Here is a 127,241-nt window from a genome sequence, read left to right as displayed (position 1 = left end):
GATACATACACTTTGTAGGTAAGATGGGGAACATTTCAGAAAATCTGATCTCCTCCTTCAGCATCATATGTAAAATCTTAATTGTGCATATATGATACACCCTGATCCATTCTGTTTCTTGTTAGCCTTATGGCACTATGATCATGTACAACCATAGAAAGTTTTTCATATTAGAACTTGATTCTTCCTTCTGTGAAACTTTTTCTGGGGAAAACAAAACAAAACAAAACAAAACAAAACAAAACAAAAAACAAACAAACACAAAACCTCCCAAAAAACCAAACAAAAACCCCACAACAAAATTCCAAAGCTTAAAAAAAAGAATGAGAAACTACAAAAGGTGAACAGATGAAAGAAGTGAACATTTTGGAGGATAGCTGTATTTCTAATCTCAGTACACCAGTGGGCTGGTATGATGCAGAGTACATAAAAGCGTCATGTTCTCTCTGTTAGTAGTCAGCCAGACAGTGAGCTGAAGCAGTTGATGCCCAGTCCCTGCTTCCATCTCTTGCCAAGGTCAGTATTTCTTCTGAGAAAGTCTTTTGCCAAAGCATATGAGCCAACTCCTCTGGTCTTATGAGACCATTTTTCCATTGTTGTGATCAACAGCCCTCCTCTGTGCCTGTGAACTTAATCCTTCTTAAACTTTTTTGACTTAATTCTTCTTGACACTACTGTGCCCAGTATCCCAAGCAATGTCTTCATAAATAACACTAGATATCTCTGTTCCTATTGCTCAGAAATACTTTGCATGTCATTACATGCTTGTATTATATTTTGCTTTTTCTTGCTCATTCACTCCTGGCTCTTAGACCTATGACCAACTGCTACATTTTGGAATAGATCAAAAAAACGTCTGTTATCTCTAAGCAATCTCTAACCTTGTTTTTCTATTTAGTGCCTCACATCATCAAGTTCTTTATGTACAATATATCATTTCTGTGCTGATCAATCTTCCTGTCTTAGGTAATTTCTGGTTTTGTTATGTAAAATCAGTATTGGAATTATGTACCTCAGTAGTACCAAAGAGAGAAAAAAGATGGCAGAAACTGTATGTACAAACAACTTTGAGCTTTGTCTTGTCACTACTATATATATATAGTGTTTTACTTCCATCATAAAAGGAGGGATGATGTGGAATCAATCATGTGCAATCAATTATTCATTCAACATTTTTTGTGGAGAAAACCAGATCTAAGTCTAGAGGAAGTGTTTTCATTACAGACACTTTTTTCAATGGAGGCATTGATCTCTAAACAGAACATTTAACCCTGCTGACAGTAGACTTGATTTCCTTAACTAACTCTCATGGACAATTAGGAATAATTTTGGATTCTCCGGGGTTCACTGACTGTACATCGAAAATCACTGCTCTTGCAAATGCCTTCAAAAAGCACGATCAGCCAAACTTTCTGTGGAAAGGACCAAAGCAGAAGAATAAAAAAGTGCAGAACAAGTAAACAGTAAAAAGCAAAATAAACAGGACATAGACAATCGAAAAGCTTTAATCCTAAATCAATTTTAGATGTATCCTGCTTTTGTAATCTGAAAATAAGAAATTCTTAACACTGAAAATTCAAACTGCTTCACTGAAAAAAAGCCGATATGCTGTCGCCTACTGCACACCAAATGTTAGGGCTGCACACACTGGCATTGAGCACGTGTCTGAGTAGCAATCAGCTGTGCTGTTTGACTTCCTATTTGACACTTAAAGAGTGAGTATCCCCCTGAAGAACAGAACCTTGGGCCAGGTTATCTTCTTTGTTAGATCTTGTAGCCTCACATGAAGATGTCCCTTGCTTCTGGCTCCTCTGCTGATGCTCGTCCTGCTTGTCCACCAGTAGCTCTGAGGCTGCAGGCACTGAGTGGGCCCAGGGGCAGCGATACCTGCAGGAGCTTTGGGAAGACCAGCAGCTGCAGCAGACACATCACTGGGGTGACAGCAGCACTATCTGCTTCAAATTACGTTTTAGAGAACACTTTTAGTTTAAGTCCTTTTTGTGGTAATTTGTCATGAAAATGAGTCATGAATCTATATGCAGCATATATTTACAATGGGAACAATACAAGTAGCTGCATGTTTTTTTCATTTTTGTGGTGATCATGAGCTGACTGTGGTTATTTTTATATGGATTTGTTACTTCAATTAATATAAGTAAATGTGTGAAATTCAATAGTATCTGAGCAGTGTGCTGCTAGGAAATAATACCATTTCTAAAGAATGAGCTATTCAGTGACCCTCCTAACATATGGAATTGCTTTTTTTCCATTCTTCACTGACCATGGCTTTTATAATGAGAGAACGGAAGTGTGCACGTCATTACTGGATTTACACATTGAGGAGATGTTAACAAAATGAAAACAGATTTTCACACATTGAAATCTTTTTCTGTATGGACCACATTGTCCTTGCCTGAGACGTCGTTCATAAAGAGATTTATTCTCTACATGCATGAAACTGAAGATTTTTTTTTTCTTGTAACATTAACACAAAAGACGTGTGTATATGTGCATATAGTCTTAAATTGTGAAATGTGTTGCTTCTCAAAATCCACAGTCATGACTCAGAGCCCTCAGACTCTGCCCAGATGGATGCCCAAGATGTGTAGGCCGCTTTTATATTTAATCATATCAATGTTAACACCTCCACCAACATGTTTAGACCAACATGATAGGAGTCAAGTCTTTACTCCAATGTGAGTAATATCAAACCTTTATTGCTAAAATAGATATTTCAGGTCTTCTAACTACATGACATATTTACCTCTCATGTCTATGTTACCCAGACACATTTTTAGAGTTAGTCTCTGATTAAAAATGCTGATACCCCTAAACTTTATATTTCCTAAGAAAAGTTGGACACCTTTCGATGGTGTGCCTCTTAGACCAAGAAAGAACTTTATTTATTAGCTCACATTTCACTAACAGTTTCAGTAAACTGCAAAAAGAAAATCTAGTTTTGCTGCTCCACTGAGGAAAATGGCATGGCAGCAGAATCAGCAGCAAATTTAACCAATTCAAGCCTATTCAGGAGAAACTTATTTCTGTCAGGTGCTAATTTCTCTTATTCTCACCTGTTTAATTACATACTCCTTTCTCAAAAAACAAAACAAAACAAAAAAAGCCCCACCAAAAAACGTTAAGCTTCTGAAATTCCCTTCCACTTATTGCACTCTTTCTCATTTGCACCATCTACGTTTACCAGAATAAATTTGAGGACAATTTCTGAAGATTATTTAAGCTGAATTTCCATCTCGGGAGGTGGGTCTGGATGGAATACACTGTCTGGAAGAATAATTTATTCCAGGAAAGAGAAGGGAGTGATCTAGAAACAGATACTGCATTATCAGCTAACTGCTAAGTTTTTGTAGTCATAACTTACATGACTATAATTTTAAGCCATTTTAAACTAACTGGCATAAAAAGAGAATCTTTCATGGTAGGTGGGTAAATAAGCAAGAAGCGATAGCAATATTCATGGCAAAGGTTGCATCTCTCATTGGACTTGCTGATTCAGGTGAGGCTCCTAGCATTGCATGGCAGGTGATCTCATCTGTAGATAGGGATCATGAAAACCATCCCATGGTGCATCTTGTCCGCACATGATCAGCAGCTGTCTGAACAGGGGTGCTCAACACCTTGGAAAATAATTGCTCTTATATGCTTTACTTTGAAAATCCTGGATGAACCTTGATTTTTCAAATTCCAATTTGAATTCACCCACTGTTTCCTAAGGAATCTGATATACAGTTAAATGCTGATTACAAACAAATCCATAGATAAAAGGTAAAATAAAAATGATAAATTTAGATAAAACATAGATAAAAATAAAATAAAAACTGTAAAATAAGAAGGTAATATATATATATAATATATATGCTACCTATAACACTGTAATATTCATCTATTAAATGATCTGTTCTAAATGTTCCAAGTGCACTCCCTTCAAATCTCACTGCAGTCAAGAGAAACTATGACTTTAACAAGCATGACTGCAAAATGTGACTGTGGCAAGGTTCTAAGCTGGCTTGGAAGCAGATTTGCCTAGATGTTCCCCTCTCAAAGAAGCCCAAAAATATTTTAAATACAGAAAAATGTTTTGAACAAAAGTAGGAGCTTTATTTTTTAAGCAGAGTTCAAGAGCTCACAGCAGAGCTCTAGGCTCAGAACAGCTAGAAGAGAAAGGATTGTACAGGTGTTCTCATGTGTACCTTGTAAGCATGTCCTTATTTCCAAGCAACTTTCTTAGTCGCTGATTTAGCCCTTGCTTAGCCCTTGCTTAGCCCTTGCTTACTTGGTCCTAGGAGGTTCCTTGAACCCTCTCTGAGAAGTAACTCCAGCTCTCTGCTCTGAGCCTCTTAACCACTGCAGGCCCCAGTGCTCACACAAAGGAGTAACCCTTCTGCTTCTGTGCCACAAATTTCTAACAGTCAATTAAAATAAACAGCGTGACTCAAAAATAGAAATGGAATTCGGAGTCACTCAAGCACCTTCTAATGTTCTGAGTTTTTTAATCTAAGACCTAAAAACTTTGTGCCTTGGTGAGAAAGGGCAGAAAAGCATTAAGAAGGGTGAAAAAGAAGGTTTAAAATGGAGAATTAATGACTGTGTCCTTTTACTTCTGGTGTCTCTGAAAAAGTTACAAACTAAAACACAAGAAGGATGTTCTTCATGTTGATGTTACAAATGATACTGAGGTTTTGTGGGTTTTTTAAATTTTAAGGGCTAGTATTTTGTACTAAAATGCCAGTCACCTGCCAGCTTCCTAATAGAAACTTGTCTGTTCTTGTCTGTTTCTCCATAAAATGAGACATCTTAATTTCACTAGATTTTTCAAATATTTGCTTTTTCAACAAAACAAAAAATTAATTAAAAAAAAAATCTTTCTCTTTTACCCTCATTAGTCCCTGAGAGGTTTTTTTTAGATGTTGCTGTTCTGTTAGAAAAATGAGACAGTGAGAAGAACAGAATGAGAACTGACAGTGAAAGAAAAACAAAACCAGAAAAATCAGCAGGAAAAAATATAAAATTTGCTAATCTTCTAAAATTCTTCCACCTAATTAAGTTTCAAATTATGATAAGTATAAATAATAGAGCCTTAATTCATGTAACCCAGCCATATTTTAAAGATATCATCACTTTCAGTCAGACCTGGATGGGAATAAATTATGCTTTCTCCAGGCTATGGAAAAAGAAAGAAAGGAGACCAAACCAGCCAAATGTCCATTTTGTGGATGAGCATAGGACTGAGGAGTGGAGGGCAGTGGAGCATGTACGCAAGGATCATTGAGAATATAATTACTGTCTATGAAACTGAAGAGAATTGTACATTACATTGATCTGCATGCAAAAGGTACTTATATCGCTACAGGTTTTAGTATTGGGTTTTTTTCTCCATTTGTTTCTTAGAGCAGGCTCTGTTTTGTTTACTCTTATCTAAGCCTCGCATCTGGAATGGATGTCTTGCGCTCTGACAAGTCATTCTAAAATTCAAGAACCAACAGGAAAAGAACACAGACTGCAAACATGAAATTTTGGTCATTATACAGTAACCTGAGTTACAAATCAAGACCACTAATTTCACTGTTATTGTAAGTCAGAGCTGGCCCCCTGGAGCAAAGAACACATTTTTGTTTTGTTCTCTTTTTAGTACTTATTTGTCTGTATTCCCCTTTACAGTGATGTCTTACTGTCTAAAATGACTTAATTCTAACCAGAGACTCTGTAACAAACAACAGAACATCAAAGGTGACTAAAGCAGGAAGATCAAACAGAAATTAGTAGAGCCAGGGAGCAACTAGAGGACATCAAAAGTGCCCTGAGGGAGAGAACAGGACTGAGCTGGCCCACCCTTGTTGAACAGTCCTATAAACTTTGATCAGCCTGGAAAACATGGATGAATTCAGGGAGGTCTGCTGATAGCCTCAATCTCAGACAACCTAGCTGAACACACCCTCTTGCTTCAAACTTTGGTATTTGACCTGAAAGTTTAAGGAACTGGTTTATCTTTCTGGTTTATTGTTTTTAAACACATGCATCTATACAGAAAAAAAATATTCTTCTGAATGTTCTGTTAAAGTATCACATTACTTCTGGTTTTTCAAAGACCTTTATTAAGACCTTTTCAAAGACCTTTGTCTTCCACTCCAATCAAGCTATGGTAAGTTGATTTTGCTCTAGAAAACTGTTACATTTCACTGAAAGCTAAGGCCATGGCAGCTAGAGCAGACCATTCCTGTCTCAGATTGTGTCATACTGGCAAAGTTGCTGATGACTCACCCTTTAGGCTTGTGAGACATCTTGCCTAAGCTGGTCACCTAGGCTGGCTGCTGTTGTTAATGGGTGAGGTGTCATTGCCAAAGGGCATGTCAGACTATGACAAAACCACTGAGATGTTGGCCTGAGGGGATGTCTGAAGGCCTTTTGGCCAGCCTTCTGCTCAGACAAGGACTGTTGCCAGCATTATCTCACAGCAGTCATGGCTTCCTCTAATCAAATCCTGAGAATCACTCAGAAAGACAATTCCCAGCATTTCGGTGTAACCTATGGCAGTGCCATGCAGCCATCCTGGTAAAAAATATCCACGATATCCAACCTAAATTTCTCAAACCACAGTTTACAACCACTGCACCTGTATCATGGCTATTATATCATCGCCACTCCAAAGAATTGCCTCGCTTTATCAGTTTTTGTAGTTTCTCCTCAAAACATCACAGGTTACTGTTGGATCACAACCTTAACCCAAGCTCACCAGATGTAACAAGCCCAGATCCCTCAGTCTGTGCTCACAAGTCATGTACTCAAGGCCCTTGGGCATCTTGGTGCTCCTCCTTCTAGCCTTTTTTCATCCCCTTTGATCTGGTGAGACCAGAACAAGCTGTGTCCTTCCAGGCAGGACCTTCCAGCCAGGACCTCATGTGCCCCAGCTGTGGAGGAAAGCAGCTCCCCTTGATCTGCTGGCTATATTTCTCCCAGTGATGTTCATTCTTTTAAAATTAAGAACAGAAAACATCTACACTGTCCTGGAGAGTTCAATGGCATTTGTTCAACAGCGCCTCTATGATCCTTCCTAGGATTCGGTATGCCCATGGCTAGGGCAGCAGGGCAACGCCAGGCAGCCAGGGCCTGTCCCACCTCCCAACCAGGAGCAGGGCAGCCTGGGGGCACCACAGCCACCTTAGCCCTGGGCATCAGGCACCTCCCTGAGGATGGCATGAGACAAGGCTGGGTCAGGATTTTGACCTGCAGACTGGGCTTGGGATCAGGCCCATGGGGGAAGCCAGTGTCCAACGCAGCCCTGGGATGACTAGGCAGGACTGCAGGGATGCAGATGAGCTGAGGCTAGGCTGGAAATGGCAGTGTGCTTAACAGTAGGTCTGCTTGCCCTCACAGGGGCCCTGGCCTTCCCTACAGCAGCTCCTTCTCCTCACGGGCCAGCTTTGCTCTTCCCAGACTGGCTCGGCACCCCAACAGCCAGGGCTCCGGGCTCAAGGTGCCCAGGATCCCGACAGTACCCAGCTGGGAAGTGGGCACAGTCCCACTTCATTCACCTGTCTTCAGAGAGGGCATTGTTTTTTATTTATGTCTGTAAAACATGTGGCTGGTGGCTCTGATCCTGTCTGAGGCCTCTAGGCACAGCTGTAGTACAAATCACAGCCTGGAATCTCTTCTGGGTGAGGTATTTCCTCAGTGTAGTCAAGGGATTAAACTAAAAACACCCAATTTCCCGTTATGCTGATATTAAAGAAAATTACTCTGTGGGAAACCAGGAGTTCGTTGGTTCTTTGACTTGGTTCTTGAGACTTTTCCTCTGGGAAAGTCTCTTCAGAGGAGTTTTCTTATATTCCTTTATCATTACAGGCAAACTCTTCTATTCTACGTTAGCTGCCTATGCTTTCCTACATTTTAAGAGGCTTTCCAAAGCAGGGCTTAATCTTATTTTTTAATTTTATTTAGTATTTTTCTTATAGTATAATTTAAAAAGCCAAAATGATAAAAACAAGTTACCCTCTTGTGCTATCGACTTTTCAAACCTAACTTCAGTAGCCAGTGCAGCTTGATAAGTGTTTTACCCCCACTGTGTTACCTGTGAGAGTTTTGTGGAATCAAAAAAAAAAAGGCAATTAGGTCTAATAGATCCATATTCACAGTTAGTAAAAAACAAGCTTATAGTTTATTTTCCTAAATATCAGACAAGGGGTCAGCAAGGTCCATTTCCTATAGCTAAGCCTAAGAAACTCTCCCTTTGAAAGGGAAGACACATTAAAATGCATTTTCTGAAAGAACAGAAATATCTGGCAGATGGAAGTTACACTGGCTGATTTAAAATATAGTAAGCATCTTTCCTTGGACACATACACTAGCACCAGGTAGCCTGGTTGAAGTGAAGATTCAAAGATAATTTGGAAGACAACTTTTCTTTTTTTACTAGTCCCAGGAAAAATTTATTATTATAAAGAAATTAACAAAGCATGTTCAGATGTCTGCAAATCACCAGGCAAATAAAGACACCTAGCACATTCCAGTGCTAGGTACACTTTTAGTCAAACTTGGAAGGAGCCTTTTTTATAATGCAACCAGTGAAGGAATAATTTCCCCCAGAAATTCATATTATATTCAAGAAAGAAGAATGGCAGCTTTTAAGGATATCAACATCACTTTCTCAACTGAGAGGAAGAAGAATTTGTGAGTCTGGTTTCTGTAGAGACAACATCCTCAATCTTTTGTGCTTTCAAAACCAATTTGAGTTTTGTTTCTGCCTTTAAAAAAAAAAAAAAGATCAGATGTGTTTAATCTTTACATGTCTGTGCTGCTCTATTATAATGAAAACACTTTAATTATAAGTTTCTATGGTGCTTTTTCATTAGCTATTTCAACAATCTGTTCCTCTTAAATGTTACTGTTATTGTTGACCACAATGGTTGTAAATAATAAACTAGGTTATGATTCAGCAAAGCATTTCCATTGTCAGGTATCTGAAGATATACTGAAATGTTTTGAATGCTCGATTTTATATCCAAAGATAGAATTTTAATGTAGGCATATAACCTAAATTGAAGAGGATTTAAGCATATATTGCTTATATCTGAATTTTTAGCAAAACAAAAGATAAAAGTATTAACTATTTGATCTTTTAAAAAGTTTCTTTTAGTACTTCAGCAAAGCAAAAGCTATAAAACTAAATTACTGGTATGGAATAAAACCAGCAAGTGGCAGTATTTGACAAAAATTTGAGAGGTAGGTAGGAAACTTTTAAAAGCAAATGGAGATTTACACTATATCTAACTATCAGGTAAGCAGTTCTACTAGCATTCAGAAACAAAGATGTCTCATTTCCAGAGTATTTTTGTTTGTTTGTTTTTGTTAGGTCAACTCTTCAACTAGAGAAATTGGAAACAGAAGACAAATTTCCCATGGATATTTATATGCAAGGTCAACAAAAATAACCCTGCACATTTTATAAAAATTCTTCTATGAAAACTGGCTAAGAATAGAAGATATATCAAAACCATTTGGAAGTCTTATTTATCAGAAATCTTTCCTGCCACCAATTTAGAATAGTATGCAATGAATATTAAAATCATACAATCATAGAATTGTTTAGGTTGGAAAAGGTCTTTAAGATCACTGAGTCCAACCATAAACCTAACACCTCATACTTCTGGATTCCACAGGGCATGAAAAAAAGCCTAACATAAACAACTTATGAGGCATCAATAACATATTAACCAAGAGCCTGTGAAGTTGCACGTAACAAAGTAAATGGCAAGAGCATGTTAAGGCTAAATTGCCAGTGAAAATGTCTATGCACTTTTATTCTCACTCTCAGAATTACTTCTAATACTTCTAATGCATAGCACAATAGTCTAACAAGATCCCAAATGCTAAAAACGTTTCAGGACAATTTTCATTTCCTATAGAAAACATAATCAATTTTAACTACCTACTTTATTTCTTAAAAAAAATCATCATAATGCACCAAAATGACACAAAGTAAACTGTCATCATATTTTCCTGAATGCTACAAATATCCCAATTTAGTGATCTGTCCATATTACTGTGTTTATTTATCTAACCTCAGATGTTCTGCTGTTTTCAGTACAGGCACTGCAGGATGACAGATTTACGGCTGCCAAGATGCTCTAAATGTGAGTGGCATTTCCGCAACAAAAACTCACTTGTGCCAATACTTGCACTTTGTAGGTCAAAAGTGCCTAAGGTTTTCCTGGACCAGGAAACAAATTTAATTTTCAGATTAAGACATGCATATATCCCAATACTGATTACAAATGCAGAGGAGGTGATACATGTAGCAGCTGCTTGCTAAATTGACATTGAGGTGATGAACTTTTTACCTGCTTGCTCTGTAAACTCTCTTCTACTTCAGACTGGTATCCTCTACTGTAAAACAGCTGATATGTATGTATATGAGATTCTGAGCAACTTAGTGTGTTGAAATAGCAGACTAAGCCAAGTCCTGCACCAGTATTTAGAAATGTATCCAATTTAGAAGTATATCTAAATGGTAAGAATCTTCTAGGAGTCTCTGGCTACCCTAGAAACTCAGTAATCATACTGGTGACATGTCAGTAAGTCTCCCCTATCTCTAGACACAGACTGAGCTCACAGGCTCCCAGTGGGCCAGCCTCCAGCTCGCTGGGATGCTGAAGGATGTTTTAAAGAACACAAAAAGCACTTCTATATTTCCATTAGCTAACTTCTTTTAAAAGTTATAACAACCATGTCTTGCTTTGGAGAAGGAGACATAGTGACTTATGAAAAACAAAGTCAAAGATAATGACTCCTCTCAGCATATTTTGATTCTTGATTTCCAGCACTTGTAGCACACTTTCAGGCTCTGATTTTTCACATGAAGTGTTTGACTTGATGTTAAAAAAGAAAAAAAAAAGTGTCCAAAACTCATTCACTGATTCATGGCTAAACCCAAATCTGCACAGTGAGATTCAGAATCACAGAATCACAGAAAGAGGCAGGTTGGAAGGAGCCAGAGTGTTTCATCTGGTCTGCCCTCCTTGGTCAATCAGGGTCATCCTAGAGCACACGGCACAGGATTGCATCCAGATGGTTCTTGAATATCTCCTGTGAGGGACAGTCCACAACCTCTGTGGGCAATCTGTTCCATGAATGACTGTAGTTAAATTTTAGACAAGAATGGCCTCTGCATTGTTCCTTGAAGAAAAAGAGATTCAGGCAATTCTGCAGAAGTGCCGCAGCTTATTTCTGGGGTGGAACTGGGGTTGCTGATACCCATCATTTATAAGAAATGACATTCCAATGCTCACTTGGGATAGTCAAAGTGTGGAGAGGGTTGGAGAAAAGGTATCAATCTACTTCGAGCTTGACATCACATGAGACTGACAATGTTAGAAGTCTCAATGGCAATCTAGTTTTTTGTTCTTATGTAAAGTTCGGTTTGAGAAAGTGTTTAGATCACGTGAGCTGTGGCTGCAACCATTATTCTTTTACGTGGCATTCTAGTGGTCCTCTTACACCTCCTTGTCAATGTAGCCACCCACCCAAAACCACCAAAACAAAGTAATTCAGGGCAAATGATTGTCCTGGTTCAGCAGTCAAAGTTGCAGCACTCCAACAGTCCAAGGGTTGTGTACGTAGTTCTTTCAGATCAGAGCAGAAATGGAACTTCACTTCTTCCCATAAGGGTTTCTCTTTCCCTGATCCTTTTTTCCCCTCATCTTTTTGCTTTCTGTTCTCCTTTCCCCTCCTTCCTCTTTCTTTCCTCTTCTCCATTCCTCTCACTTCCCCTCGTTTTGCCTTCCTTTTCTCCTCTCCCGAAGTGCAAGCTGCCGTCCCTCTCGGGGGTGCCTTCCCTGGGGCGGAGGCGAGGACGGGGGAGCTGCATCCCGGCGGCAGCGCCCGTATCCCGGAGCTCCGGCCGCGGTGCGTGCGCAGGGCGGTGCGGAGCCCCCTCGGCGGGGCGGCCCCAGCCCAGGGCGGGCCCAGCGCTGTCCCCTCCTCCCGCCCGCCGGGGGCCGGGATCGCCCCGCCGCCGACCAGAGCGGTAGCCTCGGCAGGGGAGCGGAGCGGGCGCGACGGGGACCTGCCGGAGCCCCTTTCCTCCTCCTCGCCCTCCTGCCCGCAGCATGGCCCGGCGCGAAGCGGCGGCCGCCCCCGGCTTCTGCCTCCTGCTCCTGCTGCTGCTGCTGCTCAGCAGCGGGCGGCTCTTCCCCCCCGCCGCCGCGCAGCCCCCGCCGCCGCCGCAGCGCGGGAGCGTGTGGTGCCCCAGCCGCTGCCTCTGCTTCCGCACCACGGTGCGCTGCATGCATCTGATGCTGGAGAGCGTCCCCGCCGTGTCCCCGCAGACCACCATCCTGTGAGTACCCGGCGGGGGCTGCCGCGGCGGCCCGCGGGCAGGGATGGGGGCGGAGGAGGAGGAGGAGGAGGGGATGGATACCTGGGATGAGAGGCACTGGGGTGGGTGGCGGCGGAGCCTCAGCTCTTTGTCTGCGGTCGGGGGAGGGGGCCGGACCCGCGGCGGTGGCTCTGCCCGAGGGGCCCGGGCGGCCCCGCGCTGCTTCAGGGCTCCGCGGTACCGGGGTGGCTCGGCGGGGCTGGGCTGGGCTGGGCTGGGCTGGGCTCGCCGCCCCGGGTCCCGCTTCTGCCCGGGGGTCGGTCGGTTCTGACCGGTGTCCCCGGTTTTGCGGGGACTGCTAGAGGTGGATGTTCTGGTTTAGCCTGCGGCCGTTGTGTCCCAGCTTATTCGTCCCTAGAAGGATTTCGCTGCTTCCTTAGTATCCTGCTTAAGACCATATTCAGTCGGCAGGGGGATCGACATGGGTATAGGTGGCACTTTCTGCTCAGTTCTGAGACACGGTGGGGATGTTCAAGCAAACAGGGACCCAAACCGTGAGCTTACTGAAAACTAACTCGGTTCAAATTCCTGCAGAGACTTTTAACGTTCAGTTTTTTAATTCAGGCCCAAATGTGTCAGTTGAAGTGCCCGGCCATTCCTCTATAGTGTCTGGTCACTGTTTTGGGTGGGATTGTATTGGTAATAAAATTCAGTATTGACAACGGTTGACATTTAGTTCACATTGATATTACTAAAATGGTTACCTTTCCAGCCATATTTCCCTATAATAAAGTTACAAATGAACATGACATTCTATTTTGTTTCGTGGCTTACTAAGAGGAACAGATTTGTTCCACTGATCTGCTTATATGTTACTTGGGCTCAGAAAGCTCTTGGCACCAGCCCTGCCCTTTCTTTACACACATGCAGCCATGGAAGTTGAGCAGAGGTTGGCCCTGGGAATTTTCTACGGGGCCTCCTGTAATAAATTAACTTGTGACTTTGTCAGATATTTTCAAAAGAGATCTATAAAGCCTTGCTGTGTTTCAGCTTCCAAGTATTATTTAATGTGAAGAGTACAGTCATTTAACATTAGCCGAGTCCCTCTTTGGCAAGAAGCGCAGGCTTTTGGCAGAATGGGATTAGTCCTGCAGTACTTGTAAACCTTTTAGGGAACAGTACAGGAAGTGGGTGGTTAATGTTTCTTACATTTGAAACAAAGTACATTTACAGAACACCTTTTGCCTTGAGATTACAGGAAACTGTGTAAAGCTAGTTTTGTGAATCATCTTAAATGTAAAATGAAAAAAAATCAGAGTCAATGGCTTGGTTTCATGTTAAAGGTAGAATGGTCTGCAACAGCAGAAACTATTAGATTAAACCTCGCCAGGGTGGAGCTCCCCTTACGGTGGGTATTTATAATCTTGCAGCGAGTCAGAGGAGAATGTGTGAACAATGCAAGCATTATACTCATCTAACCCCACTAATATATCAAATTGTCTAGTATCCCAAATTGAATTATCATTTTGTTATAATGCAAGCTACAATGCTGCAGAAGTAATGCAAAAGAAGTTAAAAACATGTTTTCAGCTTGACAAAGAATGGTAATTCTCAAAATATGCCTGTGGATGACCAGGATTCTTCAAAACCTAATGGTGGCCTTATTTGTCAATAGTAATGTCCCTTTCTCAACAACTGATTAGGGAACCATTATAAATAAAATAGGCAGTATTACATCTGCAAATACTCAATTACTGCTTCTGCTGCTGTGAATGGGGAGGAGATGGATCAGAAGATAGTTAGGCAACATGAGTCCCTGGGACAAAGAGCAACGGTACAATTTACTTAATAATCAGTAGTTTGGTAACAATTATACATAAATAGCTTACCTGTTGTATATGAATTGCCTAATTTTAGCTGTAGGATGTACTTTCAGAATAATTATTACATGTCTGAGGTACTCATTGAATTACAAGAGAGTTTACCACACATTTTTTTTAATTACGTGCTATTTTGAACTGCAGTTCTGCACAATAGTGTTACGCTTCACAGAGGTAGCCCATTACCCACAGAGGGCTTTCTACATATGCTTTCAGCATAGTTCCTTTTTTAAGCATGAAAGTAAGAAGCTGTTTCATTTTTCATCTCTGATTTGACTCTCACAGTTTGCCTTTTATGTGGAGCATGTATATGAAATGTATTTTCTTTAGTAATGGTGTTGATAGTTAAGTAATTAAAAATAATGAACTAATTTCAATTAAATGCCTTCCCCTTTAAAGCATAAACTTAAGAAATCCCGCAAAGTGTGTTGCTGATGCGTTAAGTCCATTTTTACTGGCATTGATAAATTCCACACTCTCATCTGTTTTATTTCTTCCCTGCAACACAGATTGACTGTGCAAAGTAATTTTGTAAAAAAAATCACCCTAAGTTTTTCCCCATTTATAAGTATTTTGCTGAACAGTGGTTCTGAAAAATATCTCATTCTGGAAGCCGACTTGACTTTGCTCTACTTCACATATAATTTGTTACACGGATTAAAACGGTGGGGCCCAGACCAATGGTACAGCCAAATGTTTTTCCCCACATATAAAAAATGTCTACTCCTAATCTCGGGCTCTCTTTTGAAAACTGTTCATAACATTACTAGTTGCTGACCTTGCCAGTGCTACTTCTGGCTGTACATTTTCTCACTCGCTCCTGCTTCCCCCCGTTTCTGGCACTTCCCCCACTTTTTGGCACTTCCCCCTTCCCTGGAGGCTGGGATCCATGGTTTATATTGCTTCCTCAAGGTGGATTCTGCCAGCTTTGAAAGAGCGCGTGGGGCCTTGCATGAGCATGTGGTTTCACCCGAGATGAGATTGTTACCTGGATGCATTGTAGGATTAGGTCCAGCATCCCAGTCAGAAGGTCCCGTGCTGACTTCCCTTAAGAATAGAGACCCACCTCCAAAGTGGTTTGAAACACCACTTCGTGCCATAAGTCTGATTGTGGAAATTTCCTTTCATCTCAGACTAAATATAGAGTGCTTATGTATTTGTAGAAATTGCTGAATCGTACTTATATTAAACCACTTAAACCGTTGAGGAATGTAAAATTCTGGGTACGGTACTATTGCTATCACTTCTTCCCATAATTGTATCCTATCTTACATAGTCTTTCAGTTGTGTTCTGCAGCAATTTCTAGTATATGGTGTTGGTAATTCTTATAGGAGTCCTTTGAATATTGATGCAATATGTTACTATTTGTATTTTGTCTAAACACGATCCAAATCAGAACCCGCCTACAGGACTAGTTACACATACTGAAATTTGTTCGCAGTTTTTCTTGGCAGCACCTTATTGCTCTCTTATTTTTTTACTAGCTGTACAAGCAGAATTGTATTTGCTGCATTTGGAGCTGTACAAGCAGAATTGTATTCACTGCATTTGGGTCTAACAGACTGAACAAGAAAAGAAACTAATGTTCTGTTATTGTCAGAAAAGGTAAAAATTGACAAAAATAGTTGTCACAAAAGAAAGTGGACTTGATTTGCACTAAGAATGGCATTCAAATTATTGAGGAGAAAATTTTATTTTGAAATAAGTCACTCAGTATTATCTATGGGAGGATACATGAATTACTACAGAGGTAGGAGTAATGGAAGTGTAATGACATTTCACATTTCACTGTTGATTTGTGATAACCTTATGCCTCTTAACAGAGGCATTTAGGGAAATGAAATGGGTGATATGTATGGAATCTGTCAGTGCAGGAGTCTCTGGGCTATCATATCAGAAATCTTACTGCATGCTGTTTGAAGATCTGCTGTTTGAAATTATGCATTATCAGTCAGCAAACAACCATCCCATTTTCATCTAAAAAATACAGGATCCTTGCTTCTGATCAGATCTTTGAAACACTTTTAGAAAAATTCCGGTAGATTAATATTAAGACAGTAAATAAACACACCTCAGCACTGTGAAGGACAAAGGACTGCATTCTCAAATCTGGATTGCAAGTAAGCTTGATCACCTCAGTGCTGAACATCAATTTGCATATAGGAGTTAGTCAAGAGATATAACACTGGTCTAAGATTTTATTCAAGACACAGATTTGTACATACTTACTGTTAAAAAAAGAACAGATACTGAAGATTTATTTGAAGGATTTGAACTGAATACTAACACAGATATTGACAGACTCTTGGCTGGGCAGCAAAATGCAATAGATGCCAGTGATGATTTGTTTAAATGACACAGAACAGGAGGGAAAGCACAAGATTATTTCAATAAAAATTATTTTAGGTCTTCCTTCATAGAAATTTTATGAACAAGTGCAGAATTTCATTTGAAATTAAAACACCTACATTTAGGTCTCTATCCGTAAGAGTCTACAGCCATATTTGTTTTGTGAACTTCTCTTCTAAGGAGTAACAACTTGGTCTGTACAGTTCATAATGCCTGGAGTGGACTCAGCTCACTCAAAAAGGGGACACCTTCATTTGAGATAGTAATTTCTAGCCTCAGGCTACCTTCCCAAAAAGGACTCAGGTCTTCATTGGACCTGTGCTATACCTGCTTGCTCTCAACAGATGTCTCAGATAGCCTGAGACATTGATTGGACAACTGAATTAAGCTGCTACTGGTTTGTGCCACTTATCAATTTACTTGTACCTTCTCCAGCATGAGCATGTTAACTAGTGTTCTGCTGACAATAAAAAGAGTTTAAACATCCATATGTAGATGTTAATATTTATTTGTCTAAACAAAAGCTTCAAGTATTTTTCAGAAGAGAATGTTTTTCTAGAATTTTCAAGAGAAAGAAACTACTTGCAAAAAATTAACTTGTAAGTATGTAAGTTGCTCAAAGGAGAGTGTTTTCCATCTTCTGTGTCCCAGCAAATCAAGTGGATACTGCAAAAGATACCAATCCTCCCTAGCAAAACAGCTGGGTAGGGTGTGTAGGATGTGTACCCTGCTAAAGCCATTCCCAGGCAGTCTGATTGTACTGCTGATAGAATGAGCCAGGACCAAGGCATGAGTGTGTTAAGGAGACATTTGCCGAGCTTGCAGAATGTGCTTGGTCATTAGCAGGGGACAGAAGGGCACAGCATTGATAGTGTTTGACATTTACTGGGAGACATTAGGCAAAGCTGCTGAGGCCTGCAGCAGAAGGCCCAAATGAGTCTTCACTTCCAGTCACTGGATCCACTAGGGTGAAAATATTTTTGTCATTTCAACAGTATGTTAGCCCTCATCAAATTTTTTTTTGGAGAATGGGAAAACATATGGAACAAAATCATACCAAACATTTCTTGCAAGTGTCTTACTGTATACTCAGCCCATTGTCATCAGAGGAATACGTTGTCATATGTTACAGTTAATAAATATAATTTCTAATTTTCATCTTTTTCTACTAAGTTGTATTTTTGACCAGTAAATACTTAACATTTGAATGTTAAAATGGTAAATGTGTGTTTATTGACAGAAAGATATCCATAATGAATAAAACCAAAGATCCATTTTACCTGATATCTGTTCTTTGAGGGTGACTGAAAGTGCATCTTATAAACAAGTAGACAGTATAGAGTAGCATATAGTGGTTTATCCCTATAGTAACTTGTAGATAGGGATTTTCTGAGGTAAAGGTATTTCCATATTATATGTAAATCTTGATGGATCGCTCCTCCACAAATTGTTCAACCTCTTTTTCAACTAATTTAGCTGTTAACTTACACTCATAACTTTCATTGACAAGGAGTACTACACAAACCACATGGTGTAAATTGCTCTCTTCTGTTTGAAGCCTCCAAGTTGCTAGTTTCACTTAGCATCCCCCATTTCTTCTATTGGAAGAGACACTGAATACTTGATCCCTCTCTATCATCTCAGTGCTGGCCATGATTTTATGATCTTTGATCCTAAGCTTCTCCATTAATTTCTTTTTAAAGTTGTAGTCTTCTCAGTGTAAGGTCTGTGTTCTTAACCTCTCATCATCTTGACTGCTGCTTCCCCACTCTGCTGTGTTTTGAGGTGAGGGAATTATAACTTTCCCCAGTACCTGCATGGACAGACCTGGTACGTGGACTAACCGGGGATTTATAGAGCAGTGTTAGGGTGGTCTCTGTTTTTATTTTCTGTTCCTTTTCTAATAATTCCCAATGTGGGTTTTCCTTCTCTTGAACTGTTTTTTTCAGGGACTAATCAAGGGGTAGCTTAAGATCTTGTGTGTAAGTAGTAATGATCAGTTCCAGGCCCACCATTTTATTTGTAAAGTTTGGTTTTCTCCATATACATTATTTTGTATTAATACATGCATTAGCTCTGCATTTGATAGCCATTCACGGACTGTTGACAAGTCCTCCTGCTGTACTTCCTAGTCAGAGTTCATTAAAATAGATGAGTATTGTAAGCAAAACTTTGTATTTTCTGTCGTTCATCATCCTTCCACTTAGGAATAAATTGAACAATGCAGAACTCAGCTCAGCTCTCTCTGAAATTCTTCTGTGACCTTCCCCAACTAGGAAAATTCACCATTTACTATAAAAATCTCTTCATATGCTCATCTGTGCAGGGTATTTGCTTTATAGCTGTTTCAAAAGATTGTTTTCTAATTCCCAAAGCTTTGGGAGTTTGGGCTGTCGTCAGCACAAGATTTTTTTCGTTTGTTCTACTGAAATGTTTTAGGAAGCTATAAAGATTATACAGATCAGTGGATTACTTGGTATTGTTGTCTACATCCCCAGTTCAAAATCACAGTTTTAAACATTCTTCTGCCTTCCTGATTCTGCTAACACATAGGTTCAGTGCCTCTGCTGTTACTCAGTTTTCCCAAACAACAACATAATAAAAAAAAGATGAGTTAAATGAGTTTTCATCATTACTTTGGGGAATTTAGGGGCATGAGGGACACTGAATAAGAAATTTTTGTTTAGCGGAGACAAACATGGGATTACTCACTGGAAAGAGTAAGAAACGGATGCTTGGACATGAGTAAATATACTCCTTCTCTCCTAATTCCCAAAGGCAGCTGGTGGAAAAATAACAGGGAGATGCCTATCCCTTGCATCATTAGGAGGGTCTGGATCTGAGACACAAGAAGAGGTGTGTCTCACCTAAAATTATGGTAAACACACGCCAAAGAGAAAAATATGACTAATAAATATTCCAAACTCCTCTGTTTTCTGAGTTATTCTTACTGACTTCTCTCCCAGGTGAGGTCAGTGCTCATTAAGACATGACAAGGGCATGTCATTAGCCAGCAGAAAACTTGGTCGTTTAGATATCAAATGAACGTTAAGCTGCTCACATGTGCTTGTGGATTGGCTTGTAAATAAATTAGGTTTAAATTAAAAGGTTGAAAGTCTAGCAGAAAAGAAAAATAGGAAGTACAGACAGTAAAGAAGAGAACAGAGCTTGGCATGAAGATAGAAGAAAACTGTGGAAAGAGACCAACATAATATAATAGAAGAAATTGATATTGCTATTATGATATGAAAAAATAGCAGACAACTCTTCAGAAAATAACAAAAGAAGAAAAGAAATTGTGCATTATGTGTAAAATTATATAATATTTTATGTTTTTAAATTATAAAATGGCCTTTTACAGGAATATTTTACTGTGCATAGTGGGTAAAACGAAAATGCTAGGTTAATGTTTTGAGACTCCAATTCTATTCTGAACAATTGAAAAACAAACTAAATTTTCCTCCATCTTGATGCAGCTCTCAAAATGGTGTTTTTTTCATTATTTCTTTTGGGATTCAGATTTTTGAGACTTTCAAAGTTGTACTTTGTTTACAGAATTTTTCCCCACTTCATATCTATTTTTGTGATCAAATATTTTGTACACTTAGATCTCATTTTGCAAATGTGAACTTATGCATAGCTTTGTATACATGACTAATCCCCAAGCTTCTGATTCTTCCTGGACTTGGACACTTGCTGAGTCTCTTTATAGCAAGCCAAAGAGTTTACAGCTTTATGGGATAAAACTTCACTTATAAAAGAGTTTCATTTACAAGGGTGACATTTAAAATCTACATCACACAATCTAAATATTTATAGTTGTTTGTCTTTTTGGAGAAGTTTATGTATAAAAAGAAGTTTGTATTTTTAATACGGGTATATATGTTTGTATCTACGTACTTATATATACACATGCCATACATATTGTATACATATATATATATACAGTAGAAGGGAAACAACTGAGCCAAATTCTCTTTATCATTTGTTCCATTTAGATTTGATGAAAAAAACCCCAAACCAAAACAAAAATAGCTTTAAAGGCTTTATTATTGCATATGTGGGCAGAGTTTCAAGACAATCCATAGAGATGGTGCAATGGGAGCTAACCGAGCTGGAACAGAATGACTCAAATGTTTCCTTTTCCTTCCCTTGCTTATCAGGCTGCCAAATTTGATTTCTTTTTGGTATGGCATTATTACTGTTGCTAATGAGAGTCAAGTGATTCTTTTAAACAGAAAATGTATATTGCAAATAACAAAGATTCTCAAACTCTTGAGAAAGACACATGAGGGAGAGACTAATGTGGACTCTTATCTTCATGTCTTTTTTTTTTAATCTGTATTTACAAAAATAAGCAAAGATAGGATATTAATGAGTTTGTGCAGTGCCTGGCATGGCTTCTTGAACCATGTGAAAGTTTGTAAAATGAAAAGTGTGAAGTTTTGTGCAATGTAGTGTTCTCTCTGGCCTTTTTTTTCTGAATTGTTTTTTTAAGTTTTACTAAGCAAAACAATGAGTAAATGTATTTAACTCCCAATTAGTTTTAATGCCCGTGACATTTCTCCCTTTTTTGTTCTGACTTTCAGATTTTTTATTCTCTTTCCAACTGCCACTCCCCGGATCTTTCGGAAACATTTTCTTCCAGCATTCTTTCCCCTTAAATCACCTATTACAACAGACTGTTCATTGCCTGGCTGGTCTAAAAAAAGAAAAATATTACTTGGTACACAGCGTTACCTAAACTAATGACTGCTTTTGGTAAGCAGGATGATGACTGCTAAGTGTCGAGTTCTTTGCAATGTGTTAGCCAGACCGATGGATTTAATAGCATTTTATTAACCATATTGTTTCTGGTTTCCTTTGCTGGAGAAAAATTTTAAAATAAATAAGTCCATGCATGTTTGATTTATCTCTAGGCATTGTGAGCATCGTGACTGCTCACAGCAACATGAAATTCAGTGCAGACTTCTCAAAACAGTTAATTTCAGGGTTTATAGCCTCTCTCCAAGGTCCACCATGCTGTATTAAAAGGTAAATATTTCACTTTTGCAAGACTTTGGCTGGCCATTTTGATATAAAACTTTACTATTTGATATCTCATGGTGGCTTCTATTTAATGATTGATTATTATGATAATCAGATTAAATCAGTCACCAATATTAAAATAGTTAAAGTGTCTAAATGAACATCTTGTAATCTTTTAATGGTGAGAAAGCTTTTTTTCCCAATTTTTAAAAATATTTTGAAAAATATGGGCGGCATTGTGTGTTCTGGTGCACAGATCACTCTAGTGAGCCATTCAAAACTCAAAATAAACACAAATAAATGCCACATTACATTGTATGCTAAGATAATATAAAAAGCTGGAGCAGCAGTGTGATGGTGTGGCATATGTATATAAAAAAGACTCAGCAATTAATTTGCTGCTGGGAAACTACCTATCAAAGGAGGATGTCTTTTAAGAGATATTATGTCACTCTTTGGGATAATAGCTAATTTGGATTCAAGAAAAAGGTTTTGGTTTCATGGTATTTTGATAAACCCTCCAAGAAATTTTAGAGGTGAGAGTATTCAAAATACTTTTTGTAAACATAAACTGAAGTAAAAATTCAGATCTTTGACATAGGTAATATTCTCAGTCTCCAATAAAAAGGGCCTAGGCATTTGATTTAAAGTGCCAGTAAAAAGAGACTTCCTTCAGGCAAAAAGAAAGGGAGAGCTGCAGCAGGGCTGCAAGAGCAGTGAGAGCAGGTTGATTATGTGAGTAGGTGGTTTGCTCTGGCCAGATTCAAATAATTAACTTTCTGATTTAATTTTATTGCCCTGGGAAAAGCTTAAGTTCATGCAATAGTATCCATGTAGGGACTAGAATCAATCAAAATGTTTGCTAGTTAGACTTTTATGTATAGCTAAAGCATGTTTTATTTGTAGATTGAAGACATAGTTGTCAGGAATGTAAATAATTGCCACCAGGCAATTATTAAAGGTCTGTAAATACCTTGGTGTAGAAACATCTATACTTTATTTAGACCAATTTTTAAAACAGAGTATTTTTTCTTTTATCTGAGTGCTCTATGAATAAGCTAAATCACTTGAAATTTCTAAATTTTGATACATGTTGAAGTGTCTTTTTTGATTCAGTAAACAAAAGTTTTGAAAACTTAGCCAGAAAATCCTGTAATCCTCCCACAATGATATGTGAATTTTCTGAGATGTTTTATACTGTGTCAGCTTTGTGTTCTTTCTGCAGTCGATGTTTTCTTTTTGACATCTTCTATTTTACTTAAACCTTTCGGATATATCTCACATGTGAATAATTGAATAAAAGATTTAGGTAGAGAAGAAATATGTAAAAACAGTCTAAGACACAGTATTCATTAGAGATTTCTGAACAGTTTGGCCAAGTAATTAAGTGGCAGAAAGCAAGGTTTATACAAAAGAAAAACCCAAACCTCCAGCATTCAGTATGAATTGTTATACTGGTTATATCTATATAGAAATTATATATCCATCAGTAGGTGTAGGATAGAACTATCTTTTGAAAAAGTTGTGTGACTACCAAACACCTCAAATAGTACAGGGGAAATTTTCCGTCTTTGATGAACTTGCGATGTGAACAACACTTAGAAAACAGATGTAAGAGGTAGGCAAATAATGTGTGTACAGCCCCCACACTCAGGTATATTATCTAGGCCAGTTTTAGAATACCGTGGCATGTGTTTATAATCCCTTATTCATCAAAGAAAGAAATAAGAACTAGTTGTGGTTTAATAATCACTATTCAACAATATCAACTTGAATTCAAACTAGTTTTGTCTTTTCAATATTGGTAAAATTTTGAATTCCCACAGTACATAGGACACAGTGATATCTGTGCAACCCAGATTCTTTAGGTAAGAGTTTTTCATTACCTTTCATTAATTTTTTCCCTGTGAATGTCCATGAGGAATTGTTTTGTAATAATGCTAGCATACAGCAAGTACCTGTCTTGCCTATCAGACATTGTCTATGACAGAGTTTGTATCCCGTTTGTTTGTTTGTTTGTTTGTTTTAAATATATTTTATTTACTTACTGGCTTTTACAGGGTGACTTCACTTTGAAAATATTCTTATTTTTCTGAAAAGATATTACGTTTTTCAGGAGTCAATCCTTTGGACAGTGTAAACAAAAATTTTTTTTAAAAGAAGCTGATGATTAGAGTGCAAATAATTTATTTTTTAACTTTGAACTTTGTATATACTTGGACATGATGGTAGATGCCCATAAAATTAATTGTTTTTAAGATCTGGACCCACATGTAAGTAATTTCTGATAGCATCAGGATTTGAAAAACTTGTTGAAAATTGGTGGGTTTGTTTTTTGTGTGGTTTTTGTTTGTTTCTTGGTTGGTCCCTCTTTCATTCAGAAAATCGGTTGTTTTTAACTGCATAGTGATAAAGCTTCAGTAGGTGGGAAATAAAATGTCCATTCAGCTCAGCCTCATTTTTAGCCATATGGTTTGGACATGGGAAGGAATTGTCCCTCCAGAATCCAGAGCAAGTGTATAATCTCTCAGGAGAGATCTTAGCCATGGCACTACTGTAGTAGCAAAACATATGATGCCTGAGAAAGCTTTACCAGTAGAAATTTTTTCACTTAAGTGGCTAAGTGTCGGGGTTGTGGCTTGCACTCATCAGCCTTCTAAATTCCTCTTAAAGTATTTGTGGAAATCCCAGCCATAAACTGGCATTTTTATGCCTTTGCATCAGAGGGTGTATTTGTGCTTCTGACCAGTCTTATAGTACTGATAGTTTAGCTGTGGGTCCAGAGCTAAACTTTTTTAGCCAATTCTTTTTCAATTGAAGTTAAAATTTGATGATTAATATTTGTGGGAAAGAATTTTTTCATTGGATTTTAAGGCATATATATGGCAGTTATCTTAATCAAGTGGAGTAGTACTAATTTATACATTTCCAAGACATGTAAGTATGTGTTTTTGAGTAGCAGAAACATTCTAAGAATCTTTTATTCAAAGCTGAAAAGAAATTAGTAGATATATCTGCTAATATAAATATAAACTAAGATTTTTTTTTAATTTTTGGCTGCAGATAGTACTCAAAGTTGTTTTTTTTATTATTCAACTATTTAGACTGCATCTCAAAGGAAAATAGTAAGCTTGATGTATTTAAGTAGCTGGTCTATTTAGTGTATGAATGCTTCTTTTGTTTCAATTTTCTTTTTTAATTTACAGCAGAGATTGTACCCCTTTGCAGTTAAAACCAAAACAACTCAGAAATACCCTTTGAGTGGTACTTGGCTTTCTTTTGGCTGCTGGGTGCCAACAGTAGTTGCTCGTTCCTGCCCTTGGTCTTCTCAGTAAGTTCTCAGAGTTAGCTGAAAAATAAACAAGGGAGAAACATTTTTTTTCACTCTGAATCCTTTCCCAGATTTCATGGCCTGTGATAGCTGTGGCCACTCGTGTTAGCCCTGGTGAAAGAGGGTGGCCTGGCAGGCAGCAGCAGGAGAGGAGCTGCCTCCTGAGGGAAACTGCTAACCTGCCCCTGGGACCTGCCCTCAGAGAAAACCATAAAAATAAGCTGAGTTGTGATACAGCTTGAAGGGGCAGGTTTGGGCACACAGAGAACTGTAAATGCCCCTGCTGAGACCTCCTCGCAGAGGAAGCCCCCTTCTTTCCTTCCTTGCCAGGGATGAGAGTGCCACCAGCCCCTGCTCATGCTTCCCTGGACCTGCTGCTCCACCCACCTACTAGAGCAAGTGTCCTACTTCAAAACTGTTGGCAATCTTACTTTTCACAAATTAATTTTTAATTAATGTCCCCTCTGTTGACTTGTCATGCTAGGTGTTTAATATGTGGATACTTTAGACCATCTGATATTCCTCAAAGGCAGGTTTGTACTTAATTTAATATTTTAGAGTTAATTCTAATATTTTCATTCTACTTTGGCAAGAGTAATCAAATGTTTGAACTTTCCCCCTTTCTTTTTTACATATGCACCTGGTTGAAAGCATTGTTTATGTTTGAGCAGTAGGAAAGACCCCTTGAGAGTCCACATCAGCTATGATATGTTACTGGGCAGCACAAGAAGCTGTTCCACATGGCCCAAATGGTGTGTATATGGCCTGGGTCATAGCTAGTTTGTACAGGGTGATGAAACCAAGGATGTAAGTTGAAATGTGATCAAAATGGAAAAATCAGATCGAAATATAACTTTAAAAAGGGCATTAAACTGTGAAGACTGTACAGAATTGTCTTTGCTTTTATTCAGAAATGAACTTTTTTGCCTTTTAATAATACGTAAGTGTGTAAAACCATTTTTCTGTCTACAAGTGTTACATACTTTTTCTTCTGGTATCTTTAGTATTCTGTCAATATGATGAAATAATTAGAGAGAGATTAAAAAGTGAGCTTTGTAATTCATTGTTGATGTAATTCTGCCAATATTAGAACTGCTAGCAAGAGGGTGCATGACTTAAAGCAAAATATATGTGATCTTCTGGGGCTACTAGAATTTAAAATAGCTAACAAACATAAGACTAGTAACACTTACTTGGAAATTTCAGACACATCCATAATTTGTAGCAATCCAGTTTTCCAAGCTTTTTTTTTTAAGCTGGTCAATCAATTTAATCTAGGTAGAGAAAGAAGAAATGTGCAGGGGAACAAGTTACAGGTATATTCTTTAGTTCAGTTTTACTTTTGCAATGTGAGATAAAAGGAGATGAGTGTTGATTGATTCAAGTTATGGAACGTAATAAAAATGTATAAAGCATGTTTATTATTAGTCTTTTATTATTCTCTTGATCCATTCTGTATGGTAACTTGTTACCTAATGAGTAGTAGCTCCAAAATTGCTTTTTGTTTATAATTTTGATATTTATATGAGGATGGACTTGACATAAGAAATGGGAAGGAATAATCACTGTTCCCAGAGATTCCCTTCCCTGAACGTCATTCAGTTGGATGCTTTAAGGTTGAATGGAAGTAGCCATCTCCATTGCTCTTCACAAGGAGAAAACAACTTCTCCCAAGAGACAGGAACGCCCAGTGGCCTGCCCTGAGGCTGTCTGCACTCATGAGAAATGAGGAGATAAATATCAGGGGAGTCCTAAAGTAGCCCTGTCACTCCCTGTTCTTCTGAGTTTGCTTTGCCAGGAGCAGGAGGAGTCGGAGGCAGAGTAAGAAACTAGTTAACTTATCTGCTTTTGCAGCCTGTCCTTAACCTCAGAAGCAGAAAATAGGATTCCAAGAGCTGCAGCTTTTTCAGTGAGGTGACCTGGGATTTTCCTGTGAAGTGGAAGGAAGAACTGTTGCTTTGTCTGCAACCAGGAAGCCAGTCTGCTGCCAAGTGATAGAGTACCTGAATTTTTGTTCTTACTCTTTATGCAAGCCAATAGTGCTTTCCATATTAACAGTAAAATGTTCTCAGCATTCTACAAGAGCAACTACCCAGATAAATTCTAACACCATCTCTAAGTCTGTTTGAATCTAGTATGACTATCACTGTATTGGAAATAACTGAGAATTACATAATGGTTGGAAATACATTCTGACAGAATCTGCCTAGTGTAGGGGGAAAAGTGACATATAGGTTTACAATGAATAAAGGCTTTTGAGTCAAATTTAGATGTTATTTTTAGATGCAGTAATTCCTTCGATTTTCCACATTCTTTAGCTTGATGTTGATCCTGTATTGCAAAACTTCTTTTTGAATTGAAGGAGACAAAATGGGCATTCTTTATTAAGGTCATAGGCATGGTAGGTACCAGGTGTTATTTATTTATTGGTATGATAAATATAATACAAGCTCACATGCACTGCATCAGAGGCCGCCTGCCCCAAGGAAAGAAAAGTCCCTAAAATTGCAATTATGGGGAAACCGCATTTATATATTAGGATATTAGTTTACTGCCCAGTTTGTTACTTCTTTCCTAGCCCTCACTCTAATCTCTGTTTTCAGCTGTAGGATCTTCTGTTGCTGAGAGCTCATTGCCCTCAGCTCTCCACTAACACTCACCCAGCATAGTAGATACCCAGCTGGGTACGCCTGTGTGAAAGATGCTGGTGTGTCAGACCTAAAAGGAAGCTTAAGGCACTCTGGTAAAGCACAGGTGATTCTTCTCTATCAGTGTGTATTTTTCATTGTGAATCTGTACACTCATTTGCTTGCACTGCCTGCATCTGTTTTCCTGGCAGTAAAGAGAGAAAGGACTAATTGCTATAGAACAAAATCAGAATAATAACAGAGTTGTGAGTATATTTTTCTGCCCACCCATGTTTGAAGTTTGATGATTGCTTTATTTATTTTTACATCTTTTAAGAACTATTGCTGCTGCTGCAAAAAAAGTATCAACTTCAGCATTTTGACTTGTTTTAAGAAAAATGGTCAGTGCTATTCCTCACTTAAAGCTGCTTATTTCTAGTGAGCAGAAACTGAAGACAAACATGCTCAAGCTGGAATCTAGGAGCAGGATGACACTATCCCATTTTTAACAGTGAATATAGTTAACTACTAGAATGACTAGCAAGTCATTAAGTTTTGCTTGATTAATGGTTTTTTTGAATCACAGTTTTATATTTTTCTCAAAGGAATGGTCCAGCTCTGATAGCAATAATTGCCTTAAGACAGGAATTTCTCTATTGTTGTGTGACTTGTCTTGTGTGAGAGGTCAGGGATGATAAAATTTCTTTTTGGCTTTCAGTTCCGTCCTCTGAGAATAGTAGTATTTCATGGATATAGAGTTTAGACTTAAGCATCCCTGTGAGACAGAGAAGTGCAGGAACAGAGTGACAGATGGGAGGAGGAAAGGACTAATTTTTTACTATAGCATAAAAGCAGAATTTCTGTGGGATTTTCACAGTTGTAATTCTCAGGGCTGTTGACTTCAAACCCAAACAAAGCTGCTAGTGCAGTTGTTTTGATGGTTCATGGTATGTGATAAACTGGTCAGCTTCCCTTTTTGCTGTCTTCTTTAGCCTACTATGGAGGAGAAATTATTTTTTTTTTATTTAAAAGTGCAGTTGAAAAAATAAATGTTAAGAGGGAAACCAAGAAAAGGTTGGTTGCTCTTTACAATACAGACTATGCCAACCATGAGTTCATGCTTTGCTTGATCCAAGACTTTAACCGTCATGTATTTGTGTTAGGACAGCACTCGGGTTCAGCTGTTGTGCTCTATTTTGTTGGGGATGGCACAAACACAAGACAAGAAAACAGCCCTTTCCCATGGATATTTCTGTGAACAATAATTAGTAATGAAACATATGGCCATCCTGTCAACAACCGTTTAATTGTTTGGTTTTAGCAATAGGTCCCTCTGAGAGGAATAAAGACAGATTTTGCCTTTTCTTGTTATTTCTCAGGCTGCAGAAACAGCATTATATTTTTTGAATTCTATTCATGCTGTTAAAAGGAGGGGAGGTTAGTTGTGTGGTTTGATTTTGTTTTGTTGTTTGGTGGTGGCTTTTTTAAGATAGTATGAGAATTAGGAATGATTATAAAATACATTTTCTAATTTCAAAATATAATATTTATGTATGGATTTTGGAGTATTATGGATTTTCATGGATTTTGGAGGACTCTGAAGGTGGGTGAGAAAAAGAGCCATGATCATGCCAGGGTAAAATTTCCATGTATAATTCTTGACAGGTGAGCCTACAGGCCTAAAACTTTGAACCAGCAAATCTCATTTGAGTCCTGTTAATGGCCCTGCATAACTGGTTGGAAAAATTGGCAACAAGGGCAGCAGAGGGATCTGCAGACTTAGTAAGACAATACTGTATTGCATTTCGTAGAGTTCACATTTAAATGTTTTCCTTTCAAATCTAGTGGCAAAATAATTGTTCATTAAAGCAAATCCTTAGTTCTTGGAGAAGAATATATCATAAGCTCTCAATTCACCAAAGTCGTACCTGATAAAATACAGTTGTTAAGTCTTGTGAACTCAAAGTCCATTTCAACAAATCTTACATATCTGTGCAAATCAGGTATTATTTTAATTAGAAAATTGATAGATTGTCCAGACTTTATAATGTCTTAATTTTCTTATCATAACCATTTTCATGATTTTATGATCAAGATGAGTACTACCAAATGTTCTGCACCCTGTTCTACAGATTTCAATATTTTTGTGATCCTACCATTTACTTTTGTTACTGAAATTGCAATATACTAAATATTATTGACTGTGATGCCCCCTTACCATGTAAGAGTAATGTTTTAGTTTCCCATCTAAAAATGCAGTGGCTTTATTTTATGTTATGCATGCTGATGTACAGATAATAAAAATAATCTCAATGCAAATTAGAGAAAATCACATATTTTATCTAGTACTTAGACTGGGGAAGAATTAATCCAGAAAATGAATTGCCAAGAAAATGGAGAACAATATAATTTTGCTTGTAAAGGAAGCACTAGGGCTAAATCTTAAAACCAGGCAAAAAAAAAAATCTTGATTCCTCTGGTATTCTAACATGTTACACTGCTAGCAGTGAGGATTAGTGTAAGTATGCTATAGCTGCATGTGTGGTTTGGTTTTATTTTTTTAAGTGGTGGCTCTGTCTTTGTTTGTTCAACAAAGTGACACATTTTTTGCAGGGCAGTAGTTAAAGCAGCATTAAAGTGCCATTGACATCATCCAGTTACTCCACTGACTTGATTATATAACCTCTTTTGTGCAATTTTCATGCTCTGCTCTGTTTGAATGTTTTTACTATGCTGATGACTGTTTTTCATTTCCTGCTGGGATGACCTTGAATAAAAAAAGAATAAGAATAAAGTAGACATAAGCAATGTAGTCTTGCTGGCATTTGCACATCTTTTGTTCTGTGTTGAGAAACATAGCAGTTTGGTGTTTATGGTATAGATTTTTTCTGCTGGGTAGTAAATAATCTTCAATGGTTAGAAAAAAACACGGGTCTTATTTTGTTCTTTTGAATTTAGCAATGGTAAAGTGATCCAGTTATGACAATTCCTACCTTATTAAAACATCCGAAGAGAGCTAGACAAATGATGGCCATTCTTTACCTTAAATTATTAATTTAACCTATTAGACCTAACATATCTACAAATCTAATATTTAAAATTTCTCCCTTTTGTTTTTTTTAAAGGAAAATGAGATTAGCTAGTTTGCACTTTTTTTTCCAGATCCATTATGTATCATACAGCTGAAGGAATTGATATTTTTCCATTTTGTTGCTTCTGGTTGAATCAGCATTTCATGATAAGCCTTACAGATGGATATGATAAATGCGTGCATTGCCTTTCACATAAACATTTTTTTCAGACTCAATATATCTCTCAATATCAGAAAGTTATGACAATGAGAAATCCATAATTTCAAAGTATTTTGTGTTTTTTTGCCACCGCTTAATTTAATTTGTCAAATTAAAGTAACAAAGATTCTATTACCATATACTTTACGATCACATATAGAGAAAGAGGTTTAGCATTAAATAGTTTTCACTGGACCTTTTAAAAGTGCCTTCTTTTGAGGCAGGGATTGGGCATTTGAGAACCTTTCAGTGTTTAAGGTGTTTAAGACAGTAGTGTCCTTTCAGATATTTCCATTTTGCTGCTGTGTTGGTTTTGCTTAGCTGAGGCAATATCTCTGAATTTAAGTTCATTCATGTCCTAAATCAATACTGGTTAGCCCTTGAAACAAAGTAATGAGATAGTTACCTTCACTGCTAGTAAAAATTGGGGTTTGATTTCATTGGTAAATGCTTTAGTATTTTGCTTTTAGATGAGGATTGATAAGAGAAGTCATTAATGCGTAAACATCATGTTTGAAACATCAGACTAAGCTGATTTCATCCACGTTGCCTTTTTCTTGTCCAAAGCTAACAGATACACAAATATTTTCGATTTAAACTATGAAATCAGATGCTTTCCATATGATGGGCTAATACAAAAGTAGATCTTCTAAACTTGAGTTAAAATGCACTGTGCTAGTTTGCCAATGGTAAGTCTGATGCCTTGGCTTTATTCTGTATTGAAAGGTACTGTTTCTGGAGACCCTTGGAACACCTAGGGCTTTTTTAAAATTATTTTTGTTTCACTTACTCTCCTTTCCATGTAGTGTTTCTTAGCATAAGCACGTGAATATGATTTTTAATTTAGGATACCTGAGAGCAATATGCTGGTAAATAGTCCCCAGAGGAAATATAACAAGTGTAAGTGTAACTTAGGGTTTAGGCTGTTTTCTTGTTTGCATCTAACATTATTAAGCAAAGTAAGAGAATATTTTCATTTTTGGACAAGAAAAAAACCAGAGACTGGGAGATTAAGTAATGATTAAAGGGATCTTCTGAAGTTGGGAAGTACAAGTGATGTGAAATAGTAGATCTACCCAAACAGTATTAAGTAAGATAGTTTTATGTTACAGAATTGTTTGGGGCTAGTACAAGTATGAATGCTTGGTTAGACTAGCTGTGTGTCCTCCTCAGCCTCAAGAGTGAAAACAGTAACAAATAAATGTATTATGAAAAAATTATTCTTTAATGTGAGAAGGAAATAGGATCGGATCAATAGTCTATTTTTGCATTGATCTTTATCAATATCAGGAGGACCATAAACAGAAGATGAAATTACACATTGTGCCTAAAATTTTCCTTCTGCATATAGAGTTCTCCTCTCAATAATAGAAAAAAAGTGTGCAAAGCAAACTAAGTTATCGCCCTTACTTTAGTCTAAGATTTGTAGGTATGTTGATGATTCTAGCCGCTAAAGTTGGAAACTCTTTCCTCATATTACATTTTGTAGATCTCGTTACACCCTAACAAATGAGCCTTAAATAAAATGAGTTATATTTTTTATTTCATTTCCATCCTGTAGGCAGGAAGATGGAAAAGGACAACCCAAATTCTGAATGTTTTTGGCTGTCTTTGCTCTTATGAAATATTTTATTTAATATTCTGAAAGCTTTTGCAATTGGATTTAAGTGCACCAGAATTAATTTGTAGAAGACTGTGTATAATAAAAAACTTAAATAACCTTTAAAAATGGCAAGAATAATTTAATTGTGGTACTAAATTTGAAATCTCTGTAATTGCAGTGTTTCTGTCAGATGTGTGACATGCAGAGAGAGTGTTTTGTGAATGCCATGACAATATGCTTTGCATATGTACACTATCTCCCAAAATAAATGTTTTGAAAGTGTTTCTTTATCCATGTTACAATTGGCTAGTTATATGTCTATATAGAGAGAGACATGACTATGGAACAAGCAATAGCTTAACATGTTGTATTTTGGTTTTACTTTTTTCTGTTAAAGATCTTAGTATAATGGGTTTGTGCCATGATGATTTTTTTCTCTGACACAGACTGAAATTGAAAAAATGAAAGCCTGTTTTTATATACTCTCTCTAGCAATGGAGGGATCTCAGGGACATCCTCCAAGTGACAGGGTGCCCAGTCTGCAGGCAGAGATGAGAAGGACATGCCTGGGGTGGAGCAAGCAGAGAAGGCCTGGTGTCTTTGCTGCTGCTGCTCCAGCAGTTCTTCATAAGGAATTTCCCCATTTGCCTGGCTTAGGACAACACCTTTTCTAGTAGCAGCTGACTAAGGAGCGCTTGGCATCAAATAGGTCATCATCACTGGGGTGATGATTGGGTGTGACCAGTTTTGGTGTTGAGTATCCACACTATGATACAAAGGCATCCACATTTTGAGTGCATGACAAGGGCGTGCGACACTGTCTTGGTAGCCCCACTTTAAATCCATTTGATTTAGATCAGTTCATGATTTTTCTGAGTTTGATGAAGCAACAGAATCTTTAAAAAGTGAAACATATGCAAAAAGGAATCTGAATTAAGATTATTAAAGTACATGAAGTCGAATCTTTTATAAAAGTAATGAAATTAAAAGCCTTACCTTTCCACCTTGTATGTTGTTTTGCAATAATTAGAAAACAAAAGAATAAAGGAAAACTTTGCTTAAGGCATTCCATATAAAAAAGTTAGTTTTAGTTTCAGTGCATGGTTTGATCTGAGGAAAAACAATCTCTTCTCTCAAAGGGATTCCTGTATTTCAAACAGAGTGATATGAAACTTCTTTAATTGACTTTTCTTGTAAGTTACTTGATGTTTAAGTAAATGTATTTGAAAGTTATATTGTTTTGTGTTTAGCCTGTGTGATTGTCATATTCCAAATATTTATTATGGCCTTTAGTTTTTATAAAGTATTATTTTGTAAACTTGCAATGAATTCATATGCCCTAATATTGCCTTGCACCATCAGGATGTGTTAATAGAGAACCTACATCTTTCATTACTGCACACTGTCAGTGCAAGCTTTAAACAGGGTATCCTGGAGTGCCAGGAGCTGCCATGGGAGCACTGGATCTTATGGGACAGTCATAGCTGCATAAAGTTTTTTAATATTTATATATTTAGAAGTTTTCACTGAGTTTAATGAGATAAAATTATTGTAGAAGTCAATTTGCAATGCTAAATTGGAAATAGTTAAGAATGGGCATTCTAAGGAGGGAAAACAAATGGATGCAACTAACCCAAATAAAGAATTTATTAGAAATTAATTTTCATCCAGACAAAAAGTGTCCCCAGCACAGTTGTCATTGCTTTGTGACAGAAAAGCAAATATACAAATACTGTATTTATTTATATGCCGTACATCTGAATCTTACAGATTTTCATACAACCTTATTCACATAGTGGTGCATAGGAAGCCTGCAAAGCAGCTGTGTGTGCACACCGTGTGCTGCTTGGCACATGTCCTGACCCACGGCTGTTTGCAGTGCTGTGGGACTCCAGCCATTCCTAGGTGCTGGAATGTGAATCTCAGGGGCATCCAGTTGCTAAATTGACTGCATGCTCCCTGGCACGTTCTTGGCCCACACAGCCTCCCGCTCTGCCGAACATTTCCTGGTCGTGCTCCACGGATTAGCACGGAGCAGATGATGTGGAGCCAGGAAAATAATCCTGAGAGTGTTCAGTTTACCAGTTATCATGGACATGTTATGTTTGTATTATTCAGGAAAGACATAATACTTCAAAGGGATGGGCTTAGCTTCTATGGAAGTCTGTGTGGCTGAAGTGTATTTTTCAACTTGAGTTATGTTGTCCAGCTATAATTCTAAGGAGTAAATATTTTCACTTTAATACACATAATAAAGGAGACAATCTGAATTAAGAGTTAGGTGTACTAGATTTTTATTTGAGAAACCAAATGCATGGCATTTAGCTTTGGATTGTTCTGAAAAAGTTGTTACATACCCTAAACCCCCATGCCATCATCATAGGTGTTTGCATTTCATTAATTGGTTGTTTCATTTACTATTTAGAGGTTAAGAAGCGGAAAAAATGACAGCAACAGGGGAAGACCCCCTCAGTCTGCTGTTTTAACCTCTTGGTGCTCTCTGACTGGTCAGCAGGAGTCAGGCTCACTGAGCCCCAAAGCACAGTATACAGCCAGGATACAGTTTGTGAGAGCAAGATGGGAAACAAGGTGAAAAAGGTGAAAGAGAAATGAGTGGGCAGGGAACATGTTTTTGTGAGTGCAAGTCATGTGGCAGTATGGTTAGGCAGGAAGTAGTCAGAAAAAAGGGTCAAGAAACCTCATTATGCTGATTGACCAGACATTATTTCAGCAACACAAAATGCCTTTGAAGATCTGCACCATAATGACCTGCTTGAGCTGCCCATACTCATTTTTCAGTCTAATGCAGTCCTTATTCCTGCCATTCATTCTCCAAGGGGATGTTTCCCATTGCTGTTGGGCTTTTGTTCTGAACTCTTCTGTTTCCTGAAGTGCATTCTGTTATTATGAGCTGGATATAGTGTCTGTGCCATGGAAGGATGGCACTGCAAACCTGAGAAATGGTGCTCCTGTTTAGTATGGAATGTTTGGAGGGTTTTTTTTTTCCCTATGATGGTTTTGTAGAGGTGACTGAGATTATTTTTTTTAATTATTATTTTTTCTGTCTTCACTGAACCTTTAATTGGCTTTGCAAGAACAGGTGGCTTTGTATTCTTCCCTGTCTTATTGCTGTACAGTTAGTTATTCCTACTTCTCAAGGATTTATAACTTCAGGTTTGTTTCTAATCTCAAACAGTGGGAATATTTGCAGCCATTCCAAATTCATAAACTTATTTTTCTTCTACAAACCTTGTCTTAAAATATTTATTACCTCATGGCAGATTTCTACCCAATTCTACTTGATGCAACCTTTCACTTAAATAAATAGTCTTTGCCTATCTTTTTCCCTATAAGTTGAACACTTGGTTTAAAGAGATTTCCTCTAAACTATATTTCTTTGGTTAGTTTACGTGAATGGCCTGTATTAAATCCTTTAAACTAACGTATGCAATGTAAATTCTATTTCCTTTTTCCACTTGTCTTATTATCTTGTTATATAAGGAAATTATGAGAGTTGGACAGAATTTCTTCTTAAGAAATCTATAGTGGTTATGACTTAACAACTTTTATCTTCTGTGTACAAGAAATACATCATGAAGTATAATTATATTAATTTAGAGAACAAAAGATATTGCACATTATTTATGAGCTGCCTCACTCTTGGGGGAATTTTATGCTGAATATTAATGAAAATACTTCGAGTGAACACTTAGAAATCTTAATTCCTTTGAAGAAGAAACTCCTCTTTGAAAGAATGTACCAAAATTGTATTTATATGTTATAGTAGGGTTAACGTTGGGGTTTTTTTCTTGAATTTTAATGTTATTGTAGTACTAGCTTTAAATAAAACAAATAATCAATCTTTATAATTAATTTTACTTACAGATACCAAATGTATTGTGGTCTAGGGAAAATTTGTGTGCTGTGTTTTATTACAGCTCCTTTTTTTTAATACCTTTGTGTAGAATGAAAATAAATGGGTAGAGTTTCAAACAGGATGTGTTATTTAGTTTTAACAACTTCATATGAGAAGGGCGAGGGTCCTGGTGTCCTTGGTCCGCTGCTGGGGAAGAGGACAGACCTGTTGACCTGTTTCGTTTTCCCTAGTCCTGTAGTCCCTCTGTCACCTGGGTGCTCTCCCAAGAAGCCTATTCATTTTGCTTACCAGGCAGAAAATTGCTTTCTGGACTTTTTTTTGCATAGGTCTGTTGCTGGTCCAGACAAGTTGGTTAAATCAATTTCTGAGCTGCTGGGAATACAACAGCCAGGCTTGGAGTCATGGAAGAACAGGAGGTGGGCAGAGGTGGAAAGCACTGCTGCCTGCTCTCAGCAGAAGAGAGGTGTGAGACTGGCACAGCTGTGGTGTTTTCCCACATCTCTGCACTGCTGCCACCTCACTCCCTGTCCCTGCTCGCTCTGCAGCACTTCGCTTGAGAAATTGGTTTCCTTCTTCTTGGAGAAGTTGTCATTAAGCTACAGATCTAATGGGAAACTGAAGATGGAAAAACATTTAAAAAACTAATAGAAAGTAAAAATAAATAAGGAAATAGCTAACTTCTTGCAGCTGGATTTATAGGTTTTAAAAGCAGGACAACATAAGGCACTTAAACCTCCTTACTCAAAACTGAAGAATTGAGTAGCTTAAAAGTCTTGAAAGAATTGAGTAGCTTAAGAGTCTTGAAAGTTGTCTTTTTTTTTTTTTTACCAAGTTCTATTCTGATCCAAATTTCTCTATATCTATTTATTTATAGGCATTTTTATTTACTGTGTTATTTACAAGCAGCTGTTAAAATAGGGAGACAATTCAATTTAGTGAACTAGAACTCAGCAGTCCATTACAAGTTGCTTCACTGTGAAACGGAACATACTCATGACCACAGGTGTAACTTAGATACAGCTTTCAGCATTGACTGCTGAGGCTGGACTTGGTCAGTCCTCTGCTTAAACTTGTCAAACAGCATTTGGATTTGTTTTGCTTTGATCAAAAGCTATGGTTTATGGACAGAGGCTGGTCATAGTCATCACAAAAGACTGGTGCTTAGTTCAGTTTTTCCTATGAAAGAATACATAGTTTTTTAATAGCATGATTCTTCTTTTTTTATTCTGCAGAGACCTAAGATTTAATAGGATTAAAGAAATCCAGCCTGGAGAGTTTAGACGACTTAAAAACCTGAACACACTGTAAGTTCTTTTTCAACCTTAAGACCCTTTCCTGTTTTAATATGATTAATTTGTTAATGTGTCATATTTTCTCACTTATCCCAGGTAAGTAGCCTCATAAATTTGAACTCTAGTATTTACACAGGTGAGAGAAGTGGGGCTTAGGACCATGTGGTGGGTTGACCCTGGCTACATGCCAGGTACCCACCAAAACGGCTCTGTCACTCCCCTTTGCAACTGGACAGAAGAGAGAGAATATAATGAAGGGTTCATAAGCTGAGATAAGGACTAGGAGAGGTCACTCACTCGTTGCTGACACAGACAAAAACAGAGTCAAAATGATGATATTAATTAAATTTATTACTGACAGAATCAGAGCAGGAGAATGAGAATTAAAATAAATCTTAAAAAGCACCATCCCTCCGCGCCTCCCTCCTTCCCAAGTTCTGCCTTCTCGCCCCCAGTGGCACAGGGAGACAGGTAATGGGGGTTATGGTCAGTTCTGCCACTGCTCAGGGAGAGGAGTCCTTCCCCTGCTCCCTGCATCTCCCATGAGTGACAGTCCTTCACGAACTTCTCCAGTGTGGGTCCATCCCATGGGCAATAGTTCTTCACAAAACTGCTGCCACGTGGGCACTGGCTGCTTCTGTGTGGGTCCCCCACAAGGCCACAAGTCCTACCCAGGAAAACCTGCTCCAGCATGGGCTCAGCTCTTCACGGGTCAGCAGGTCCCTGCCAGGACCCTGCTCCAGCATGGGACTCCCGCGGGGTCACGGCCTCCTTCAGGCATCCACCTGCTCTGGCATAGGTCTCCTCCATGGGCTGCAGGTGGATCCCTGCACCCCCGATGGTCCTCCATGGGCTGCAAGGGCACAGCTGCTCCACCATGGTCTGCACCACGGGCTGCAGGGGAACCTCAGCTCTGGTGCCTGGAGCATCTCCCCCGCCCCCCCTTCTCCACTGACCTTAGTGCCTGCAGAGTTGTTCACATGTTCACTCCTCTCTTCCCTGGCTGCAATTTTCATCTGCCCAACAACTTTTTTCTCCTTAAATATGTTATCACAGAGGTGTTACTGTCATTCCTGATTGGCTTGGCCTTGGCCAGTGGCAGATCTGTCCTGAAGCTGGCTGGCATTGGCTCTGCTGGACATGGGGGAAGTTTCTGGCAGCTTCTCACAGAAGGCACCTTTGTAGCCCCCCTGCTACAAAACCTGGCCACACAAACCCAATACAGACCAAAATGTTCGAAAGCAAAACCAGATGTACGTCTATCAAAATTAAAAAGGAAATTATTTGCATATGAAACATATAAAGTATATTTTATTAACATACTTTAATTGATTTTAATTTAAGGAAAATGCAGACCTTTAATCTATAATTTTTTTCCACATAGTGCTAAATTGCTTTGGTGGTATATGACATAATCATGGAGTTACAAGAAACCTGTTCAAAGGCTCAGATATGCAAATGTATTGCAGTTACAAATTATTCGACAAACTAATGTTTTGAACCTTCCTCTTCTAATGTGCTTACCAGGACTGGCAGGACTTGGAAGATTTTGTCCCTGCTGAGTTGCCTTTTATGGAGATCTTTGTTGTCACATATGATTGTGAAGAAAAATCTATGTTTTCTAAAAGAGCTTTTACAACCAATAATACAAATAGTATGTGTATTATAGTTTTAACTTTGTATCTCCTTTATCATTCCTTGAAATATCACTTTTGAAACAAATGCATGTTTCTCCTCTTTAATATATTAGCAGGCAGGAGGAGTTAAGATGGACAGTTATTTTTACTTTTAAATATACATAACATTGCAAATGTGACTGTTTCCCAGAACACAAGTAGTGTGTGAAATGACATGCAGTAGTGATATCAGTGAGCTTTGGATTACTATTTTACCTGCAGGCACATAACAACAAATGTATTTATACATCTTGTACTTTATATTCACACCAGAAGAAATTATAGGACTCTCCCCAAATGTATATTGTCCAAATCTGTGCTGCCAGGATGTTTTTACTAGCTATCTCTGCTTCCAGTCTCCTTTGATCATATCTCTGTTTGCAGTTGATCCCCAGTTTTGAATTACAATTTCTTTCAGATATTCAGCCTCAGGTTTTAACTATCCAAATCACTGATCTGAGATCCACACGTCCCAAATGAAGAGAGAATATGTTAAGTTTGAATTCTCTTCATAAAATCACTGCATGAGGGATGAGTGCAAATCTGTGCATACAGACAGTTGTGTTCCTATAAGATGTAAAGGGCCCAGTAAACAAGATATTACTAAGAAGCATCTAGAAAAAGTCACTTTAATGCACCTGCTAATGGCGAATCTTTGTCAATATCATTTTTATCGATTTCAAACTTATGTAGAGACTTCAGACCAAGTTTTTTTCACTCTTCATCTACATCTCAGATACCTGCAGAAAGCCACATTATTTCAGTTGTGTGTGGTTTGTTAGTTTTGTTTGTTGTATTTTTTTCTTGTTTGTTGTGGTTTTTTTGGTTTTGATATTTTTATGTTTGTGTGTTGTTTTGTTGTTTTGGTTTTTTGGTGGTTTTGTTTTGGTTTGTTTTTTTGTGTTTTTTTACATTTTTTAAAGTTTAATTTTTTCAGTTTTCACCTGCAAGATAGTGGCTGAGCAGCTCTAAGCACATAACTCTTTTTCCTCTAATGGTTGCTGTTAGGAGGAAAAGCATTTTCTATTTAATACTACGTTTCACCTGCTTTTACACATTTTTTTTACCCTAGTGTTTCTGTATGCTAAAATAAATGGCTCTTTATTTCTTTTTGTAGGCTTCTAAACAACAATCAAATCAAAAGAATACCTAGTGGGGCATTTGAAGACCTTGAAAATCTGAAATATCTGTAAGTTAAATGAATGTCACTTTCTGCATCAATGTGTAGCTGAGCTTCTTCATGGGAAAGTTTTTTAATCTGATTTGTAATTTTTTGCTGACTCACTAAATCAGGAGATAAACAACACTGAAAATCTGTGAAATTAATTTATGGGGTGGGAGCAAATGTGTTTCTCTAAGTAGTTGCTGGTAAAAGGCTGATATCTGTAGGTAACACATTTTAAAGGACTTAATAATTGCTGTTTACTATATGCAACTTAAAAGATAATTGAAAAAGGAGTATGTTGAAATGTTTAGGAAACCACTTTGTTAAAAGGTCACTGAAGTCTTTACTCAGGTACTTTTTAAGTTTGCATTTAGAAAAGTGGTTTAAAAGCAGCTAGTCCAAGACTTGTATCTGCAGAAGCTTACGTAATCTAACTAGTCTTAAATTGGTCACTGAATGCAGTAAAAATTTATAAGTGAAAAATTCAGTCAAACCCAAAATACAAGAGTACCTATATGATTTGCTGTAAGCTCTATGTCTTCCATCAACCTGTATATTTTAAGAATAACTTCTCCCATTTTTAACAAGCGTAACCAAGTGTATGAATTATCTGAATAAACAAAAGGCATCAAAATTGTTATTTTTATCTGTATAATAGACTAAAGCTGCATAGTGAGTTGTCATGGATCCGCAGCTCTGGAGTCCACCTTATGTACTGTAATTAAGAAAAGTTTCACTCCATTGTCTTGGAGAATTGATTGATCATTACTTCAATGATGTACAGAAAAAAATGGTCACATGGGGATTATATTGTTTGGAAACAATTCAGAAGCTTTATTTTCCATATAGTTTTCAAGAATGCAGCCTGAATAGCTCTAAGGAGGCAGGAGAAGGGAGAAAATTGCATAAATTTGTGCAGACGCATTACCTGTTTTTCCAAGCTGTGTTTGATTACATTTCCTGGACTCATTTTTATGTGTATTGTCTTTCAGTAATAACATTGTTTAATCTATATAGAGTAGGAACGAAAAGAATATTGAACAGACTGTCGTCATTGAATGATTAAAGTCTGTGATGGTTGTATTTGTTACAAGATATGTTTGAATGGTGGATCTGGTAGTGTAGTACATAAGGTTTACTAATTGAGGATGGCTAAGCTTCTTTTCATAGTCAGCAACTGTACAAAGATTCTTCTTGGTTCTTAGTAGTTCTTTGTTTTTGCATGCTTGCCTTTAGCGTGGCTGTAGTGAACCTGAAATAAAACTCAATTATGCAGTGTGTGCAGTTCAATGAGAGTGAAAAGAGATAACCATTGCTACATGTATATGAACACAGATCAGAGTTCAGTTATCGGTATCTATATTGTTAAGAGGAAGATCTTTTTGTTTTCCTGTCGTTCCCTGGAAAATTTGAACATAAAGTTCAATGTGATAGTTTATTCAACTACAGAAAGCTCTTTAAAGCCATCCCTTGCTTTGCAAAAATAAACTTTAAGATTTTTTTGCCTACTTCAGTGGCTGTGATATGAATGTTTAAATTGTACAACCTTAAAGTTATAAAGTTGCTGGTACTGGTCAGGTTAACAATACAGAAGGCTTAAGTGTAGCAAATCGATACTGTTCAGCAGTGAAAGTTTTAGCTAAGTAAGAACGTGCTAACTATATTCTGTGAAATGAAGGGAACAAAGCAGAACGTTTTTTCCCTATAGGATTGTTCAAAAGTTAGAAATACTGCTCAGAATGTATTATTATAAAGTCAAATCATCTGGAATAATTGAGGTTTAGTATGGTCTGATCCTGTGGATATTTGCAAACCTAACTTGTATTGTCATGTTTCATAAAATGAGATCACTGGTCCCTGATGTTACTTGTGTTCTTATGAGAATTCAAGTACTGGATTGCATATGGTTCTGAAAATCTATAATTCACTGACTAATTTTATAAAACCTATCATTTCTCAGTGTCTGTGTCTTAGCAAAATGTGAGTATATGTAAATATAAAATCTATAACAATTAGTAAACATGAATATATAATGATGTATAAAATATTGGCAATTGTGGAGTTATACATAAATTATGTAAGTATAAAATATAATGCAGCATATTTAATTTTTTTAAATAGCCAGTTTCTGAGAGATAGACGTAAAGACCCATTCCTTTATGTCTGATGAACATCAGTGTATTTGCTTTCAGACAAAATTATTTTGAAGGCCCTAGAATTTTCGAATGCTTCTTTGTACTGTTTCTTTCCGAAATTGAGCTTAGAGTTTTATGAGCAATATATGTTTTCAGAATTACCTGTCTGAAGGGCATATTTTGACAAAGAGTAATGATATTTTCTTAATTTTCTATGCATTAAAAAATTTTATCACTGTAGAAGTTGGTCTTTACATTATAAAAAGAAAATTGTGCACATACAATTTTTGACCCTTACTTTTTAGGACTTTTTGTTATCTTGTTCTTTATGTAATTGAAATTTTGATAGTTATAAAAGCAGTTTTGTGTGATTTTTCTGTGCTGTTTGTGGTAATATTGGATTCATATATTAAAAGCTGGAAAAAAAGAAATGTAATTATTGTTTTGCTGTGAAACCAAGAGGGTACTTTTTTTTCTGCCTTTCTGTCCATCTGTCTTTATTTCATATACCTTAGTCTTGGTAATATGGTTCTTTAATAAGCCTTCTCAACCTTAAAAATAGAGATGCAGGTAGTTTTGTGGAAACTTAGTAGGATAGTCCTTCCTGACCCTCGTTTATTCTAGTCAACAATTTATTCTTCAAGAGAGATGATGATTGGGAATTGAAGGTAGACACATACTACCATTTTAGTGTATAGAATATCAGAAGATTTGGAATTAGAAGTGGAAAAAATGAAGTTAAGTTAAAAAAGAAAGAATTTAGGGAGAAGATAGGAAAAATATATAATATAGGTTAGCTATTAAAGAAACCTTTACAGATGGAGAAAGTACTTGGTATTTACAGAGCAGTGAACTAGAAGATAGTGTGAAGAAAGTGATAGAAATAGAAATGGAGGCTAAAATTAACTTTATCAACAACACTGACACCTGTTCACTTAGTATGAAATGGAGAGATGAGGAATCAGACATGAAAGTATTGCCACATGCATATGGTAAATGGTAATATAGACTGTATGAAATGTATCAGTTCTGGAAATACTAAAAGGGAGCATACAAGTTCTGTTTTGTGTCTGGTGAATGAAGTAATAGTGGTAGAAGATGTGTTACAGGTTTGCCTAAGTACTGAGTTGCTGAGCTCACCCTTCCAAAGTGAGATTAGGTCACATTTCCTTCTGTGCCTTCTGCCAGTGTGGCTGTCATGGTCTTGTGACGTTTTCCTTTGAACACCTGCAGTGGTTCCAGATCTCTTTTCTTTGCAATTCGTGTTGCTAATTTCACTGCCTCCTTCATGTTTCTATATAAATATCCCCTTGCTGTGTTTATTTACTTGTCAGATTTAACTCTATAATACCTGATACTGCTGTTACTTTTTCTCTTTTTTTCCCTTCAGTTCCAAACAAATGTATCTGGATCTTACTTTCCTTGAATCACATGATGTTTAATGTGGTCCATTAAAAAAACCCAACCAAACCTTCATAAGGGATCTACCAAACATTTTAATTACAGCTACTTTTTTCCCTAATCTTCTGATAACTCGTTACCTATTTGTTAATTTCCTAAGTATGTGACCAGTACCTCTGATCTCTATCAACGTTGCTTGCATTGCTGGGAAAAAAGCTCTTCTTTTTTTTTTTTTTTTAACGCTTCTGAAAATAATTGTTAGTAATTGCCAGAAAATAATTTAATGTCCTAATAGAATATTTCCCTTTGTTATCTTAATCCACTGTTTATTCATCCTTTGTAAAATTCTAATGATTCAGCTCTGTAAGAGAGCTTTTAGGTAAATAAAATGATTAATTGCTTTTTCTCTATTATACTCTAAATTTGTTTTCTGATAATGTAACTGGGATAAATTTTGAGAATGTTTATATTAAAGATTAGCACAGTGTTTACAAAGTTACTTAACACAATATGTGCACAGTAGCCTTGTAGAGAGACATAAATATTTTTTTGTCAGTGATACTTATCTGTACTTTGTATTCTGTCATCTCTCTCTCCATTTGGCAAATATTTATATATTTTTATTTCTGTTACTATCCTCAGAGAAATAGCTACACAATTAAATGGAAGTCTGGTTAACATGTCTGTCATAGGACTTATGTTGTTGTAGCCCTGGGGTTGCTGGGGTTTCTCTGTGAAGGGAGAGCATGATGGGCTGAGGTCAGCTGAGTGTCCTGCAGCTGAGGGTTTTCTGACCAGAATGGAAAAAGCTGTAGTTTAAAGCTGAATCGCAAATAAAGTCCCACCTCAGTGGCTTGGTAAGAGCTCCAAAAGGGGACATGAAAGGCTGCTCCCTTCCCTGCAGTATGGTGGTAAAAGCCTGCAATACTACAAAGTCATTATCCCAGTCTTCCTCTAACCCATCTCTGATTTTCACTCTCTGGCTTCTTTTGTCTGCAGAGAGTAAATAAAATCATGGTTACATGATTGATTCTGCTAAAACTTTTTTAAAAATTGCATTAATTCGGATTTCTTTAATAAAATTACTGAAATGCCCACAAGAGATATTTAACTGAGGTGGGTTTTCAAAACTCTCTTAAGGCCACTTTATTTCTCTGGTCTGATCAGAAATTAAGTACTCAGGAATAAGAGGAATTTCCACATTGCTAAATGAAGTGTATTCAGAAAGATAAATAAAACTTTAGAGGTTCAGTGATAATTTTCTAAGGAGTGAGAAGAAATGGTGCATTTAAAATTCTCATGGGAAAATAAGATAGGAATTTAATATCATACAAAGAGGAAAATTAAAGAGAGACAAAACTGTCATACCGTGATCATCAAATTAATTGGTAAATCTGGGTCAAAACAAATCTTTGAATACTCATGAAATATTTTTTTTCAAACAGAATAAAAACCAGTTCCACATACAAAATGCGTAGTACATCTATTCTTGCTCTTTTCAAAATATTTTTAAAGTTTTTACAGTAATTTCACATGACAGTAATTTTTGCCTGGTTTAATTTGTTCATAATTTTGATCATTTTGAAAACCTCAGAATTTTTTACTTGCTTGTTGTCTGTTCTTGGAAGAACTCTGCTTTTTATTCAGATGCATATCTATGTTAATGAAGCACACATGAGTCTCTGTATATTAACGTTTTGGATTCTCAGCAAGCAGTGCATTGGAAATGTTAATTTAGATTCAAGGAAAGGATGCTACTCCATATTGTCCCCCAAAGTTGTTATTAGTTGAATATCAAATACAGACAACTTCTTTCCTTGTTAGGGCCTATTGTGAAATGTTGCCCATTGTCACATCAATGTAAAAACTGCCACCAACTCCAGCAGAGCCGATATTTTTTCTGTTGCATCCAAGAAGTTTGCAATATTTCCAGTAAGTTACGGAAAACTGTAATAATAGAAAAGCCAAAACCACTACTAATAAGATGCCTGCTAATAAAGTTATTTGTGGTACAAAGTCTCTTCATCCCTTTTTCATAGAAACCCATTCCCGATTAACTGAATTTCAAATAATTTGTCAAATAATTGTTAAAAAGTTTTTAACCACGAACTTGTTCCTATCCTAACACAAAAAGAGTGACTGACACTGAACCCCCTGAGTATTTCTCGAGTATTTCCATTTGCTGCCTCCCTGCAGAAACTGCAATCATCAGCTAAACTGTGTGATTTTTCTCCAATACCCCCTCACTAAACCATCCTTGCTCTTAAGAGCATGATGAACGTGAGCATATACACTGATCCATCCTGATGTATTTTAATTCCGTAAAAAAGACAGCGTGATCATTCTGGTACTCTGCATATATTTATTCTGTTTATATATAGAGTATCAATGGGGACCTAATGTCCATGTTCTACACAGTGATAAAACAAATATACAAAGCTGCTTTATGGATGCAATACCAATATTATAACTTGTATTTTTTATAAATATTCAAAAGGTGACACAGGCAGAGTTAGAGAAATTCTCACTGTTTGTTCTCCAAGTCCACTAAAAATACATATTCCATCATAATTTGAATATTTGTACCAGTGTTCAGTTGAGATTTTTAAAGAAAACATGAGGCTAGTGCCATTCCCCAGTGTGTTCTGGTAAAGGCACTTCTAATGCAATTCTGTCCCACTGAGTGGAATTTATTTTGACTTTTGGCAAATAAATCAAGCAAACAAGGGACAAAAAAACAGTAAGTAATACCGTAAGCACTGGGAAGCCCATGACCATCTGGGTTAAAGCCTCAGGGCCTTCAAGGCCCCAGACTTTTTTTCCTTAGCAGACATTTGGGATGAAATCTCAAGGACAGAGTATTTTAATTTTTGTTTTGTATTTTTTTTCCTAATATACAGTTGAAAAACTGTCTTCACGTGTCAATTCTTCTTTTCCACCTTCATGTAGCTCTTGTTTGTGTACTAATATTACTGATTGTTTCTTGTTTCAGCTATTTGTACAAGAATGAAATCCAGTCAATTGACAGGCAAGCATTTAAAGGACTTGCCTCTCTAGAACAACTGTAAGTGCCTTTTCTCTTCTGTGCTGTCATCTCCATGGTTCCCCTGCAGAGGAAAAGTGCACGCCTTGATCCGTACATCCTACCCGCATGCTCTGCATGTCTGCACTCCCTGGGTTGTCGGGCAGAGAGCCCCATAATCATTTGCATGTAAAAAACACAAGTGATCTCTGTGTCAAAGTCCTCATTTCTGTGTTTGTCTTTTATTTGTGATTTGCATTCCTGGTGTCCATACACATAGCTTTGAAAAAGGAGAAGCATTATTGTGGAAAATGTTGAAAACTAATGTGTATTGCTTAGAGAACTTTATTTCATTCCTCTAGGTTTTGTAATATTGCAATTTCTTTGACTGCAGCAGTTACTTTGTTTTATGGAACATAACTAAAGCTGAATTAGACTCTTGAAGTTTAACCCAGTTTCATTATATTTGAAAATGAGAATAGATTTTTAAATTAAAACTTTACTATTATTTATATGTTAATCTTTGCAATATATAGATGTTTAAAAAGTAAGAAAGTTCATAATTTGTAATGTAGATGTTTCATTAATGTCCTCTAGAAAGACTGATTAAAATCATACTTCTTTTCCTGTATAATGACTGAAGAATAATTTCTATTGAAAAATAATGAAAAACACAGTCCTTAGTATGTCAAAACCCGATTGTATGGATTCCCTAAAGTTCAACTATATTTTATTTTACAACTACTACAAGAAAGAGGTTGAGGTGCTGGAGCAACTCCAGAGAAGGGCAATGAAGCTGGTGAAGGTTCTGGAGCACACATCCTATGAGGAACAACTGAGGGAAGTGGGGTTGTTTAATTTGGAGAAAATGAAGCTCAATGGAGACCTTATTGCTCTGTATAACTAACTACCTGAAAGGAGATTCTAGCGAGTTGGGAATTGGTCTCTTCTCTCAGGTAACAAGTGACAGGACAAGAGGAAATGGCCTCAAGTTGCACCAGGGGATGTTTAGATTGGAGATTAGGAAGAAATTTTTAATGGATTGGGTTGTAAGGCATCGGAATAGGCTGCCCAGGGAAGTAGCGGAGTCACCATCCCTGGAAGTGTTCAAGAAATGACTAGATATGGCACTTTGAGGGCATGGTTTAATGGTGAACATGGTGGTGATGCTAAGTTGATGGGTGGACTTAATGATCTTACAGGTCTTTTCCAACCTTTATGATTCTGTACTCAGAAAGCATTGCTATACATTCAAAGAGCTATAAATAAATACGTAGTGGTTTCACAGTTTGAGTACCAAATAACAGTAGTAGACCAATGAGTTTTGTCATGTATAAATTTGGGAGGCTGAATATAAATTTTTAAACTCCTGAAAGGTATCAGTGTATTACAAGTTTTCTATATGTACCAGTTTCCTTGTTACTATAAATCTGTACAAAATCATACATGCTCATTTTAGAGGGCAATAGATGCCTTTTGAAGGAAGAGCTTTTATATAAAACAAAAGTTTTAATTATAAAACATAATATATATAATATATATAATTTGTTTCCTTAATGCCTTACTTTTCCTCCTTGTTTTACTCCAGAAATGATTACTGCAGCATATTGACAGCAACTGGTAGGGCTTACTTGCATGCTAATAGCAATTCTTAATTTCTGTATAGAATTTGAAATACTGAGGCCCATTTATTGAAGTACTGATGTTTCCAGAATATTTTTCCTCATGCCACGAGCCTTATATGCTGCAAGTGGCAACATTTGCCTTTTTTTCTTTTGCTCTATTTCCTGTTGATCTATGTTATGACTGAATAACATAAATCACTTTGAAATAGTAACACCTTCTGAGTGTACTTTTCCACTAGATTGCAGTTAAGCCTCTCTGCCCACAGTGATGTCACACTGTATCAGCTTAAGCTCAAACTTTTGAGACATCAACATTATTCTGTATGAAATTAAGTTTTAAAAAGGGTTTGAGTCTCATCTCTAGCTGGGAAGTGTGGAAATGGAGCCTGGCACAACTACTGCCCAGTGCCTACCCTTGTGTCATTTGAGCACCTAAGTTGGTCTGGTGAGCTGCTGGGGCAGGGGGGGCAGTTACTTCCCCACTGGGTGTATGTCAGAGAGCTCACTGCTTTTTAGAGCCCTTCTCCCGGGCAGATTCTAAACAGAAGGCTTGCCAGGTAGAGAAATGGGAACACATAAAGCCAGTGGCAGGCATGGAAATAAATTTAATGGAGAGTACTCATTGGGATTTTTAGTTTATGAGAGATTTGTTATTTATGCATCTTTAGCATAAAAATATGTTCTGGCTCTATAGGATCTGTTTTATTACATTACCTTTGGAGAAAAACTGTTGACAAGACTAGAGTTACTCTTGACAAGCAAGTTCCCAAGGGTCCTAACTTCAGTTTCAGACTGTATCAACTACTCAGTTGATGCTTCTGCATTTGAGGCCTCTGTGGCCTCAAGTTATCAAATGCGTTTTGCTACTGGTTGTGTTGACTCTGCCAAATGCTCTTCTCAGTGCTCAGCAGAGTTCTCAGAAGTAGATACTGTGGTCGAGATTTCAAGGAAAGACTTGTTTCATAATAATTTCTTCTACTGCAGTGAAGCAGAATGAACAGCAAAGCAAACACATTTCTGGTGATTGTTGTTGTTATTTGACAGAAACTAAATATAGTTAGATTTAGGAGGCCTGTTGCATATATAAGGGACAAAAAATCCTCAGTATTTACTGCAGCTGGCAAATTTCTCCTTAAACCTCTGTGGCAGAATTCTTAGCTGCTGATGTAGTGAAAATAGGTTTTCCTTCAGAAATTTCTGCCAAGGGAATAAGATCCTTGATTCAGATCTTAAAACTCATTTGTGCTAGAGTAAATTCTGAAAAAATTGGCAATTTTAGATACTCAAACACACTGAACCATATGTATTTCCTCATCTAACTTGTCAGTCACAGCTGGGCATAAGGGAGAAAGTCATCTGATGAAAAGTAGCCACTTAGTACCAGGTTAGACACTGTTAAATCTGCAAGACATATGTTTAGGTCTGGCAAATGCATCACAGAGCTGTGGGAAACTTACATTTTTTTGGAGTAGCAACCGGAAGGCACAGAGTGCTCAAAAGACAACAAAAACTGCCTCTGTGTGCTGGTGCTTAGACAACTGCTATGTGCTTCTGTATGCCTGTGTTTGACAACTGAATCCCACCTGAAATGTCACAAAGACCTGGCTTTCGAGGTCACGAATTTGGATCCCAAGATCTAGCTCTAAATGCAGTCCCTTTCCATATGTGTGTACAGTGCTTTTCTTCCAAATATCTGTTGTATTTTTTGTGGTCAGCTTAAGAGCCGTATGTATCAGGGACAAAAAGTGTACTCTGCAGTCCTTAACTGGACAGTTAATGGAACTATTTAAATCTGTTTACCTAATCTTAGTGGAATACTAGTTACGCATTTTCTTTTAACTTTCATATTAACATACTAATTTTGCTCTTTATAAGCTCTTACTAGAGTTATGCTCTAGTTCGTGTACACATGAACGTGTTTGGGGAGGAAATTAACGGACAAAAACATTAACTTATATGTAAGTGATGCAGCTTGTTATATCATTTTTTTCCCCCTTGATTCAATTTTCAGCTTTGAAAAGTTGCTAAATATTTTTTTAAGTTTTATACTACAAAGAATTTCTGATTTTTGCTTAACTATGTCAGCAGTTATGGACATTTAACACAGTGGAGCCTCTGTAAAGTTGCTGCTAAAAACACCTATGGTAAGGAGTAATGAAAGAGAATTAATTGATAAACAAACAAACCCAAAAGTTATGAGAGGGGCCTTGAGAAGTACATCCTTACTATTCTAAAAGAAGATCAGCTAGGGACAACAAACCGGAAACAGATATTTGTCTAGCCTTATTTAAAAAGTCTTCAAGGAGAGGATTTCGTAATCTCCTTAAGTATCCTGTTCTAGTATTTTGTATCATTACCATAACACACATTTAAATCCCTTTCCTTGTGGTTTAAGGCTGCTACTTCTTTTCCCTGGGCAGGGAAGGCTCTTTGATAAATGTGGGAAATACATGTTTGTTAATTCTCTTTCAAATAATCTAAATAGCAAACATGCTATTTAAATTCAGAACCTACTTGGCTGATGGATTGGTAAGTACTTCCCCTAAAATGTGGTGATACTATTAGGAATGAACAGTTGGCATATATGATAAAAGTACTCCCCCCAAAAAATACAAAGCTACAGAAGATATAATTCTAAATTCAGTGCTGTGAAAAATACCACTGGGACTGAATTTTACTGTAAATTTTCATCCTCCAAGATTAATAATAAGAAAGAGAAAATCTATGCCATGTTTATTTGATAAAATCTTTATCTTCGTCTATGAGTGTTTGGTTTGGACTTTTTTTTCTTATAAGTATTTCTTTTCCTTCTGTTTCATTCTTAATAGTGAATTTAGAATGAAAAAAGAAAGACATGTGTATTTAAAAATCACTGTTCCATGCTATTTCTATAAATTTTCATTCTGAAAGTCTTTTTAATGTCAACTTTATTACATGATACTACTATTTTTAGAGCATTTTGTAATCTGAACATAAAAGATGCCTATGAAGGTACATTAGAGTGAGATTATTTCCCAAATATAATTGCCTTTGAAGTGACTTTCAAATCCAAGGAGTTATTATATGAATTAAAATATTAAAATATGTTTTAAAATAAATTAATGCGGTACATAGAAGAACATAATGAAAGTGATAAACCTAAGTGATAAAAAATTATTAAAATATAGGTCATAATGCCAAGGACTTTTTTATTCTTTGTATTTTAGACTTACAATGCAATCTAGTTTCTACATCTCTTTACTTTGAATTACACTTGTTGCTAATTATTTTGACCAGATATTTAAGTTGTATGACAAGTTGCTCAGGACTTCTTTAAGTCATAATTTAAAGACCTGCAAAACGCAACTAACTTGTTTAGCCCAACTAATATGAAGCACTTAAGAGTATTTTCCGGCTGTGTGCTGGTTTAAGAGTTAACCAGCAGGGGAAATTATAAGGAGAGATTATAAGTCAGAATAACAATTTATTAAAATAATACAATAAGTACAATTATACAAACAAACAATTGGTCTTAACCCACAAAACCCAAATGTATAACCCAGCACCCTGGGGCATGAACCAAAGAGTGTTCTTTGGGCCCCCCCTTGAGTCCAAAGTAAAGGGAGAGGGGAAAAACCTGCTGGTGGGAGAGCTGTTGCAGTCTGGTCAAAAGTGGTGATTGCAGTCCAGTTGAGGGTGGTGGTCTCAGTCTGGTTGAGAGCGGTGAGCTGTAGTCTTCCTCTGGATCCCACGAGCTGTAGAAAGGTTCTGAAACTCCAGGTATATATATTCTCCAGTTCAGGCAGGAATGGTCAATCCTTCCCTCAAAACGGGGAATTCCATAAAAGGGTATGAGGATGCTCAGAGCAGGGAATTCCATAAAAGGGTATGAGGACAGAAACATCCCCCCCACAGGCAACCCCCCCCCCCCCCCCCCCGACAGCAGTTCCTGGGAAATGGCATGGAGGGCCATAGAATACACAGTTTTGGGCTATACCCATCCAGTGATGAATCAGTCCCAGTTGTTCTAACTAGGATAGGCTGGAACTCATGATTTGTTTTTTTGAGCTGCTTTAGACAGCATGATATCTGATGAGGAAAATTAACTGTTGTGATGTGCTTCAGCACCTGAATTATTTGTATCTGTGATGATTTGAGGTTGTAAACAAGACAAGGTTTATAATAAAAATATTTTTTAATTTGGTTGGAAAAACCAGGTGAGTTTTCAGGCACATAAAGTATTCATTCCATTTTTAAGTATAGTAGTCTTGATACTAAACTGCTCCTGTGAGCTGTTGCTTTGAGTTTCGTGATGTATGCATCACTTAAACCATTGGAGAGAGGTGTTCTTCCTTTTTCGCCCTTTGCTTATTTCACTTCCGATTCATGGCCCTGAAGAAGGGGATTTGTGCCTCCATGTATCTGCTTTTGCCAATGTTTTTTGTTGTTCTCATAAGAGCTGTTACTTGTACCTATAAATCTTTCCTTGTCAATGCCAAAGAAGTATTAGAGATTAATTTATTGGGAATATAAAGAGAGATGTTTGCAAGGTGGTCATGAAGCAAAAAAATGCAAGTAGAATTAACAAAGTTAAAAAGGAAAAAATCACTGTTGCCTGCACAAGGAGTAGCGGATGTAATTTTTTCCAAAATCAAAGCTGCATCAGAAGAAGTAGTGAACCCTATAGTTGTGCCTGGTATTTCCCTTCATCCTCTTTCATTGCAGTGATCCCTACCTTGCCTTGCCCCCTCCCAAATGCTGCTGATGCTGGGGCGTGAATGAGCAGAGCCCTGGCTCCTGGCAAGCTGTGCCTGCCCACCTCACAGCCGGGCCTTGCCCATGGGGCAGATATCAGCTGGTCCTTCCTCAGGGATGGACTTTAGGGTTTCTCTCCTCTCTGCTGGCAATTCAAATGAACCTTGCAGGAAATATCTGTCTCCGAGATATCTTTCTTTTTAATTTAGAAGAAATTGGCCTGTATTTTCAAAAGAGAGATGAAAACTGGCAGTCATAGCATAGTGATGGACTTGTTTCCTTATGCAAACAAGATCATACTCTATGCTCAATACACTACATGGCCACGTGTTGCACTGGCAGTAGGCAGACTTGACACTGTGACGTGCCTGATCACACCCGTGCTGATTTATTGGCTTTTTCTGTGGTCCCCATTCACTGCTCCCTGGCATTGCTCGCTGGCTCGCGCTTGGCCGTGCTGCTGCTGGCAGGAGTCTGGGAGGCTGCCAGGCACGTGCCTGGCTTCCCTGCTGCACATGCCTTCCAGAGCTCACTGCAAGGACTCTGCCGTAATCACCGCTTCTTCCCGCTTTCCTTGCTCTGCAGTGACCTTTTGGCTCAGATCGGGGAGTAGAGCACATGCGGTGTTTCAGCACAAGTGAATTCCCACGTTCTTGACGTTTTCATGCTGAAGGATTAATTTTTCAGGAAATACTGGGCTCTGAGTTGTCCTTTTTGGTTTTAAATCATGGGCTTGTTCTTTCTTCAGATTGCAGTGATTTCTGTATATGCACATTCTCCAGATGTTCCTGGGTTTGTCAGAAGCCAAACAGGAAATTTTAGGAGTTTCGAATACATTTGGATATAATCAGAATCCAAAGTCTATAAATAATTTTCACAGTTACTTGTGCCAGTCTTATCTATTTCATCTTGTTTTCTTATCTGCAAGGTTATGGAGTACCTCCACAATATAGTCAATGCTGGAATGATCCTGCATTTGCAGTCCTTTTTCACAACAGTTACAGATTAATAGTCTGGTTAACTATCTTGTGTTAATTTTCAGTTTTACAGGAGTAACAGCTGTGTAATATTTGTTACTGTGTAATATTAATAGCTTACATAAGCATCAACAGAGCATCAAATAGAGCACAGCTGTGGTGGTTAATTGTATACCAGTTGCTGGGTAGCCTTTTGTATAAAGTCAAATTAGTCAAACTTGGGTTTATGTTACAAATTTGCCTTTTGAGAGCATTAATACTTTAAATACTTGTGTTCCTGGACTAGAGAAGCTTATTTCTCATCATCATCTGAACTTTTCACTCACTGAAATGAAAACAGTTGTCCCCTAAAAATGTTATTCTGTTGGAAACTGTGAATGTTTTCTAAACAGCCTCCAATATTTTTCCTGTAAAAAAAATAACAATTTTCTTTTCTCGATACATTTTTTTCAAGTATGCATACTAATGAAAATCACACTTGGCAAAAGAGTTTTCAAAGTATTATCTCCAAAACTGCCAAAGCAATGGTTTTCAAACAATTTTTTTTTGCCCATGTACGTGTACACACACACGCACCCCTGCTCTACACAGTGATCTGCAAACTCTTGTATTTCTCAGATTCAAGTATGAGATTTAGATGGTAACAAAAAAGTTAAGCACTACATCACTACTGCCATTTAGAACTGTAAACAGTATGTAAACAGTAACAAATTCTTTAAGATATGTCATCTTCATTAAGAAAACTGTTACAGTATTCTTCTTTTTGTTTAACATATTTTCAGATATCTGCACTTTAATCAAATAGAAACGCTGGAACCTGAATCCTTTACTCATCTTCCAAAACTTGAAAGGCTGTAAGTTTGTTTTTCTTGGGGTAAGATTCAGAAGTCAGATTGCTTTTTGTTTGAATTAAATCAAGTGTTTGAAACTGGAAAATAGCATTTTATCATTGCCATGGGTTACTTTTAATCTAAACTTTATACTGTAAGTACTACATAGTGAGGCTGACCTCAGAAGCATGCATAAGTGAGCATTGCATGTGGTTTATTTTTCTATTGCAAAACTATTTTCTAAAGAGCTGTGATCAATGTTTGGCCTAAAACAAATGTTATGAATGAAGAATTAGAAGATAAGTATTTTTTTTAATTTCTCATTTGAATGCTTATGAACTCCCTTCCTTTTAGTTACTTATGGGTTCTTTTTCCCCATACGGACATAATTACACCTTGGAGGCCACTTTAAAAAACAGTACCCAATTAGTTGCTGAAAAAGGTTTTTGTTTTTTTTTTTTTAAATTTTCTAGGACTACTTTTTCTCGAAATACTTCTGGAAGAATGTAAATGAAACGAGTACATCTCAAAATCTGAATTATTACATGCATATTTCTATGTTTTTAACAGATTTTTGCATAACAACAGAATAGCTCATTTGATTCCTGGAACATTTAGTCACTTAGAATCTATGAAGAGACTGTAAGTAAATTGAATTCTTACCCAACTAAAGAAAGTTTAAATAACCCAATTAGACTGTCTCTCCTCTTGCAATATTTGTCTTCCTTGTAAATGCCGTTCATGGTTTAATTGTTTTAAATATTAAGTATTTTTTTCGTAAACTGTGCTCCAGTTGTTTATGTGCATAGTTTGAGACCATTGCCTCATATCTTACTGTCTTTAGTGTCTGACTAAAGTTTATTTCCTATATTGGGATTATTTGTAATCATGTGGTCTTGTTTTATAGACTAAATAATATATGGATTGTTCTTTGGGTTTTATTTTGGGTTTTTTCCCCTCCTCTTGTCTATGTCTTACTGGGTGATCCTTCTGTGATGTCTTTCAATATTTGATAATTTGGTGTTTTCTTTTGGTTTACTTGTCCTTATTTGATCCTAAAAGCATGGTTATAAAAAGGTGCTCAATGATTTAAGAATATAAATATTACTTTCCATTCTTATAGCTTATATACTTCAAGCAACTCCAGAAGCCATTTCTTCTTGAAATGACATTATCTTGGAAAACTAGAGGGTTTTTAGTCCCTCAGTAACATTTGAAAACTTGAACTGAATGAGTACCATTGTAAGATGACTTTCAGAGGGTTTTCTGCCTTTCACTTTGGATCTCCACTGATAAATATTTGTTAAATTATCCCAGACTGCTGTTTTGAGAAAGGTAGTCATGCATTCATACCCACCTTTCCAGGAGGACTGCTGAGGCTGTGCAGTGCAGTGAGTTGCAGCACAATCTCCACCGAGAAAAGAGATTGCAAGGGACGCAACAGGAAGGTGGTTCTGTTGGTTTAATAGTCGTGAAATCACACCTCCAACTGTGAAAGTCAGAGCACTGTAAATTTTGATGATGTATGCACCTTCCAGTAGTAGCTGCTCCACTCATACCTTCCTTAGATTCTTCTGTAGTTCAAATGAAACAGAAAAGGAGGGCTCTTTACATAATTCCTATGCAGAGGGGAAATTTAGTAGTGGTTGCTAGTGGAAGAGGACACTGGGCTACACTGACCTGGTGTCCTCTGGCTTGGGGCAACTTAACCCTGAAAGTCACACCCTGACTTTTGAGTTCCAGATTAAATTTTACCATTAACATCTGACATAGTGGGAGACATCTGTACAGTGACTTTTAGAATAGTTTTGCTTGTTTGTGTCTGATTTTCATAGGAGAACAGAGAAGAAACTATATGTGGGCATTTGTGCAAGAGGTTAAGAGAAATAGTAAAAGACAAAATGATCTAAAAGTTTACTTCCCCCAAAGATAAACCAAACAGTTTTGCAGTTTTGTTTCTAGTCTAGATACAGATATATTTAGACTAGTACAGATTTCTGTACTTAATGTTTTCTTTCCTACAGGGCCCTCTACCAGAAGGTGCAGTGCTCAGTGTAGTAACAGGGCACTTCACTACTGGAAAGAAAGTCAACAGAATTTATAGGTTCTCGTTATCTGCAATAGGCAAATGTTTTACAACATTGACCCTCTGAACTCAATGAGAGCTTAATGCTGAAATAAAACTGTGGGTCTTTGTCTCATTTGCCTGATCAGCAAAATGAGAAGTAAAAATGTCAGGGTAGCTGTGAAGTTGCTGCACTAATAAGTATTAAACAGACAAAATGTAGGGAGAACGGTATAAGTTCCTTATTTAAGCAAACTTTGAATAACATCTAAATAAAATCTGATTTATTCACTAAATGCGAGGATTAAAAAGTAACATTGTAGATGCTTACTGTGATGTTTAGATGTATTCTGTGATTTTTACTGCCTGTGCAGTAAAAATAATACACATTTTTCTAATAAAGGCTACCAGAGTGCCTATAAGCAAGTAACCATCACCTGCACTGCGTTTTGCCCATTGTATTCACAGATAAAGGCCTTGCTCCCTTTACAAACCATGTTGATCCTTGCAAAATAGTCGAAGCTTGCTAACAGACTTGTGACTGCTTCGTGTTTTGTGCAGGCGTTTGGATTCAAACGCTCTTCACTGTGACTGTGAAATCCTGTGGCTGGCGGAGCTGTTGAAGACGTACGCAGAATCGGGTAATGCTCAAGCAGCAGCTACCTGTGAGTACCCAAGAAGGATTCAGGGAAGATCAGTGGCCACGATAACACCAGAAGAACTGAACTGTGGTGAGTTTGCCACTTCCCGATGGCTTCTTTAACGTGTTAGGTGTATCTAATCTGTATTTTTTTTATTCTATTCTATTTGATAACAGTGGCCACCTCTGGTTAATAAGAAATATCCCTCTGTTTCTTCTTTATTTCTGTGTGTTTCTGACAGAATTGATTGCTTTTACCCCTCGACCCGTCTTTAATGAAACAAATACATCCATATTTGAAATTTCTCCTTGAGGAGCTAAATGTGATTATCCTGAAGGAGTTTAATTTTCCTTTTTATATTTCAGTTTTGATCATAACCAGATTTTCAGCTAGGGTCTTTGGTGTTGCATTAATACTGTTTGTTATCCTTTATTCCTTTTATGGAAGGGAAAAGAAACAAAGAAGCTTTACTGAACTGCACCTTATGACACAGTTCTTGCTGTTAAAATTTTGTTGATATTGTTGGAATCAGGGTTGAGCTACTGAATTTATTTTTTACTCATATATAGTTATGTGGTAGTTTAGTCTAGGCCTTCCTTGGTGACTAGTTTGTAACCAAGGAAGTGCCCAGATTTTCCCAGTATTCCCTACGATTTTTACGTAAGCCAGGGTATAAGAAGAAGGGAGGAAAGGCCTTTGCCCTCTTTCCTTCCGGCGGCTTGGAGGTGCAGGTTTCCCTGCTGTTGAGTCTGTCGTGCTTGGGGAGTGAGGTCTGGTAAGGCCTTTCCAACCTTGGGAGACAGAGGTTGTTGGCAGTTGTTCCAGCGCGACTTTCTGTTTTCCCAAGGAGAGTAGTAAGATATTCTTTTGCTAATTCTTTTAGTTACTAGATCTTGGGCTAATAATCATGTATATTGATTTTGTTCTTTTTTCTTCCTTCCCCCTCCCCCTTCCCTTTCCCTTTTCCTTCTGAAATTGTATATATATATTTCAATTGTATATAACTGTAATATAAGTGTAAATATATTTATATATATTGCTTTAGCTGTCTCTCTCTCGTTTTGGTTCTCTTGGTTTTTATTTCTTTTCCCTTGGTTCAGGAGGCGGGGGGGGAGTTCTTGTGTTGAGGTTTGGAGATTTGGCAGGGAGCCAGCTTCAAACCACAGCGAGTTATAAGGAGTGCCCCACACAGGCACTGAAATCCTCTGTCACTGAGGATTAATGAATAAACACCTTTGTAATCCTTTTGTTTGTCTGTATTCCTTAGGGGTGCAAAAACTTGGCCCCATGGGCACCCTGGGGTTCAGCGCAGCACCTCTTGTGTCCTGAAATCAAAATGCAGATTTGGATTTCAGTAAAGCTTTCAATACTCTCTCTCACAGGATCCTTCTGGACAAAATTTCCAGCACACAGCTGGATAAACACATCATGCAGTTGGTGAGCAATTGGCTCATGGGTCAAGCACAGGGGGTAATAGTGAATGGGGGAACATCAGACTGGAGACCTGTCACTAGTGGGGTTCCACAGGGCTCCATCTTAGGCCCTGTGCTCTTCAACACCTTCATAAATGACTTGGACACAGGACTGAAAGGGATACTAAGCAAGTTTGCAGATGACACAAAACTAGGAGGAGCTGTTGACTCCCTTGAAGGCAGAGAGGCCCTGCAGAGAGACCTTGACAAATTAGAGGACTGGGCAATCACCAACCACATGAAGTTCAACAAGGGGAAGTACCGGATTCTGTACCTGGGATGGGGCAGCCCTGGATGTATGTACAGAGTGGGGAATGAGATGCTGGAAAGCAGTGCCATGGAAAGGGACCTCGGGGTCCCAGTTGATGGCAAGTTGAATATGAGTGAGAAGTGCCCTGGCAGCCAGGAAGGCCAACCATGTCCTGGGGGGCATCAGGCAAAGCATCACCAACCGGTCAAAGGAGGGGATTGTCCTGCTCTGCTCTGCACTGGGGTGGCTTCACCCGGCGTTGAACATTTTGTGCAGTTTTGGGCACCACAATATAAGAAAGATAATAACTTCTTAGAGAGTGTCCAAAGGAGGGCAACGAACATGGTGAAGGGCCTTGAGGGGAAGCCATATGAGGAGTGGCTACAGTCACTTGGTCTGTTCAGCCTGGAGAAGAGGAGACTGAGGGGAGACCTCATTGCAGTCTACAACTTCCTCATGAGGGGAAAATAAGGGGCAGGCACTGATCTCTTCTCTGTGGTGACCAGTGACAGAATCCGAGGGAATGGCCTGAAACTGTGTCAGGGGAGGTTTAGGGTTGGATGTTAGAGAAAAGGTTCTTCACCTCCAGAGAGTGGTTGGGCGCTGGAACAGGCTCTTCAGGAGAGTGGTCACAGCCCCAAGCCTAACAGAGTTCAAGAAGCATTTGGCAATAGTCTCAGGCACATGGTGTGACTCTTGGGGATGGTCCTGTGCGGGGCCAGGAGTTGGACTCAATGATTCTCATGAGTCCCTTTCAATTCCTCATATTCTGTGATTCTGTGATTTTTGTTCAAGCTATGATCATTTGCCTGCCCAACCACCTGTTGAAGCCGAGGTATAAAATAAGTGAATTGTCCTTTTGGTTATGTGTTGGATATAATTCTGATCATGAAAATTATGATCATAAGCATCTACAAGGTTCTTGAAATAGGTAGTACAAAGGGAATTTGGTGCAAGAAGAATTCACATGGCATCCTACCAGCTCTCTGCACATCTAAGGAGCCTGAATATGGAAACTGCAGGAAGTAAGCTGTACAAATTATTCTGTCAGAGGCAAGTTAGGCGTTGATACTTATCTAGAGGAAGTTATTTTAAATGGCACTTGTGCTTGCTGCTCTAAAGTTTTTCCTTCATAGGCAAATTGAGTCTCTGTTAAAATAAATAAAACAGCCACTTTAGAACCTGATACAAATTTGCACAATCTATTTCCAGTCTGCTAAAAGGTCCTAAGGAACAATGGAGGAGATCAGTAATCCCACAGTCACTTTTGGATCAGGAAAAGTGCATTTAATCCTGATTAAACATATACATATTTTAAGTTAAAGCATTTGTGAAAACTATTTTTTTACAAGGTGTGTGGAAATCTTTTTATTTACTGTTTTTTTTAATAGTTTTAAAACAAGTAAGAGTTTCTTGTATGTTTTATTGTTGATACAGAGAGGCCAAGAATTACATCAGAGCCTCAGGATGTGGACGTTACCTCAGGGAATACAGTGTACTTCACTTGCAGGGCTGAAGGCAATCCTAAACCAGAAATTATCTGGCTTCGAAACAAGTAAGTTGAAAAAAGGAAGAGAGAAACTTGATGTAAGTAGGTTTGCCTGTCTGTGTGTGTGTGTTTCATGTACATTTCTGGGTGCTTGTCCACATGCTCAAGGAATTGTTACAGCAGAAACATCTTATAATTAATAAGCATATGAAGTAATAATGGCCTGTATCTTTTTTATTAGTAGATCTAAACACTTAAGAGCTGATAACTTTAGAAAATATTATTTTATTACTCTAGTACTATTTGTAAGGTGTTCAGTAGTAACTATACCTGCAAAGCTGCTCACCCCTGTAATACTGAGTCATTTTACGTATAAGTACCAGTCAATCCAATGTGTACATGTTGCATGTACAGTCTATAGATTACTTAGTGTTTGCATATGTTTTGAGGCAAAGCAAAAGCTTCTTTTTTATAGGAGTTGAGCTGGATAAGAGTTAGGTCTTCCTTGAGCCCCAGCTCTTCGGAGGTAGCTTTTTTCCAAGCTCCATTCCAGAAGAGGAGAAAGAGAGGTCAAATTCCAGGTACATGGAGGGCAGGTAAGTATTTATAGGAATAGGGTAATTCAGGTCAGAGAAGGTCTCCAGTGCAGTCATCTGCTCAAAGCAGGATTATACCACTCTGTTTTATCCAGATGGGTCTTAAAAACCTCTATGGCTGGAGGCGGCACAAGCTGTATGGGCAGCCTGCTCCATTGCTTCTCCTCGCTGCTTAGGGAATGGAAAGAAGGTTCCATAAAGGATGACTGTCTTTCAGCAGTACAAGGGCCAGCCTGCTGCAGGGTGTCTGCTCAAGCTGTGCCCAGAGCCTGGCTCCCTCCAGCAGCACTGGGCACAGCACAGCTGAAACAGCCATGTGGCAGCACGTCACCCTCCTTAAAGTGGTGTGAATTTACAATGGACTCGTGGATTGTAAGTTTACCACTAGCTAATCAGACTTTGGCTTAATAATGCTCTTACACAAATGGAGAACCTGATCGGTAATATAAATTTCCTCACATTTTATGTAAAGCATTTTAGCTTGTTAGATTCTGATAAAATGGAATGATATAGAGTCCTGGTCCTGTAGTTTTTTGCTAAAGTCAGTGAGAACCCCGTGTGCAACAAAGGTTCAGGATTTATGGAGTATGTAAAGAACAGAGACTTGAACTTGGATGGCGTAATTATTTCATTAAAATTTTCTTTGGCTCATGTACTTTTTATAATAAACAAAGAAAACATGTATTCAGAATACACATATGAAAGAGTTTTAAGAAGAAATTCTAGCTTGGGGTGTGGGATTATTGACTCTGGCTTGTTTCCTGGCTGCATGAATGAGAGCAAAGCTCTTTGCAAGGTAGCTGAGTATATCAAGATTTCAGTCAAAAGCCATTGACCTGTTGAGCAGTATGTTGAATAGATCAGTAGACTGGGTTTTGTACATAGGAGGTGAGAACTCATTCCTCCCCTGTTCTTTATTCATCATGTAGTGAGGAGTGAACTGAGAAACAGTTCCTTTAATAAAACGCCCTAAGACTTCTTAGTTAATGTCACAGAAATGCATCCATGACATAATCTGAAGACCTGATCTTAATTTATATTTTAAACCAATACAAATTATAATCAGGTTCATTGGTGCTCCTTAAACAATCCAGGGAGAGGTTGGTACAAAGATGGTTTTATAGCAACTAACCTCTCTCCTAGTAGAAAGTATCTTGAGTGTTGAACTTACATGATATACTTCCAGTGGAAACAGTTTAAATTGTTTTGCCAGCTAGAACAGCCTTAAAGAAAAATGAGATCAGGTATGTCTGTTTTGTTCACTTTTTTCCCCTGTAAGCTTTTACTCATAAAAGTATTTTAGCTTTTTATTTTGAAGATGTAATACTTGCATAAGCAAAATTGTTTCATTTTTTGTTTTTCCTCTTCTTCTCATTAGGAGAAAATGCAAAATTCTATTATTTTACTTAACAAATTAAATTCCCCCAAGTTATTTTGGCTCATTTATCTGTTGGGTTTTATTATTTGGCAGTTTTCTGTGCTTGTGATTTAAAGGTTTAACTCCAGCAGATTCTTTTCTTCACAGTAATGAACTCAGTATGAAAGAAGATTCCCGTCTAAACTTGCTAGATGATGGCACATTGATGATTCAGAATACTCAAGAAACAGATCAAGGCATTTACCAGTGTATGGCAAAAAATGTGGCTGGAGAAGTGAAAACTCAGGAAGTTACTCTTAGATACTTTGAGTCACCAGGTAAAGAACATCAAGTCTGAATTTTGCATTCAGGTAGAGAATTGTTTTGATAATAAGATTGTTATAAAATGCTTTGGCTCTTGTATGTTCTTGACATGCAGATTTGTTGTCCTTGGGCATCTTAAGAATTAGATCCTGGAGCTATAATATTCCTATAACAAAAATGCAAATCAGCTAGTTAGCTAATATGTTTACTGTAGTATGCAATTTTGATTATAATCTTGTAGACTGTAGAAAGGTTAGGAAAAGAGACTGTTGCATTGTAACTTTGGTCAGTGCAATAATGTTCTCTCTGGGTACCTGAAAACCACAATCTTCTGAACAGGCTACTCGTGGAAGCTTTGGCACACCCTGTGTAGCCATTGTTGCTCAAGAGCTTTTTACCCCTGTCTAGCCAAGGCGTCATGCTTGCAAGCACGAAATTCCTGTCCAGGACTGTAATGTTTTTAAAAATTAAACTTTGCTGTGAGAACATTTTGTTTTGACACACAGCATCAGGTAAACTGAAAATGTCCCTGCAATGACAAGTACTCGTATACTTGGGAGAAGTTACTAAAATGTTGCTTAATCTGTTTTGTCTTTTGTGCACTTATGGCAATTTTTAGCCAGTTTGTTTTCTGGGTCTCAGTGTCTGTGCCTCTGAAGAGATCTTTATAAAGATCAGCATAGGTGAACAAAATGTTTGAAAATTGTTTTAATGGGAGTTAAAAAAAACCACCGGTGCAATTATGAGCTTTTGGTTTTTATTTATTGATGTTTGTAAATGTCAGATTAGATTAGACTTAAAGCAAGGCAGAGTTTGCACCAAAATAGAAGTATGTTGGAACAGAGCTTTAAAAACCCCACTAGGCATCCCAAACTATTGCAATATTTGTCTAAATTAGTGCTATGTGATCTAAAAGTCATATTTAGGCATTGCTGTTTTCTCACAGCCCGGCCAAGTTTTGTGATTCACCCACAAAATACAGAAGTGCTGGTTGGAGAGAGTGTTACCTTGGAGTGCAGTGCAACTGGCCACCCTCAACCACGAATTACCTGGACCAAAGGCGACAGAACACCTTTGCCAAATGACCCTCGCATCACAATAACTCCGTCAGGGGGACTTTATATACAAAATGTAAAGCAGGAGGACAGTGGCGAGTATACGTGTTTTGCAACTAACAGCATAGATAACATCCATGCGACTGCATACATCATAGTCCAAGGTAGGTAACGTTAAGCTAGCAGTGATGTATTACTTGAAATTGTGTGGATTTGTCTTTTTTTTTTCTGTATTGACAGAACCAAACTAAAAACATGGAGTTTTTACTTTTAATTGCACTATTGTAGTGAATAAGAAAGTTGCTATACATTTCACATAGTGTAAGATATTACATACTGTCTTCCTGAAAGTTAAGTTTCATTGATTATTGTCATTATTTTGATGTTTTGAAATGTTTATTATTTATTACATTTTGTTTGCCTGGAGGAACAAAAAAGTCAAATTTTTGGAGGATTTTTTTCTGTAACAGGCAGCAACCACAGTACTAGAAATGGAGTTCTGAATAAAGATCTGTGCTGCTTCTCTTTTGTAGACACTTCAGTGAGTATGAGAACTCTGATGATTTAATAGAAACTATCATTCTGCCAGCTGAAGCAAAGCAAAAGTCAAAGTACTCTAAGTTATTTTGATTGCAATAATTTTGGTATTGTTTGTCAAAACTGTGCTTATAGAGTATTCGAGAACAATTATCAAAAGTCTCCTGTGTATATAGATAATAGTTTTTGCACATACTTTCATGGTGGAACTTTAATAATTTACAAAATACTTTGAGTAACCTTTAAATTCAAGTTTGCTTCTGTTCTCATGTTAATTCATTCATGGCTAGGCTTCGCGACCGAAGATTTGGGAAAGGCTCTATCCACATTTGTTACAAGCACGCTGGTGGCTAATAAGGTCAATGCAAGATAGACATGTCTGATTGCAAAAGGCACAGCAGAAAAACTCCTTAGGTGGTATATTCTGCAAGACACGATTCTTTCTGCATTGTCTTTTCTCCTCGAGAGTGATCCTGCGTGCGTTCTTACAAATGCCTTGTTAATGAGTTCAAAAACTATACAAAACAACTTATCTGTGTGGTTTGTTCATTTATTATTCATCGGTAGACAATTGTATTGTGAGAGCTGAACAAATCACCTCTCACACTGGTAATGAACAGTGTTACTGCAGAAACTGGCCCACACACACTACTCGCTACTTTCCTTCAGTGTATGGAAGAAAACAAGCAGCTCAGGATGGTTTTGATTACATTGCATTTTCTTCACAATGTAACTGAGGAGTTTTGAGAGAAAGAGAAGAAGGTATTTTTAATCCATGGAACACTGTGTTTTGATTCTACAAATCTTACCGTACCTCTGATTTTGAATCTGACAGTAGATTCCGCACGACTTCATTGACTTCCTTTTGCACAAGTGGCTACCCAGCTCTCCCCTCTATAGCAGTCACAATATAAAAGAGTCCCAATAACATCTTTCTTCCCACCAACATGAGCTATTCAACTCACACAGGAAATGACACATAATTTCAGACAGTCATGCATTTTTCAGTTGGTTTTTTTTTAACCAGCTTTATTTTCTCTTCTGTAGCTCTACCTCAGTTTACTGTCACTCCTCAAGACAAAACAGTGATTGAGGGGCAAACTGTTGACTTCCCTTGTGAAGCACAAGGTTATCCCCAACCTGTTATTGCCTGGACTAAGGGAGGTAAGTGTGTTCTGTTCTTACTTTTAAACTACTAGAATAGTTTAGCTGTCATATTGGAATCACTCACATATCGAAAGGAGTTGCATGTATTTGTTTAGATGCTTCAGTCTCTGAAGGAAGCAGAGCTCATCTCTTTCTCATTTAGCTAGAAAAGACAAGGTGTCCCATAGAAGCTAGCTGCCCAAGCAGATTTCATTATTCAGTAAAAAAGAACCATTAAAATATTTGTATCCATAATAGATTCCTAGTAATAAATGTTTAAGAAATACAGGGCAAATGACATGCAGCAGTCACTGCTGGTGTACTGCAGAAGAAATAGAGATGGCTGTCATTAACTGGAGATCAGAAATGAGGTGGGATGTGCTCTCTTCAGAAACCAGAACGGTCCAGCCTGTAACTGGCATCGGTATATGAACATCTCTGTCACTTAATGCACATTGACAGGAGCACTGGGGTGTGCTCTGCTGTCTGTTTTATCAAGTTATGGCTCTAAAGGCATTAAGCCAAATCCAGCAGGAAGAAATATTGTAGTGGGTGTTTTATCAGTAAGCAAATATTCCACTTGATTCAAATGAAACAGCTCTAGCAGGTAAAACAACTCTTAGGAAATTCTTAATTATGGTAGATAAAGCAGATTTTTAACAAACTATTGATCATTTTGATGCTGATAATGTCCCTCTTTCTCCCTCTACTGAGACTGTTCCAGTCAAATGAAATGTCCATAAGGGAAGGATAGGGTACAGACACTGATGTGTGTTCATTTGTGTTATGTGTTTTTCTATGAATTCCCTACATGGCTTAGGCACATGAAATGAATTGTGTCTTACACACATGGCATATGAAATGAGCAGTAACACATGTTGGTGTTTTATGCCTTCTCATTTGGATGCTCTATCATGTTCTTTAAATGAAAATATTTATTTCTACCACAAACAGAGAAAAGATCAGGATTATGATTGTGTGCACACATATAATTTGTTTGCTTTTCATGTTTATCTTCTGAGAAGTAAAGGTTTCAAACATTTTGGCTTTTTTTTTGTTGTTGTTAGGTGTGGTGTTTTCTTAAGAAACTTTAATTTTTTCCAGTGTTTTATGAAATTTAAAGTCTTCTGGGTTTCCCTTTTTCTGACACAAAGGGACTTTGTTGCTATAAACAGCAAATGTCGTCGTTGTGTGTTCCAGGAGGCCAGTTGTCTGTTGACAGAAGACACTTAGTCCTATCATCCGGAACCCTAAGGATTTCCAGGGTTGCTCTGCATGACCAGGGACAGTATGAATGCCAAGCTGTCAACATTATCGGATCTCAACGAATTGTTGTATATCTCACTGTACAGCCTAGAGGTATGCTCTCCATGCACTGCTGCTGGGGGAAAAAAAAAAAAAAAAGAAATATTTAAGCTTACAGTAAATACACAGTACTGTGTGTGATTGTTTCTGAGTATATCTATTTTTAGATCCCAAGTGGCTTTTAATAAATAACATGTATGGATACTTACCAATATTTGTACAGGGTATCATTCCTTTAGAACAGTCTGTCTTCCTGGAAAGAGATTTATCTGATTTACTTTTTTTTTTGGTAAAGAGTGGAGGTTTTCTTTGAGGATGACAGTATTCCAGTGCTTGGGAAAATGTTTTGTGAAAAGTCTGTTTTCTGGTAAGGCTCTATACTGTTAATTAAATAGTGTCATTCACATAATATTTTATCTCCATGAACAGAACTTTATTTTACAACAGCAGAATGAACTTCACAAAGAAAAGTCATTGCTTATACTTAAAATAAACTGACACAAAAAAACCCCTAAAAAACCAACCCCAAACTCCATTTTTTTAATATTTTTCTTCAAGTAAATTCTAAGTAAGCTACTTCTAGGATAAATTATAATCATATTAACATTCATAACTTATTTAAGTACTTTGATGTTTAACTAAATTCAAGGAGATTAACCATTTGATTCAAAGCATTTCTTTTTAGTGACCAAATTTTAAACTGTATTTTAACAAAAGGGGCTCTAATGTCTTCCTAAACTTATAAGTTTATAAAAAAATTCCATTGATTTTTCTTGGTTAAGAGTAGTACTAAGATAGATTTGTCAAAATTGAGATAATTTTTTCTACTTATATAAAATTGTTGGTTAAAATTATATTAAACAAATCTCAGTTTTAAAAAGTTTTGTACCTTTCCAGCTGTGTTAAACTTCACTGAATTTGAGTAACATTTAATATAAGGACTTTTGTGCAACTCAGGTTGCAAACTCCAGTCACTAAAAGATAGTAAACACAAGATTGAATGCTGAATATACAACCTGAAACTGGAGCTCTCCATAGATTAATTGCGATGCTGCTTTCAGTCGTGCAAGAAGAGAACATTTTTAATTCTGGGCTTCTAACAAAAGGACTGTTCATCTGAGGAATGTCTAGTCAGTGGTCACTGTGGCTAAATCAGTGTTAATGAATACGGATTAGTGGTCCAGGCCTATTTGCTGGCATGGCGTGGCTCACATCCATAGAGCCAAGCTCTCTCATCCCGCAGTGCTGGATACCAGCCTCTGGATGCCTTATTTGAAATGGTTTCTGGTCCTTGATAGCCATTTGCTTATGAACAGTTTAACAACAGGGCCAGATTTGGTTGGTAGTATAAATGTATGTTGTGTGGCCAAATAATTTTCTGTAAAAGCACAGCCCTCTGCCCTGTCACACTCCCCCCAAAACACTAATACATTACAGAAGAAATACAATTCTTAACGTCTTCATGATCTGGTGTGTGCTTCTCATGATATCTGAGTGCCAGGTGCCAATCTGGATTTTAAAAAAATTAGAATTAAAAAATACATTAATTTTCTTCACACTAGATTTAGGTAACAGTGTGTAGTCTGTCCTTAGAATTGGAGGATGGTTTAAGGCCTAAGGCTTGCTGGTGTCAGGGAGGTAGGAACGCTGTCAAGAGTTAGCACCTCAGCAAGTCAGGCTGGGAATTTCATGGTTGAATGTGTTGTGGAAGGTTTTGCTTTCGTCATCTAAAAAATTGCTGTTGTTGCTACTTAAAAAGTTCAAACTTAAAAATAGATGACAGAAGTTAATGGAATGTTCATTGTGATGACTTTGTACAGATTTAGCTATCGACAGAAATTTTTTTCAGAGCTCTAAATTTATGGAACTCAAATGATTTTGACAAGTACTAGCCTGTTATGTTAGAAGTTAACAGTACTTTAAAATCACCCTGAAGCAGACATCAGGAAGAGAGTCATAGAACCATTAAGGTTGGAAAAGATCTTTAAGATCATCAAGTCCAACTTTCAATGTAACACCACCACTGTGTTCGCTGTTAAACCATGTCATCAAGTGCCATATCCACACGTTTTCTGAACACTTCCAGGGATGGTGATTCTACCACTTCTCTGGGCAGTCTGTTCTACTGCTTGACAACTCTTTCTTATGCAAAAAGTTTTCCTAATACCTAATCTAAACCTCCCCTGGTGCAACTTAAGGACATTTCCTTTTGTTCTGTCTCTTGTTCCCAGCCCTCCTCTGGACATTCTCTGGCACCTCAATGTCTTTCTTGTAGTGAGAGGCCCTAAATTAAACACCGGATTTGAGGTGTGGCCTTACCAGTGCCGAGTACGGGGAGACAATCACTTCCCTGGTCCTGCTGGCCACACTGTTGCTGATCCAACCCAGGATACCCTTGTCCTTCTTGGCCACTTTGCTGGCTCATGTTCAGCCACTGTCAACCAACACTCCCAGGTCTTTTTCCACTGGGCAGCTTTCCAACCACTCTTCTCCAAGCCTGTAGTGCTGCATGGGGTTGTTGTGACCCAAGTGCAGGACCTGGCACTTTGCACTATTGAAACTCATACAATTGGCTTCAGCCCATTGATCCAGCCTGTCCAGATTCCTCTGCAGAACCTTCATCCCCCTCCAGCAGATCAGCACTCCCACCCAACTTGGTGTTGACTGTGAACTTGCTTAGGGTACCCTCAATCCCCTCATCCATGTTATCCTTGAAGATAGTAAACAAGGCTGGCTCCAGTATTGAACACTGAAGAATACCACTTGTGACCAGCCACCAAATGGATGTAACTCCATTTGCCACCATTCTCTGGGCCATCCAGTCAGTTTTTAACTCAGCTAAGAACATACCCGTCCACACCATGGGAAGCCAGTTTCTCCAGGAGAAAGGAATTTGATCTCTAAGACAAAGTTATAAGCAATTAAAAAATTGCAGGTAGACTAGTATTATAGATTAAGAAATGTTCAGTAACTAATAAAAATAGGAGTGCTGACCTCTTTTTAGATTGTTTTCTGCACAAGTTGTATTTCATACCTTATCAATGGATCATTTGGTTTTTTTTAGTGACTCCTGTATTTGCCAGTGTTCCCAGTGACATGACAGTGGAGGTTGGCACAAATGTGCAGATCCCATGCAGTGCTCAAGGAGAGCCGGAGCCAGTCATTACATGGAATAAGGTACTAGATATTCAGTTATTGCAGAAGGGCAGCAGCCTTTCTATCACTTCATAATTAGCCAACTAAAGGGCACATTATCAAATTATTGCTTGCTCTGGTGTCTGAAAACATTACCTGAAGTTTAATCAGTAAATCTTTAATACAGAGCATGTATATAGATACTAAACATGAATTTTAAAGGGATAAATATACATATATAGTTATGCAAATCATTATACAGACCAGCTAAAATTCATAACATATATTCCTTAAAGTGTCTCTGTATTTAGAGACAGTTCTGTGCAAATATCTTATTAATAATCACACTTTCAATGATGTTATAGATATAAAACAATAAAAAATACTGTATTGCTGAGCTCTTTGACATTGTTAGGTTGACACTTCAACCAGGACAGGCTTCAGTAACTAGTACCTCTCTGTGGCTTTGATTTCCATTGGTGTAATAATTGCTATATCAAACTATAGAGCTATTAGCAGAGTTACCAGTGAATTAATGAGTTGTTAATATTGATTTTCAATTTTTCTGATTATCTTCATCTCTTCAGTGAGCAAGCATTAGAAAATGTACTTTAATGAACCTTAAATAGCTTCTAAATGCATAGCACATGAAGAACTGATACACATAAAGCTCTTGAGATCTATTTCTGCTGGTTAATTTTGAGAAAAATTAAATATATATGTTCTAAAGAGGTGCTATCTTATTTTGGGTTATAGATTTTAGTTGGTGAGAGCCTATAGCTATTAAAATACTTAGATTTATAATAATGAGTACTTTTAAAAGTAAAGAAATACATTGTACAATTTAGAATTACATGTACTTTTCCTATATAAGTTTATCTAAATATATCTGACTATGATCTTGGCATACAAAATAGAAAGATAAAATAAAAAATAAAAATAGAAGAGAAAAAGATGACAAAAATTCATGTATGAAAACAAGTGTATTTAGAATAACTAAATTCTGGGCTTTTCTGCAGGATGGAGTACAAGTGACTGAGAGTGGAAAATTTCATGTTAGTCCGGAGGGATTTCTTACCATTCGCGATGTTGGAACAGCTGATGAAGGTCGATATGAATGTGTTGCCCGGAACACCATAGGATACTCCTCTGTTAGTATGGTGCTTAGTGTAAATGGTAAGATATATGATTGAGAGGTATGAGTTAGATAATTAGTTTTGTTCTAATTGCTTAATGTGTAAGATGAAAAAATTAATAAAATATTAAATTTGCTCTTTTATTCAAATTTTTCTTTTTCTTCCATAATTCTCTCTTTCTGTTTTTCGGTTTTTTTTCATCATTAATCTTACAGATGTGAATAAGATGGGAATATGTTAGAATAGGAATGTCTCTAGGAGTTAAGCTTCAAAACAAACTATGCTTTGGGCTTAAGTCAGTCTTTCAACTTTCTTCTCAAGATATTATTTGAACCTATTAGAATTTGCTGGTCAAATACACAATCTAATCTTTAGGGATAACCTGACAAAATTCTTCTGGCATCTTCAAAGGGACACTTATAGTACTTGGTTAAAAATTAGGCTGCAACCATTGTGAAAGAATTGAGGAAATTCATACAGATCTTAAGAAACTAAAAGAGAAAACAGAAAGAAAAGGAGAGTATTTGATCTTGTTCTAATTATTCAAAAGAAATAATGGCAAATAATAGTTATCAATTATTTCTATCTAATAATTGGTAATAAAACATCCAAAGAGGCTAAGGAAATAACTTTCTTACAAAGATTGACTATACCGCTTTTCTAATTTATTGACTAAAACTGCTGATTTTTCAGATTATTTTGATGGAAAATAAAAGAAAACTCTCTGATTTCTGTCTTTCAGTAGAAAATATGAGACAATATTTTTCTATCTTTGAAAAATTAGTATAGAGCAGTGATTTCTTCAGCATATTGCATATTGTTTCCCAGTGTTGTTTCTGATGTTCTGTGTTTTGTTTACTATTAATAAATATGTGTCAGTGATTTTTCTAATCTATTGATTGCCATGATATCAATCACATACTACCAATAAAACTATGATGTTCCCTGGCCTAAGTTGCTTTTAATAGACTTAATCTATACTTTCCTCTATAAAAAGTAATATTTCTTCAACCTATAAAGATGATTGAGGAGACAAAAATTGTAGGGCTAAGAATCGTTCAGTAATAAGTTTGCATCTACATATATGAAGTCTACAAAGGAAGGGAAGTCCCTAGAAATCGGTGAATCTTGGTTACTCTGGAGATGCATAGCAAAAAAATGTTTTTGTTTAGGAAATATTAGCCAGATCTCAAATCAATAAGAGCTCTGAAAGACGAAACCATAAATTGAACTAAAACCCTAGTGGTAATGAGTTTCATTCATGTAGTGAAGGTGTCAACTGATCATTTTCATCCACTGAAATCAACAAACTACAAAACCTGGTGCTAGCTGATCTGCAGTAATTAATTGTAATGTGGTTAATTTCTTGTAAACAGTAGCATGAATATACCTAAAATTAGTGAAACTACCCTTGATTAATCTGCATTCAATCTGAAACAGTAAATGATACTTTTCCTTAAAACTAATGGGATATCAGATACTGTTTCTCTGTGGTTGTTTTAAAAAAATGAAGCTCTCAGAGAAGCAAGGACAAGTGGACAAATTATAAGAACTGGATAATTGCTGCATGGAGAGTATCAATAATGACCAGAAATGCCTAAAAACTTGCATGTCAACATTTCTTTTAAACAGGGTAATGTTTTATCAGTATTCCTAAAGCATAAAAATATTTTCTTAACACTGAGACAGAATAAAGACAAGCTGGGGAGCAGTTTTTGCTGGCCATGTTTGCCTTTTCTATTGCCATTTTCTTCTGTCCTTTTCTGTTGTTTTGTAAAAATCATTCCCCTTCCTCCCCAAATTAGAAAAAAATGTGTGAAAAGTGTTGCGAGGAGCTTTAATCTTTCTCAGCCTTAAAAGAGAACTGCTAGCAATAATAGTCTAAACAAAAATCAAGTATAGTATAGTTAAACTCTGACCGAGGTTTATAATTCAGCCCACATGCACCGCTAATCAGGAAAAATAGCTCTGCATGTGAACATCAAGCTTGCATCTAATGTAGACAGCACTAGGGAAGTTAACCAGCCGTTTTATTTTTACAGTCTGCAATGTTGCTCTGTCCAGATGGTTTGTGGCACACAAACATTCTCTGAAACAACTAAAGTGAGAGTAGCAAACCTGTAAATTATATTATCTGATAATGTTTCTCCATAGTTGCCATGAAAGTGTCAAGCAAGGAGGACACTTGGTAATTAGGACAGATCAGGGACTATTTGCCCTCAGGAACCATGGAAAGGGTCAGCTCATTTTGGATGCTGGGACTAGATTGTCAGGAGCCTGAGGCTTGCCTTAGGACACAGAAAGGGGCTTCATCTACAGCTATGAAGTGCCAGGGACTGTTTTATTTGATGGTATAGATAGTTAGATTTGATTGCCTGGGTCTAGAGTATGAAACTCATATAGACACAGTTTAAACTGCCATTTATGCAGGAATAATGAAAAACTGCCTAGAAAAAAAAGAAAAAAAATAATGAAAAGCTTGCAAACAACAGTTTTTATGTCATCTGATTTTGTACATCTACTGATTTTATTCCAGTATATTTGCTTTGGACTTTTTCCCTACTCTACCCTTCTTCCTGTGTGACTTCTCCAATCTAAATACCCTCTGGAAATTGTTAGCTGTTGCCCCTGGATCTGGTAGTTCTTTGTTTAGATTGAAAGGAAGCTTATTAGCCCTAGATAGTTGTACAAACGTCCAGCTATAACTGACCACTCCATTAAAAGGCAGATGCCTATCCATTAGTGAGTTTCCAGTATTATGTAGAGTTGTTAAGTAACTTTAAAGCATGTGATTTTCAATCTAGTATGAAAAAGATAATTTTAAAGTAGAAAACAAAGTAGTGATCAAAATAGATAAAATATTTACTGCCCTTCAAAATTATTGTGTGTTGCTTATTATACTATGCTCGAGAGAAGAGCAATATTAATTTACTGTACCAAATAGGTACAGTAAAATATGTGCATTATGTACCACTTGTAACATATTCCTGTAAGCCCTTTAAATTCTTTCTTTGAATTCAATACTAATTCAGTACTAGTTGAAGTCAAAGGGGAAATCTGCATTGATTTCAGAGGATATAGGTCAGGCTCTTGATCCAACACCTGAAACTTGATAATACACCACACCAGAAAAAAAACTGCTAATAATAACAACTCATTTTTTATTTGATCATCTGTACTTGAAATTGTAGGTCTGATTAATGGACAGTCAAACACTATATGTATTTATCTTTATTTTGTTTTAGAGTTATAGGCAAGATGACTTTTAAACTTACATTAACTTCTGTTTTAAATAAGTTTTGTTCCACTGTAATATGCTTTGATAGAATTCCAAAATGGTTAAGAATTTTATATTTGGATGAACTAATGCTTAATGAACAAGGGTTTATTTTGTACAACCGAAATGATGTCGTGTCTAGACTCTGTTTTACAGAAGTATCTTTTTGTGTGTGGCCATTTTTGCAATAAAATGTGAATTCCTCTTTCTATAGTTCCCAATGTCAGCCGAAATGGAGATCCTTTTGTACAAACATCAATTGTGGAAGCAATTGCAACTGTTGACAGAGCAATAAATTCAACACGTACACATCTGTTTGACAGGTATCTCCTTCGGGGTTTTTTGTTCTGAGAAGTCAGAATTAATTTTGTATGTACTAGAAATAATGGAAGATTTATTAAACAAGAAACCGTTTTGTTATTTAAAAGACATTGTTAACATCTGGTTAGTTCTGAGAAGCTAACAGTTTAACATGTAAGGATTCCTATTGTTTATACAGTCCTGTTGAGATCTCTGTTCCCTGCAGCAGTTTTTCTGCTGAGATAATTTGTATTAAAATGCGACTAAATATTTAATGTGTTATTATTTTATTAATTTTTTTCCTTTTTGGTTTGCCTTCCATTTTGAGATGAATGACCAAGGTATGTACTAATCACGTTGCTGAACATTTACATGATTTATGTAGTATTGTTGTTTTGTAACTCCTGTGTACATTTACTGTTTTTTCCAAATTATCTATCAGTCGTCCTCGTTCTCCAAATGATTTGCTAGCCTTATTTCGATACCCAAGGGACCCATACACTGTTGAGCAAGCAAGAGCTGGGGAAATATTTGAAAGGACATTACAGCTTATTCAAGATCATGTACAAGATGGTCTGATGGTTGACCTGAATGGAACAAGTCAGTACTCTTTCCTTATTTTAATATGTTGAAGTGTATTTGCCTTCTTAATTCATTATACTTCAGGAGACATTTATTTTCTGAGTTTTGGTCCCAATTACAGAACCATTACATTGAAATTGGTGAAGTATTTGACTTTGCAAAACTTTACAAAATTCAGTCCTTGGTTTGCACATTGTTCATTATGATGTAACTCTGTTTGAGCTCTCCAAGTAGAATGTTTTTATTTTTTCTCATGTTGACATATTAGGCAAAAGTTCAGATTCAAATTCTTCTACTGGTCAAAATTAGTATAATGGAAGTGCATAATGCATCCTGGTTTTTAACTCCATGTGTGTTAATTTATTAGGACCGTTGTCTCATAGCAGAACAGACTTTTCTGTTGTGTGTTGAAAATAAGCAGTATTTTGTTCCTGTTTCTTTAAGAAAAACCATTTAGTGTCGGCATGCCTTGGCGAGGAGGAAAGATGATATAACAAGAAGGATTTGTATACTTTACAAACCAAGCTTTCTGCATGTACCACAATAGTATTCAAAGAATTATTTGCTACTTATTCTATAAGTGCACATTGAACTGAGCTAATTCCTTCTTTTAACACGGAGCTCATGTATTGAGAAATGCAGTTCTTATTGCTTTTAATAAATAGCCAAAAAAAGGTGAAGTTTAGTTTCTGCCTTTTAGGTACTGGAGTTCAAGTTCAAATTCATGAAGTCCAGCTGGAGCATATACAGCTAATGTGTGGATGTGTGTGGATAGACTTGAAACGTAGTACTGAAATGTTTGGAAATAATGATAGTTTTAGGAGAGCTTTAGAGATTTGAGACATAGCCAAAAACTACACTGAAAATCTAGAGGAAATACTTTTACTTATTATATTCTTTCTGATGTTTATAATTGAGTATTTATTGTAACTTCCGAAAACTTTAACTCTGACTATGAACTAGGCAAGTATTTATGGGGCCAAAGGCTGCAAGGTTTGTGGAGTACTGCAACATTTACTAGTAAAAGAAGCTCATTATTAGAGGCTGAGTAAATAATTTGTGATGAATTGTTTACCACAAAAACTTATTCAAAATTCTTTGAAGGCTGATGTTTTATAAGAGCAAGCTAATTTGATTTGGTTCTCTGATTAGATGCATATTCAAGTGTATTGAATATAATACTAGCAACATATGAAATGCAATGTGTGAGAACTGGTTCACTATTACAAATCCTAGTGAAAAGTAGTCAAACACCTAAAGTTTACCAAAAACTGGCATTAAAGCCTACGGATACAGATAAATGAACACAAAATCAGCCAACTGTGATACGGGAAATTCTGTTCACAATCAGAGCATGCTTTTTGGCCATACAGAATCCACAGAAGCCTGGCTTTTAGGGAAACTTGAATAGTGAAATAAATCTGTTTTCATTTGAATAGCCTAATACTCAGATTTTTTAATGGTAATTTTTGTTCTTATTTCATTTTATTTTGAAATGGAGAGCCCAATGGCAGTTGTTATTTAGCAGTTTTGCATTGGGAACAATTGAGAAACTTGACAATTTCCCATTCAGAGACTTTTTTTTAATGTAAAACCTTGGAATATCTCAAGGAATCGATATGTAGTCAAATTCTCCTCTGCAGTGCCAGATTGTATAACAAGGGGAGTGACCACAAATTGCTGCTTTGGAGGTTCAGATTGGATTTTAGGAAACAGTTTCTCACCAGAAGGCCAGTGCAACACTGGAACAATTTATCCAGAAAGGCCGAGGAGTCTCAGCCTTTGAAGGTTTTCAAGCCCTCTAGGCAGGTATACAGCTGAGCTGATCTAGTGCTGAAGACAGCATTGCTTTAAGCAGGAGTTTGGTCTGGATAAGAGGTCCCCCTTCTAATCAATATTTCTATGACTATATGAAACCTCTTCCTTGCAGTTTGAAGAAAAAAGAAAGAGTAATATTATGTGAGTTAAGCTAGCCAGGTTCTAAGGACTGGAAGTGCTCAGCACCTAGCCTTTTCAAAAGCAGAGATAGAGTTGGTGCCTACAGCATGAGGGGTAATTAAGGACTAAAGACTGGCATCAGAAAGCTATGAACTCTAATCTGTAATGAGACATTGCATCCCACTTGAAGTTCTAAAAAGAGAAGCTGAACCTTTTATTTTAAATTAGTACTAAAGGTTATTCCACCCAAAAGATTCACAGTCAAGTTTTGCTCACAGCTTGATTTCAGAAATGGGGATGGCAACCAGGATAACCACAGCAGACAAATGTTTATTCAAATGAATAATGATCATAAGGAAAGAACTCCATGATGAATGAAAATCATTTAAGCAGGAGTGTTATTATAACGAAGATATGTTTTCTTGGTGTAGTTTTAGAATTAAACTGCCCTGGTAGCCAGCATATTATAATAGGCTATCAATAATATCCTTAAAGAATGTATTTTGCTGCATTACCCAGTGGCACTTCCTGGTTTTGCTCTGTGGTTTGTTTTTCTTTTTCCTAGTCTGGAATATTCTATAAAAGAATTTCTGTATGTCTACATGAGCCTGTTAGTTTTGCCTAATGCAAGCACTAGGTCTCTGATTGCTTTGACTTGTAAACCATGTAAAGTACTTGTAGCCTGAGGCTGAGAAAACATAGCTGCCCTGACTGAGCACAGGTCTTGTCACAGCTGGGCAGCTACGAGCAATCTAGTCCCTTTCAACAAAGAAAAAGTGGGAATTTAGGTGGTTTGTTTGCAATTGCCCTGCATTGTGGAAGTTGGCAGAGATCCAGTGTGCCTAACACACATTTATGTGTTGAATTTAGATGAAGACCAGTGTCTTTGCAGGCACTCTGGGACTGAGCTCAGGACTAAAAATAACATTTCCCGACTGTGCAAATAGCCAGCTCCAACCTCTTGCAAAACTGCATTCAGTTCATATTCTTGAGCGATTGCCATCATACTGGGAACCCCTTGAGCCTGTGGGAACACGGTACCACTGTACATTCACTCGTTTCCTTTTTTCATTTTACTGATATGGTGCTAGTTTGGTTTTATTCCTGACTGAAGGCTTTCCAGATTAAGGTCCATGGTGGTGTATGATGGTTTCTAGTTCCCTAAACATACAGCTACACTGCCAAATATTCCATTTCCTGGACTCCTTCCTGGATCCTGGAACCTCATTCATCCGTATATACATTAGTCCCTCAAGATGTGCCTTTTGCTTTGGATCAGCAGCTCCCATTTGAAGTGAATCTCCCAGGTGTCCCCACTTACTGTGCTTTGGTGTGATTTGTGATATAGTCTTGAACAGTGTGAATTCTTTTCTACTTAAATGAAAAATCAGGTTCAGGGCCACACTCAATCCAGGAGAACAAAGTAAAGATTTTCTGAAGGAAACCTGCTCCAATTCTACAATGGATAGAGTGGGCATGTGTCTCTCAGCAGCAAAAATTTCACTTTACAGACACAGTTCTGTTGGTCTACACAAGCAGATAATGTGGATGTAGCAGAATAGCCAGAATCAATGACTTTTGCTTTTCCTGATATTAAATTCAAATGTTACTAGGTAAAAATCACTTTTAGAATGATTCCTAATAGGCAGCAGGGACAAGGCACAGCCTGACTCTTCTACTATTCGCAGTCATCCAACATTATACTAGGAGACCTTATGGTCTTCAATCCTTCCACATGCTGTCGTACCACAACAGAGATCATGCAACACAGTCTTAATCTGAGGTTCTAAATACATAATTTTGATGAATTATGGTATATATTTTGTATATATTATTTTTCCATGAACTGAGAAAAAATGCAGGAAAATGATAAGTATGTTTTAGTTCCAGAGGCAAATGGTGTGGACTGCAGAGGAAACCTGTGCCAAGTGCTACACAAATACCAGTTTTCTTTAGAAACTTGTCCTGGGTAGTGTGAATAGGAGTTACTCCACATCACTTGTCCTAGAGATCACACTCCATGTTTGGCTATCTTACTAGTGGTTATTTTCTTTTATAGTTTTTATTGATTTTTTTTTTCTTAAAATTCTGCAACTTTCACTGTAATAAAGCAAAACAAAGTAGTAATGTTCAGTAAATTATCAAGTCTAAAAAGATAAAGACTTGAAGTCCACATAAGTGTTAATGACAGTTTTTAAAATGCTTTTACTAATATGGGGAAAATGTTCCATTTGTCTCAATGTGAGGCTTTTATTTCTGAAAATATCTCTGCTCTCTTAAGTAAGCAAATAAGTAATAAGCTCTTTTTCTGATAATTTCGTAAAAGTTGTACTTTAATTGGCATTTTAGAAAGTTTTCTCCTGACCTAGTAGTGGTCAAATTGTTGCTCAAATGACCTAATGCTCAAATACATGTATATGATTATTACTGTTCCTTTTCAAAAATAAGGATGTTTAATCTAGTGGGAAATGTAATAAAATAAAATTTAAAATAAATTTGTGGGGACAATGAGTCTATAAAGCCTTTGATTTTTCTCTTTCTCTCTTTTCTGGTTTCAGGTTATCACTATAATGACCTTGTATCTCCCCAGTACTTGAATCTGATAGCTAATCTCTCAGGTTGTACAGCCCATCGACGAGTGAACAACTGCTCAGATATGTGTTTCCACCAGAAGTACAGGACACATGATGGAACATGCAACAACCTTCAGCATCCCATGTGGGGTGCTTCTCTGACAGCTTTTGAACGTCTGTTAAAGTCAGTCTATGAAAATGGATTTAATTTGCCTCGAGGGATTGAACCCAGGAGGCTCTCTAATGGTTATGCACTCCCAATGCCTCGCTTGGTTTCAACTACTCTGATTGGGACAGAAACAGTAACTCCTGATGACCAGTACACTCACATGCTCATGCAATGGGGTCAGTTTCTTGACCATGACCTTGACCTCACCGTAGCTGCCCTAAGTGAGGCCAGATTTTCAGATGGTCAGCATTGCAGTTCTGTTTGTACAAATGATCCTCCGTGCTTTTCGATTATGATACCACCAAATGATCCCAGAGTTCGAAACGGTGCGCGCTGCATGTTTTTCGTACGCTCCAGTCCAGTTTGTGGAAGTGGTATGACATCTCTCCTGATGAATTCTGTGTACCCCCGAGAACAGATCAACCAGCTGACTTCATACATCGATGCATCAAATGTGTACGGCAGTTCGGACCATGAAGCACTGGAAATCAGAGACTTGGCGAGTCAAAGGGGTCTTCTTAGACAGGGCATTGTACAGAGATCTGGCAAGCCTCTTCTTCCATTTGCCACTGGTCCACCAACAGAATGTATGAGGGATGAAAATGAGAGCCCAATACCCTGCTTTTTAGCTGGTGATCAGCGCTCCAATGAACAGCTGGGTCTTACCAGCATCCACACGCTGTGGTTTAGAGAACACAACAGAATTGCCACAGAGCTACTGAAACTCAATCCGCACTGGGACGGTGACACAATATATCACGAAACACGCAAAATTGTTGGTGCAGAAATGCAACACATAACATTTAGCCACTGGCTCCCTAAGATCTTTGGAGAGGTAGGCATGAAGATGCTTGGCGAATATAAGGGTTATGATCCCAGTGTTAATTCTGGCATAACTAATGAGTTTGCAACTGCCGCTTTTAGGTTTGGTCACACACTCATTAATCCTTTTCTGTATCGACTGGATGAAAACTTTGAACCAATTCCACAAGGCCATCTACCTCTTCATAAGGCATTCTTCTCTCCGTTTCGGATTGTAAATGAAGGAGGCATTGATCCACTTCTAAGGGGATTTTTTGGTGTTGCTGGTAAGATGCGTGTCCCATCACAATTACTCAATACAGAATTAACAGAAAGACTCTTCTCCATGGCACGTACTGTGGCTTTAGATCTGGCAGCTATGAATATTCAGAGAGGCAGAGATCATGGAATTCCTCCCTATCATGATTTTAGAGTTTACTGTAATCTTTCTTCAGCTCAGACTTTTGAAGATCTGAAAAATGAAATTAAGAATCCTGAAATCAGGGAGAAGCTTAGCAGGTGAGCCTGAGGTGAAGAAAAACAGTCAATTATCTAAATGTGCATGCAAAATTAGTTACTAAATGCCTTATCTAGAAAAAGATATTTGTTAAGAAAGACTTAAAGGGATTTTAGGAAACATCTCTGTGAACAATAAGTTAATACATACAGTATGTGTTCAAGAAATTATTAATTTGATTTTGTAAATGCTGTTAAATATGAGTGCTATTTCAGTGTAAGGTCATATTCAATGCCAGTCTCATACAAGTAGTTACATGTCCAGTTCCATTCATTCTGAACAGTAAAACAAACTGCATTATCATTCACTGTAGTGCCATGTGAACCTCCTTCACTACCAGTAATCTGTTCTTCTTTAGAGCTTCAGTGTTTGAAAATAAGTCTTCAGTTACCTGCCATTCCTAGTTTATCTGCACAAAATCAAAGAATTAGTCTCATCTAGAGTAAAAGAAGAAGTGTGTACAGAGGGGCAGGAAATAGAAGCTATAAAAAAGAAACAATTCCAAGAAATGAGAAGAAAGATACTAGGAGAAAGGAAATTGTGGAGTAGACTTAGACCCCCATGGTGTTACAGACACATACAACCTACATTGCAGGATTTCTTGCACATACACCCACAGGTTGTTCACAAAGGATGTAGCACTGGCATTTTTACTGTGATTTATTTGTATCTCTTGCCCTTAGCTTCATGACATACTGATTATTTTGTAGTTGTAAAATATTTGTTATTCAATATTTGTGTTTTTCAATTTATAGGTTGTATGGGTCCCCACTGAACATAGACTTATTTCCTGCTCTAATGGTAGAAGACTTAGTTCCAGGGAGCCGTCTGGGGCCAACTTTGATGTGCCTGTTAAGCACACAGTTTAGGCGTATTCGGGATGGAGACAGGTAAATTGAAATACCATGGAAACCAAAATTAATTTTAAATTGAGGATGCTTAGTAACAGTTTCAATGTCATGTTTCCAAACTAAACTCCATTTTATTTTCATTTATGATTTTGAAATATAATTGAAAAGATGAAGAATACAGGTTTAAAACATTGTTAGAAGCCATGATTATTTTTAAAATCTCTTAATTTTTATGATGAGTATGTCATACTGACTCCCAAATAGCCTAACAGCCAACACATGCTGAATTTCTTTTTACCAGATATTCAAGTCACTTACCTTTTTGAAAAGTGGATGATACTTATGTCCTTTCATTGTTATGTAGTCATTTTATTGGCAAAGAGATTGTGGTTGTTGAGACACTTTTACCATCTCTGTTACTTAAGCATAAGTTGGAAAAGTATCACTCTGTTTATATAATCGCTATACATACTTCCTACAAGCAGTCTGTGCACCAAAAGAGTGTTAAAAGCAGACAGGTTAACCCAATCAACACAATTTGGTAACTGTTTTTTAATTACTTTATGTAATTATAGAACACATTATAAGCAATTTCTCATTTTCAGTTTCTGGTGTACCTGAAATAAGAGAATATTCATTGCTATTGTCACAGCAGCCAGATCTCCTTTACATACTTCCGGCACGCTCGTTCAGTATTTGAAAATCAACATTTCCCTCATTTTAACATAATTTCTGACCTAGAATCCTGGTTTTCTCATGGCATGAAGGTAGAAAGATTGAGGCTGATTAATCTCATCCTAATGAAAGGGAAACAGAGGAAGAATTAGGAAATTACATTTGATTCACTTTATTTATTGTTATTTTATTTATTTAAGTTATCACATTGCTACTTAGGATATTATAAAGGCTTTTTGATTTCTGTAGTCAATAACTCAAACCTTTTTGTATGCTTTCTTAAAAGAAACATCAAACTTTCTTGCAAAAAATCTGTTTAAAAATTAAGCTGTGAACCATAGAACTCTCATTCCTGAAGGCAGCGAGAGTAAAAGGAGAAATATATGCCATATGTGCTCCACATTACTGATGACAAGTACTGAACACAGTATTGAAATATCTTTGGAAAACTGCCTGTTTGTTTTTTTTTCACTAGCAAACTTGTCTTTTCTTTGAGATTACAGGTTATGGTATGAGAACCCGGGTGTGTTCACGCCTGCTCAGCTAACTCAGATCAAGCAGACATCTCTTGCCAGAGTTTTGTGTGATAATGGTGACAACATAACCAGGGTACAACATGATGTCTTTAAGGTGGCTGAATTCCCACATGGATATAGTAGCTGTGAAGATATTCCTAAACTGGACCTCAGGATGTGGCAAGATTGCTGTGAAGGTCTGTATACAGGTGGATTTGGGGGCATTGATGTATGTGCAGTTTATTGAGTGTCCGTTTTATTTAAAGAATATATTTGACTGTTGTTTGGGTTTTGTTAAGACATTACAAATTCAAATCTGGAGCGCAGCCCCTGTTAAAAGGCAGTCATTCCATATTTTATGTTCAATAGACACAGTATAAAAATAACATAGATTTGAGCATTATGTGGTGTAGATAACGGTTTTCTCGTTTTCTTTCTTTTGTGGATAAATATTCTTGTTCATTGCCATCTTCTTCAAAAGTTAGGAGAGTGGGGTGATTTGTTTTTCTTCAAAAATAACCTTTTATTCTTTTCCTGAAATAGCATTTACTTAGCCGAGTGAAGCACAGGACACTGCTTTGTGGCTTGTATTTGGCTTCTGTCTCATACAGATTTTCTACACAGCCTGTCTTTAGCCAGCATCATATCAGACTTCACTGCATCTCCATCATCATCATCATGGCTAGGCTTTGCAAATGAAGATTTGGGAAGGGCTCTACCCACATCTGCTACAAGCGTGCTGGTGGCTAAAGAGGCCAATGCAAGATAGACAAATCCGGTTGCAAAAGGCACAGCAGAAAGACTCCTTGGATGGTATCAGCAAGACACGATTCTTTCTGTGTTGTCTTTTCTCCTCGAGAGTGACCCTGCGTGTGTTCTCAAAAGAAGCAGCTGCGTTATAGATGGTGTGTCTCCAGGCCTCCCGATTGGAAGCCAGAGTAGACCAGTGATGAAGATCAATATGGCCAAGGCTGAGATGTTGTTTCAGGGAATCCTTGTATCTCCTCTTTCAGGGCTCCTCTCTTTAGGCAGCCGGTGGCAAGTTCACCACAGAGCACGATCTTAGGGAGGCGGTGGTCCTTCATCCTGGAGACGTGCCCTGCCCAGTGCAGATCCGTTCTCAGCAACATGGCCTCAATACTCAAAACTTCTGCTTGTTCTAGAACAGATGTATTGGTCACATAATCTGACCAGTGGATGTTTAGGATTGTATGGAGACAGCTCTGATAGAAGCGTTCTAGGAGTCACAGGTGGTGGCAGTAAATGACCCACGATTCGGACCCATATAAAAGAGTAGACAGCACAATGGCTCTGTAAACACTGATCTTCGTGCTTTTCTTCAGGTGTTTATTTCACCAAACTCTTTTATGGAGTTTTCCCAAAGCTCTATATGCCTTTGCTAACCTGTTGTCTATCTCTCCGTCAATCTTACCATCTGAGGAGATGAGGCTACCTAGGTAATTAAACTGCTGGACTGATTTGAGCACTGATTGGCCAATGGTGATATGGGGATGATGGAAGACTTCCTGAGGTGCAGGTTGATAGAGAACTTCTGTCTTCTTTAAACTGACTTCCAGCCCAAAAAGCTCAGCGCATCTGCAAAGCAGGGTGTTAAACGCTGCAGAGCTACTTCTGTGTGGGCGATGAGGGCATCATCATCAGTGTAAAGCAGCTCCCGGACAAGATGATTTAAGGTCTTAGTGTGGGCCTTCAGTCACCTTAGGTTGAATAGGCTTCCATCAGTATGATATCGAATGTAGATACCATCCTGATCATCAAGGTCTGCCGTGGCCCTATGGAGCATCATGCTGAAAAAGATTGTGAATAGGGCTGGTGCAAGAACACAACCTTGTTTCACACCATTCTTAATTAGAAAGGGCTCAGAAAGTGCATCTCCATATCTGACTTGGCCACACTGATCCTCATGGAGTGAGATGATCATTTTAAGGAACTTGGGGGGACAACCTAAACGTTCCAAAATCTGCCATAGACCTTTTCTGCTCACAGTATCGAAAGCCTTGGTGAGATCAACAAAGGTTACATAGAGTCCTTTGTTCTATTCCCTACACTTCTCTTGCAGTTGTCTGAGAACAAATACCATGTCTGTGGTACTCCTGTTGACTCTGAAACCACATTGGCTTTCAGGCAGAATTCCTTCTGCTACGGCGGGTATTAGTTTGTTCACAAGTATTCTTGCCAAGATTTTGCTAGCAGTGGAGAGCAGAGTAATACGGTAATTTGAACAGTCTGATTTATCTCCTTTCTTCTTATACAAGGTGATGATGACTGCATCACGAAGGTCTGATGGTAGTTCGCCTAGTTCCCAATAGCGCACTATAAACTTATGAAATTTAGCACAGAGTGCTTGGCCCCCATGCTTCCAGACTTCAGGTGGAATTCCATCAACCTCAGCTGCCTTGCTGATTTTCACCTGCTGTATGGCCTTAAGAGTTTCTCCCATAGTAGGAGCAATATCCAATTCATTTTTCACCTGTTGCTGTGTGATGTACTGAATTACTGAGTCTTGCACTACATGGCTAGTACTGAAAGGAGTCTGAAAGTGGTTCAGACCATCAGTTCAGAATGGAGGTTTTATCTGTTAGAAGTGTTTGACCATGGGCGCTGAGTAGAGGGCTTTGGATCTGATACGTAGGCCCGTATGCTGTTTTCAGGGCCTCATAGAATCCTCTGTAATCACCTGTATCTGCGCATAATTGAATTTTTCCTGCTAGATTGATCCACCACTTGTTCTGGATGTCACAGAGTTTCTGTTGGAGCTTGCTGCATGCAAGACGAAAGGCTGCTTTTCTTACATGACAAGATGGCTGAGCAAGGTGTGCTTGGTGAGCAGTTCTCTTCTTCCTCAACAATTCCTGGATCTCTTGATTGTTTTCATCAAACCAATCCTTGATCTTCTTGAAGGAGAACCCTAAGGACTCTTCAGAGGACTGCAGGATGCTATTTTTAATATGTTGCCAAAGTGTTTCAGGAGAGGGATCTATGGAACGATCTTCTAACCTAGTTTGAAGGTTTGCCTGAAAGCTGTCTCTCACTGTGGCTGACTGAAGATCGTTAACTTGGAGTCTCCTCCTTGGAATACCACCCCTTTTAGGTTTGAACTTAAGGCTGAAGTTAAGTTTACAGCGCACAAGTCGATGGTCTGTTTGGCATTCTGCACTGGGCATCACACAGGTGTGGTGGACATCGCGGACATCTCTCTGTCGCACCAAGACATAATCAATGAGGTGCCAATGCTTGGATCTAGGATGCATCCAAGTTGTCTTCAGACTGTTTTTCTGCTGAAAGATAGTGTTGGGGATGGTGAGCTGCTGCTCCGCACAGAATTCCAGCAGAAGGCGACCATTATCGTTGCAGTTTCCAACACCATGCTTGCCTAATACTTCTTTCTAGGCTTCAAAGTTCTTTCATACTCTAGCATTGAAATCACCAAGGATAATGATCTTATCATCTACAGGAACCTTTTGGGTAAGGCGACGCAGGTCGCATAAAATTCATCTTTTTTGGCAGGGTCAGCTTGGAAAGTTGGGGCATATATACTAAAGACGACAGCATGTTGCTTGTTGTGTAGTGGAAGGTGTAGGGAGATAATGCGATCAGAATGACCTGTCGGCAGATTTTCGAGTTTAGGGACAATAGAGTTTATAATCATGAAGCCAACTCCTGAGACATGCCTTTCAGTTCTGGGTTTACCTGACCAAAAGAGTGTGTAACCAGCACCATGTTCTCTAGGGCTGCTTTCCTAATGGAAACGAACTTCACTGAGAGCAGCAGTGTCGATGTTGAGACGTGACAGTTCGTGGGCAATTAGGGTAGAACAACGCTCAGAATGTCCACTGTCGGCAGCATCAAGCATGGTTCTGATGTTCCAGCGTGCGAGTGTCAATTTGGGTACGCCTTTGAAGGCAGGTGCATGCCTTTGTCTCTTAATCTTTGTTTGACCGCAATTAGAAAAAACTAAATTAGAAATTACTAATTAGAAATTACTAAAAAATCCATTGCGCAGGCTCGAAGGCTATACCCACATCTGTAAAGCCTTGTAGCAACAGGCGAGGGTTGAAACGGCAGGTGATGAGGTGCACTGGAAGCTGCAGACCCAACCCTGCATACAGGACATTGGTTGTCTGAGACTGATCCCAGAGATGACAGTCTCTTTGGGCAGCACCCTGAATGACCAAGCAGCCTTTTTCAAGGAGAGCACTGCTTGCTCCACACAGAGAGGGGCCTAGAAAAGGTGGCCTAACCAAAGCTCATCTCCACCTTTCACCCAGTTGCTTAACCGCGACCAACGGGCATCACTGCATCTGCGACATAGTTAAAATCCCTTCCTAAGAGAGTTTTCTCGATCATGCAGAATGATTTTCAGTAGCATCAAAAACAAAATACTTCAGAGGAAAATAACGTCTCTTTATTGAGGTCTCCTTGACAATGTTGTTATAATTTTCTTTTAACAAAACTTGAATGGCATGCCCAGGCTGTAAAAGTATATTCAGGAATTTTGGGAACTTAGCTGTTGAACTGTGACTATCTAGAAATTGCTCTCAAAAAATTATAAATTGGAGAAAAACTTGCTCTTGAGAAGATAATGGTACTATTAGTTTATGATAATTACCTAACTCCATAATTAGCATATATGTATATGACTCTTCTAGCTTTCAATACCAATATCTTGTAGATTTTCTGATGAAAGGTATTCAGATCTGTGTTTTTTGTGTTTTCTACTGCTGATTCTCTTGAGTTTGCTACTGCTGAGTCTGCTATTCAGTATTCTGTCAAAAGATATGCATGAATAAAGAATCACTGGATTGCATTTCTGAGAGAAGTCACAATCTTTCACTAGGTTCTATTTAACTCTTTTGGTAAGACGTAGTTGTCCCCAATGACAAAGAATTATTTTGTGATACAGTTCAGAATTTAAGGCAAAAGGTAAAAGTTAAACTGATGGAGAATGTCCCTGCAATCTGTTACAGATACAGTAAATACTGAGGAAGGATTCTAAGTGATGTGACTGTACCATAAGAAAAAACTCAGATATCATTTAAAGTAAAAAAAAGTAGATAGAGATTTACTATTCAAAGTTATTGCACATCTTAGCTTTTAAACTGGCTAGTGTATTATCTTGTAAGGTAAACAAGCCTTTAAAAAATAAATCACTCTTGTCTCGGGTTAAAGACAATATTGCCAGGGAGGCAGGAGGACCTTAGATGGAATAGAGAGCCCCCTTTTCCCCAGACCTAATGTGAATTTGAAGATCAATTGACACTCATGAGGGAGGAAATTGCCGCGGTCCGAAAGGGGGGGGGGGACCGTGGCACTACACGAGTCCGGGACACAAAGGTGGGATGCAGGTAGAATGCTTTATTCACGCGTGCACCTGGTCTTTTATCAGCTCGGGAGGGGAAAGGGCCAGAACATAGGGCGGAGCATGAGATAGACAAGCGGGGGGACAAACCAGGATAGGGACATGGGCAAAAGAGGGAGGAACGTGGGAGGAACCGGGGAGAGAAGGGGCAAATGGAGGCTGTCCCCTCTCTGCAGCTTCTCCAGCCAATTTGCAGGACATGCTTGGGAAATACAAATTCTGGGGAAGCATACAATGTGTATATACATAATAACTGTAAAGTCTGTATCATAAAGTCCTTGCACAGTTGATAACAGTCCATTAATTACCACTTTGATATCATACGGTATTAAATGGCAGGTGAGAAAAAACGATTCAAAAAGTCCAACGGTATAAGGGTATAAGGTGAACCTAAACCGTACTGCATGATTGCTTTTTTGATGTCTTTCAACATAGGGTATGACACCGGATGCCATTCTGGAGCACGACCCTCCTCTAGATAAGTTGGAATGGCTTTTAGAAACTCGGCATCGTTAGCCTGCGTTAGCCTCTGTCCTAAAGGCTTTCCAAATACCATTATAGGGCAGGGGTACTTTTGCTGTCCAGCACCTACAGGGGGCTTCGGTAACAAAGGTTTCATGCGGGCAGCCATCTCCCCTGATGTTACTGTCAGAAGAGGCTCCGGCCCCACTCTGGGCCCCGCGCTGGGCCCGGCTCCTGCCCCCGCCGTGCCTGGAGCTGCCCCTTAGTTTCCGTCTATCCCAGGAGGGCAATGATGTGGGGGTAGAGGCGGCGCTGGAGGGAGAGGGCATTCTGCTGGGAGGGTCCATGGACATGCCGGGGGCGTACGGGGGTGGACACGGAGGCGGGCTGGGGGGTGGTGCCAGCAGGACTCGCGTGAAATCTTTGCATGCTGTTTCACCACACAGCATGTGCTCCTGCGCTCGCTCCCCGCACTCCTCGGCCCCATGCGCGCGCACACCACCGCCCAGCTTGCCGACACCATGATGCAAAAAATGCTGGTATTCTGCGCTTTGTTTCTCCCTCCCGCTGTCTGTGCTCTCTCCCCCCTCCCCGCCGTCCCGGGACCTTTGGGGCTTGTCCTTTTCCAGGGATTGGGGCTTGGACTTTTGCTCGTATTTTTGGAGATTTTCATTGGAACTGGTTATTTGGTGTTGTAGCATCATCAGAACCAACCTCCAGGCGATTAATGCTTCAATAGCAACTTTGTCTCCCCTCTCTTTCGCTTTCCAGATATTATATCCAATTTTCTCCCACTCTTTTAGAGACATGCTGTCGGAGACTGCTTCCCCTCCGTTTTCAAGCCATTTAGCAAGGGCTTTTGCAGATTTTTTGTCTAAGGGGTGTCCGTTTTCCAAAATAAAGTCTTTAAGCTTGCGGTACACGACTTTTTGAGGGGTAGATAGCGAGAGGCCCATTGTGAAATTACTTCGGCTTCTGTTAGTCTGCAGTTGGGTTTAAAGTTGTTTTTTTTTTTTTCTTTTGTGAGGGTGGGAGATGGGTGAGGGATCAGGAGCTTTCCCGGTGCTCACCTTTTTCGGTGCGAGGGCCGTATGCTGCAAACTGGAGTTCAGCCGGGAAGGACCAGCGGGACAAAAATGCTTCTCTCTGCATCGTCTGAGCCCTTGTGGCATGGGGGAGGTCTCTTAAGATAAAACCTCTACCTTTGCCGCACGTTGGGGGCCATATGCCGCGGTCCGAAAGGGGGGGGGACCGTGGCACTACACGAGTCCGGGACACAAAGGTGGGATGCAGGTAGAATGCTTTATTCACGCGTGCACCTGGTCTTTTATCAGCTCGGGAGGGGAAAGGGCCAGAACATGGGGTGGAGCATGAGATAGACAAGCGGGGGGACAAACCAGGATAGGGACATGGGCAAAAGAGGGAGGAACGTGGGAGGAACCGGGGAGAGAAGGGGCAAATGGAGGCTGTCCCCTCTCTGCAGCTTCTCCAGCCAATTTGCAGGACATGCCTGGGAAATACAAATTCTGGGGAAGCATACAATGTGTATATACATAATAACTGTAAAGTCTGTATCATAAAGTCCTTTCAGTCACTGTACATCTTTTTCCACTTCTGAGATTTTCCCCATTCTGATTCCTGGTCCTTCACAGGAAATAGAAACAAAAGTAACAATTTTTACTAAAAAAAGACAAAACAAAAGTCAAAACCAAACATGAAACAACAAACAATAACAAAGAAAGAATACCACCCAGAAAAACACACTTCATCCACCTCTGTGTTGTTGAGCTGGTAAGCGGCTTTTCTTTAGTATAGTTACAGCCGCAACCAGAAGGTGGCACTGGCAGGGTTTCCTGGCAGTGGTGGGCGCTCTGGGGGCTGCGGGAGCTGGTGCGCGGTGGCAGTGGACGCTCCAAGTGGCTCCGGCTCTGGCAGCTGCCATGGCTGTAGGCAGGTGTATGTGGGGTCTGCAGGGAGGGTCAGTGCGGGTCCAATGGGCATGGGAAACCAGCAGGTCAGGATGGTGAGGCAGTGCCATGCAAGGCAGACACCTATAGCAAGTAGGAAGTAGCAGAGCCACACTGGAGCTCCCGAAGTTGTTGCTGCAGTGGTAGGTGCGGGGCACTGGCAAGCACAGCTGCATCTGCGGCAGCAAGCCAATGTGGGGGCTGCGGAAGCCAGGCAGAGGTTTCATGAATCCCTGCAGGCACCTCCTTGTCAGAATGCTGGATAGAAGGAAAAAGAGCTGCTGTGGCGGTTGACACACGGCAATTCCAGGCAGCAGGGAGCTGGTGGAGCATCTGCAACGGGTCTGCGCCAGACATCAAGAGAGCTATGGCGGGCACTGCTCGCGCTTTTAATCCGTCTTGTTCTCATATCAGTTTGCGCGGTGTTATGCTCTGGATTAAGCTATACTGCCCAGAGCAGTTACATTTTTATTTAAGACTTTATAAAAGCCTTTTGGTTCGTTATAACCTCTAATTAGCATCTGGAGAAAGAGTCACACACTCTTCTCTGAGAATTTCTTTTTAATTTAGTGACAATAATAACATATTTCGGCAAAAGGTTTTTTTTTTCTTTTCTCCTGGCAAAAACTGCTTTTTGTGAGGGGTTTATTTTCTTTTGCCAAAAATGTATTTTTTTGCTGAAAATACCAAATTTTGCCCGTTTTTCCTCAGCACCGTTTCTGAGGGCTAGAAAAACTTAAAATGAAAAGAGAAAAAACAAGTTTCCAGTATTTTTTGCAAGTGTTGAAACATTGGCCAGAAGCTGACATAATTTAACAAAACTAAGTTTCTCTTTGCTTTTCTAGATTAATCCCACCTTTGTCGCCATTTTAAAAACGTTGTGCTCCGGTTAAGCTATAAACTGCCCAGAGTGGTTACATTTTTATTTAAGACTTTTTAAAAAAGCCTTTTGGTTCATTATAACCTCTAATTAGTGTCCAGAGAAAGAGTCACACACTCTTCTCTAAGAGAATTTCTTTTTAACTTAGTGAGAAAAATAAGATATTTTGACAAAAGGTTTTTACAGGAGTAAAATACAACCAAGAAAAAAGCATTTCACTAAAACATTCAGCCCAAAGACCCATTCCACAGAAAACACCCACTAAAAACAATCAATATACCAGCTTTAGTAAAGCACAATTCACTGGTTTTAAGTTACCCACAAGAGAAGGAAAAGAGTAACAGAAGAAAACAGATTAAAAGGAAAAAAAGAAAGATAGAAGGAGAGAGAAACAAGAGGAGAAAATAGTTACAGACAAGATTCGATAGTTCACACAATGTCAGCTGGAGAGGGAATTGAGAAAGAGAGAGAGCGCATGGAGTCCCGTGTGTTTATGGAGTTCAGTTTTCCCTCCCAGGCAGGATATCCCATCAGCGCCTTCCAGGCCAGAGTGAGTTGTGCTGTAGCCAGTCACAGGCTCCAGGGATGTGTTGTGGGCGGGCTACCAGGCAGTTTTGCTTTGACTGACAGTCCTGCTGCAGGGCCTGCAGCTCTGCCGTGTGCTCTGCGTGGGCAGCAGGCCTTGCCTTCAGCTCTGCCCTGTGCCCTCAGCACAGGCCTTACATGCAGGCCTTCGGGCTCTGCCATGTGCCTGCAGGTCCAGGCCCAACCCTTACCCCCCCCCCCCACACTCACAGTGAGTTGGTTGCAAATCATATCAATAATTGTGAGATTCGGATCCAGGATCTCACATGCAGGATCTGATCTCCCCTGCCACCCCTGGTCCCATGGTGGCACACACCTTAAAGTGCTGGCCCCCCTCCCCCAGAGGGGATGGGGGAAAATGTGCTGAAGGCTCTGTGCTTTTATTTCGTTGTCGGCAATCGCCCTCACTTGGTGGCAATGGCAAAATTCAAGCAGGGACTTTAAATGTGTAACAACACTAAGAAAATTCTTCCCTGGAAGACTCAGTTCAAAATAAAAGTTATCTGTGTGACACTAGCAGAAATAAATACTTTAGGTTTCAGTGAAATCTTGTACAATATGTCCCAAATATAATTTCTTTCAGGCCTTACTCTAATTTTATAGCTTTTTTTTTTTTTTGAAGGCTTTTCAGATTTTTTTTTTAAATATTTACCATGTTTGCGATTCCCAAATTAATAATAATAGCTTATAAAAATCTAGATATGATTGACACATTGCAATTTTAATACAAAGACTTCCAGAATCTCTTAAAAAAATCCCTGACGTGCCAGAATTGAGAGAAAATCAGTTATCACTCTTCAAGTGCTTTACTGTAAATGAAGCATATTCTGCCTGTTCAGGATAAGTTCACTTTGGCATGGCTCATGAAACTTGACAGACAATTTCAAAAATACAATTTTTTATCAATTTGGAAAAATAGTAAAACTGTTCTGATAAATTATGTGTTGATTCACTAAATGTTATGTTATCACTGAGCCTTTTAGAGCAGATGTTATCTTTGGAAAGTCTTTAGAGTGTTCATCTGTTCAACAACCTAACTTGTATTTTCATTCGAGAATGTTGCTACCAGAGAGTACTGCTGGATGCAGTACAGTCAGACAACTGCGAAGCCAAAGAAAGAGTAAATAATTAATGTTCTTTAAAAAATTGCCTATATTTATCCCCTACTTCTGAACTCCTGAAGCCTTGCAGAGGTTAATGAGGAAAAAGCAAAGTATGCATGGCTTGAACTATTTTCTTGCTTGGATGAATGACTGTGACATTTTCTGTGGGAATCCAGTTTAAGCAACTAATTTAAAAAGTTTCTTTCCTTCCATGGCGCTAGGGACTCACCACTCCTCTGAGGTGGGGAGCATACAATCGGGAATGGCACTTTGAGTTGTATACATTGTGGGGGTTTGTTTCTTTGAATTTATTATTGGTTATTATTTAAAAGAAGAAGTTAAACCACTCTCCACATTTACAATGCTTCTAATTGTTTTGTAGTTGAAATTACCCTAAGTTAAAATTTCGAGTGTAGAATACTGTTCATTGCACTTTACGTATGTTTCATTAGTGACCCATATGTTCAGCTGTTCCAGCCTGGTTTGAAACACATCTGGTTTTTTTATCTTTCCTGTTTTGTTAAAAGTAAAAATATTTTTCTGTAAGAAAAAGAGAAAAAACTTCTTAGTTACCAAAAGCTACCTTGTAGATTTCTTAAGTAAAGCTAGTATATATTTCTTATAAAGCATTATTTCTCTTTATAATAACAAAATTATAGATTTCAATTAGCAAATTCTACAACAGAATTACTAGTTTATGATGGCAAAAAGTAGGGCGTCCGCTGAAGTACACACGTTTTCTTTTGTTTTCCTTCACTTACTACCTTTGTCTTGTCAGAGATGATGAGTAATTGCTGGGTTTACTGGGTTACTTTATTTGAGCAAAGTAGCATTTGAGCTTCAGATTTTCCAAATAAGAAAATTTTGGTGCTTTTTTTCAGGCTCTCTAGTGCAAAAAGTGTATTTTGATTTTGTTTTTTAAAAGTACTCAGTGTACACTTTTGTGATCACTCAGTTGTCAGTCTTTAAAAATTTCACACTTTTTGAGGGTGGGTTTTTTTTCTAAGTTGAAATGAAAAATTTCTTTCACCTTTTGTTTTATGTCAAAACCCATGAAGTTTGACATAGACCTAGGAGACCAATGGAAAATAACCCCAGAGGAGTTGATTCAGATAAGATGCAAGTCATCCTCATAAGTGTGAACTGATTTAGGAAGGTGATTTTTCTTAACAGTTTCTCAGTTAGTAAACAATATATCTCTTTGTCATAGGTTTGAAAAGAGATGTTGGAATTTTTTCTCTAATGTCCCCCGCGGGGAGTGGGATGGAGCGAAGCCGCACGCGCTGGGCAGTGCGGAGTGGGGGAAGGGGGAGGTCTCTCGGGAAAGGCGGGTTGACGGACGGACGGGACGGCTCGGGAGTCTTTTGTTCGGAGGTTTTTTGGTTTTTGTTGGGCGACCGAACAGAGCGGGGAGCCTGGTTTCAGCTGACTCCTTTTCTCTTCCTGAGAGGAAGGGTTTTTTCCCCACGGGACACCTCACAGAGAACGACTGAGAGACCGACCCATCTCAGAGTGAGGTGTTCTGCCTCGGGACTGCCTGTGGGAAAAAGGACTCTCTCATTGCTGGCTGTGAAGCCACCAGCTGCTGGCTGCTGCAGGCACACGTGTCTGCGAGCAGCTGTAGAACTTCTGGAACAGTCCTGCCTTTCCCTCTCCTTTTACCCCAGGTTGCCACGGGTTTCTTCACCACCACCTCCCCCCCCCCTCCCCCGACCTGGGGAACTGGGACTTTGTTTTGTTTCTTCTGAAAGTTTTTGATTGCATCATTTGTTGTTTATTCAGATTTTTTTAATAAAAAGCTGTTCTTTTCCTTTTCCACACTTCCACCTGAAGTTTCTTAATTTCTAAGTTGTAATCTTGTTAAACTAAGACACTCTTCTATTAGATATTGTTCTTTTTTTGGTTTAATTCAGGAATATGACCTTATATAAATTCTGATTAGATGTGTTTAAATCTCACTGAATTTCATTAGAAGAGTTAAGACATAATCTAAATGCATTTATGTGTGATCTTCTAGTAGATTAGGCCTATATTTATGAAGTCCTGTATTTTAAGATCAGACCTACAATTATGCTGTCTGTTGCTTCTCTACTGACCACATTACCTGTTATTAAGCACTTTTCATTATGCCCTTTCATCTTCAATGAAAATACTAAGCAATGCTGTGCTAAGCACTAAATCTGTGGAATATATAATGGAAATAACATTTTAAAATGTTACCAGCACACTTAGTGTGAGACTGGAAGTTCTTTTGTGACAATGGAAATTGTTCACCAAGGACTCCTCAAAATACCAAAATTATGCAATTTATGCCTGAAAACATTTTCTGTTTACACAGAAAATTATTTTTGCTTTCTACATTCAAATGTATCTTTTTACATTTAAATTTACATTTAAAGACAGTGTCTTCTCTACCATTTTTTTCTGAGATGTTTAAGAAATGTTTATACAAAATACACCTGTTCCAATCTGAGCAGATTACTGTTGGATTTAACACCACCATATTACATTTTTTTGCTGCTGTTTAATTTATCATTTGTTAGAAAGTCTTATTCAACAGAAGAAATTTAGAAATGCAGGGCAATGTGAAGGGATATGTGGCCTGTTTAGCAATAACAAAACCAGCTATTTTGGGTTAGGGCTTCATTTCATGTAAAAAGTCATTTTCCTGTATTGTGCAGTTTGTCAGTAACTGCTTTAGGAAAACATCTACTCAAAAAATATTTTTACATCAACCATTTTCAGTGTTTCTCCTCCACTTTACTGCTCCCACTGGCATGACTACAGGTGCTTAGATATATACAAATGCTTGCAGTTACAGAAATTTAATTCACTACAATAAATCTCAGAGAATCAAGCTATTATCAAATAGTTATATGTGCTTTTGTTCACTTTTCTTTAGTCTCTCAAGTTGTTTTAATTAGAATCTACTGTTACATTAATTCTCCATGGCCCAGATTTTGAGGAGTGATTCGTGGGGAATTTTTTAGGAGTGTTCAGTAATTCTGAATGTCAGGGATTTTATTATCCAGTTTACATTATAGGTGCATTTTCAAAACCTTCTGGGGAACAGGGCATTCATATACAGATGGAAATGCCAGTTTCTTTATGGAAAGGGTTGTTAAACATTATAATGGACTGCTGAGGGAGGTGGTGAAGTCACCATTCCCTGGAGGTGTTCAAGAAACAATTGAACACGTAGTGCTGTGGTCTAGTTGAGAAGGTCAAAGGTTGGACTTGATGATTTTGAGGTCTTTTCCAAACTAAATGATTCTGTGATTCTGTAAATGGATCGTCTTGACACTTCCAGTATAACAATACCTTATGTTGCTTTTAAGCATTCACTTTTTCTGCAGAAAATAAATTGGAATGGGTATTGCTAATTTGGGGACATTTTAGATGGGCTTAAAAAAAAGGGAAAATTTCAGATTTATTTTTCTTATTTACTGCTATTGCTAAAGTATTCTTCATTAAAAATAAAGTAATTAAAAAAAAAGTGTAAGAGATGAAATTTCTTGGTTTAGGCTTTCTGAAAGCTAAAGCATTCTGTCCTGCACCTCTCAGCAGTGGCAATCCAATTTGTTGTACGTGAAACAGAAACGAAGAACAAGAGTTGTTAATTTGGCAAGACATATATGAGTCTTTAAAAAACACAGAAAATCAGGTGTGTGTACTTAAAGCTGTCACTGAACATATGGTTCTCATATTTACTGGCCTAAGGTGATTAAACCTTCCCAGGATTTCAAACCTTTGTTTCTAAAAATCAATTTAGGAATAAAAAAAACAATGGACCATTGTGTTATTGTACCAAAAAAAAAATCTATATTATGCAAGATGACCTTGGCAGTTATTAAACAAAGCAGGATAGTCGAAACCTTTCACATAGTGCGAGAAACTTAAGTTTTTGTGACACTCAGGAAAACTTTAAGCAACACATTGCTTTAAGAAAATAATTCCTCTGACCAAAGATAGTTCTTTCTCCATTCAGAGTGTGACCCTTTTTCTCACTGTACTAAATATAGGAGTGTCTAAGGGTGTTCTAAAATGCCTTCATGCAAAGCATCTGACAGACACATCGGTCTGTTCCCATCTGAAAGTGCTTAGTTTCTGAGTGGGCAGCAAGAAAATTATGTGAGAAACAGCAGAACACATATAAAGAATGAACAATATGTTGGCAGCAAATACCATCTAGTTCTTCGGTGGTGCTGTTATAGCAGGAAGGTAATGAATTTTTAAAGAACTGTAAGGAAAGAAAAGGGAAGGAGAATTGTGGATAACTTGTGTTCAAGAATGATCTGTAGGTATTGTTTTTGAACTGAAATTCAATCAGTACTTCTATTTTTTTTGCCATTCAATTTTTTTCTTTCTGTCCTAAGTGATATTAAGCCATGGACAAACTTAATTTTTTCCTAACAGGGTGATTGTAATAGTCTACTTTAAATCCAGTGTAATTAAAAGTAGTCCAAGATGCTTATTTTTGTATAATCTGAGCAACTTTACATTCTGCAATAATTTTTGTTAATACTTTAGCTATTCAATCCAAGATTCAGAAAAATATTGACTTTCTGAACTAATTTGTTTTGGTGCAGAGAAACTTATGGAAAATTGCTCCTTCCATGTTCAATTGCTTTCATGCCTCATTCTGCTAATACCAGACTTAGCTGGGATACGTCCATGGCATCCTGTATTTCCATTTTCCCTTCTGTTTTAACAGACTATTCTTTTAAATGTTGATCATGCTGTTGGTTCCTGCTTCAGCTTGGCCCGTTATGACTTTTAGCTTTAAAGCTTCTGTGAACAGAAATGAAAACTTTTTTCTCATTGTCTCCTTTCAAAAGTACTGTTGCAGTTTTGCTTTGTTTTCTTTTTATTTTTTAAATGGGACTCCTTCCAAATACTTACTGTGTTTGGAAGGCTAAGTGAACTGAAGGAAAGACATACTTCATCCTGTCAAGATGTCCTTTCAGGATTTTAGCAGAAGATTTCTGTCGTCGATTATTCTCAGGCTTGAGATTTTCACTCTATGGTGGAAAGAGCTTTAGAGTTTAGTGATACCTTCAAATTCCTGAAATTTGGAAATGGGGCTGGTCAACCTATAATGTGTGTCTGCAAATGTTCTCCAGGATTTAATTATAAATTCTCTTTCACATGGCAGAAATAACAAATAATAATGCCTGGGATAGATGAGGAAGCCAAAGGGTGTTTTTTCTGTCATTGTTTTTCTTCATATGTAACTGCCCCTTTTGAAAAGTAGAAAATAATTAAAAGCCAAGAGCGTGGAAATTTCAGAAGTGAAAAGTATAGTTAAAGTAGAACTGGATAGGTTTGTAAAAATAGGGTTTATCCCTTTGTTTCACACTAAAAAGCTGGTCTGTGAATAATCAAATTCTCTGCATCCAGCTAGCTTAAATGTTGTAACACTGAGACATATTCATCTGCCATCAACTGATTCCAGAAGGATCAACTGAATGTATGACTTACCTTTATTAATTCAGAAGCCAATGCAAACCCATATTAATATTATAACTGCTGAAATATACTGTAGTTTATAATATGCAAATTCTTGTCTAATTTCAGACTGTAGAACTAGAGGACAGTTTAATGCATTTTCATATCACTTTCGAGGAAGACGTTCTCTTGACTACAGCTTTCGGGAGGACAAGCCCCTGAAGAAAATGAAAATGTCCAAAACAGTAAGGTGAGATTTTTTTTTTTTTTTAAGAAGTATAAAATCCCATTTGTTTTCAAAATGGAATGAAACCGAATCATTTCTTTCTAAGTGCATACCACTGTTTTCCAGTGCCTGCTTTTTCAAGCATTTCAGTATTTCATTCTGACACTTCTGCATCTCTGCTAACAAAAACCCACTTTTTTTCAAGCTCAAATTTGTGTAAGACTCTTTGTGAGTGACATAGCATAGTGCTTTTGTTCTTCCTGTGCTTTTCTTGAAAAAACTCAGTAATGAAGCATAATTTGGGGACTTGAAATCCCTCATTCCTACTGTGCCAGCGGTAACCAAACTAAATTATTTCATTTCCTCTTTGGAGGTCCTAGTTCCTCCTGTAGAAATGGAGAAAACCAAGTCTTGATTACACTGGCTTAAAAATTTGTGATAATAGTAAGGATGGCTTCTGGTACCAAAATACTCAGAACAGGAAAGGAGAACAGTAGTGCTACAGACAATATTGTTTATAACTCCCTAATCCTCAAAATACTGTAGCAGGGAAGTAAATCACAGTGTTGGTCACAAATTGTCAGCTGCACAGGGTCCCTGCCCTTTCCAGGTTATCAAAACTTACCTATGAATAAGTGACATGAAATGAGTTCTGCTCAGACCAAGCATTTCTTGTGAAGATCCTTCATGATGAGCTCTTTTGAATTATAGCTCTTTCCATTTAGCATACATTCTTTTAGCAAATAAAATTATGTACTTTGTTGATGATGACAACCAGCAAAGTCTACCTACTCTGGCAAGGAAAGCATCTAGACAGATGCATAGGCAGGTAAATGTATTTCAGCAATTTCAAATACTCATGTGGATGTTCTAGCACTTGAAGAAACACCACAATTATTTCACTTAACTGATAGGAATCTGTCCTGAAGTAACAGAGCCTTTAGGTGTTTAAGATTTTAGACAAGAGAAGACAACAGCTAAGTATAAGCTGGCTTATAGATAATATGAAAAGGAAGGTTCCTTTAAAGTAATCATTAAAGAAGTATGCTTTGTCTGTCTTTTCAAGTGAACTGGTAGCAGAACAGCAGTTCACTTTTTAAGCATGCTAGTTCCATAGTTCTAAAACTGTAAAAGGGTTAAATTAAATAAAAATGAAAGCAAGAAAAAATAAACACTTGTATCTGAGTAGGAGCTTGTTCTGTTAGCTTGTTGTTTGACTGTGTTTCAGAAATCTTGAACAGTCCAATTACTAGTTAGGAATACAGAATAGGAAATTTACAATACTTTATTTGTAGCATAAATAAAACTAAAGCAACCTATCTTTAATGTTTCCATCAGTTCTCTTACTCATTGTATTTAAATTGCATTTGTGGTGAGAAGATTCTTTTTCTCCTTTCTTTTTTTCCTTCTCATTTTCAATAACTTGACCAGGTGGGGAAGATTAAACATTTTGTTATACAATAGCAGCTGGTTTACTTGAATTTTGGCATGTTATGTTGTTTAGAGTTCTTTTTCTTTAATTTAGATAAAAAACTATGGGAAACTAAGTAGCTTGAACCCCTGCCAGTAAGTGCTGTTTTAATTTATGCAGAAATATTATAAATCATGAGCCCTGTTATATGGGAATTTCTTTGCCTCTTCATTTTTTGGGGTATCCCTTTGAACCAGAGATGACATGTTAACAAAATAGAAATGCTTGTATGGATTCAAGGATCTTAATCTAATAAGTAACTTAGAAATTAGTGTTATCCTTGGGTTTGAATTCATGTTTTGTTAAGTGGTGCTAGATAATAAATTATTATTTATGGACAATTCCTTTGATTGCTCCTTCTCATCAACAGATTGAATTGATTAACACAATTTAGGGTTGTACATCTGTTAAGAGATATCACCTGAAAAGTGCTACAGACAGAAGACTTTATATTTTGTGTACTGTAGTAAGTACAAATGTTAGTTAAAATGGGACACATTTTAATCCTTCATATCTAGAAGGATTTCTCATGTCTGCTTTTGTATTGGAGGCTCAAGAGTGAATTTAAGGTGATGCTCTACAGTGTCACTGATGACAACTTTGTGTGTACCCCTGTATGAAATACATAATTTTTCTAAGTAGAAGAAATTCTCTGTTGTGATGATGTTAACAATAATTCAGAGCCAGAGCTCACCTGTCCTGAGTCTGTCTTCAGCACCAGTGGGTCTTGCATGCTGTTGTGGTTCCTACTGTTCCTACATTTGTTAGTTGCTCTTCTTTTACATTTTTGCTAGGTGTTCCAAAATATCTAGCCAAATAAAAATGAGTTAGATGAATATCCTGACTTGGCATTCATTTGTTGCAGTTCTGTGAAACAGAGTAAATTTTTTCGTAATGCCACATCAGCATCTAATGAAAATAGAAATGTACCTGCAGTGAATGACTTCAAAGAATTTGTTTTGGAAATGCAAAAAACTATTTCAAGCCTCAGAAATCAGGTAAGATGCTATAATGAACAGTGTCTAATTGTAGATTTAATTCATTGTGTTTTCCTAACACCACTCGTATTATTTAGACATCCCTTGCAGCCAAAATCCACCACATAGTATCTCAAACAGAAAACAACACAGAACATGTTGTGTTATTATTCTTTATTTCTATGTTCTTTTGAAATCATACTGAAGTACTCTACAACTAGACGCTCTTGACTTTTTGAACCTAAAGCCTTGTGTAACCATTGTGTACTAAACATGGAACTAGCCTTTCTCTAAAAATTTTTGTGTAGTGTTAATAAAATCTTTTTTCCTATTTGAAATGTATATAGAATCTGTGTAAAGCTATGATTAAAAATGTAGCCTTCATAGGAAGTAATATGCCAGGCTACAGCTGTAAATATTGTTAAGATCTAGATCACTTAAAGAAGACTTTTACAATATTTGCAAGTATACTCTTTATTAAGCCATAGTGGAATTCCATTTTTAAAATGTACGACATATAGGAGATAGTAAAAAATCAAAGCAAACATTTGTAATTAAGGTGGGTTTTTTTAAAAAAATCACCTCCTTTTCAAAACATTTTTGACAATTTAAATTTTCCATATATAACACATGTAGTTTTGTTCTCTTTGTATGCTCTAGCTGAATATTTCAATGGTAAGAAAGATATATTTTCTGTTAGCTTTCTTTTGAAAGACTGACTCCATAGATATTACTTGTTTCTAGTTTTTTAGCATTATGAAAACTAAGTAGTGAGAAGAAAAACCCAGAAAAGTATTTAACACGTATTATGTAGTATAAGAGAAAAGACAGAATATCTTGCACAAATAAAAACCTTTAACTTTTTAATTAACTTTTTTAAATGTTTTCAGATAAAAAAACTTGAATCACGCCTCAGTAATTCTGATTGCACTGATGAAGAGGGTAAATCATATTCCAGCAATGAAACCTGGAAAAGGGACCCTTGTACTGTGTGTGAATGCAAAGTAAGTATTTGGAAATTCATTTTGAGATAGAAATTATGTTAGTTTCTACTTCTAAAACAGCAGTCCCAGTTTTGTGCCTGCTAATTTCTGGGTAATATTTGCTAATTGTTTTTTGTAGATCTTCAGTTATTTTGTTGCAGAAAATTATATTTTCAGATATCCCTGCCCTTGACACTGTTTTTCAATCCAGCCTTTATCTATCTTAATTATATTTCCATTTTCATTAATATATAGTTATATGGGTAGAATTAACTGCAAAGTGAGACATTTCCTGAAAAAGTCTACTAAAATGCATAAAAATCAGTAAAAGCTCGTCTGACTTAGTACTAGACTTTAATTTTCTTTTATCCTAGTAAAATTTTTAGAAAGTTAATTAAAGAAATATGTTAGTGCTTGGTACCCCAGTAGCACCTTAACGTTAAATAAGAGGGTATATGCTGCTTCATTAAAGAAACATGGTAGTACAGAGAGCACCTTAGACTTGTCAATAGAAGTTTACACTGAAACAAATTATGTGGAGTTAATCATAATAGTCAGGATCTTAAAAGAGAATGAATAATATGAAAAATTGATTTCTTGTTTGTAACACGTAGCTAAGAGTGGTTTGGTTTTGTTATTTTTTTCTTGACACAGGTTGGTCAGATTACCTGTTTTGTAGAATCATGTCCACTGGCTGACTGCGAAGCGCCTGTGAAGGTTAAAGGAGATTGCTGTCCAGTCTGCTTACAACAAAACATTAATAAAAAGAAGCCATAAGCCTGCTTTTTAAGAATTTAGGGTGCATATTCGTCAATTCGTATCAGTGCCTGCTGATGGCAAAACCAGGTAACTACAGCCTTAACAACGCCAAGAAATCAAGATTTACAATATTCTAATGGTGCTGTAACAGTTCGACTTAATGTATCATTTTATTTTCTGCCCGTGAAGGTAAATCACAATGCAAAAATTAACGAAAGGGAAATTAGCAAACAGGTCAAAGTTAATTGTGTGTTATACTTCTCAGGTTAGACAAACTCAAACTGGTGCTACTTTAAAAGAACACTGTCAGGTAGTTTTAGGTACCCAAAATGATTGGGCTTAGGATTTACTCTAAAATGAACACTTTGTTTCCTATCTTTAATTTAGCAACATTGAAATTTTACTGTCCCTTTTTAGTACCAGTCTGACTTGATATTTAGCTCTTTGTTGTTATTTAGTAAGACACAGAGAAACAGAAAACATGAGGTCACTGTGCCCAAAGCAATGTTGTGTTGGGCCAGTTCCTGCAGACATCAGTGCATGGAAATTCACACTATGGTTTCTGCATCTGGACCAGCAAGGAAACAATTAAACGACATGACAACTTTCAAATCCTTTCCTTAATTCAAGGAGCAAAATTAATCAAAATTTTTAGGGAAAAAAAGTGCTAGAAATAGTAAGGAAATATAAATAAATGTAATTGGAAGATACAAAAAGCAACTGAATGTATATTATACATGTGATTGACGGTTTTCCTCATTCTGGGGAAACATACATGACAGAGTAGCATTTGATCAAAAATGAATATAATCCTTTTTTGTCAAAACATATGTAATTGCTTGGCAACATTTTTTTTTTGTTTCATTTATTTTAAATAATTTTAAAATAAGCATCCAGTCCAGCATACTTCTTTTGATCTCAGATCAGCTCACATAATTGTATGGCCCTGTTTTGAAAATGTGAAAAGATGTCACAAGCCATTTTCTATACAAAGATTCCTACTGATTCATTGTGCATATTGTCAATAGACATATGTTCCTGATTATATTGTGGCACTGTTTGTTGAAAAAAACGAAAAATCAAAGTCAAGGAGCATGATTAAATGTGGATTGACTACTTTTTCTGACAAGGTCTTTGATTTTTATTTTTTTTTTGAGTTTCATCTAATGCATATATATTTTTACCTCAATATTTTTATCTTTCATGTTAAAAATGGTCTACCAATGGACTTTATTTCCCATTTAATAAATGTTTAATGTTATAGAGTATATGTCTACACTAGGATTTCAAAGTTGTGTACTTTTTAGAAGGCAAACTTCATATTTTTGACCAGGAATTATGTTGAGTGAAGGACAACTATCATACCTCATTTTACAGCTCTTTTCTGTGTTTATTCAGAATTGATTCTTTCCCTGAATACTTAATATGTTAGAGTTTATGGCTCTGTCATTTAATCCTAAGTCAGGACTAGCTAGAACCAGACCTGCTCTTTAGTCACTGACTTCAGAGTTTAGTGTTAAAATTTAGGGGACAGAGATTTGGGTATCGAAGAAATCGGCACAGAATTAAACATTCATATGTTAAACATTTCAGATTATGCAAGCAGACTGAATACTTAATTGTTACATGGTAGAACATGTCTAATAACTAACCTAGGATGGCAATATGAAATCCACTATCATATTTTGGCACATAATTTCTCTGATTACTAACATTAATAATTTCTAATTTGATAAACTGTTACCATGACACACATTCAAACTTTGGTGTATCTTTAAAGCTTACTACAGAAACTTGTTTCATGCTATGGTAGAAGCAATATGTACATGTGAGTGCTGTGTTAAAGGTGTGTGGTACACATGGAACTACAATTTATATTTTTAAGAATATTTTAATTGATTTTATATACAATGTTTTGATTTATGTAATTTTCTATGTTAATACATCTAGAAATTGTGTGTGGCGAGCATGTTTGAGTATCATATGGTTCCTAGAGGTTGTCATTCCTGTATTTCTGTGATACTCTGGTATTTTGTTGACTTTTGTTGAGAGTCCAAACCACACGTCTCGCCCTGTAATTCCAACTCAGATGGAACTCCCATTGACCTATAGCAGAAATTCCTCAAAGAGAAAGGATTGCAGAGCTAACCCAAATATAATTTAGCTGTCTAAACAGTTGAGTAAGGCAGTAATACATCCAGCTGGTTACTACTTGCATTCTTTTATTCCAATTTTATATTAAATAAACTTTCTCAAGATTTCTGCTAATAGGAGAAGAGAGTTTCCGTTTATACATTTTAAAATAGTACCTTATATCTGATTGTTTCTTTTCTCCAGCCTCCAGAGTAAAGTGGGAGGTTTTCTTTGTTGTTCACTGTTTATTCATATGGTATATAAAATGGGCTTAGGAGCCTGAATATGCTTAAACAAGTGTAACAAGTGTAATATTGAGTTATTTTCTGCCATCCATGTGTTTATAAACCAGGAAAAACAGGTCTTTATCCACAGTTTAAAATGTTATCAGTCATGGATTGTACTAGTTCAGTTTTATTGCAGTGTCTGTAGAATCAGTGTTGATTTTAACATTTCTGAAACAGTGGCCAATGGTTAGCTGACCATTTCCTCAGTATCCACTGTGAGAGTATTGCTGTACTATGTTGCAAATTTTACATATTTATTTTCTTTTTTTTTAATGTTATCTAAAACAAAGTCAGTGTTGTTGTTATTTTAATCAATAAATTTACCAAAGAACTGTTTGCACTGTATAATGAATGCTTTTCAGTTAAAATAAAATGGGCCACATTTCCAAGTAAATGTCAAGTGATTTCTTCTTGTACATGTATTGTTTAGATTATTTTCTGAAGGTTCCAGTGTATAGATTTTTATCAAAGTTTCATATTACTTATCTTAAACAGGATTGTCGTGATCAAGAATCTTCTGAGAACTAAGCAGTGTGCTAATGAGTCATGTAGATTCAGTAGGTTTTGTAATTTTATGATATATAGAATTAAAGTATCTGTTCTCTGTTTTCTTCTAGGTGGTGAGAAAAAGATACGATGGGCTTAGAAAGGATATTTAAAAATATTCTTATTTCTTAGCAAAAATGTGTATTTGAAAACTCTTAGTGCTGAACATTTTCTCCTATTTTTTATGGGAATGTCATAATAGTTACATACAAATATATACATACTTCACCCTGTTCTTACACAGTTTCTTCACTTCCTCATGTCTTGAAATAACTCCAATCATTACTTGCCTTCCCAAGCACTTGATTTGACATTCATTCTTTATTCACATAATTTCACAGATGGATATTCATGTTCATGCAATCTCAGTTCAAAATGCATTGTGCAAAAGAGATCTTATTTACCTCATCTTGTTTCTCCATCACAGGATATAAATTACTACTGGGCACATAATGAGTTAGTTTCATCTATTACTAAGGTGTTAGGATCTCTGGGACAATTCCTTTGTCAGATCCACCTAGAATTCATCTGTTTCTTCATAATTTGATTCCATGAAGAATTTTGTGATACAAAATCATTGAAATTAATATAATTCTAAGTTGCCTTACAGTGAAATGGGAGAAGTTAAAGATGGACTTCAAGAGACAAAGCTCAGAATAATTTTCAGGTTGCAATTAACTGTGCTTCACTATAGTTTGAGTATTACATAAGGCAAATCTAGAAAACCAGAACTGCAATAGGTATTTTCTAGCGGGCTGATGAATATAATGTTGCTCATCAAAAATGTTGATGAGTAATACTCAGTCACTGTCCATTAAAAAAATTTTTTTTAATCCAAATTCAGATAAAATTAGTTTAGCAAAGTACTGCTATACATTTTTCTAGTAACTTAGATGGGTAATGCATGCTTCTTTTAACAGACAGTCGGTTCCTAAATTCCTAAGCTTAATATAATTAATACTTAAGTATTTACATTTCAGCAACATTTTTTTTTTCCACGAGACTAAGGCAGAGACTTGAAGAGAATGTTTTCTTTCAGTAAATAATTTTGTGTTAGTCCAAACAAGATAATAGCCAGGGTCAATTGCTAAGAAGTTTGCTAACAGTTATAAAAAACCAACAAACCACAAAGTGTAGACATTTAGAAAAAACTCTTGAACTAATACTGATATATTTTGATGAAGACTCAGTTATATTTGAAATAAATCAAGTAATTTGACTTTATTCCTTTTGATTGATTACAGTTAAGAATCATTTAGCCACACTATGATTAAAGTTGTCTTTATAGGGAATGACCTCCCACAGTTAGTAACTTTGTTCTGTAAAATATTTTGCTGCCATAGCACGTGCCATTATATGATCTAAAAGATTTCTCCTTATATTTTCTTTTCAGTTCCTTACTAGTTTCACACTTTTTGCCTACAATATATACGAAATCCGTAATTTTTGCAGTAGATTTTTAGATATGTTGGAACTGTTCATGGCTTTAGTTTGAAAAATAGAATAAGGTATCAAAAGCTGGTATATTTGACTAATTTTCTCAAAACACCTGCATTATCCTATTGTTGTATTGTTAAAATAGATTAAATTAAGCATATACAGGGTAATACAATTATAAAATTACCAGTAGAAAGAAAGACTTCTTACTGTCCTCTTATGGTCTCTCATCTACAGTGAGGGTTCAGTGAAGTATATTTCAGAATTCGATAATTTTTGTTATGGATAAGAAAAAATGAGATCTGACATGAAAAAAAGCTTGTTAGGTAGAATATGTCAACAAAAATACCAATATGAGCATATGCACATATCTTGCTCATGCTGAAAGTTTCTCAAACTCACAGTAGAATGAAACATTATTCATATTAAAACCAATGTGAACCAAATAATTGCTAAATATTAAATAAATTGCTAGATACTAATACTGTCCTGACCAGTTTTTACATTATGATGTGCCAAATAGGAAGATTATATTGAATCATGAAAAGGCAGTGCTGTGTTCTAATAGTGTATTTTAAAGCAGACATCCTAACAATATCATACCATTGTTTTGCAGCTGTCCTGGCTGCTTAGTTCGTTTTCTTTCCTTTTTTCACACTTCGCCTGATGTGACATGGCAAGGAAACCTCTGCACCTCCAAAATACTTCCCCTTTTCTTTTGTGCCTGATGTATTTGTTGTCCAGCCGGCAGTGTTATGAATGGTCCTTTCACTGTGCTTTAGCATTCCAGCCTGGTAACAGACAGAGCAGAGTACAGATCAGATATGTCTAAATTACAAGAAGATCTGGCCAGCTGTGTTTATCTAAAAAGCTATAAATTTAATATCTCTGTTTAGATTCGTAAATGGAACAGAACAGCAATTCCTGTGGTAAATGAACCTCATTGTTGCATTCACTAAAGATGGTTGTGTCTGTTTGATGCCTCCCTCAGTGACACAACTTTACACTCCCACAAGTCACATGCTTTCAAAACGTTGCTGAATTGCCAAAACAAATCTCATTACCTACTTATATCTTTATGAGATGCTGTCAGTTGTCAACCGGGCTTGCAGCCATTCCAAGGATTGGAACAGTTAAGTGCTTCATGTCTCTTTTCATAGAGATTAGCATAAAAAAGTACCCCGAGGGGTAAAAAAAGTAATCAGGAATTGTCCTGAGAAAGGAAAATAAACTTGCTTTGTTTTGGTGGGGAGAAAAAGGGAAAGATTTCATCAAGGACTCCGAATTTTTTCAGGCGGATGCAATGATTCATTAGGAATATAGGAAAAAGTTAAATATACCAAAGCAACACATATACTATACTGCAATAGAAAGTCCTCAGGCACTGGGAAGAATTTCACCAGTTATTGAACCATCTACTAGAGTGGTAGTAAGGCAGGCTTTTAGTTCTCTACCTCCTTTCTGAGGCATTGCCCCTTTTTCAATGCAGGTTACCTTTTCTTTTTTCATCCTTCGTGCTTTCGCAACTAATATGAACTCAAGACTGTAGGCCAAGATGTTTATTGGGGTGAATCACCAGCTGACCCCTGAGAATGGCAGGTCCTGACTGGTGAATGAGGACAAGAGAGGCCTGAATGAGGAGGGTTCAGAGGAGCCTTAAGAGGAGGGTTCAGAGTCAACCAGTTAGAAACATTGCCCAAAGAGGCATACTGGGTTCCTGTTCTTTTCCTGTGCTTGAGTGACAGACTTGGCACTGTCAGCTATGGATTTCAATAACACAGGTTTCCCACTTCCAAGGAACTCTGTTAGGAGACATCAGGCTGAGGGCTTGCTCTTTCCTAAGTCACTCTTCCTTTGGAAAGCCATCCTCTTGCTACACCTGAGAGGCAATTGTGGCAGCTTTCATGTACAGGGAGCTATCCCAGTTGCTGAAGGAATGCTCAAGCTGTTTTAATAAAACATTTTCTCTCTGTCTGGGTGAAAGTGAGTTATTTTACAACCTACACTTTTATTTAAAAACTCAAATGCTGTCATGGAAAAGAATTTTATTTTTTTTTAATCAGGCTTTTTAGAGACAGCCTTCTTGAATGCAGTACAGCAGGCTGGAGACACTGTAGAAGTGGAATAAATGCTTTCTTCCAGCTGAACTGTCTTGGCATGATTACATACAGCCTTACATGTTGTCAGGCTGTTCACTTATATTGAGAGTATTTAAAGATTGTCATGGGATTATTTGGATTTTCTTTTGTATCAACAATCAATTCAAGCAATAACAAACAATAGATGCCTTACGGTCACAAAAGGACAGCTTGTTTCTGCTGAAGGCAAATGTTAGTGTGGATTTTAAAACTTTCAGCTTATGTTCTTTCTTTTTTTCTGTGGTGGAATGCTATTGTTATCCCAAATCTTACCTCACAAGCAGCTAATATTTTCTGTTTGATCTGCAGATATATTCAGAAAACATCACCTTACTTTTTTGAATTCAATGATTTTGCACATTGGGAATGTGCAAATTGATTGAGATTAATAGACTTTTAAAATCCCCAGAAAAGTTGCTGTAGCCTTGTCTAGTAAACACAATTCATCCACTGTTTCTTATATTAAAACACATCTTGTGTTTGAATAATGTCTTAAAAAGACATGCAGTCTTGGTAGAAAACTTTAAAATGTTTCTTCTGCATCACCATAATGTAAATTGTAGTAGGGAGTTACTTACTCTCACAAAAAGTTTCAGCCTGCAATAGTTTGTGTGTATGTGCAGCTATTCAGGTACTGAAATGCTCATCCTAACCCTTAGTTACCCTTTTAAACTAGATCAGACTTTTTTTTGTTTTTTAATTTAAAACCTATGAGGTTCAGATGGGTGCACATTCAGAGTTTTAAGGTGACTTTTGTTCACTAAATCACACCAAGAATTCACATTCAGCCAGACCTTAGAGATGCTTTTAGCTATTTTGTGGGCCCAAGTTTTGTTAGAAGGAGTCATGTCTTTTATTCCCCTGTGAATAATCTTAATTTAACTATGTTACACTAATGAGATAAACTCAGTTTAAAAAGGAAGCCAGATTTATGAGTAATTATTTTAATTTTCATTAGGCAAAATAATTTACTTAAGGTTTCAAATTATTTAATCTGGTATAGATGTTCTAATGCAGCTACAGGTAAATCCTTCTCTTAGATTCTTTGTAGCAAAAATTAGCCAGGTGTGACTGACTACATTTGAGAGAATAAGAAAGTAAAGGAAAAATAAATGAAGGCTGAGCTGCTGTTTCCCTTCTGTGATGAGAAGATGTTCACAAATGAAAAAAAACTGGCAACTGTCTAGCTTTTTTCCTCCACATCTGCTGCTGTTTGCCTCACTCTCGACGCACTATTTAAGTGTGAGAGCTTTGAGAGAAGGCTTTGATAGGAAAGTCCACATTTACACTGTAGTAACATACTGTGTTGTCTGTGTATTTCTAGTGATAATCTTGTCTTTCCTTTCCCTTTCAGTCTGTCTGTATTGCAGCCTGTAGTTCTGTCTTTAATTTAAATTAGATTACAATGAGAATAGCCCACATTTATGAAAGAGCAGAAAAATATGGCTGGGAGAACTGTTTATATTAGAAGTTTAAAGAGTTTGGGCTACATTAAGCTATAGCTGTGGTCAGGAATTTTACATATTTTAGTGTTGGATTTGCACCACTGGAAAATAAAATGCCTTGTTGGCCTGCGGAACAGCCGTGGTTAGCAGATGTGAAGACTTCCTAGTGCCCATGAAATCCACCACAACTCTGGAAAATTATTCAGACACAGATGAAGACCTGAGTTCAATCAAGCCTCGATGTCTCTGTTGAGACTAAAACTGCAAGTAAGTACCAGTCTTGGTGGGTTTTGTGATATTACTTGTTTACAAGCTGGTAGAAAGGAGTTTCTCCCTGTTCTGTACAGAATTACTGATAATGGTTTTGCTTCTCCATTAGAAACACTGCAAACCATCTTACCTGTTTTCTAGAAGCATGCAGATTAGCAGTAGTATTTAACTACGGCTACCTTAAAATCCATAATATTTATTATTTGGACTATTAGAATTTTTATGCATAGAAAAGTTGCTTGCATGGTATTTTTTTTTTATTAATTACTACTTTAAATAGTAAAAATAAAAGGGATAGAATAGAAAAAGAAAATACAAATGCCACAACAACCACGCATTTATTTTGTAAACAAAATCTTGAGTTGTCGTCATCATCATCATGGCTGGGCTTCGTGAACGAAGATTTGGGAAGGGCTCTACCCACGTTTGTTACAAGCGCGTTGGTGGCTAAAAAGGCCAATACGAGATAGACACGTCCAGTTGCAAAAGTTTACTGCTTATTACTAGATACAAACTACAGTGTTAATCCCAGACTTTCACAGAAAATATTATAGTTTCACTTTCACAGGTTCTTGCAAAGCAAACAAGATGGTAATACTAAGTCTGGTCTGAAGAAAACTGATGGCAGTAACTGTGCCGGCTCATTTTAGCTGTTTTAAAATCATGTTCTTTAATTTTCCTATGGGATTATAGAAAATTTAAGTACTTAAGATTTAAGATCCTAACAAGGTATGACCTTGCAAAAGTACTGTAGAAACTGCTTCCCTAAATGGACCATTATTTTTTTGTTTCACCTGTCATCCAGGCAGGTGGCCTTTGTTGCAGTCTGAAAGCCCATAAAAATCTGAACAGGAGCTAAAAGACAGCACTGAAATCTTGTCTCTGCCAGGCCAGTGTGGTAACGTCATCGACATTCATGGTCAGTCCTGGGAAAGACCCTTGTTGAGCCAGGATTTCCCCCCAGATAATCGAATAATACTCCTGTAGTTCTGGATTTAGTGTATTAAGAGGGAGAAGGAATTTGGTGTCTAAGATACAAGATCAGAAGATCAGTTTCGGTAACATCAGTAACTGTAGTAACTACTACAGTTCAATATGACAGCACTGAACAATATATTTTTATTAGGAAGAAATCCTATTCTCTCTAACATCCCAAGCTGGTGTCCTGACTTTTGGTTGTTTACATGTGTGCCCAGTACAACAAAACTGAATAAACAGAGAACTTGAAGTTGCAACTCCTGAAAACAGAAGTATTCCAAGGAACACTCATAACCAATTTACTTACAAGTCTTGCCTAATACGATTGCTAGGCAATAATAATATGTGACTACAATTTAAGGACAGGATTTCACTAAGTGTATTACTTTTACAGGACACCATCAACAAAAACCTTGGTGATATTATTCTAGAAAATATTTTTTACATTTTTTTCTATGTAATTTTTATTACACAAGGTCTATCCCTGTGAGTTCCTAGCTACAAATGAAATTGGAATCCGTATAAAAACTAACTTTTGTGGTTTGGGCCAGATATCAGGAAATCCTTCACTCTTTAGAGATGTGTAACTCTCCCAGCAGATTCAGGAATTCTCCTAGGCAGCTTGCCAGACTGTCAGGATGATGCCTGCTATCTCAGATCTCAGTTAGCACATTTTACTCCTCAGTGAAGATTTCCAGAGCTTGTTACATCAATCTTGGACAGCACACCAAGGAAGCATGCACAGGATCATGACTTACATAAATACATTTCTCTCTTGGGCCCTGAATAAAATCTCTGGCAATCAGGCAGAAAAACCATACTTCCCTTTTGTCTTGTAAACTTGAGAGCCAATTAGTTAAAATATCTCTATGGAATACATGAATTTCCTGCTGTAGGCAGGAAGGAAACTTCCACTGAAAATGGTATTCCTTTATTACATGTATTTTCTTTTAATCATGAAATATATTACTTGAGATAATGCCATCTTTGACTGTAGTGATTATATGTACTTATTTCTACGATGCATATGATATTTCTTATGCCTCTCTAGTGACCTCTATAGTTTGCTTGCCTCTCTGTTACATGACACTGGTGAACCTAAAAAAAGATCTGAAGTCCTGCCCAAAGTGTTCTCTCAAATGGGATGGATCTAAGAGAAAAACAGGGATTGTTTTTTTTAAAGGAGTTAAAAGAGCTTTTACCCAACAACCATCGTGAAGTGTCTGAATAACAATTCACAGTTATTTCAAAGGAAATGTTTGGAAAAATGGAAGGAAGGGCTTGTTTGAAGTGGTTTAAATAGAATGCAGTTTTGGAGGAGAAGAACGGTTATTGAGCACTGAGCAACTCTATTCAATTTCTCAAAGTGTTGAATAATCCCTGAAGTAAAACTGAGCACGTTCATCTGCTCAGTACATGGTAAAATTTGCACAAAAGTGCCAGATGCACAAAAATAAATATATAGTAAATGGCTTATTTTCAAGAATTGCAGCATATATAAATACATCATACCTGCTTTTATTTTTATGCTGATTTATTCATCATCATCTAGAAAGTTCCATTTTTTGTGAAAGGAATACAGTATAAGAACTATCTGCAGTATTTGAAAAGGTGGTAAGTTGCTATTACTCTATTACTAAATTGTGTACTCCTTTGCTAATGACATTAACATGACAGTATGTCATGGCTTAACCCCAACTGGCTACCAAGCCCCACGCAGCTGCTCACTCACTCCCTCACCAGCAGGATTGAGGAGAGAATTGGAAGGGTAAAAGCTGGAAAATAATGGGTTGAGATAAAGACACTTTAAGAGGGAAAGCAAAAGCTACACACACAAGCAAAGCAAAACAGGAAATAGTTCACTGCTTCCCATGTGCAGGCAGGTGTTCAGCCATCTCCAGGCGACCAGGGCCCCATCACACACAACAGTTACTTGGGAAGACAAAGAACATCACTCCAAATGTCCCCCGCTTCCTCCTTCTTACCCCAACTTTATACAGTGAGCAGAGTATCATATGGAATGGAATATCCCTTTGGTCAGTTTGGGTCACCTGTCCCAGCTGTGTCTCCTCCCAACTGCCCATGCACCCCCAACCTCCCTTGCCAGCATGGTAGTATGAAAAGCAGAAAAAGCCTTCGCTCTGGGTAAGCCCTGCTCAGCAATAACAAAAACATTACTATATTATCAGCCCTGCAACATGTTTGTAGAGATTGTTTATCAGAAGAGCTCTAAAGAAACCATCTGGACTGCTGGGTGGTTCAAAAGGACACGTGGCTAATTGAGCTGCTCACCCTCCTGTCTCCAGAATTGTTGGATTCTACATTGATGTTATTTGACATCTTTATCATAAAAAATATTCTGGACCAAGGCAGAAAGAGAGGAAAACATCTCTTAACCATTGTCTGGCTAGATTTGGAACAGTTAATTGAAGGCAGGCTGGTCTTGAAGAGAAGAGACAGCATGGTTTTGCTCTTGGGTTAACTTTCATCATGCTCAGACAATTAATTTAAGCTCTCAGTGTTGAAGTCTGCCATGTGTAAAAAAGACATGATAATATAGGCCTCTCTAAAGCCTTTTAAAGTCTTCTGAAGATGACTGGTGGCCTGTTGTGTCTCAGAGAAAGCTTACTGTTCTTCCTTCTTATGTGTTATTTCCTTTCCCTGATTTTTTTTTTTAATTTTCATGATCTTTGCCTTTATTTTGAATAGGAGTTTGGTTTACCAAAGGAAGACAAATCTGACATGTGCAACACCTCCATGAACTTTAACCATAAAGGGAAGTTGAGTCTTAGATGATCTGATTATCATAGAAGTTTTTCAGGTCTGGGAGTAGCTGGTAATGGCCTTTCAGTGCCTGTCATTTCCTACCAGCTGCTCTATAGTGGAGATTTAGAGTCAGAAGTGACATTCTCTGTCTTTTCTTCCTTCCTTTCATGTAGATGGAATTAGGCATGTGAACAATTAGTGAGACCAAACTTACACATATCTAATTCCTGTCAGATAGCCTACGCCCTTAAAAATAAATCCTCAAATCACTTGAACCTCAGATTACCCATCTGAAACTAAACTGAAGGAGAAATGTCAGTCGATATAGTTTGTAAACAATCATAAAACATCCCAGGATTTCACTGAGCCTGAGGGAACTTGAAATCATCATCAGACAAGGCACACGCAAGCATGTTTTCATCAGTTAATTTTCCAGGATATTGGATGAGTCTTCAATCCAATCTTTCATCAGAATTTCTGACTTGTTTTTAGACAATCTTCAGTCTGAATTCATCTGGAAAATGCTACTTTGCAGCCTATTAGCATCTTTCCCTTCCTTAAATTTTCCCAAGCAGACACGGAATCAAATGAGACATACTTCCATTTTCTCAACACACTAGAGCTTCTGCATGCAATGTCCAATCATCCTCAGTAACAAGTTTATTTCTTCCAAGTTCTGTATCACAGACTTCTTGATAAAGTTGTAGAGATGCCCCCTTTCACAAATGCCCCCTATAAAGGATGAGAGACAGTCTAACTATTTCACTTCTGCATTCAAATTCTTCTGATTGATGATAGGTATATATTTATGGGCATGAATTACATTTTCATTCCCTTCCTCCGAAAGGAATTAGCAGTATTAATTCCACTCAAGAAGTTCAGTTAGAGATTTCAGTTAGAAATGTAAAAAATTGAGCAGAGGTAGAATTAAGCAAAGAATTTCCTAGATATCTTACTCTTTGTCAGTCTTCAAATTCCTTATCTAGTTTGCCTGGGTGTTTTTACTAAGAGATTCACATGATAATCACCAGTGATCTTACAAATTTTCCAAATGATCATTAGCTGCTTGATGTTGGAAGACTTCACAGGATATTCCGAGTTGGAAGGGACCCACAATGATCATCGAGTCCAGCTCTTACATGAATGGCCCATACAGGGATCAAACCCACAACCTGAGTGTTATTGGCACCAGGCTCTAACCAACTAAACTAATCTCAGGGTGTTGTAACATCAAAAATAAATTTATATTTATTCCTAGTGTGAAGAACAACCTTGTAGTAGTCTCTATGCTGTTGGCAGAAAATACTGTGCACAATAGTAGACACAGAATCAATATAACATTTTTCCAATGAGTAGAAATCTATCTGAAGATAGTTACTTTATCAGAAATACCACTAAAATTATGGCCAGAGAAAGACATGAGATAAAACCCTCTTGACATGAAATGTTAAATAGCACATAGGTTTTCCTTCTTTTGCAACTCTAGACGTTCACAGTTTCCTTTTTCCACATTTCCATAAGATAATCCAAATTTTCTCTTTTTCAAGGATGTTTACAGGGTCCACAAGAAAGAGTTGCATTGTGGTGGATAAGACCAATTTTAATTCTGCTGGAAGGACAACTATTCATGATTAACAGCTCCTGAGTCTGTGTATTTACTATTTATTTTGAAAATTGTCAGCACAGAAGTTTTCTTACAGTTTAGAAAAACATTAATATTAGTATTACTGTGATATAAAAGTAGTAACATCTACAATCTTGCAATGACATCACTTTGGGCATCTCAGGAATTTGTTGTTCTATAGCGATTAAGCACTGCCCTCTTATACTTTTAGAATTTACTTCAGACTTGACTTTGAATACCAAGATCATGTTTCTAATAACCTCATGCCAGAACTGAAGTGTCTTTCTGTTGATACCACAGATTGTCTTTGTCAGGCTGTGTTTAGAGGCCAAGAAAGAGGAGTCTACAGTTGCAGGAGACGAGGATAAGGTATTTTTTTGTGGTGGTGATGGTGGTTTTTTTCTGCTTAGGTGATGCCTAAAAATATTCAAGAGTCCAGGAGTGATATTCCAGTTTTACTTGATGAACATTCCACATTTAAGTACCCTATGGTGGAATAAGCATGCTGTTGTTATAATAGAAGCAGACCAACTTTTTAATCTTTTTGAAAACTCCTTGAATTCTCACTGTGTTAGTCTTCTTTTGCAGTGGTGAAAGACATCATATGACTGGGTTTCCACAGTTCCCATTTCCATGTTACAAAACAATGTTTTATAAGACATCCACAAATGAAAAACAGGATTAGTGTCCTAATTTGTATTAGCTGTGTAGTAATCTCCAATGGCCTTCCCAAAGTGCAGCATTGGCAAATATTTTTACAATATTGATGTTGTTTTGCAAAAATATAAACTCCTCATAGAATAATGGTTTGCTTTCTTATTAACACAGGATAAAAATGTAGATAAGTAACTATCAGTGGGACCTTGCAAAAGATATGTATCCTTTACTCTTTACGAGGAACAAGATGTCATTGAAAACTCACAGACCTTTTCACGTAGATAGCTGGTCTAAATCTGCTCTTTAGGAAGAAGAGGGCTATGAAGAAGTGAATGAGGAAGAACGTTATCAAAGAAAAGGGTGTATCCTTTCAATTTGTATATTTGAATAAAAAATACAGAGCTATCAAAAGATTTTCCTGCCTTTTCAAATATAGTAACTTTTTCAGTTTCGATCACTCCAGTGGAGACCACCAGGATGATTAGAGGGATGAAGCACCTCTCCTACCTGAGAGAATTGGTATTCAGCCTGGAGAAGGGAAGGTTTTGGGGAGATCTCACTGCAACCTTCCAGTACCTGAAGGGAGCCTACAAGAAAGCTGTGGAGAGACATTTTACAAGGGCACGTAGTAACAGGACAAGGGGCAACGGCTTCAAATTCAGAGTAGGTTTAGGTTAGATATTAGGAAGAAATTCTTGACTGTGAGTATGGTGAGGCACTGGAACAGTTTGCCCAGAGCAGTTGTGAATCCCTGGAAGTGTTCAAGGCCAGATTGAATGGGGTTCTGAGCAACCTGATCTAGTGGAAGGTGAGCCCTACCCATAGCAGGGACGTTGAAACTAGATGATCTTTAAGGTCACTTCCAACTGAGACCATTCTATGATTCTATGATTAGCTGCTAAATGTAAAAATTATTTGATTTTATGTGATAGTGTGAATATCCAGCATCCAGTCTTTGAGGAATTCTCTAACATCATTCGATGTTGAACACCGAGAAGTGCTTGCAAGTAGTAGGTGCTATAATACAGACAGTAGCACATTAAAGGTAATAATGAAATTTCCTTTCCGGTGAGTTGATCAGGCAAATATAACTAAAGAAATGTCAAACTGATTTACTCACATCTGTGGAAATCTTGAACCTAGGTTGACTTTGCATTCTGTCAAAGTAAAAGAAAAGCTGAAAATACACTGCTGATGATAGTATGTAAACCATATTTATTGTATCAGGTCACAGAATCACAGAATGACTGACATGGAATGGACCTCTGCTCCAACCTTGCTCAAGCAGGGCCACCCATTGTCCAAGACCATGTTGAAATTACTTTTGAGTATCTCTAAGAAGAGAGACTGTGCAACTTCTCTGGGCAATCTCTTCCAGTGCTCAGTCACCCTCACAGTAAAAAAGTGTTTCATGATGTTCAGAGGGAACCTCTTGTATTTCAGTTTGTGCCCATTGCCTCATATTCAAAAGTACCTGTCTTAAAATGGAAGAACGTCCTTAAATAAATATTTTTCTTTTAGATACTCAGGTCTAGCAAAACCATCTGAAATCTAAGTGTTGGATATTAAACTTAATATGATGCACAAAGAAAGTTAAGAAACTAAAAATGGGATACATGATGAAAGAATGTGCTGAATAGTGAGTGACCTACACTAAGCCAAAGGGACACACTGAGACTAAGGTTATGTATTAAATGTCACCCTGTCTGGACTTTATATTCCATTTGCCCTGGAGTCCAAAGCACCATTCTTTCTTCCAAGGAACATCATTGAGCATACACTTTAGCCACCCTTTTAAAACAATCACTCTGAATTCACGTTTTCCTTCATATGTAACTGAGAAAAGGCATGCTACTGCTAATTTTCAGCTACTTGCCAACACTTAATTTAAAACTCTACTGAGACTTTATTTTTTTTAGTACTTTGACAGTAATTTGATGGTTTGTAAAGTGGCGGAGGAGTACTTGAGAGGCTGAGAACTAAGTGGTGTCTAATATTAAATGTTCATGAAATGAAGACAGAGAAAATTCACACACTTGAGAACAACTTTATCCAAAGACTTGGCTGCTCTGTATGTGAGAACAGCTGATTGTAATCCCAGACAGTGATGCTGACATGCAGCTGACTCCAAGGGATCAGAATGATGAAGCTCTGTATGACAGTAAATGAAACAGCGCCAGCTTCATACCTGCAGACTTGACTTTTTTTTTAGAAAGAACCTGCACATTTTCATCTACATTCCAACTAGCACTTTCCAAAAAGTCAGCACAAATAGACCAATCTTAAAGAGTGGCAATTTTTAGATATCTAAACCCCAGTGGACTAAATGATGCCTTGAATAACTGGCAATTACATGAGCTACTTGAAGACTACAGCTCTATGTAATTGCTGTGTTAGCTGACAATCCCTGTTCAGATCTAGCCATGCTGTCACTTCTCTGATTCACTCTTCAGCTTGCCTTCTCTACTGTACTGGTTGTTTGCTCTTTTCCCCGTCCTTGTATCCTTAACTCCTCATCTTAATCCTTCTACTCCCATTAGCTTTTTATCCAAGTATGCTCATCTCACTTCCAGTTTGGCTCCAGATTGGGTTTAGCTGGAAGAATCAAGCGTGTCATCAAGCCCCAGCAGAGCAATTTTGAGTCTAACATAAGCAGACATTTCCTGTAAACCTGATACCTGGGTTATATCCATGATGTAAAGATGACAAATGGCTCATTAAATAATAGACTTCATAAATGCATTATCACTTCAGTGAAATGTTCCATAGCATTTCTGAAAAGGCAATAAGAAGTGAACTGTAGTGCAATTCTCTGCTGAGCTTCATAGCCAGAACTAGTTCTAGGTCCATGTAAGATGCTGAAAAAACAAGTTGGCACATGATATCACCACCAGATGTTATATCCATCACCAGAGATATAACTTGATGTATTTCTTGTGGTTGATGGGCTGAAGAGCTAATCAAACCGTTATTCCTCTTTGTGTAAAAGTGGTGATACATCTGTTAGGAATTGCACTAAACCTTTGGGATTTTCAAATGCAGCAATGCTGTTTTGCAGATGTAGCTCATTATACATTGCTAGATAATGAAGATTTAGATTTTGGGGGGTGAAGGGAGAGGAATGTATTCCATATTTTGTTTTCTTAGTATTATAACTAAATTTCTTTATATTATATCCCACTTAGCAAAGGAGAGGCTTGGAAAAGAAACTTTTTATTTGTTTGTTTTTTTTTTTTTGAGAACTGCCAACTACTTCTCACACTGATCCCTTTACACAACTCTTGCCATGTAAATGTCACAATATTTCAAAGATGAGATGAACTGACTGTGGTAAAGAGTTGGTCTTATACATTGGCCAGCACACAACAACAATGCAGGAATTTTGTTAGTGATGCAAAAATCATATTTTCATAATTGCCATTCGACCTCTGAAATGCAGAAGCAAAAGATAACTTTAGCTTGATATTCTCTTGACAATAGATGCAGATTGTTCTCTTCGAAATTTTATAGTTCCAAAGAAATGCAAAAAAATAATTTCAATGGAATAAATAGGTCTGAAACCTAGTTGTTTGGAAACTCCAGTGTATATGTCTTGGAGCTCAGCTGTAGCATGTAAAGGAGAGGAACATTCAGGGTTGTAAAGCCTGCAAACACAGCTGGCCATGGAGTTCTCTCCTTTAGCACATTATTTACCCAACCATATTATTTTTAGGGCAGCAGCTCAGGATGATTGGTGAAGCAACTGGTCTTTACATTTGCTGCTGAAATGTGTGTCTCTTGGACAAAATTTCTTTTCTCTGACAAATGTTTTTTGCTATATATACTATGTCCTCTCTATTCCCAGCTGTAGTTAAGAAACGCCTTACCTCATTCACCTAAGTGTGATGACATTTCAGGTCAATTTGTGAAAATAATTCAGACAAAACCTTGTATATCTTAATGTGGGAAAGCTCTGGTCAGCCTGTGAAGACATTTTAAAACACATTTTAAAGTAAAAGTTTTTGCTTGACCACATGAGAAATCCTGGATATGAAAGCATCAGGATAGGGGTTGCCAATATCCAGGTTCTGTAGTTTGGTCTGCAGCCCATGACCTCTGCATAAAGGAAGATTTATTATATGTTGTCTTTAAGAAACAATAACTACATAAGAAACAATAACTACGTAAGAGAAGCTCCATCTTGAGTCAACTTGGGAATTTCTTGTAATGGATGGCACCATCTCTGAGACCATGAGAGCATATATGAGCAGAGCAGCAGACAGAGCCCTGCAGCTTAGCAGGGTCTCCTCACATGTTCCTGATCCCTTCCTGAGGCTTTGCTGCAGCTACAAAGTCACTGTTGGTAGATGAAGTCCAGTCAACCTGCTCGCAGGCTCAGGGCTGCAGACATAGAGTTCCTCTTTTCAGCCTAAAAACAGACAGGTGCCTATCTTTCAAAGAAGGGAATGCGGATTACAAAGGATTTTGCCACATTTCATTACATTGAGAGGAAGCAAAAAGCATGGCTGGTGATATTTGTGGATGTGAAGTAGTTTGCCTGTTAATTTCAAGGGCATTTTCAGCAAGCTGAACATCTCTCTGTCTGAATAAAAGCCCGTTTTGTGGGCTACCATTCGAACTTGGCCACTTTTTTTTCCCAGAGATGTTTTGCTCTTAAACTTCAAGTATGTCTTTTCCCCAGTAAAAGAATTTAGGAACTTGAAACAACCTCATGAATTTCCTCTAACTCCTGCTAAAACTGCCTAATTTACTACACTGAATTGCACACAGGTTTGAGTTCTCTCTTCAGTTTCTGGTTTACGGGACAGGTCTGAAAATTGCATTCATAAATCTTTAATGCACCCCCAAAACAGGACACTGGGCAAGCTACTGTGTGTTGATTTTAAGCCTTGAAAGTCTCACGACATTTTTATTTGCTTCACAGAAAGCAGCAATTGTATGTTTAGCTATTTGTTTTGCAGTTGAAAAAATCAGAAATATTTTTTTTCTTATTAACCAGACCAGTTTGTGGACACCAGGGAGTCCTTATAAACCAGCTTTTTTCAATATTCTGCTTTCTTCCAGATGGCTGAGAAAAATAATGCATCTGTTCCAAATCTCAGGAGACCCACACATTACAGACGTCACTAGAGCCCTAAAACAACTATGTTGTGTAAAGCTGGAAATGTTTCAAGAGTTCCCATAATTATTAACTCATATGACATTCACTTGAGAAACATAACAGCTTGGAACAAATTATCTTTTCTAACCTAGCTAACTGCAACTAGATTTTCCTCAGTGTGTATGTGTGTGTAAAGTGGTAAAAAGGGAGCAGGGTAGACAGATGGGTTGAACAGTGTCTTGTACTGCACCAAAAAGGGACAGAGATGGTTCCCAGCAGCCCAAGATCTATGACTGGGAATGAGGTAATTGGGTTACGAGCCCCAGGTTTTACTCTTCTCTGGTGGTTTGAGCTGTAGTATCCATTGATTTAAATTGTCAGCAATACATGAGGAGAGAGCAAGTTCTAAATAACTCAAAGCAGATCCCCTCTGCCAGAATGAACTCCCTTGCTTACTTTTTTGAAGATATTTATACATGTCTTCATCAGGAAAATCCTCTGTGCAACACACTTCACATTCAAGGACTTTCTGGGAAATCATTATGACCTCATGGTGGATATTTTAGCTTGTTTCTACCTGGGGCATAGCCAACATCATTTATGTTTCCTGTGACAGGGCATTTTATAAAAATTTTAAAAGAATTTTATCCCCACTTAAACAGCAGAAAATGTTCCCCCTTAAAGATTCTAGTTTGTTTTATCATGTTTTATTATTTATTATGGTAACCTCATATTCATATGTTAGTTTTTTTTATTTGTTCATCTTTATAGATGGCAAAGATTAAGCATTTTTGTCTCTTCAGAATTGTGAATACTTTTAACTGTCTTGTTATTTTGATTCATAACACAGTAAAAATAAATGTACCAAAAATTAGGATGTATTAATTTAGTGTTATCTAAAAATGTCACCCCTTGTCAAAGACCCAGTACAATACCATAACTTATCAGTATAATTAAAAAAAAAAACAACCTGGGTTTAGGTAGTCTGAATAATGCCTTTCTGACGATGAGGAAAATTTGTCTGTGAGAGGTAGGACCTGAGGGAAATGACAAGATGCATGAAAGAAAGAGAGACAAACAGAGGTTTTACTGTGTAGAAGGACTTAAGTTGTTGATACAACCAAGGCATTTTTATGATTTCTTTTTAAAGGTGACTGTCTTAAGTCCCAACCTTGAACTGATGCCAGCCTGTCTCTATTTAAACTGTTTCTTATTTTTGACTTATGCATGTTTCCAGTTTCTGTTTTATTGTAACCTCTTTTAGTCTATTTGTATTTGTTTTCCCTTATTTATAGTGTCCATCAGTTCCCCTCTGATTTTTGGCCAAGAAGTGTGTGGCAAGGGAAAGCAATGATCTTCAGTTTGCCTTTGTACAACTTCCTTAAGGCTCTCCCTTAGCACGTGCAGGAGTAAAAAACAGCCCTTCACTTGGACACCCAAATTGGATGCCCAGCCCAGGATGTTATCCTCACATGCCTCATGAGTTATAAGAGATAAAAGATATATTTTCTGGATTTGGAAAGTAAATTGGTCCATGCTGTTAATATTCCCTGAAAGCAGAGTTCTTTACCAGATGAACATGTATGAAATTTGAGGGTTACAAGGACCAGTGAGGACAATTTGTCTCTTGTTAGCAACTAACAACAGCTACTACAGTGGAGGCTAGTAATGCATGATGCATATTGAGACTGCTGTATTAACTGAATTGTGCATATAGTTCACTGATAGATCATATTTTGGATGGACCAGACCTATTACAAAGGTACACTTCTGCTCTGAGAGGTCAATCTGTTCATCACATGCAGTGAACATGTGTCCTGGGTGTCTGTCCAGATCATTCCATTTGTGTGGTGGAGCACATGTACAAATATTTCTGCCTGGGAGGTGTCACTCAAAAAATGCCTTGAAAACAGTTTATCTTACCTAGGGCAGAGCAACCCCTCTGGTCTCAGAAGCTTTGGTAGTTCAGTAACTAGTTGCTGAAATTCTGGAAGTGATATACAGGAAGGAAAAACATATTTTCTCTATGTAACACAATAAATATGTTGATTTTTTTTTCTTTCTTTTTCTTTCTTTTCAAATAATTGGGGAGAGAGTTTTCAAGAGGCAATGGCTGCTGAGAATGATGAATTGAAGAATTTCTAAATTGGTATTTTAAAACCAATGTTTTCTAGATCAGAGGCATAACATAAATGGTCCCTTTCAGTGGCAGTCATTGCTCTGGTGAGCTGCAGGAAAGAACTCTTCAATCTTTAGAGTGAGATTCAAGAAATACTTTTAAGCAATCATGTATTTAGTAGAAAAGACTACTTTGCTAGTTTGAGCATTGTGGGATGCTCAATTAGTTATTTAGACAATTATTACAATCAAGTGTAATATTTATCTGGCTATAAACTGTTCATTATTACAGTTGTTAATGTATTTGTTATACTAGTGACATTTTTATATGTTTTGGAGCACAGATATATGGGTTTAGAAACTGTATTTAACATGCACAGTTTTAAATGTTTGGTACAGATTTAATGTTCAAATGTAAAATCATGTTATGAACTTCAATTACTATGCCAGGTGTTCATCTTCCCCAGCTAGTTCCTCCAATTCTCTGCTGAAAATTCATGCTCCAGATCCTCTTCCTTTCCTCCATGTTCCTCAGGAAAGTTTCCTTCCGGCTCTCTGAGATCTCTACAGAAAAAACAACAGGGTTACTTATCTTTAGTATACCAAGCTGATCTTTTATACATTCAAGTATGAGCAGTTCATATTTTTCACTTGTGAAAATTCACATAAGATAATGCTGTGACAACAAACTCAACCTAATGATCTCTGACAGGAATGCTACAGTGATATGCTGGTGGTAATAGGTATTTCTGCCCTGGAGTAAGGAAATCCCACTTATGCCTGGCAGTGGCTTGGATGCACCTCTAAAGATGACTGATGTTGGGTGCTGAGCAAAATGAGCCATGGGACTTTGTTCAGAGGATATCCAATTAGGAACCCTGAAAGAGGAGAGATTAGTCTAAGGAAGCATTGGCAGCAGCAGGGAAATATTAATTACAGGCTGAAAATTACCTCTGTACCTCAAGCCTGATCATAAAATTCCAGTCTTGTGCCAGCTCTTTATTTTTTATCCCCTTTGTGATACTTGGATCTTTGTTTGTGTACTTAAAGATATAACGACTGTGTACATTACTGCTCGGAGGCTGCAGAGATCATGCCTTTGCTCTAGTCAGAAAGGATCTGTTTTTCTCATAGCATTTTTTCCCACTTGTCCTCAGAGCAACTGATTGTTCCTGTGGTTACCATAGGGACTAGAAACACATTCAACATATTCTTACACAGTATTTTTGCAGGCTGCATGAGCCTGCACAATTCCAGTAGCATGACAATATGTTATCTTTATTTATTTAAGATTTTATCTCCTCTTTGAAGGAAATACATATTGTGAATTCTGGACAACTTCACAAGAAGCAACAAGCAGCACTAGCCATCTCATTAGCTCTTTTTTTCTTTTTCCATTTCTTCATTCTGTTTTTTTTTTTTTTTTGTTTTTGTTTTTTTTTTTTTTTGGTTGTTTGTTTTTTTTTTTTTAATTTTTGTTTTGTTTTGGTTTTTTTTTTAAGAAACTTAAAATAAAAAAAGGGAGAAAAAAGTCAGTTCAGTCCTCTTAAAAATCTCTGGATCCAAAAGCAGAGATTGCCCTTAAGCCAAGAGAATCATAGTTACTTTTGTCTTACTGTC

At 37.5% G+C, this 127,241-nt stretch overlaps 1 protein-coding gene across 4 annotated transcripts; it reads left to right on the top strand.

The window, feature by feature from the left end:
• Positions 1-12,037: 12,037 nt before the first annotated feature.
• Positions 12,038-106,935, top strand: PXDN (peroxidasin). Of its 4 annotated transcripts, XM_027726056.2 has the most exons (23): positions 12,041-12,352; positions 37,550-37,621; positions 40,403-40,474; positions 46,979-47,050; positions 55,127-55,198; positions 55,745-55,816; positions 57,801-57,970; positions 61,040-61,157; positions 63,213-63,382; positions 64,315-64,587; positions 66,008-66,124; positions 67,307-67,465; positions 70,476-70,588; positions 71,566-71,722; positions 75,174-75,282; positions 75,702-75,859; positions 80,338-81,841; positions 82,595-82,729; positions 83,869-84,077; positions 99,835-99,955; positions 102,268-102,400; positions 103,270-103,383; positions 104,017-106,935. In XM_027726056.2, the coding sequence occupies exons 1-23, from the start codon at positions 12,123-12,125 to the stop codon at positions 104,137-104,139; spliced, it is 4,473 nt and encodes a 1,490-aa protein (XP_027581857.1). In that variant the 5' UTR covers positions 12,041-12,122; the 3' UTR covers positions 104,140-106,935. The 4 variants fall into 4 exon arrangements, with proteins under 4 accessions (XP_027581859.1, XP_027581857.1, XP_027581860.1 ...); XM_027726058.2 differs by lacking the exons at positions 99,835-99,955; positions 102,268-102,400; positions 103,270-103,383; positions 104,017-106,935 and having other exon boundaries at positions 12,038-12,352; positions 83,862-83,959; XM_027726059.2 differs by lacking the exons at positions 12,041-12,352; positions 37,550-37,621; positions 40,403-40,474; ... (3 more) ...; positions 57,801-57,970; positions 61,040-61,157 and adding an exon at positions 61,181-61,687.
• The last annotated feature ends 20,306 nt before the right edge of the window (positions 106,936-127,241 follow it).

Source organism: Pipra filicauda, unplaced genomic scaffold, assembly GCF_003945595.2.
Source record: "Pipra filicauda isolate LSUMZ 115617 unplaced genomic scaffold, ASM394559v2 scaffold41_size5083284_pilon, whole genome shotgun sequence".
Classification (NCBI taxonomy): Eukaryota; Metazoa; Chordata; class Aves; order Passeriformes; family Pipridae; genus Pipra; species Pipra filicauda.
Note: the sequence above shows the minus strand (reverse complement) of the source record. Positions and strands in the feature narration are given on the sequence as shown.

Bases quoted from the DNA above. Each gene is read 5' to 3' on its own strand.
- PXDN (XM_027726056.2), top strand. From the start codon at position 12,123: ATGGCCCGGCGCGAAGCGGCGGCCGCCCCCGGCTTCTGCCTCCTGCTC. The intron at 67,466-70,475 runs GTATGCTCTCCA...GGTTTTTTTTAG, and splicing joins TCTCACTGTACAGCCTAGAG to TGACTCCTGTATTTGCCAGT. The intron at 75,860-80,337 runs GTCAGTACTCTT...TTCTGGTTTCAG, and splicing joins GGTTGACCTGAATGGAACAA to GTTATCACTATAATGACCTT.